This window comes from Rhinoraja longicauda, chromosome 44 (assembly GCF_053455715.1).
Source record: "Rhinoraja longicauda isolate Sanriku21f chromosome 44, sRhiLon1.1, whole genome shotgun sequence".
Lineage (NCBI taxonomy): Eukaryota > Metazoa > Chordata > Chondrichthyes > Rajiformes > Arhynchobatidae > Rhinoraja > Rhinoraja longicauda.
Window position 1 is genome coordinate 5,994,983 of NC_135996.1, and position 129,320 is coordinate 6,124,302.

Here is a 129,320-nt window from a genome sequence, read left to right on the forward strand (position 1 = left end):
CCAGTTGCTCCAGTCTTTCAAAATGTAACAGTCCCGCCATTCCGGGGATTAACCTGGTGAACCTCGGCTGCACTCCCTCAATAGGAAGAATATCTTTCCTCAAATTTGGAGACCAAAACTGCACACAGTACTCCAGGTGCGGTCTCACTAGGGCCCTGTACAACTGCAGAAGGACCTCTTTGCTCCTATATGCAACTCCTCTTGTCATAAAGGCCAACATGCCATTGGTATGTTTTGCAACACACGAGGAATTTGTTTTGCCATACAGTCAGACCAATAAAAAGCAACAGAACACACAACATATCACAAAATGCTGGAGTAACTCAGCGGATCAGGCAGCATCTCAGGAGAGAAGGAATGGGTGACGTTTCGGCTCGAGACCCTTCTTCTCCCATTCCTTCTCTCCAGAGATGCTGCCTGACCCGCTGAGTTACTCCAGCATTTTGTGAAGCCTTCGATTTGTACCAGCACCTGCAGTTATTTTCCAACAGAACACACACGATACATTTTAACATGAAAATCCACCACAGTGACTCCTCCGCTTTCCTCGCTGTGATGGAAGGCGGGAAAAAGTTCAATCTCATCTCTCCCTTCTTTGTCCTTTGTCGGGGGCCTCGAGCCTTCCGTTGACGGGACGATCTTGACTCCCGTAGCCGGCGCCGTTTGGGCCCTCCGCTTCGGGGCGATCAAGCTCTTGCATCGGGGGGATTCTCAGCTACCCCCGCGCCGAGCGATTGGATCCGGGTCGCGGCTGATGGAAAACCTTCCGCGATTTAACGGTTCAAGGGTGCTCTCTCCTCACACGTGGAGATAGAGATAGACACGAGACGCTGGAGTAACTCAGCGGGACGGGCAGCATCTCTGGAGAGAAGGAAAGGGGCGACTTTTTCAGGTCCGAGACCCTTCTTCAGACTCCTGTCCGAATACAAGGACGAGTCGCACCCCGGCCACTCAGGGAATTGAATGGACGCAGCCCAGACCATCTCACAAACCAACCTCCCTCCCGTCGACTCCATTTACACCTCGCGCTGCCTCGGCAAGGCCAGCAGCATCATCAAGGACCAGTCACACCCCCCGGCCACTCCCTCTTCTCCCCTCTCCCATTGGGCAAAGGCTGTAGGAGTGTGAAAACGCACACCTCCAGAATCAGGGACAGTTTCTTCCCGGCTGTTATCAGGCGACTGAACCGTCCTACCACAACCGGAGAGCAGTGATGAACTACTATCTACCTCATTGGTGATCCTCGGACTATCCTTGATCGGACTTTGCTGGCTTTACTTTGCACCAAACGTTACTCCCTTATCACGTATCTGTACACTGTAAACGGGTCGATTGTAATCGTGTATTGTCTCTCCGCTGACTGGTTAGCACGCAACAAAAGCTTTTCACTGTACCTCGGTACACGTGACAATAAACAGAACTCAACTCGGCCAAACTAAATTTACTCCGCACCCTCTCCAAAGCTCCCCGCGGCCTTCCTGCAACGAAATGCTGCCTCTTTACCTGTCACTGGAAGGAGAGTCCAGAGAGGAAGAAGCGCGAGGGACCACCACAAAGCCGACATCTTGGAGACAGAAGCTGCCAACGTTGTAAACAGGGTCACACTTTCTTTGCCCTTAAAGAAAGAATAAAATAGGGAACGACAGAAAGACAATTTTACCATCAGCTGTGTCTGATTCACACAAGCGACCTTAAGGGCAATAGACAATAGGTGCAGGAGGAGGCCATTCGGCCCTTCGAGCCAGCACCGCCATTCACTGTGATCATGGCTGATCATCCACAATCAGTACCCCGTTCCTGCCCTCTCCCCATATCCCTTGACTCTGCTATCATTAAGAATATCTGCCTGACCTGCTGAGTTATTCCAGCATTTTGTGAATAAATACCTTCGATTTGTACCAGCATCTGCAGTTATTTTCTTATATTAAGAATATCTAACTTTCTTTTGAAAGCATCCAGACAATTGGCCTCCACTGCCTTCTGGGGCAGAGAATTCCACAGATTTACAACTCTGACTGAAAAAGTTTTTCCTCATCCCCGTTCTAAATGGCCTACCCCTTATTCTTAAACAGTGGCCCCTGGTTCTGGACTCCCCCAACATCGGGAACATGTTTCCTGCCTCTAGCATGCCCAATACCTTAATGATCTTATGTTTCAATAAGATCCACTCTCGTCCTTCTAAATTCCAGTGTATACAAACCCAGTCCCTCCAGTCTTTCAACATATACGACAGTCCCGCCATTCCGGGAATTAACCTGATGAACCTACGCTGCACTCCCTCAATAGCAAGAAGGTCCTTCCTCAAATTTGGAGACCAGAACTGCGCACAGTACTCCGGGTGTGGTCTCACTGGAGCCCTGTACAACTGCAGAAGGACCTCTTTGCTTCTATACTCCACTCCTCTTGTCATGAAGGCCAACAATGGCGCAGCGGGTAGAGCTGCTGCCTCACAGCGCCGGAGACCTGGGTTTGATCCGGACCTCAGGTGCTGTCTTGTGTGTGGAGTTTGCACGTTCTCTGGGCGCTCTGGTTTCCTCCCACATCGCCAGAGATGTACAGTGGGGGGGGGTTGTTTGACGGTTAATGGTCGGTCTGTAAAAATGCCCCCCCTAGTGTGTAGGGGTAGACAGAAAATGCTGGTGTAACTCAGCGGGGTCACGGGGCATCTCTGAAGAACGTGGATAAGGTGGTGTTTCAGGTTGGGGTCCCTTCTTCAATCCGTTACCCAGCAATATCCTCCAAAGACACAGACAGAAAAAGCTGGTGGTATCACAAAATGCTGGAGTAACTCAGCAGGTCGGGCAGCATCTAGGAGGGCATGGATGTCTGAAGAAAGGTCTTGACCCGAAACGTCACCCATTCCCCTCTCCTAGATGCTGCCTGACCAGCTGAGTTACTCCAGCATTTTGTGATACCTTCGATTTGTACCAGCATCTGCAGTTATTTTCCGACAGAAAAAGCTGGAGCAACTCAGCGGGACAAGCAGCATCTCGGGAGAGATGGAATGGGTGACGTTTTGGGTCGAGACCCTTCTTCAGATCAACTTGCATATATACAACCTTAAGTGATTAGTCTACTACAGGCAACTAATTGAAGAATAGTAAGAAATCCAAATACAATATAGATTGCAATAGTATCAGGTATCATTTTCTCAAAAGGAATCGAGCATAATCTGCCCATTTAAAATCCACGCTACTCTTTATATTTTCAGCTCGACTTCCCTCCCCCCCCCACCATTTGATTTTTTGTTAAGAATTCCACCAATCTTCACTGACATCAAGCTCCCTCACCTATAATCAAAAATAGGATTCACAGTACCTATCCAATAGTCATCTAACGAGTTAAGTAGCTGTCATCTCGTCTTGTCTAGAAAGCTAGAGGGTTTGTAGCTACAAACATGTTCCCAATGTTGGGGGAGTCCAGAACCAGGGGGCACAGTTTAAGAATAAGGGGTAGGCCATTTAGAACTGAGACGAGGAAAAACTTTTCACTCAGAGTTGTAAATCTGTGGAATTCTCTGCCTCAGAAGGCAGTGGAGGCCAATTCTCTGAATACATTCAAGAGAGAGCTCTTAAGGATAGGGGAGTCAGGGGGTATTTGGAGAAGGCAGGAACGGGGTACTGATTGAGAATGATTAGCCATGATCACATTGAATGGCCGTGCTGGCTCGAAGGGCCGTATGTCCTCCTCCTGTACCTATTGTCTACAAGGTCTGAAGAAGGGTCTCGACCCGAAACATCACCCATTCCTTCTCTCCAGAGATGCTGCCTGTCCCACCGAATTACTCCGGCTTTCTGTGTCTACCTTCGGTATAAATCAGCATCTTCATTTCCTTCCTGCACACAATATCCGCCAGAGATGCTGCCTGAGCCGCTGAGTTACTCCAGCACTTTGTGTGTTTTTTTTCTCAACCAGCGCCTGCAGTTCCTTGTTTCCCATGTTTCAGGGAATTATGAAGCTTGAGCAGATAAACCAAGACCATCCATCTTTTAATGCAGGAGACACAAGGAACGGCCGATATTTGAATCTCTATAGACACAAAATGCTGTAGTAACTCAGTGGGTCGGGCAGCAGCTCTGGAGGGAAGGAATGGGTGACGTTTCAGGTCGAGACCCTTCTTCAGACTGAATCTCTGTATTCGCCTGTACTCGCTGGAGTTTAGAAGGATGGGGGGGGGGGGGGAAACCTCATTGAAACTTACTGAATAATGAAAGGCCTGGATAGAGTAGAGTGGATGTGGAGAGGATGTTTCCACCAGTGGGAGACTAGGACCAGAGGGCACAGGCCTCAGAATTAAAGGACGTTCCTTTAGGAAGGAGATGAGGTAGAGTTGGGCGCGGCGGTTATGATATCGAGTTGCTGCCTTACAGTGAATGCAGCGCTGGAGATCCGGGTTCGATCCCGACTCCGGGCGCTGTCCGTACGGAGTTTTGCACGTTCTCCCCGTGGGTTTTCTCCGAGATCTTCGGTTTCCTCCCACACTCCAAAAAGACGTGCGGGTTTGTCGGTTAATTGGCTTGGTGGTAATTGTAAAACAAATTGCCCCTCGTGGGTGTAGGGTACTTCCAGTACAGTGCCTGGTGGAACTACTTCGGAAGTGATGACCGCAAGACACAAAGAGGAATTTCTTTAGCCAGAGGGTGGTGAATCTGTGGGATTCAATGCCGCAGAAGACTGTGGAGGCCAAGTCAGTGGATTATATTTAAGGCAGATAGGTATATAGCCAGATAAATAGAGATATAGAGAGACAGATAGATAGATAGTTGATCAGTATGGGTTATGGGGAGAAGGCAGGAGAATCGGGTTAGGAGGCAGGGAGAAATAGATCAGCCATGTTGGAACAGAAGCTGCTCCCTCTCCTGTACCACGTGAGCAACCAGGCAGTTGGTGTCACGTGGTGCGTCAGGTGCTCCCGCCCACCCCAGCACCGTCGGCGAATGGGCGAGCACTGGCACCACGTGATATCGACTGACTGGCGAGCGGCTCGACCAACCGGAGCAGCGGCAGGCGTCCGTACCACCTCCCCCCCCCCCTCCCCTTGCACCACGGTGCGGGCACCTTCAGAAGGTCCCGTCCACTCGTTGACTGGCGGGCGGCTTGGCCCAACCGGAGCAGCGGCAGATGTCGGTCCCGCCTCCCCTCGTAACACGTGACGGGTACCCGGTCGGCCCCGCCCCTCCGGCAGGGTTCCAGAAGGTCCCGCCCACTCGTTGACTGACCAACCGGAGCAGCAGCAGCAGACGCACGTCCCGACGCCCCGCCCCTTGCACCCACGTGAAGGGGACCCGGTAGGCTCCGCCCCCTCATAAGGTCCCGTCCACTTGTTGACTGGCAGGCGGCTTAACCAACCGGAGCAGCAGAAGCCGTCCCTCTCAGCACCACGTGACCGTCGTTGACGGGCAGGCGGCGCCTCGGGAGGGGGGCGGGATCAAAAAGGCGACCGTTCACTTGCGTCAACGTCACGGCAGTCCCGCCCCCATCTGACGGCGGCTGGGACCACGTGGCCTGGCAGGCTCGCCCCACTCCCTCCCTCCTCAACCTCCCGCCGCCGCCGAGGTTGTTGACGCCGCGGTCTCGGCTCTCCTCCACCACCTCCCTCCCTCTTTCTTTTTCTCTCTCTCTCGGCTCCAAAATGGACTCTGCTGTGCAACTCCGGCAGAGGCAGTATGGCGCCGCTCTGCCCATGGCAGGTGAGAGGGACTTCTTAGTCCTCAAATTAAATCAATAACTAAGTGTGGGGTGTGTGAGGGGGCGGGCCGGGTGTGAGAAATGGCCGCCTGGCGAGAGGCCGCCTACTGCCGCGGAGGCCTGCACGTCCCGGCCCTGAGTGTTGCTGAGAGGCTGGGTGGTTGGTGCTCGCAGCGATGGCGCTCCGTTGCCCATCGCCCGCTCGTCGTCTCAGCGGCGGCGGTTAAACGGTTATCCCGCTGACGTCAACTCGGCGCCGCCATCTTGTCCCGGCGGCCATTTTGTCTGTGTGTGTCTGTATGTCCATGTGTGTGTCTGTACGTCCATGTGTGTGTCTGTACGTCCATGTGTGTGTCTGTACGTCCATGTGTGTGTCTGTACGTCCATGTGTGTGTCTGTACGTCCATGTGTGTGTCTGTACGTCCATGTGTGTGTCTGTACGTCCATGTGTGTGTCTGTACGTCCATGTGTGTGTCTGTATGTCCATGTGTGTGTCTATGTCCATGTGTGTGTCTGTATATCCATGTGTGTCTGTATATCCATGTGTGTCTGTATATCCATGTGTGTCTGTATATCCATGTGTTTGTCTGTATGTCCATGTGTGTGTCTATGTCCATGTGTGTGTCTATGTCCATGTGTGTGTCTGTATGTCCGTGTGTGTGTGTCTATGTCCGTGTGTGTGTCTATGTCCATGTGTGTGTCTGTATGTCCGTGTGTGTGTGTCTATGTCCGTGTGTGTCTATGTCCGTGTGTGTGTGTCTGTCCGTGTGTGTCTATGTCCTTGTGTGTCTATGTCCTTGTGTGTCTATGTCCTTGTGTGTCTATGTCCATGTGTGTCTGTATGTCCGTGTGTGTCTGTATGTCCATGTGTGTCTATGTCTGTGTGTGTCTAAGTCCGTGTGTGTCTGTACGTCCATGTGTGTGTCTGTACGTCCATGTGTGTGTCTACGTCCATGTGTGTGTGTACGTCCATGTGTGTGTCTGTACGTCCATGTGTGTGTCTGTACGTCCATGTGTGTGTCTGTACGTCCATGTGTGTGTCTGTGTCCATGTGTGTGTATATCCATGTGTGTGTGTCTGTACGTCCATGTGTGTGTGTGTCTGTACGTCCATGTGTGTGTGTCTGTACGTCCATGTGTGTGTGTGTACGTCCATGTGTGTGTGTCTGTACGTCCGTGTGTGTCTATGTCCATGTGTGTGTGTCTGTATGTCCATGTGTGTGTACATCCATGTATGTGTCTGTACCTCCATGTGTGTGTCTGTACGTCCATGTGTGTGTCTGTACGTCCATGTGTGTGTCTACTTACCCCCTCCCCGACCCGTGACCACATCACCCCCGTCCTCTACAAGCTCCACTGGCTCCCCATTCCCCCAGAGAATCCAGTACAAAATCCTCCTCATGACCTACAAAGCCCTCCATAACCTGGCCCCATCCTACCTGACTGACCTCCTCCACAGACACACTCCCACCGCACCCTCCGCTCTGCTGCTGCTAACCTCCTGTCCCCCCCCCCCATCCGGACCAAACTCAGATCCTGTGGGGACAGGGCTTTCTCCATCGCTGCTCCCACCCTCTGGAACTCACTACCCCAAACCGTCAGAGACTCCTCCTCACTCACCACATTTAAAACATCACTGAAGTCTCACTTGTTCAACACCGCCTTCAATCATTGACCGTTGCTCCACCTTATTCATCCTTTTCTGTTTGTTTATTTATTTATCTTCAACAGTTCAACAGAGCTTTATTTGTCATTCGGTACCAAGGTACCGAACGAAACTACATAGCAGTCACACACAAAAAAGAACACAAGACACATGACCCCAACACAAACGTCCATCACAGTGACTCCAAACACCCCCTCACTGTGATGGAGGCAACAAAACTTCCACTCTCTTCCTCACGCCCACGGACAGACAGCTCGTCCCCGACCGACCCGCACAGTCCCCGCAAGGGGATGGAAGTCCCTGCGGCCAAGTCGCACCGGGCGCTGAGACGTCTCGCGGCCGAACCGGGCGGTGGAAGGCCCCGCGACCGAGCCGTGCGCAGCTAAGTCCCGCGGCCGAGCCGCACCGGGCGATGTTAGGCCCCGCGGCCGAGCCGCACCGGGCGATGGAAGGCCCCACGGCCAAGCCGCACCGGGCGATGTTAAGTCCAGCGGCCGAGCCGCACCAGCGATGAAAAGTCCCGCGGTCGCGCCGGGCGATGTTAGGCCCCGCGGCCCGGGCACTGATAAGTCCAGCGGCCGAGCCGCACCAGCGATGTTAGGCCCCGCGGCCGAGCTGCACCGGGCACTGTTAAGTCCAGCGGCCGAGCCGCACCGGGCGATGTTAAGTCCAGCGGCCGAGCCGCACCGGGCGATGGAAGGCCCCGCGGCCGAGCCGCACCGTGAGGAAGAGACCTAAAAGGAAAAAAGACGAACAGACTGCTAGCGAGCCGCAGCCGTTAGGCGCCGCCACTTCCACATAGTCACTTCTTTATGTTAGATCTAATATGTAAAGCGTCTTTGGGTTTCTAGAAAAACGCTATATAAATGTAATGCATTATTATTATTATGTGTGTGTCTGTACGTCCATGTGTGTGTCTGTATGTCCATGTGTGTGTCTGTATGTCCATGTGTGTGTTTTTACGTCCATGTGTGTGTCTACGTCCATGTGTGTGCCTGTACGTCCATGTGTGTGCCTGTACGTCCATGTGTGTGCCTGTCTGTCCATGTATCTGTATATGTCTGTGTATGGCTGTATATGTGTGTACATCTGCACATGTCTACATGTCTGTGTGCCTCTGTTTGCATATGTCTGTCTGTATTTGCATTTATCTGTCTATATGTTTACATTTGTGTATTTGTTTACATTTGTGTCTATTTGTTTACATTTGTGTCTATATGTTTGCATTTGTCTGTATATGTTTGCATATGTCTGGGCTGTATATGTGTAAATGTCTGTGATTCAATATGTTTGTGTAAATGTCTGTCTGAATATATGTGTCTGTCTATATGTTTCTGTGTCTAAGAGCTGGATAGAGCTCTTAGGGATAGCGGAGTCAGGGGGTATGGGGAGAAGGCAGGAACGGGGTACTGATTGAGAATGATCAGCCATGATCACATTGAATGGCGGTGCTGGCTCGAAGGGCCGAATGGCCTCCTCCTGCACCTATTGTCTATGTATAGAGTGTAGGAAGGAACTGCAGTTGCTGGTTTAACCGATGATAGGCACAAAATTGCTGGAGTAACTCAGGAGGTCAGACAGCACCCGGAGAAAAGGAATTGGTGACGTTTCGGCTTGCGTGCAAATGTATGTGTATGTTGGTGTGTGTGTGGAGGTAACCTGAGGAGGTTGCACCTCTCTCTGGCCTCGCCCCTTCCCTGCCACTACACCCCTACACACAAACACATCGCAGGTTCGGCTCTGCCATGCCGGCTACCTGCTTCCCCCTCCTACCTGTTTGAGGAAGGTCAGGGCTTGGGATGGGCGGGGTTGGTGCATGGGCCACATGGATTGCTCAGTGTGTGGAACTGAAGAAGACACAAAACGTCACCTGTCCACATTCTCCAGCGATGCTGCCTGACCCGCTGAGTTGCTCCAGCACTTTGCGTCCTTTTGTGCGTTAACCAGCGTCTGCAGTTCCCTGTTTCTGTGTGTAGATCAACTTTTCTGTGTGTTCCAGTTTCTTGTGTCTCTATTTGTGTATTTATAGGTACCCATGAATAATACTGGGTAAACCTAATCACCTACATGTTACACACTCACCCACAAACCTTGCATCCCCATCACACAAAACAACCTCCTTTCTATTGGCTCCATTTTTTACCTCGCGCTCGAGAAGGCCAGCAGGCTGAGTCGCACCCTGGCCACCCCTTCTTCTCTCTCCCATCAGGCGAAAGGTATAGAAGTGCGAAAATGCACACCACCAGATTCAGGGACAGTTTCTTCCCAGCTGTTATCAAGCAACTGAATCATCCTCGGAAGGCAGTGGAGGCCAATTCTCTGAATGCATTCAAGAGAGAGCTAGATAGAGCTCTTAAGGATAGCGGAGTCAGGGGGTATGGGGAAAAGGCAGGAACGGGGTAATGATTGAGAATGATCAGCCATGATCACATTGAATGGTGGTGCTGGCTCGAAGGGCCGAATGGCTTCCTCCTGCACCTATTGTCTATCCTACCAGAACCAGAGAGCAGTGCTGAACTACAATCTCCCTCTTTAATGACCCTCAGACTATGCTGGCTTTACCTTGAACTAAAAATGATTCAATTATTGTGTATCTTCCACACTGTAAATGGATTGATTGTAATCGTGTATTATCTTCTGCTGTCTGGTTAGCACGCAACAAAAAGCTTTTCATTGTACCACGGTACAAGTGACAATGAACTGCACTGAACTGAAAAGTGATAAAAAACTACAGGCCAAACCGACGATCTAGTTTTCGTCCAGCTTTTAGGAAATGTTAAACGCTGTGAATAGTTGAGGGTTCATCACACATCCTTGCAGGGTGTCTAATCCTGTTAACTGGAATTTCTCAAACCAGATCAATAACTGGTTGTCAATTCAATAAAATTCAATTCAACTAAGAGCCCCCCCTTACAAGCAACTTCTAGCAAAGTAATCTTGTGTAAATCTCATAAGATCATATGTTATAGGGGTAGAATTGGGCCATTTGGCCCATCTACTCTGCCATTCAATAATGGCTGATCTATCTCTCCCTCCTAACCCCATTCTCTTGCCTCCTCCCCATAACGTCTGACACCCATACTAATCAAGAAACCATCTCTGCCTAAAATATATCCACTGACTTTGCCTTCACAGCGTTCTGTGGTAAAGAACTCCCACTGATTCACCAGCCTCTGACTAAAGAATTTGTTATTTATTCACAAAATGCTGGAGTAACTCAGCAGGTCAGGCAGCAGGTCAGGCAGCATCTCAGGAGAGAAGGAATGGGTGATGTTTCGGGTCGAGACCCTTCTTCAGTTTTAGTATATAGACTAGACTAAGTGGACCCGTTGGGCCCAAACCTCTCCTGCATTGGTGCAGCACCCTGTCCTCCCCTCTCTCCTCAACCCCCCCTCCCTTCTCCCCCACTACCCTGTCCCCCCTCCCCTCCTTTTAAACTTAGAAATGTGAATAACTTTAAAAATATAACACCGATTTCAATAAAACTACTTGCATTATCAATAAAGTGACAATGGTGAGTAAGGTGGGCCTAAAATTGTCGTGCTATCCTGTACCGTTTTGGCTGAAGTTCAGTCACAAACAAGATAACAAACGAGAGTTTTAGTATATAGATATTACAATAATCTTGGTACACACAATTATTTAGAGGTGTTCATTGATCATCTGTATATTGCTAAAACTCTCAACTTGTATATATGTGGATATATTTATATGTGGATAGATTTGTTCCCGAAATATAGCCAAAATGGTACAGATAGCGGAACAACTTTAGGCCCACCTTACTCACCATTGGCCTGTGGTTCAAATGGTTGTTATATTTTAATTTTTAAAAACTTTTTAAACGTAAAAAAAAAAGCACTTTTTTAACTTTAATAAATTTGATTGCCTCTACCCAAGTGTCTTCAGTTGGGGGAGTGTTGCTGGGCCCGCAGGAGAGGTTTGGACGGAGGGTTGCCGAGCCCGCAGGTGAGATTTGGGCCCAACTTTGTAGTATTAAAAATCGGATCATAATGTTAAAAAGATTGCAGTGTTCATTGTTTATCAAGAATGTGCTAATTCTCTGCTTTGTTTTTTTTTTCCCTTTCAGAACATCCAAGTCTCATAATGTCTGCCCCATCAACACCAAAGATTGTGCTGAAAAGCACAACCAAGATGTCACTGAATGAGCGGTGAGGCAGCCGACAACATTTCAAGCCAGTCGTGTAGCTGATTAGCAATTAAAAGAGATTTTAAAAAGTGCACAATGATATCCGGGGATTCAACATATGAGAATATTGCTCTTCCCTTATGTATTACTGCTGCGCCAGTTGATGGCACTTAAAATAAAGCAGTTATCAGGTGCAAACAAACAAAAGTTTTGTGAAGGATGGTGGCCTAGGCGGTACAAAAGTAGCAATGATGCAGGGCTGTTGAAAAACAAAACAAGCTGATCGTAAGAATGTGATTTAATGGAAATGACCCTAGTGGTAAAATTGCCGGCCCAGTCTTGCGCACAAATCCCCACCCCCCCTTCCCCACCCCGTCCTTCAATTACTTGAGGTTTTTTTTCCCGGATAAATTTGTACACAAACTCTGGGTTGCAACCGCCCCCCGTGCTGTCCGTGGCGGACACGCGTGCTGAGCCGCGTGGTCTGGCCAGTAAGAGGCAGCCGGTGGGCACTGTGATTGAAGTCCGAAGCCCTCCTGCGTACAGCTGGGGGGTCTTGTAAGTGGCACAAAATCTGCTGCTTTTGCTTTCCCTTTTCAACTTACTTCCCCGCCGCTTCAGTCGCAACGGCGACCTGGCCCCTCCAAAGATGCAGAGGCCTTTGCTTACGTGCAGCTCTTCGTACTTTTAATTCCACTCCACTGGCTTAACAGTGTCACTCCTAGTTGCTACAATCAACTGTCCTGAACTCTGTTTCACTCACTAGTAGCCCAAGTGAGCAGTCTTGGTTGCCCTGTCATCCGAAAGATGTTTATTCAGCTGGAAAGGTGGTGTTAGCGTTGAGAATATTTCCGAGGATGTTGCCAGGACTCGAGGGCTTGAGCTGTAGGGAGAGGCTGGACTGGCTAGGATTTTATTCCTTGGAGCTCAGGTGGCTGAGGGACAATCTTATAGAGGTGTATAAGATCATGAGGGGAATGGATAGGGTGTAAATGCACAATCTTTTATCTAAAGTAGGGGGAAAAGTTGAAGGTTTTCCACTGAAAGGCAAGAATAAAATAGAAAGTCGTCATATTGTGAAAGAACTTAAAAGATAAAGCTAAAATTAAAAAGGTGGGGAGATTAAAATGGGTGCTTGTTAGTCATAGGTGACATGTTTGAGTGGTACTAATAGGATGGACGAGGTTTTGAAAGCAGTGGTTTAAAATAATTGAAAGGTGGAAATGAACAGATAATAAACTAGCGAATGTGGAAAGATTGAAATTCTTCATCCAGACTGGCTATGCAGCTAGACACAAAATGCTGGAGTATCTCAGCGGGACAGGCAGCATCTCTGGAGGACATTGTGTAGGAAGGAACTGCAGATGCGGGTTTAAACTGAAAGTAGACACAAAGAGTTGGAGTAATTAAGCGGGGCGGGCGGCATCTCTGGAGAGAAGGAATGGGTGACGTTTCTGGGCTTGAGACCCAACACCAGTCTGAAGAACTAGTAGACATAGTTACTAGATGGAAAAACACAAAATGCTGGAGCAGCTCATCGGGTCAGGCAGCAGCTCTGGAGAAAAGGAATAGGTGACGTTTTGGGTTGAGACCCCCCTTCAGGCCCTGTAGATACGGGCTCTGTAGCTTTCTAGATGAGACGAGATGACGGCCACTGTCACCCATGTTAGATGATTATTGGATAGGTACCGTGAATCCTGTTTTTGAAAGGGAGATAGGTCCTAAAGGTGAGAGAGCTTGAAGTCAGTGAAGATTCACTCGGCCGCGTGATGTTTCAGCGCCCGGTGCGGCTTGGCCGCGGGGACTTGGGCGTGGGGAAGAGAGCGGAAGTTTTGTTGCCTCCATCACAGTGAGGGGTTGTTTGGAGTCACTGTGATGGATGTTTGTGTTGGGGTTATGTGTTGTGTTCTTTTTTTTTTGTGTGACTGCTGGTAACGTAATTTCGTTCGGTACCTTGGTACCGAATGACAAATAAAGCTCTATCTGTATTAGTGGAATACTGAATGAAAAATGAAATGGAGAGGAGGGGGGAGGGAAGTGGAGCTGAAAATATAAAGAGTAGTGTGGACTTTAAATGGGCAGATTATGCTTGATTCCTTTTGAGAAAATGACAGCTGCCACTATTGCATTCTATATTGTATTTGGAGTTCCTACTATTCTTCAATAAGTTGCCTGTAGTAGACTAAAAACGTCACCCATTCCTTCTCTCCTGAGATGCTGCCTGACCTGCTGAGTTACTCCAGCATTTTGTGAATAAATACCTTCGGCCTGCAGTAGACTGATCACTCCGGTTGTATACATGCAAGTTGGACAGATTGAGAGCAAAGCTAGCCGCTTAAAAAAAAAAAACAAAATCATCACGAGCAACAAATTGTGGACTATGGATTGTGTTGATGAGGACAAAATGGATATGTGTGGTGGGAAGTGGTGGCAGTTGAACCTTTGGAAAGAAATTATACTTCGGTTTAAACCAGCATCTGCAGTTCCTTCTTACACACACTGTCATGGTACCAGAATTGAGGTTTATGCTGTCAGAAAAGACTAAATGGAGTGGGATTTGTTTCTCTTGGGGAGGAATAGAGTTTGTTTTTTGGTTGGTATCATCTCCATTTAGGGAGAGACTAAAGTTGCAGCCGTCCATGTAAGGTTAGCACTGTTGACACCGTCTGGGAATTGAGGGGGAAACCTTTTCACCCAGAGAATAAGGCAAATGTGGAACTGTGGGTCCCACGGGAAGCACTTGGGGCGACAAATAGATGTGGATTTAAAGTTAAGCTAGATAAATGAGAGAGATTTATGGATATGTTGATGCATATTGAATAAGAAAGGTGAGAAAGGTTGTATGGAGGAAAAAAAAAACCCTAGCAGGGCAGCAGTAGAGTTGCTGCCTTACAATGAATGCAGCGCTGGAGACCTGGGTTCGATCCCGACCACGGGTGCTGTCTGTACTGAGTTTGTACGTTCTCCCCGTGATCTGCGTGGTTTTTCTCCGAAATAGACAATAGGTGCAGGAGGAAGACATTCGGCCCTTCGAGCCAGCACCGCCATTCAATGTGATCATGGCTGATCATTCTCCCGGCTGATCATGGCTGATCATTCTCAGTACCCCGTTCCTGCCTTCTCCCCATACGCCCTGACTCCGCTATCCTTAAGAGCTCTATCTAACAGATAGAGATCTTCGGTTTCCTCCCACACCCCAAAGACGTGCAGGTTTGTAGGTTAATTGGCTTGGTAAATGTAAAAATTGTCCCAAGTGTGTGTAGGATAGTGTTAATGTGCGGGGATCGCTGGTCGGCGCGGACTCGGTGGGCCGAAAGGGCCTGTTTCTGCGCTGTATCTCTAAACTGATCATCTGAGCCAAATGGCCTGTCTTGATATGGTAAATACGATACATATTGTATAACGGGGAAAACTGCTTTAGTGGTCTTTCTATATACATGTACAGCCTCGTTTTTAGTAAAGATGGTCTTCAGTCTAGGTAGATAGACACAAAATGGTTGGTGGTTAGGAACCTTCAGGGTAGGAAACCCATCTAATAATTCCAAACCCCTGGCTTATCTGTTCACTGATGTCATCACCAGTGATAGCTCTGTCACTGTAGACCATCACTGGACATCACCAGTTTAAAATAAGATGAGCACACACCTCCTTCACTATCTTCAGTGCTGCGAGAAAGACTGTCTGTGTTCTGACTATAGGAGCAAAGTATTAAACCTTTCAGCGTAGGAAAGAACTGCAGATGCCTGTTTACATCGAAGGTAGACACGAAATGCTGGAGTAACTCAGCAGGAATGAACCCTTCAGACTGAACATTTTTAGTTGGTTGGTTTCTTCAAACTGACCTTCTGCCAAATGGTTGACACAGATAAGCAGTGACTAAATTTCTCTTGAGGTTTGATACAGAGTGTTGCTGTTCGGTACTTGTGGAACTGATTTGTGACTCAGACTAGACGCGCCCTTTGGAGATGGTAAACTGGTAGTCAGTGTGTCGTCCATTCAGGACTTGCATCAGTGGAGTGCAGATGTGCGGCTCTCTAAATACCCTACTTCTGCAGAACTTGCTGCAATTTAGTACTTAGAAAGCTTGTGGCCGGTACGGGTGGTTCTGAAATCAGGTGCACCTTGTTTGACTTTCTTTTAATACTCTGTGCAATTGCTGTGCTTTTCATTTCTTCGAATTACCTTGCTGCTCAAGTTTCCCCCCCGGAGCCAGTGTTTCCCCCTCCCCGCCCCCCCATCTCCTATCGTGCTGACTTTTCTCTCTCCGCTGCTGAATGCTTGCGTGCCTTTCCTTCTCTGATACCCCACCACTCCTGCAATGGTTGCAACGCCAGACTTATAAGGGAATGAATGCATTTTAAACGACCAAAAAAAAGCATTGTGCCACTTATCTCTTTAAAAAAAACAGGAAGGAGGTTGTCAAATGGGAATAGCTGAGGGGCTCTCGAGTTGCCTTTGCGAGTTGTGTGTATTTAAACCTGTTTAAACCACTTCTGTTCAACCTTGAAGCTTTACCAACATGCTGAAGAACAAACAGCCTCCAGCGGTGAGCATCCGCGCAACGATGCAGCAACAGCAGCTGGCCAGTGCCAGAAACCGCCGGTTAGCGCAGCAGATGGAGAACAGGCCCTCTGTCCAGGCTGCTCTGAAGCTGAAGCAGGTGAGCGGGCAACATCATCCCGGTGACCGTTTCCCTCCTAGCCCCCCCCACCCCCCCCCCCTCTCTCAGTTCCCACAGCATGCACCGTTACTCCTGATGATACTAGTCCTCGCCGACCACGTGCAAGTATTGTCGACTGCCGTTTGCCGGTTTCCTCCCTCTGCGGGGGGGAAGCGTGCGATGACTTCACCGAGATGAGATGATGGCAAGGGCAATTTTCCTCGGGGGCAAATGGATTCGGGAGCCTCCACTCACAACCGAGTCACTTGCACTGTCCGGACTCGCCATCATGCATCCATGCATTGTTCCCTGGGAGCCACTTTGTGTTTTAAATGCGGGATGTCAGTGCTCACACTGTCCTGCCATGGAAATAAACTTTCGGCTCACCGATCCGTCACACGAAATGGGATGCTTCCTCTGGCAAAAAAAAAACAAACAAAAAAAAATGAATAGAGATGTTGCATCGTTTCCGCAGTGTGTAAAGGGAGGAGAAAGTCGAGGATCGGAGATAATTGGCATTAAAGTAGCGTCTGAAAAAGCTGTTCAGTAGTGCACAAGTCTCAAGATTGACACACTCAACTTTTTTCTACATGTTAAACGAAAGCACCCAAATTGTCGAAGGCTTGGTGAGTTTCTGATTCATTCTGTGCAGAGGGTTGCTTGTTCTCCAGGGTGATATATTTATATATATATATATTTTTCTGCACTGAAAGTATTACTCGTTTGACAGCGGAACCCCGTTAAGCGGGTTCATTCTGAAATTTTAAAAGCTCTGCGTGCTGAATTTCATCTTGACCATTATCCCTTTGGTTGCTTGTTCGAGAAGGGTGGCGGAGCTGCTGCCTTGCAGCGCCAGAGACCCGGGTTCGATCCTTACTACGGACCCACTCCATCCCCCTTCACTCACCCACTCCTTTCCCCACTTCCCCCCAATCCCCGCCCCCACTCCCCCTCTCCCTCCCCCCTACCACCCCACCTATCCACGACTCCCATCCCCCTCCACTCCCCCCCTCCATTCCCCACCTCCCCCTCCATTCCCCACTGCCCCTACCCCTCCACTCCCCCTCCCCTCGAGCCCATCAATCCACCCGATCGTCCATATGTAGCTGAACGTGCTCCTTGATTTATGTGGATGGATCTCTGAGTTATCTCTGGCCAACATCTTTGTCTTTCTGCAGGAAGGAACTGAAGGTGCTGGTTTAAACCGAAGGTAGACACAAAATGCAGGAGTAACTCAGCGGGTCAGGCAGCATCTCTGGAGAGAAGGAATGGGTGACTTTTCGGGTCGAGACCCTTCTTCAGACCCGCTGAGTTACTCCAGCATTTTGTGTCTATCTTTGTATTTGTGCAGTTTAGAAAATACACTCATCTAACGTTTCGGGGCAGAGGGACAAACATAGAGAGATATGGGAAATGCATAATGTTGCATGACCTGCAATGATAGCCTGTAAAAGACACGTGGAAAGGTGCATGGATAGGGATGGCGAGCTAGGCTCTACAGACGGCTGTGGAGGCAAAGTCGATGGGTATTTTTAAGGCGAAGACTGACAGATTCTCAATTAGTCGGCAGGAGAATGGGGTTGAGAGGGAAAGGTAGATCAGCCACGATCTAATGGCGGAGTAGACTTGATGTGCCGATCGAAGGTATTTATTCACAAAATGCTGGAGTAACTCACCAGGTCAGGCAGCATCTCAGGAGAGAAGGAATGGGTGACATTTCGGGTTGAAACCCTTCTTCAGGCTGAGGGTCTCGACCCGAAACGTCACCCATTCCTTCTCTCCTGAGATGCTGCCTGACCTGCTGAGTTCCTCCAGCATTTTGTGAATAAATACCTTCGATTTGTACCAGCATCTGCAGTTATTTTCTTATACTACTGATGTGCCGAATGGCCTAATTCTGGGTATAGAAGTTATGAACTCATGAAAGGATTGGAGGAATATGGGTAGGGAGGAACTGCAGGTGCTGTTTTAAACCAAAGATAGACACAAAAAGCTGGAGTAGCTCAGCGGGACAGGCAGCATCTCTGCAGCGAAGGAATGGGTGACGTTTCGGGTTGAGACCCTTCCTCAGACGAATATGGGACTGGACAGGTGCATGGATAGGAAAGGTTTATGGGGATCTGGGGCTGGCTTAGATGGGGTACCTTGGTCAGCATTGACAAGGTGGGCTGAAGGGCCTGTTTCTGTGGTACGTAACTCTATGCCTCCGTGACGTGGGCTCTGGTGACCAGCAGGGACGGCGTGACGGGGTCCGTACCGCCTTGCATTTGGGTGGCTGCGCCAACCGAAGCCGCGTGTTGCCTGCTTCCTCTTGCCTGGGGCGCCTCCTCTCGGCAGGGGCCCCACCTCGTGAGGCGCGAGCGTGCATGCTAATGGTGCGATTGCTAGTGCAAGTGTTAATTGTGCGACTTTATGGCCCTGAAGAGTCTGAAACAGCGACTAGGTAAGAGCAACATTCAAGCAAGATTGGGACGGCCGGTGGGGGCTTTGGCTCGAGGACCGATTGTCGGCCGGGGATCGCCGAGAGGAGGTGTGCGCCTGGGCCGTGGCGGAAGAGGAGGTGTGAGAGGCGGCCTTCCGCTCAGAGGTAGGTGGTGCCGAGCTGGTAATGCAGCGCTCTTCTCTGAGTATAACTTGCTCCTGTGTGCTGGTATATTCAGATGGATTTCATCGTTGAGCGCAGAACCAAAATGATAGACACAAAATGCTGGAGTAACTCAGTGGATCAGGCAGCATCTCTGGAGAGAAGGAATGGGTGAAGTTTTGGGACAAACAATAACACTGACAAAAAAAACTGAGGTGAGAAGTAACTTTTGCACCCAGAGAGTTGTGAATTTGTGGAATTCTCTGCCACAGAGGGCAGTGGAGGCCAATTCACTGGATGAATTTAAAAGAGAGTTAGATCGAGCTCTAGGGAATCAAGGGATATGGGGAGAAGGCAGGCACAGGTTATTGATTGTGGATGATCAACCATGATCACAATGAATGGCAGTGCTGGCTCAAAAGGCCAAATGGCCTCCTACACCTATTATCTATGTTTCTATGAAAACCCACACAGGTCATGGAGAGAAACATGCAACCTATACAGACAGCACCCGTTGTCAGGATCAAACACGGGTCTCTGGCGCTGTAAGGCAGGAGCTCTACTGCTGCACCACAGTGCCGTCCCGACTCCATAGTTCAGCAATTCGTGTCTTTTTTTTGTTAACCACCACATGCAGCTCCTTGTGTATTTCATGACTGTTGATGTGCAGGAAAGAAGTGCAGATGCTGGTTTAAACCGATGATCGACACAAACTGCTGGGAGTAACTCAGCGGGTGAGACAGCGTCTCTGGAGAAAACGAACAGGTGAGATTTCTGGTCTGAAGAAAGGTCTCGACCCGAAACGTCACCTGTTCCGTTTCTGGAGATGCTGTCTGACCCGCTGAGTAACTCCGGCTTTTTGTGTTGATCTTGAGTGTGGATGTTTGTTTGTACCCATTTTCCTTGCATACCGGGTGATGCTTCTGCTCAGACTTGCATTCCATTTCTAGACTCGCGTAAGCTGGCCAATTTGTTCTTTCGCAACATTCTGCGACGTTTGCTTATTGAAGAAAGTATTTGATGCGAAGATAGATACAAAATGCTGGAGTAACTCATCGACACAGGCAGCATCTCTGGAGAGAAGGAATCGGGTGACGTATCGCGTCGAGACCCTTCTTCATTCCAGAGATATGAATGCAGCGCCGGAGACCCGGGTTCGATCCCGACTAAGGGGGCTGTCTGTGCGTAGTTTGTACGTTCTCCCCGTGACCTGCGTGGGTTTTCTCAGAGATTTTCAGTTTCCTCCCACACTCCAAAGACGTACAGGTTTGTAGGTTAATTGGCTTGGTTAATGTAAAAAAAAATTGTCCCTTGTGGGTATAGGATAGTGTTAATGAGCGGGGATCGCTGGTCGGCGTGGGCCAAAAGGGCCTGTTTCCGCGCCGTATCTCTAAAGATGCTCTAAAGACTCTAAAGTCTCGCTGCGTTACTCCAGTGTTCTGTGTCTATCTCCGGTTTAAACCAGCATCTGCAGTTCTTCCTACACACAAAGTGTTGTGTGTTGGCCCTCAAAGTATTTGGATTCGATAATTCAATGCTAGTGGCATGTTGGCCCTCAAAGTATTTGATGCCTTTGATTGTTGACCCCAGTTGTACTGACACCAGCACGGTGGCGCAGCTGGTAGAGCTGCTGCCTCCCGGCGCCAGAGACCTGGGTTCGATCCTGACCTCGGGATCCTGACCACAGCTCTCTGTGTGGAGTTTGCACGTTCTCCCTGTGTGGGCTTCCTCAGGGTGCACACAAAATGCTGGAGTAACTCAGCGGGTCGGGCAGCATCTCTGGAGAGAAGGAATGGGTGACGTCTGGGGTCGACACCCTTCTTCAGACTGACCAGAAACGTCACCCATCCCTTCTCTCCAGAGATGCTGCCTGACCCGCTGAGTTACTCCATTTTGTGTCTGCCTTCGATTTAAACCAGCATCTGCAGCTCCGGTTTCCGCCCGCACCACAAACAAGTACCCGTACGGGTTCGCAGGTAAATCTCCACAAAGGCGAGCGGCTGTGGATGGGAAAGACGGACGGTCGGCCTCGTGGATCTAACCTCTTTCGTTTCTCTCCCCTCAGGCCAGGGTCCGAACCGAGGGCGCGGCGGAATGCCGCGGTTAGGCCTCAAGCGGGGTGGGATGAGAGGCCGAGGAGGCTTGGGCCGGGGCGGCCCGCCTGGACGAGGAGGAATCGGCGGCAGAGGTTAGTGTTGGAGTCGACTGACCCGGTCGGTGCCTCACTGCGTCCGAGCTTTAAACAACTGGAAGCATTTGCCTTGAGTTGTGCTGGTGACCAAGCTGGTTCCCCTCAGTGGATTCAATAATTCAGTGCTAGTGGCATGTTGACCCTCATAACAAGAGGAGTTGAGTATAGGAGCAAAGAGGTCCTTCTGCAGTTGTACAGGGTCCTAGTGAGACCGCACCTGGAGTACTGTATGCAGTTTTGGTCTCCAAACTTGAGGAAGGACATTTTTACTATTGAGGGAGTGCAGCGCAGGTTCACCAGGTTAATTCCCGGAATGGCGGGACTGTCGTATGTTGAAAGACTGGAACGACTGGGCTTATATACTCTGGAATTTGGACGGATGAGAGGGGATCTCATTGAAACATGTAAGCTTATTAAGGGATTGGTCACGCCAGAGGCAGGAAACATGTTCCCGATGTTGGGGGAAGTCCCGAACCAGGGGCCACAGTTTAAGAATAAGGGGTAGGTCATTCAGAACGGAGATGAGGATAAAAAAATTCACTCAGTTGTGAAGCTGTGGAACTCTCTGCCTCAGAAGGCAGTGGAGGCCAATTCCCTGGATGCTTTCAAGAGAGAGCTAGATAGAGCTCTTAAGGATAGCGGAGTCAGGGGGTATGGGGAGAAGGCAGGAACGGGGTACTGATTGAGAATGATCAGCCATGATCACATTGAATGTCCGAATGGCCTACTCCTGCACCTATTGTCTTATTGATTAGCAGAGTCGAGGGATATGGGGAGAAGGCAGGGACAGGGTGCTGATTGTGGGCGATCAGCCACGATCACGGTGAATAGCGGCGCTGGCTCGAAGGGCCGAATGGCCTACTCCTGCACCTATTGCCCATTGTCTAATGCTTTATCGTCATGTGTACCTAGGTACAGGTGCTCCTCAACTTACGATGGGGTTCCGTTCCGAGAAACCCATCGGAAACCGAAAATATCGTAAGTCGAAATGCATTTAATACACCCGATCACGTGGCCGGAAGTGAGCCTCGGTACACGTGATGATAAAGCATCGAGCCATTGATTGAAACGGGTCGTTGCCGTTTGCACCATCGCAAAGTCGAGATATCGTAAGTCGGGGAGCATCTGTACAGTGATTTTTCTTCTTGCTTACAATACACAAAGTCCACAGAGCCGCCACGTTTCTGGCGCTGACAAAATCCCTCTTTGTTCTCGGTGCCGTTCTCCATGGCCCCACCCTCATAAGTTGATGTTCTAGGAGCCGAATTAGGCCACTCGGCCCGTCAAGTCTTCTCCCGCCTACAGAATAATGAAAGGCCCAGATAGAGTGGACGTGGAGAGGATGTTTCCACTGGTGGGAGAGTCTAGGACCAGAGGGCACAGCCTCAGAATTAAAGGACGCTCTTTTAAAAAGGGGGTGAGGAGGAACTTCTTTAGTCAGAGGGTAGTTAATCTGTGGAACTCATTGCCACAGAGGGCTGTAGAGGCCAAGTCAGTGGATATTTTTAAGGCAGGGATGGACAAGTTCTTGATTAGAACGGGTGTCAAGGGTTATAGGGACAAGGCAGTAAAGTGGGATTAGGAGGCAGAGATCAGCCATGGTTGAATGGCGGAGTAGACTCGACGGGCCGAATGGCCTAATTCTCCAATAACGTGAAATTGCCATTCAATTATGGCTGGTCTATGTTTTCCTCTCAACCCCATTCTCCTGCCTTCTCCCTATACTCTGGGTAGAATACTTGTGCACCTACCCTACCTCGTCCCTTCATGATCTCGTACACCTCTAAGAACACATCTCATCCTCCTACACTCCAAGAAATACAATCGTCGCCTGGTCAACCTCCCCCTTCTAGCTCAGGCTCTCGAGTCCTGGCAACATCCTCGTCAATCTTTTCTTCACCATTTCCAACATAACATCTTTCCAATACGACCATAAACGAGGGAACTGCCCAATTCACTTCCACCCCATTGCGGACATTGGCCTTCATACATGGAAGTAATGCACTGCAATGGTGAGAACTACACCGATGAGCCAAAACATTATGACCACTGACAGGTGAAGTGAATAACATTGATTGTCTTGTTACAATGGCACCTGTCAAGGGGTGGGATATATTAGGCAGCAAGTGAACAGTCAGTTCTTGAAGTTGACGCGTTGGATGCAGGAGAAATGGGCAGGAGTAAAGACCTGAGCGACTTTGACAGGGGTCAAATTGTTGTGGCCAGACGACTGGGTCAGAGCATCTCTGAATCGGCAAGGCTTGTGGGGTGCTCCCGGTCAGCAGTGGTGAGTACCGACCGACAGTGGTCCGAGGAGGGACGAACCACAAACCGGCGACAGGCAGGGTGTTGGACGCCTAAGGCTCATCGATGCGCGAGGGCAACGTAGGCTATCCCGTCTGGTCCGAACCAACTATGGCACAAGTCACAGAAAATGTTAATGGTGGTCACGGGAGGAATGTGTCACAATACACAGTGCATCGCACCCTGCTGCGTATGGGGCTGCACACGGAGGACCAACAGCATATTAGGCAGGTGGTCATAATGTTTTGGCTGATCGGTGTATATTCTGTTTCGTCCCCTCTGCTCAACCCATTGTACTTTTGTTTAACTTAGTTTGGTGTTCAGTTTAGCTAAGAGATACAGTGCGAAACGGGCCCTTCAGCGCACCGTGCTGACCCGCGATCCCTGCACACTGGCACTATCCTACACACTAAGGACTGTACAATTTTATTTTACCGATGCCAATTAAACTACAAACGTGTACGTCTTTGGAGTGTGGGAGGAAACCGGAGCACCTGGGGAAAACCCACGGGGTCACAGGGAGAACGTACAGACAGTGCCCGTAGTCAGGATCGAGCCCGGGTGTCTGCCGCTGTAAGGCAGCTGCTTCGTATAGACAGCACCCGAAGTCAGCATCGAACCCTAACCCTCAAGTGCCAAGGAATACCAGCTGGTTCAGTAGGTTTACAGGAAAATGGCCAAGTACACAAAGCCAACTCTCACCCTGAGGGGGGCCCAACACGTGCTCGGGTCACCACAACTTGTATTTGGTTTTTCTCTGGTACTGTATTTGGTTTTTCTCTGCCCTACTGCTGCACCCTAGCCCCTGTTCCAATATCGAAAGGGGCTGCTCCTTGCCTTCTGGCTGCATTTCTCACCCACCGTCCTCATCTTTGGACACCCTCTGCATAGGGGAGAGGGTAGGGGGCCACGAATGTCCTGGTTGGGTTGCTCCTGGGCCTGGCCAAGCTGGCCATCCGCGAGTCACGGCGCCAGGCGGAAGAGGGCTCTTTTCCAGGGTTACGTCCGTCCGTGCCCGGGTGTCAGAGAGGGACTAGGCGCTGCCCACAGGCACCCTGGGGGATTTCCTGGACCGCTGGGCACGGTGGGGGTGGTGGAATATATCCTGGACAAGGAGTGTAAGATAGTTGTATAATAGTTTATAGTTTGTCTTGTATTATGGTGGTGGGTTCTGTTTTGGTTTTATTGTTCTGTATATATTATTTTAATATTCGAATAAATATTTTTGATTAATAAAAATTTAAAAACCGTGCCGCCCTAAGATTGTTTTATTATTGATCTGTTTGGGGAGACGCAGCGGCAGAGTTGCCGCCTTACAGCGAATGCAGCGCCGGAGACCCGGGTTCCATCCCGACTACGGGTGCCGTCTGTACGGAGTTTGCACGTTCTCCCCGTGTCCCGCGTGGGTTTTCTCCGAGATCTTCGGTTCCCTCCCACACTCCAAGGACGTGCAGGTTTATAGGTTAATTGGCTTGGTAAATGGAAGAAAAAAAATTGTCCCTGGTGTGTGTAGGTAGGATAGTGTTAATGTGTGCAGGGATCGCTGGTCGTTGTGGGCCGAAGGGCCTGTTTCCGCGCTGTATCTCTAAACTATACTAAAGTGTCTCTAAACATACAAAACGAAGCTTTTCACTGTGCACGTCACGACACTAAACCCACAGTCTTCACCCAACCTGACGGCAGTTTTTCTCTATTGTGCCCTATAGGTCGCGGCGCGATGGTGGGCCGCGGACGAGGGGGGTTCCCAGGCCGGGGCAGAGGCCGGGGCCGAGGGAGAGGAGTGACCCGTCCCCCGCTGACCAGGGAACAGCTGGACAATCAACTGGACGCCTACATGTCGAAGACCAAGGGCCACCTCGACGCCGAGCTGGACGCTTACATGGCGCAAGCTGACGGCGAAGCCAACGAGTAGCTGTGCCGCGAGACGTGGGAAGGCGCTAGTTTTATCGATAGCATTCGAACTTGAATCTGAAAGCCTAGAGAAACGACACAAGAAACAAAAGCCGAGACTTTTCACTTTTCAGGAAAGAAATAAGCTGTATTTGAACTGCTGACACAGGGTCGGACGTCAAGGTTTCACTTTTTAATTTTCCTTAACCTTTTTACATTTTGTGAAGTTCACGGTTCTGTTTGATACTCTTCCTTTCCCATTTGTGTAACTATCATGACACTGTATAAAGTTTGCTCTTTACTTGGAAGCCCTTTGGTTTTTAGATTAGAGATTCCACGAACAGTCTGCCACTTTGTGGTGGAGGCTGTTTATCATAAAACTTTAGAATTCGAAATGCTTTGTTCCTGGCTTTTTTGTTCCGCTGGCGACAATGTGCTTTTGTTTTTCCGTGTGGCCATCTCTGCTCGTTGGTCAGTGGAACAAGACAGTTTGAAGGCTGACGAAAGGCGGCACGATGGCGCGGCGGTGGAGTTTCTGCCTTGCTGCGCCAGAGACCCGGGTTTGATAATGGCTTCGGGTGCTGTCTGTACGGTGCTCTTCTCCCCATGACCTGCGAGGGTTTTCCCCGGGTGCTCCGGTTTCCTCCCACACTCCAAATACGTACAGGTTTGTAGGTTAATTGGATTGCTAAAATTGTACGTGTGTAAGATAGTGTTAATGTGCGGGGGATCGCTGGTCGGCGTGGACTCAGTGCGCCGAAGGGCCTGTTTCTGTGCTGTATCTCTGAACGAAACTTTTATCTAAATGCCAGATAGACACAATGCTGGAGTAACTCAGCGGGACAGGCAGCATCTCTGGAGAGAAGGAATGGTTGGCGTTTCGGGTCGAGACCCTTCAGACCTTTTCTGACTTTAGTCTGAAGAAGTGTCTCAACAGCATTTTATGAAGGGAATGTGCAGGCAACGCTCAAGCTCTGAAGTGTCGCGACCCGATACATTGGGTTTTACACAAAATTTACAGTGAACGGCAGGGTTCTGGGGAGTTTTGTGGAGCAGAGGGATCTAGGAGCGCAGGTGCATAATTCCTTGAAAGTGGCGTCGCAAGTAGAAAGGCTTGTCACGAAGGCCCATTGGCCTTCATTAGTCAGAGTTTTGAGTAGAATGTGGTTGGGAACTGCAGGAGCAGGTTTATACTGAAGATTTATACAAAGCGTTGGAGTAACTCAGCGAAGGTATTTATTCACAAAATGCTGGGGTAACTCAGCAGGTCAGGCAGCATCTCAGGAGAGGAGGAAGAAGGGTCTCGACCCGAAACGTCACCCATTCCTCCTCTCCTGAGATGCTGCCTGACCTACCCCAGCTATCCTGCTGAGTTACCCCAGCATTTTGTGAATAAATACCTTCGATTTGTACCAGCATCTGCAGTTATTTTCCTACACTACCTAGAGTAACTCAGCGGGTCAGGCAGCATCATGGCAGAAAAATAATGGGTGACGTTTCGGATGGGTCTTCAGGCGGGTCCCTATCCCAAACATTGTTGCCCATCCTTTTTCTCCAAGGATGCTGACTGACCCACTCACTTACTCCAACGCCTTTGTAGCTTAGCTATTGAATATCGAAGTTGGGTGTTTATGTTACAGTTGTACAAGACATTAGTGAGGCCACACGTAGAGTTTTGTGTTCAGTTTTGGTCACCCTGTTAAAGGAAATATGTTGTTTAGCTGGAAAGGGTGCTGAAAAGATTTACAAAGATGTTGCCAAGACTTGAGGGCCTGAGCTACAGGATGAGCAGGCTAGAACTTTATTGCCTAGAACGCATGAGGATGAGGGGTGATCTTATTAATGGCGGTATATAAGATCATGAGGGAAATAGAAAAGGTGAATGCACAGTCTTTTTACCCAGAGTAGGGGAATCGTGAACCAGAGGACATTGGTTTAAGGTGGGGGGGGGGGGGATTTAATGGGAACCTGAGGGGTAACTTTTACACCAAGGTTGGTGGGTGTATGACACGAGCAGCCGGAGGCGGTAGTTTTGGCAGGTACTATCAAGTTTCAAAAACATTTAGATAGGTACATGGATAGGATAGGTTTAGAGGGATACTAGACCAAGTGGACCCATTGGGCCCATTCCTCGTAGAGGGGGAACAGGGAAGGGGAGAGGGGGTCGTCACTGAGTGAGCCCTGGACTCAAAGTCTCTCCTGTATTGGTGTAGCACCCTCAACCCCCCCCCCCCCACTCAATCCCCCCTTATCTCCCCCTCCTCCCCCCACTGACCCACTCCATCCCCCCTACCCCACCCCTACTCGTCCCTCCCTTGCCTCCACCCCCATTCCACACTCCCCGCCCCTATTCCCCCATCCCCTCTCCTGACCCCCACCCCCACTCTCTCCTTCCCCCCACTCCCACTGTTCCCCCCCACCCCCACTGCCCCCTCCTCCCCCCTATCCCCACCCCCATTCTCCCCCTCCCCCCACCCCCACTCTCCCCCCACCCCCACTCTCCCCCCACCCCCACTCTCCCCCCACCCCCACTCTCCCCTCCTCCCCCCTATCCCCTCCTCCCCGAACACCCCCCCCCACTCCTCCCCTGCCCCCCACTCTCCCCCCACTCTCCCACTCTCCACCTCCTCCCCCCCACCCCCACTCTCCCCCCGACCCCCACCCTTTCCTCCACCCACTCGGCCGCCACGCCCACTCCAGGCAGGTGTAGTGTAAATCGAAGATAGGTGATTAGTGCAGATGCGGCTTGTTGGTCGGCGTGGGCAAGTTGGGTCGAAGGGCTTGTTGCCACGCTGTATGACTATAATGCCTGATCGCCTGAATTCCACCAGCATATGTTTAGCTCAAAAAGATTTCAACGTCCGCAGGTCCGTCCGTCGCCCTTGGTTGTCGTGTGATGGAAGGAACTGCAGGTGCTGGTTTAAATCGAAGATAGACACAAAATGCTGGAGTAACTCAGCGGGACGGGCAGCATCTCTGGAGAGAAGGTGATGGGTGATCAGGAAACGTCCTTATCTCTCAGCGGGAGATGCTGCCTGTCCCGCTGAGTTACTCCAGCATTTTGTGTCTACCTTTAGAAAGGGGAAGGAGTTAGAGGGTGGCGAATCTGTGGAATTCATTGCCACCGACTGCTGTGGGGGCCGTCAGTGGGCGGAGATTGGCAGATTCTTGATTAGGAAGGGTGTCAAGGGGTTATGGGGAGAAGGCAGGTGAGGGGGTTGAGTAGGAAATATAGAACAGCTATGATTGAGTGACAGAGTCTACTTGATTGACCAAAGGGTTAGCACGCAACAAAAAAGCTTGTGTACATCGGTACATGTGATTCAGTTTTGTTTACTGCCTCGTGTACTGAGGTACAGTGAAAAGCCTTTGTGTGCTAACCAGTTAGCGGAAAGACAATACGTGATTACAATCGACTATAACCTATATAATTACAATAAACTAAACCACACCAAATTAAACTAGGGATATAGGTGGAGGGAGCTATATTGGAAGAAATGGTGTGCACTGGAATGGGAGAGGGGGGCTCGGGAAAGGATATTCTTGCTATTGAGGTTTACTAGGTTAATTCCCGGAACTGTCATATGTTGCAAGACTGGAGCGACTAGGCTTGTATACACTGGAATTTAGAAGGATGAGAGGGGATCTTATCGAAACGTATAAGATTATTAGGGAGTTGGACACGTTAGAGGCAGGAAACATGTTCCCAATGTTGGGGAGTCCAGAACAAGGGGCCACAGTTTAAGAATAAGGGGTAGGCCATTTAGAACGGAAATGAGGAGAAAGATTTTCAGTCAGAGAGTTGTAAATCTGTGGAATTCCCTGCCTCAGAAGGCAGTGGAGGCCAATTCTCTGAATGCATTCAAGAGAGAGCTAGATAGAGCTCTTAAGGATAGCGGAGTCAGGGGGTATGGGGAGAGGGCAGGAACGGGGTACTGATTGAGAATGATCAGCCATGATCACATTGAATGGCGGTGCTGGCTCGAAGGGCCGAATGGCCTCCTCCTGCACCTATTGAAAGAGAGAGGGTGACGGCGCGTTACTTAAAAGTGGAGAATTCAATGCACGTACCGTTGGGCTGTAAGCTACCCAAGTGAAATATGAGGTGGTATTCCAGTTTGCGTGCGGCCACACTCAGGCAGCAAGGTTTTGGGAGAGTTGCATTCTCAGACGGCTGCTCACTTCGGTGCGGTCATTATTTGGAAATTTGAGAGTCTCGTTTCAATCGGAAATTCCTTTGTTTCTGGCCATGGCTCTCTAAATCACTCGCAGTTCCAGTATAAAGTGAAGAAAGCATTCAGCCGGTTGGTCTCTCTTCCAAGTCATTTCTCTCTGAATTTTTTTTTATCACGTGAGTGTCAATGGATATTTTCACAGTGGTGGGTGTTCTTGGTTCTTGGTCCTCAAATATTCCAAATGGAATTTCAACTGGGGGTGGCGGAGTGTGGACTGAAGCATAAGTGTGTGTGTGGGGTGTGTTTGTGTCTGTCTGTGTGTCTGTCTGTGTGTGTGTGTCTGTCTGTGGGGTGTGTCTGTCTGTGGGGTGTGTCTGTCTGGGGTGTGTCTGTCTGTGGGGTGTGTCTGTCTGTGTGGTGTGTCTGTCTGTGGGGTGTGTGTCTGGGTGTGTCTGTGTGTCTGTGGGGTGTGTCTGTGTGTGGGGTGTGTGTGTGTCTGTCTGTCTGTGGGGTGTGTGTCTGTGGGGTGTGTGTCTCTGTGTGTATGTGTGTGTGTGTGTATGTCCTTGGTTCTTGGTCCTCCAAAATATTCCAAATGGAATTTAAACTGGATTTGGCGGAGTGTGGACTGAAGCATAAGTGTGTGTGTGTCTGTCTGTTTGTCGTGCGTGTGTGTCCTTGGTTCTTGGTCCTCCAAAATATTCCAAATGAAATTTAAACTGGAGGTGGCGGAGTGTGGACTGAAGCACAGGTGTGTGTGTGTGTGTCTGTCTCTCTGTGTGTGTGTGTGTGTGTGTGTTTACCTCAGTACCGCCTCTCCCACAGCGCGGCGCTCCCTCCTCCCCTGCCCAAGGACAGCACGGCGCTCCCTCACACTGTCTCTCCAAATGCGGTTGCGCAGTGATTGATTCTTGATTAGTACGGGGGTTATGGGGAGAAGGCAGGAGAATGGGGTTGAGAGGGAAAGAGATCAGCTACGATTGAATGACAGAGTAGACTTGATGTGCCGAATGGTCTAATTCTGCACCTATAACTTACGAACTTCCAAATGACTCAAAGTGGGTATTGGTGGCAGAGATAGGATTTATTTTTTGTTTCTCTTGACCCGCTGGATTGCTCCAGTGATTGTGTTTTGCTGTAGAAAAGAAAAACTGCAGATGCTGGTTAAAATCGAAGGTAGGCACACAATGCTGGAGTAACTCAGCAGGTCGTGCAGCATCTCGGGAGAGAAGGAATGGGTGACGTTTCGGGTCGTGACCCTTCTTCAGACTGAGGTATTTATTCACAAAATGCTGGAGTAACTCAGCAGGTCAGGCAGCATCTCAGGAGAGAAGGAATGGGTGACGTTTCGGGTCGAGACCCTTCTTCAGTCTGAAGAAGGGTCTCGACCCGAAACGTCACCCATTCCTTCTCTCCTGAGATGCTGCCTGACCTGCTGAGTTACTCCAGCATTTTGTGAATAAATACCTTCGATTTGTACCTGCATCTGCAGTTATTTTCTTATTTCTTCTTCAGGCTGATGTCGGGTGGGGGCGGGACAAAGGTAGGATGTAGTCGGAGACGGGAAGACTAGTGGGAGAACTGGGAGGGGGGAGGGGATAGAGAGGGAAAGCAGAGACTATCTGAAGTGTTTTGCTGGTTTGATTGAGTAATGCAGCATGGAAACAGGCCCTTGGGCCCACGCCGACCATCGATCGTTTGTTCACACTACCACCATAGCATGATTTGGGAACATCCGAGACCGCAAGGAATTGTAGAGAATTGTGGACGCAGCCCAGACCATCACACAAACCAACCTCCCGTCCATTGACTCAATGTACACCTTGCGCTGCCTCGGCAAGGCCAGCAGCATAATCAAGGACGAGTCGCACCCTGGTCACCCCCTCTTCTCCCCTCTCCCATCGGGCAAAAGGCAGAGAAGTATGAAAACGCACCCCTCCAGATTCAGGGACAGTTTCCCAGCTGTGATCAGGCATCTGAACCACCCTACCACAACCGGAGAGCCAGTCCTGAACTTCTATCTACCTCATTGGAGACCCTCGGACTATCTTTGATCGGACTTTATCTTGAACTAAACCTTATTCAAGTTATTCCCTTTTTCATGTATCTGTACACTGTGAAAGGCTCAATTGTGATCATGTATTGACTTTCTGCTGATTGGTTAGCATGCAACAAAAGCTTTTCCTGCACCTCGGTCTACATGACAATAAACTAAAGTAAAGACACAAAAGGCTGGAATAACTCACCGGGCCAGTGTGGCACAATGGCGCAGCGGTAGAGTTGCTGCCTTGCAGCGCCAGAGACCCGGGTTCGATCCTGACTACAGGTGCTGTCTGTACGAAGTTTGTACATTCTCCCTGAGTTTCTCCGGGTGCTCCGGTTTCCTCTCACACTCCGAAGACATACAGGTTTGTAGATCGACTGGCTTCAGTAAAATTGTAAATTGTTCCTCGTGTGTGGGACACTGCTAGTGTACAGGATGATCACTGGTCGGCGGAAACATGTTCCCAATGTTGGGGGAGTCTAGAACCAGGGGCCACACAGTTTAGGAATAAGGGGTAGGCCATTTAGAACGGAGATGAGGAAAAACTTTTTCAGTCAGAGTTGTGAATCTGTGGAATTCTCTGCCTCAGAAGGCAGTGGGGGCCAATTCCCTAAATGCATTCAAGAGAGAGCTAGATAGAGCTCTTATGGATAGCGGAGTCAGGGGGTATGGGGAGAAGGCAGGAACGGGGTACTGATTGAGAATGATCAACCATGATCACATTGAATGGTGGTGCCGGCTCGAAGGGCCGAATGGCCTACTCCTGCACCTATTGTCTATTGACTAGGTGGGCTGAATGTTTCCACGCTGTATGTCTAAATTAACAAAAAAGTAACTAAATGCAGCATCTACGAAGAACATGGAGACATAAAGTGCGAGAGTAACTCTCAGCAGGTTAGGCAGTGTGAGATGGCGGTTATGTATAAGAAGATAACTGCAGATGCTGGTACAAATCGAAGGTTTTCATTCACAAAATGCTGGAGTAACTCAGCAGGTCAGGCAGCATTTCGGGAGAGAAGGAATGGGTGACGTTTCGGGTCGAGACCCTTCTTCAGACGAGGGGCTGCCAGACCCATTGAGTTACTCCAGCAGTTTGAAACGTTAATCTTTTTTATTTTGATCCCTCTATTGGAATTTTATATGTTTCAATTAAATCTCTATTTGGGAACTAGATATTCCCCATATGGGCCCCATATCTGAAGAAGGATGTGCTGGCTCTGGAAAGGATCCAGAGGAGGTTTACAATAACTATTCCAGGAATGAGTGGGTTGGCATACGATGAGCGCCTGTCTGCGCGTGGCCTCTACACGCTGGAAGGTTGAGGGGGGGGGACCTCTTTGGAAACTTACAGAATAATGAAGGGCGTATATAGAGTGGATGTGGAAAGGATGTTTCCACTGGTGGGAGAGTCTAGGACCAGAGGTCCTAGCCTCAGAATTAACGGGCGCTCTTTGAGAAAGGATGTGAGGAGGAACTTCTTTAGTCAGAGGGTAGTTAATCTGTGGAACTCATTGCCACAGAGGGCTGTGGGGGCCAAGTCAGGGAATATTTTAAAGGCACAGATCGACAAATTCTTGATTAGAATGGGTGTCAAGGATACTGGGGAGAAGGCAGGAAAATGGCATTAGGATGCAGAGAACAGCCATGATTGAATGGCAGAGTAGACTCGATGGGTTGAATGGCCTAATTTTACTATAACGTGATATTCTGCTCAGTCTCTCTTTGTGTGACAGTCTTGCCACATCAGGGATGATTTCCTCCGTAGATGCTGGTATTCGTTTTGGGTTTAGGTTATTTTAAGTTGGTTTATTGTCACGTGTACCGAGGTACAGTGAAAAGCTTTATGTTGCATGCTATCCCATCAGCGAAAGGACGATACATGATTACAACAAACCCAAAACGTCACCTGTCCATGGCCTTCAGAGATGCTGCCTAACCCGCTGAGTTAATCCAGCACTCTGCTTTCAGACAAAGTGTGTAGGAAGGAACAACAGATGCTGGTTTAAACCGAAGATAGACACAAAAATGCTGGAGCAACTCAGCGGGACAGGTAGCATCTCTGGAGAGAAGGGTCAGGCAGCATCTCTGGAGAGATTGAAGAAGGGCCTCGACCCGAAATGTCACCCATTCCTTCTCTCCAGAGCTGCTGCATGGTCCCGCTGAGTTACTCCAGCGTTTTGTGTCTTATCGACAGTGTTTTCAGCGGGAGGTTCTCAGCCACTAGAGGTCAGCACCGTACCAGGTCACGGAGGGGAACATGTTTCCTGTGATCAGTCTGAAGAAACCGACCGTAAACATTGTCCATTCTCTCCCCAGATGCTGCCAGATTGGAGTTACTCCAGCACTTTGTGTTTTACTCAAGAATCCAGCATTTGTAGTTTTAGGGTTTCACGGCATGGAAACAGGCCCTTCGACCCAACTCATCCATTCCGGCTAAGATGCTGGGTGACGTTTTGAATTAGTGACTTTTCGGGTCGAGACCGTCCTTCAGACCCTTCAGTCTGAAGAAGGGTCTCGACCCGAAACGTTAACCATTCCTTCTCTCCAGAGATAATAGACAATAGGTGCAGGAGTAGGCCATTCGGCCCTTCGAGCCAGCACCGCCATTCAATGTGATCGTGGCTGATCATTCTCAATCAGTACCCCGTTCCTGCCTTCTCCCCATACCCCCTGACTCCGCTACCCTTAAGAGCTCTATCTAGCTCTCTCTTGAATGCATTCAGAGAATTGGCCTCCACTGCCTTCTGAGGCAGAGAATTCCACAGATTTACAACTCTCTGAGTGAAAAAGTTTTTCCTCATCTCTGTTCTAAATGGCCTACCCCTTATTCTTAAACTGTGGATGCTGCCTGCCCCACTGAGATACTCCAGCATTTTGTGTCCACAGTATCTTTGGTGTAAACCAGCATCTGCAGTTCCTTCCTCTACATTGGGACTATATTGAATACTTTTGTAACTTTGTCGGTGCCTTTTACTCTTGTATACTTGTGCACTGTGTGCGAGACAAAGAATTTCACTGTGCCAAGTACACGTGACGATAAAGAATCAATCAATCAAATTCAGTTAAGTTGGTAACATATCACAAAGCATTTTGCAGGATGAGGGTTAAACAATGGGTAAAATAGTCAGAATTTTTTCCCCCCAGTGTAATGGCAACTTTCTGACTTTTCCAGTGACCTCTTTTCCACTTGCCATTACTACACAGGTAAGTCGGAATGATCTTACGCAGACCTAATAGAACAGATTTTCCAGTCATTATTTCCAGTTTAATTGGTTCCGACTGTCATATGTTGAAAGACTGGAGCGACTAGGTTTGTATACACTGGAATTTAGAAGGATGAGAGGGGATCTTATCGAAACGTATAAGATTATTAAGGGGTTGGACATGTTAGAGGCAGGAAACATGTTCCCAATGTTGGGGGAGTCCAGAACCAGGGGCCACAGTTTAAGAATAAGGGGTAGGCCATTTAGAACAGATGAGGAAAAACTTTTTTAGTCAGAGTTGTGAATCTGTGGAATTCTCTGCCTCAGAGGGCAGTGGAGGCCAATTCTCTGCATACATTCAAGAGAGAGCTAGATAGAGCTCTTAAGGATAGCGGAGTCAGGGGGTATGGGGAGAAAGCAGGAACGGGGTACTGATTGACAATGATCAGCCATGATCACATTGATCACTGGCTCGAAGGGCCGAATGGCCTACTCCTGCACCTATTGTCTATTGTTTATTGAAGTAGTTGTACAAACAAGGAGATGAACATACCAGGCTTTACTTATTCCGCATGCAAGTTGTAACTGGCTGCTCTGTCCCTGGTCTGGTGAGAACTGTATGTTCTCACTGTGCCTGCCACTTCCTGTCCCCTATGCCCACATATATACACCACCCTGTGCATCTAATGACCATCCCCAAGTGTCCAAAATAATACTGCAAGACATATCTAGATAAAATAATGTAATATGCCAACAGTAGCTAGCCCAAAGATAAATGGCTCCTACATCCAGGTTGAAAAAAAGCAAATGCTAGATGCAATAGCTTTAAGGTGAGTCGAGCAAAGTATAAGATAGATGGAAACGGCAGGTTTCTGTACAGTGGGTGGTGGGTGCCTGGAACCATTGCTGTGGGTGGTGGTGGAAGCCGATGGTGAATGGCTCGAAGGGCCGAATGGCCAACTCCTGCACCTATTGACGATGTATCTATCTATGTACTAAAACTGTTTAGGGGGGAGGATAAGGGGGGGTTGAGGGGGATGGAGTGGGGGGGATAAGGGGATGGAGTGGGGGAGGGGAAGAAAGGGGGGGAGGATAAAGGGGGTTGAGGGGGAAGGGAGGGAGAGGAGGATAAGGGGGTTGAGGGGGAAGAAGGAGGGGAAGGGAGGGAGAGGGGAGGATAAGGGGGTTGAGAGGGAGGGAGGTTGAGGTGGATGGAGTGGGGGGGAGAGGGAAAGGCGGAAAGGCGGAGGAGAAAGGATAAGGGGGTTGAGTGGGGGGAAGAGGGAGGAGAAGGGGGGGGATGGAGTGGGGGAAGAGGAGAGGGAGGGAGGTTGAGAGGGGGAAGAGGAGAGGGAGGGAGGTTGAGAGGGGGAAGAGGAGAGGGAGGGAGGTTGAGGGGGGGGTGGAGTGGGGGAAGAGGAGAGGGAGGGAGGTTGAGAGGGGGGGTGGAGTGGGGGAAGAGGTGAGGGAGGGAGGATAAGGGGGGTAGAGTGGGGGAAAAGGGAAGGGGGGTTGAGGGAGGGAGGATAAGGGGGGGATGGAGTGGGGGAAGAGGAAAGGGAGGGAGGTTGAGGGGGGGGGTGGCGTAGGAAGAGGTGAGGGAGGATAAGGGGGGTGGAGTGGGGGAAAAGGGAAGGGGGGTTGAGGGAGGGAGGATAAGGGGGGATGGAGTGGGGGAAGAGGAGAGGGAGGGAGGTTGAGAGGGGGGTGGAGTAGGAAGAGGTGAGGGAGGGAGGGAGGATAAGGGGGGTGGAGTGGGGGAAAAGGGAAGGGGGGTTGAGGGGGGGAGGAGGGAGGATAAGGGGGTTGAGGGGGATGGAGTGTAGGAGGAGGTGGAGGAGGAGGAGAGGGTGCTGCACCAATGCAAGAGAGGCTTGGTCTAGTATATAACAATAAATCAACATTAAAAAGTTTAACAATGAACATTTATCAAATAAGATTGGAGATGAATATAAAGTTTCAGCCGGGCACGTTGGCCAGAGATGCTGGTGTGCCCGACCCGCTGAGTTACTCCAGCACTTTGTGTCTATCCTGGGTGCAAACCAGGGGGCACCTGCAGTTCCTTCCCAGACGGTCGCCTGCCTTCGACACCCCATTCATTACCTTGTCCCTGGCACCGCCCGCCCCCCCCCCCCAGCTGATTGGTTGCGTGCGGGGAGGAGGAGGGTGCCGATGACGTCGAGGACGACGACGATTGGATGGGAGAGCAGTCCGTCAGGTAGTCGGCGTGCCCGTGACGTCGCGTCGTCCCACGCGCGACGTAACGGCGTCGTCTCTCCTCCCTCCTCCTCCTCCTTCCTTTTGTGTTACGCCGCCTGCGATTGGCTGAGAGCGGCCGGGCTGGCCGAGGGCCCGATGAGAGGTGGGTGGTGATTGGCCGGGGCCTGGCGGGCGGGCGGGCGCCGCACGCGGGTGCGGACGCCACTTGTTGTTGTTGTTGTGAGGAGGCGGCGGCGGCGCCGACGACGGACCGACCGACCGAGAGCGGCTGCCTGAGGTAAAAAGAGAAGAAGAGAAAAGCCAGGCTCCTGTCGGCGTGAGTATGCCAAGCCGGGAGAGCAAGCAGGGGGCTTGGGTTTCCCTCCCTCCCCCCCCATGAGCTGAGGTAACCGGGAGCAGAGAGGCTCCGGAATGGACGCGGGCACTGTCTGAGCGTCTGACACCTGGGGGTGAGAAGGTGTGGGGAGAAGAGAGGAGAGGGAAGGTGTGGGGAGGGGGGAGGAGGAGGAGGATAGGTGTGGGGAGAAGAGAAGGTGGTGTGTAGGGAGGAGGGGGGGAAGGTGTGGGGAGATGAGGAGGGATAGGTGTGGGGAGAGGAGAGGAGGGGGGAAGGTGTGGGGAGAGGAGAAGGGAGGGGGGGGGGAAGGTGTGGGGAGAAGAGGGATAGGTGTGGGGAGAGAAGAGGAGGGGGGAAGGTTGGGGGAAGAGAGGAGGTGTGGGGAGAAGAGAGGAGGGGAGGATAGGTGTGGGGAGAAGATAAGGGGAGGGGAGAAGAGAGGGGAGAGGAGGTGTGGAGAGGAGGGGGGGAGGAGAGGGAGAAGGTGTGGGGAAGGTGTGGGGAGAAGAGAAGGGAGGGAAGAATGTGTGGGGGGAAGGGAAGGTGTGGGGAGATGAGGGATAGGTGTGGGGAGAGAAGAGGAAGGGGAGAAGGTGGGGGGAAAGAGAGGGGGAATGGTGTGGGGAGAAGAGAGGAGGTGTGGGGAGAAGAGAGGAGGTGTGGGGAGAAGACGAGGGGAGAAGGTGTGTGGAGCGGAGATGTGGGGAGAAGAGAGGAGGGGGGAGGTGGGAGGTGTGGGGAGAAGGGGAAAGGTGTGGGGTGAAGAGAAGGGGAGGAGAGAAGGTGTGGGGAGAAGAGAGGAGGGATAGATGTGGGGAGAGAAGAGGAGGGGGAAGGTGTGGGGAGGAGAGGGAGAAGGTGTGGGGAGAAGAGAAGGGAGGGAAGAAGGTGTGGGGAGAAGAGGGAATGGCGGTGCTGGCTGGAAGGACTGAATGGCCTACTCCTGCTCCTATTTTCTATGTTTCTAACCATACGCCTAGGGCTAATTCCCCTTCCCCTACCTCTCCACTGCACCCCTCACCCCTGCATCCCCTCCGCTAACACCCCTCACCCCTCCGCTATCTCTGCACCTCACCGCTATCTCTGAACCCCCTCTCCTGACGCTACACCATGACCCCATCTCCTATCTCCACCCCTTCTGCCCACTGAGTCCGTGCTGACCATCATTCTTCCCTCCACTAGATTAGACACAATTTACAGAAACCAATTGACCTACAAACCTGCATGTCTTTGGAATGTGGGATGAAAACAGAGCACCTGGAGAAAACCCACGCGTTCACAGGGAGAATGTACAGACACCGCCTGTCGTCACAATTGAACCCGGGTCTCTGGCGCTGTGATGCAGCAACTCTGCTACTGTGCCACCTTCGATCACCCATTCACACTAGTCTATGTCATCCTACTTTCACACTAGGGGCAATTTACAGAGGGGAAATTCAGATACAAATCCACACGTCTTTGGGATGTGGGAGGAAATTGGAGCACTTGGAGAGAACTCACGCGGACGAAGTGAGAATGTGCTAGCACAGGACAATAGACAGGAGTAGGCCATTCGGCCCTTCGAGCCAGCACCACCATTCAATGTGATCATGGTTGTTCATTCTCAATCAGTACCCCGTTCCTGCCTTCTCCCCATACCCCCTGACTCCACTATCCTTAAGAGCTCTATCTAGCTCTCTCTTGAATGCATTCAGAGAATTGGCCTCCACTGCCTTCTGAGGCAGAGAATTCCACAGATTTACAACTCTCTGACTGAAAATGTTTTTCCTCATCTCCGTTCTAAATGGCTTACCCCTTATTCTTAAACTGTGGCCCCTGGTTCTGGACTCCCCCAACATTGGGAACATGTTTCCTGCCTCTAAAATGTCCAACCCCTTAATCTTATATGTTTCAATAAGATCCCCTCTCATCCTTCTACATTCCAGTGTATACAAACCTAGTCGCTCCAGTCTTTCAACATACGACAGTCCCGCCATTCCGGGAATTAACCTAGTAAACCTACGCTGCACTCCCTCAATAGCAAGAATATCCTTCCTCAAATTTCCCCCAAGGTCAGGATCAAACCCGGGTGTCGGGCGTTGTGATGCCACTGCGCCCGTAAATATTGCAAGTGGTTCCATGTGGGAGAAATGCCCTTGGCTGAGGATTCTTTCCTGTTCCACACATTTTTACTGATCGCACATTGGTGCAGCAGTAGAGCTTCTGCCTTACTGTGCCAGACACCCGGGTTTGATCCTGTCTATTGGTGCTGTCTGTACTGAGTTTGTATATTCTCTCTGCGACCATGCGGCTTTTCTCCGAGTGCTCCGGTTTCGTCGCACATACCAAACGTGTGGGTTCCTAGTTTAATTGGATTCTGTAAAATCACCCCGAGTGTGTAGGGAGTGGATTAGAAAGTGGGATAACATAGAAGTGGTGTGAACGGGTGATCACTGGTCGGTGTGGACTTGTGGGGCATAGGGGCCTGTTTCCATGCTGTATCACTAAACTAAACATAATTCAACACAAGGGCTTTTCTCTTTGGTGCTCTACTAACTGTGTGCCACTGTGCTGCCCTATCTATTTTAAGTTACTTACTTGGTGTTTTACTCTACCAGAGATCTTGAGCTAATCTTAATTTTGCCCCTAGTGTGTGGGGAGTGGATGAGAAAATGGGATAACGTAGAACTAGTGTGAATTGGTGATTGATTGTCAGCGTGGACCTGGTGGGCTAAAAGGCCTGTTACAGTGATATAGTGTTGATTGATTTTTAGTGTAATCAATCAATTCCTGCTTTAAACCTTGTGTAAATTTGGGCAGTCTCTGCCAGACGCAGGAGATACTGTAATTTTATAATTCATGGCTGTGGTCCTTACAGTAGAGCGCACATTAACTGGTATCAAAGTGAATGCCCAGGAGTGAAGGAGATTCCAAAAAGTGTCCATCACGGGTACTGACTTCTTCACCGCCGAAGGGATCTATAGGAGATGCAGCCTCAAGAAGGCAGCCAGCATTATCACCACCCTGTCCACGCTCTCACGGGGTACTGATTGTGAATGATCAGCCATGATCACATTGAATGGCGGTGCTGGCTCGGAGGTCCGAATGGCCTACTCCTGCACCTATATTGTCTATTGTCTATTCATTCCTGTCAAAAGGGAAAAAAGTATTGGAGTCTGAAAACCATGACCTCCAGGTTCAAGAACAGCTTCTTCCCAACATCGTTCAGGCTCCTGAACACTGCACAACACAAACTAAACCATGATCTGTCTTGTTGCACCTCTGGACCAGGCCATATTTTGCAATAGTATTGGGGTTATTAAATTACTGAATTTTCTTTGTTATTTGCTATATTTGAGGCCGGTTTTACAGGCTCACAGGCCGGTTTTGCTGCTGCTAGTAAGAATTTCATTGTTCTGGAGTCGGTACATATGACAATTAAACACTATTGACTAGAATTTTCAAGGAAACATCGCTAAGTGGGTTTAAAAACAAATTAATACACTCTTCCTCCCCTGATGTCAGCTACAGGCTCTCTTGTTTGCTCACCGAATGCCAAACACCGAGTTGAAAGCAGATATTCTGCTTCTCATGTTTATAGTGTTTATTTTGCCTTTTACATCTTGACTGGCCATGTCAACGATCTGGAGGCCTGTGTGATCAACAGGTTGGACAGGAAGCATTGCCGGTGTTGTGCCAGCATCCTTGCTGGGAAAGCTTGTGCGTTGTTTGGACTGGTCACAAAGACTTCCTGCCAGCGCAAGTAAAGACATGCTGGTACCATAATGAAATCCAATAAATCTTGAAGTTTTGGTTCTTTGAGAGGTCTGTTTCCATACTAAAATGACGCACAGTGCTGGAGCAACTCAGCCGGTCAGACAGCATTTTTTGTTTCAAAGATACGGCATGGAAACAGGCCCTTCGGTCCACGCTGATCACCCATTCACATTAGATCTACGTTATCCCACTTTCGCATCCTACACACATTCAAGGCTATTTACAGAGGCCTATTAACCTACCAACCTGCACCTATGGAATGCAGGAGGAAACCGGAGCACCTGGAGAAAAGCCATTCGGTCACGGAGAAGGTACAAACTCCGTACAGGCAGCTCTTATTGTCGGGATCGAACCCGGGTCTCTGGCGCTGTAAGGCAGCAGCTCTACCGCAGTTCTGTCATCTCTGGAGAACTTGGATAGGTGACAATCTATGTTCTCCAGAGATGCTGCCTGGCCAGCTGAGTTATTCCAGCACTTTGTCTTTTTTTTTTGTAGCATTTGTAGAATTGGATGTCCCAATACTCTTGAATTGAGTAACGTCGACCATCAATCACCCATTCACACAAGTTCTATGTTATCCCATTTTCTCACCCACTTGCTACACACTAGAGGAGAGGCCAATTAACATACAAATCCTTGCATGTAAAGTTCACGGTGTGACCTGTTATTATTTGGGATGTCATGTGCAGAGGCTGTGTTAGTGGAACAGTACAGAAACGGGCCCTCGGTCCCACAATGTTTGTGCCGAACACGATGAACTGGTTCTCATCTGCCTGCACATAATCCATATCCCTCTATTCCCTGCACTTCCATGTACCTATCTAAAAGCCCATTAAAAGTCACGATCATATCTGCATCCCTGACAATGTGTTCCAGGCCCCCACCACTCTGTGCTTTTTTTTTTTTTTAATTGCCCCGCAAATCTCTAGACTTCTGGGAGATGCCAAGAATACTGGAAACTTGTTTCCTTCAAAACTCTTATTAACAGAAAGCTTACATCAATTTGCTGTGAGAACATAGAACAGTACAGCACCCCAGACCGCTGAACATTGACTTCTCCCACTTCAGATAGTCCTTGCTTTCCCTCTCTTTCCCCTCCCCCTTCCCAGTTCTCCCACAAGTCTTCCTGTCTCCGACTGCATTCTATCTTCGTCCCGCCCCCTCCCCTTGACATCAGTCTGAAGAAGGGTCTCGACCCGAAACGTCACCCATTCCTTCTCTCCCGAGATGCTGCCTGACCCGCTGAGTTACTCCAGCATTTTGTGTCTACCTTCGATTTAAACCTGCATCTGCAGTTTTTTCTCTTACAAGAATGTGCCCTTCAGCCCACAATGTTTGTGCTGAACGTGATGAAATTGATTTTGTCTGTCTGTACCTGATTCATATCCCTCTATTCCTTGCACTTCCATGTGCCTATCTAAACACCTCTTAAACGCCACTATTTATATCTGCCTCCACCATCACCCAGGGCAGTGCATTCCAGGCCTCCACCACACTCTGAGTAAATAAAAAAAACTCCTCCATTAAACTTTTGCCCTGTCACCTTATAGCTATGCCCTCTAGTGTTAGACGTTTCGACTCTGGGGGAAAAATCTTCTGATTATGTACCCCGTCTATGCCTCTCATAATTTTATATATGTCTATCAAGTCTCCCCTCTATACAGAGTTTGCATATTCTCCTGTGACCCTGTGGGTTTTCTCTGGGTGCTCTGGTTTCCTCCCACAGTCCAAAGACCTGCGGGTTTATAGGTTAATTGGCTTTTGTAAATTGTCCTTTGTGTGTAGGATAGAACTAGTGTGAATGGATAAACAGGTAATGGATAAACAAATGATCTCGTGTTGGCGTGGACGCGGTGGGCCGAAAGGCCTGCTTCCACGCTGTATCTCGAAGCTAGACTAATGCTCTTTCTAGTTGTCTCCAGATGAAAGCTACCTTTTACCAATTATTGTTGTTTCCTGAGAATCTGGTTGCAATTAATTGCAGAATGTCTGGTAGAAGAAGTGTTGCCTTAGTTATTATCCGCTTTGATGCAAACGGTTGTTGGGGTGACCTAAACTTCTCAGCTACTGCACCAGAAGGAAAATTACTCATTATCAAAGTCATAGGTTTAAAGTTGCTTGGCTCATTTGCTCTTATCTCTCACAATCTAGTTGGCACTCTAGGGTGGTGAGAACATGCCGTCAGAGAGAGTTGAGACAAACCTGAGACACCAGGCTTCTTCTCCAAACGAGAGTTTGGAGAGTCAAGATTGTTTAATTATCATATGTGCCAATACCAAAACAATACAATCCTTACTTGCAGAATCATAACAGACCTGTAACACAATGCACACAGTACATAATGGGGAAAAAACATGCAGTCCTTGGTGCAACCAAAGATGGTCCACAGAAAAAAGTGCTGAAGTAAAAGCAGTTTAATTTTTTTTTTTAAGTGCTGAAGTAACTCAGCGTTCCGTCTGAAGAAAGCTCCTGATCCGAAACGTCGCCTGTCATTTTCCACCAGAGATGCTGCCTGACCCACTGAGTAACTCCAGCACTTTGTGTTATCTAATGGGGCCAGGCAGCGTCTCTGGAGAACATGGACAAATTACATTGCGGGTCGGACTCAAAACGTGATGTATCTATATTCTCCAGGGATGCTGCCTGACTTGCTCAGTTACTCCAAACTTTGTGACTTTTATGAGGTGAATATAATTGTGTACGGAGGGTTGTTATAATCTGGAATCTGTTTTAGAGGGTAGTGAAATCAGATTCTTTCTAAAGACTTATTGGACAACATTGGCAGTGAAGTAGATGTAGGGATGTTGGGAATTGGAGTGAGAAAGCAGTGTAGGGTTAGTTGTGAGAAAAAAAAGACAGTGCTGGAGTAACTCGGCAGGTCAGGCAGCATCTCTGGAGAACATCTCTGGATAGTGCAACCCAGGTAGTTCTGGATAGGTGATGTCTTGGATTGGAAGCCGCCTTCAAACTGCACAGTGGAGCAGTGGTAGAGTTGCTGCCTCACAGCGCCAGAGTCTAGGTTTGTTCCTGACTATGGGTGCTGTCTGTGTGTGGAGTTTGCATCTTCTCCCTTTGACTGCGTGGGTTTCCTCCGGGTGCTCTGGTTTCCTCCCACGTTCCAAAGACGTGCAGGTTTGTAGGTTAACTGGTCTCTGTAAATTGCCCTTCGTGTGTAGGGAGTGGATAAAAAAAAGTGAGATAACATAGAACTAGTGCAAATGGATGGACGAGTGGACTCGGTGGACCGAAGTGCCTGTTTCTAGGCTTTATCTCTAAAAGAAATTGGTTAGTTGTCGTGCTCCTTTGCAAAGAATTTTTAACCGGGTCATTGATGGTTTAAAGTTCTGAGATATATAGAATTGCTGTAGAAACATAAATTGTTTTAAACACACTCCTGTGAATGCATTTTATTAACCTGCCCCTTGTGGCCTGGAGGTTATGTGCACAGCATGTTCCCATACTACTATCAGGTCAGTGTTTAGTCTGGTTCCCAAATGTGTGGAAGAGAAGAGCGTTGTTGCATATCTCCAGCAACGGACACGACTGTGGAGCTTGTGAAAATTGGATATCTGTTGGTCTGGCTTTCCTTAAAGTGAACAAAAAGTAGTCAGCTTTGACTTTTCCTGCCGTATGCTGATGGAAGGTAATGGTGTCTGTGCTGGAGGGGATCTGTCTGTCCATTTTATGGGTGTCAAATTAAACTTGTCTCTCCCTGAATCTGGAGTACTGGACGTTAAGATTCCTGATCACCGAAGCACTGGTTCAAGGCTAGCAGGGTCCACAGACAAGACACGGCTTTATCCTTATTGAAGAAATTAGCTGCAGAGTGAAATTGATTTAAATGAAGGAGAGAACCAGCATTGCACTTTTAAATAATATTTTCAATACAAGACTCAGTTTTTCAGCAGACACAAGCAGCTGCCTTATTGAGAAATTTTATCAGGGAGAAATTTACATTTTTGTCCTTATGTTTTGTCTGGTGTATATTCTAATGAACTATAATTAACTGCAGATCGTATTTCTTTGCGCGGTTTCAAAAAAGGCAACGGGGAGTGGCGCTGACAGAACCAGTAATTATACTCACTGTAAATTGAGGTAGTGACTGACTCTGATCTGCCTCCTGTATCCAGGTATTTTTCTGAAGCGGGCCATTGATGTCAGCTTCTTGGCAGGCTGGAAATGTTCATTGGCAGCTTTGATTTTAACTGTTATTTATGATGATAGTGATGATACGATTATTTAGAAACCAGGAACTGCAGATGCTGGTCTACAAAAAAAGAGAGACAATACTGGCATAACTCAGCAGGTCAGGCCTGGAGATCATGGATAGGTGACCTTTTGGGTGTGAAGTAGGGTCCTGGCCCTATCCATGTTCATATGAAGTAGGGTCCTATCCCTATCCATATCCTGGCCCTATCAGCATGCTGCCTGACCAGCTGAGTTACTCCAGTACTTTGTGTCATGATACGATTATGGTTCTCTTGTGTCACTTATCAGGGGAAAGCTCATAGAAGTATACAAAAACCATGTGAGGCGCAAATAATGTAGCCAATCAGAACCTTTTTTCCCTAGGGTAAAGCTTTAAGGTGAGAGGGGCAAAGGACATAGGTTCTAGGTGAGAGGGGGAAGATTTAATAGGAACCTGAGGGGCAACTTTTTTTTGCACAAAGGATGGTAGGTATATGGGGCATATATGAGAAAATACTGGTAGTTGAGGCAGGTACTATCATGATGCTTAAAAAAGATTTGGTCCTAGACTCTCTCACTGCTGGAATACATCCTCTCTGCATTCACTCTATCTGGGCCTTTCATTATTTAGGTGGTGCTTGATGGCTGTTTGATGTCTGGTGTAGACCTCATTGGTTGTTTACAGGACGTATCTCCGTCTCTTTGCTCCGAGGATTATGTCCGGATGTGTTTCTTGTCTCTGAATGTTCCAGACAGACACACTCACTCACTCTCCTCTCTCTCTCTCTGCCTCTCACACACACACACACACACACACGCAGACACACACACGCAGACGCACACATACACGCAGACACACACACACACAGACGCACACACAGGCAGACACGCACACACAGACACACACGCACACACACAGTTTGTTGACAAAATGCTAGAAATGTAGATTATTATTTTATTTTTCTTGCCTCCCTTCAATTAAGGACTTTACCAGTACTCCGCTGTGATTCATACTTCAGTTATTTAAAATATTTTAACTGATGTGATACACAAGGGCAGTAATTGTATCAAGTGTCACGTTGATTCCAAACTCTGAATGAAATCTCTGCTTACTCACACTTGGTAAAATACAATGAGCGGGGATTGCTTATGGCCCGGAGGCGACGGTTGCTAATGTAAATTCTTATTTTTACTTTTTTATTGCAAAATTGTTAAGCTTCAATGAGATAGGAAAGATTTAGAGGGAAAAAAAGACAAAATGCTGGAGTAACACAGCGGTTCAGGCAACATCGATGGAGAACATGAATAGGCAACGTTTTGGGTCAGGTTCCTCTGCAGACCCGAAACGTCACCTATCCTTGTTCTCCAAAGATGCTGCTTGACCCTCTGAGTTGCTCTAGCACTTTTGTTTGTAAGCCAGCATCTGCAGTTCCTTCTATCTCAAGGTTTAGAGACATATGGGCCAAAAGTGGGTGAATCGGACTAGCTTAGATGGGGCATCTTGGTACGCATGTATGAGTTGGATTGTAAGGCCTGTTTCTCTGCTGTATGACTTTATGACCTCAAATTTTTGGCATTTGTTTCCCTGATGTAGTCATGCACCTCAATTTTCATAAGAACAACCAATCTTAAATCTCAATAAAATAAGCATTGAAAAAATGCAGACAGATCTTATTTGGCTGTGCCTTTGAAGTTTCCAACGTCATATAAATGAGGTCTGCCGCCACACAGCTTTAATGACCAGGTTTCGAATCTGACCTCAGGAACTGTTGTGTGAAATCTGCATGTTCTCCCTGTGACCAACTCCTCAACTTAAAAAATTGAGGAGATTCAGTATTTATTCACAAAATGCTGGAGTAACTCAGCAGGTCAGGCAGCATCTCAGGAGAGAAGGAATGGGTGACGCTTCGGGTCGACCTGAAGCATTTTGTGAATAAATACCTTCGATTTGTACCAGCATCTGCAGTTATTTTCTTATATTACGAGGAGATTCAGTATGTTGACAAATACTCTCTTGAACTTGTACGGGTTTAGGGTAGGGAGCATATTGAGTAGTTGCATTGTGACCTGGTTCGGCAGGACCAGTGCCCATGAACGAAGGAGATTGTAAAGAGAAAATGGTGGACACTCATGGGTCCATCATGGGTACTGACCTCCCCACCAGCGAAGGGATCTACAGGACGCGCTGCCTCAACAAGGCAGCCAGCATCAGCAGGGCGGCACGATGGCGCAGTGGTAGAGTTACTGCCTTACAGCGAATGCAGCGTCGGAGACACGGGTTCCATCCCGACTACGGGTGCTGTCTGTTCGGAGTTTGTACGCTCTCCCCGTGACCTGCGTGGGTTTTCTCCGAGATCTTCTGTTTCCTCCCACACTCCAAAGACGTGCAGGTATATCGGTTAATTGGCGTGGTAAATGTAAAAATTGTCCCTAGTGCATATAGGTATAGTGTTAATGTGCGGGGATCGCTGGTTGGCGCGGACCCAGTGGGCCGAAAGGGCCTGTTTCCGCGCTGTATCTCTAAACTAAACTAAACTAAAATTGACAGGCCTGTGAACACAATGCGTACAGATAATCTATAAAAAATCAAATTCAATAAATGAATAATGCAAAAAGCTTGAAGCTTGGGATAATAAATAAGTGTATGAAGGACGGGGGAAATATGGCTACAGGCTTAAAGCAGCCGATTTACTGGGAAAATGTGCAAATCGAAAATAGGTTGATTATTTTATCATCTTTTCAGCAATGTTATCTGAAATCAAGAATATTAATCCTTAAGAAATGCAAAGAACTGCAGATGATGGTTTACAAACAAAAACACTATGCTGGAGTAACTCAGCAGGTCAGGCAGCATCACTGGAGAACATGGATAGGTGACATTTCAGGTCAGGATCCTTCCCGAAACATTACTTTTCCATGTTCTCCAGAGATGCTGCCTGATCTTCTGAGTTACTCTTGCACTTTGTCTCTCTGTTTTTAAGATTAATCTTTCCTTTTGTGTAAACAATACTCTGGGATTCTGTCCAATGACAGAAGCCCCGTTGCGGAGTTAAATTGATCCGTTGTTGATATGAAACATCTGTTGAGAACTAGACCAAGTGGACCCGTTGGGCCCAAACCTTTCCTGCATTGGTGCAGCACCCTCCCCTCCCCCCTACCCCCTCCTCCCATCCCCCCTCCTGGCCTCCCCACTCCCTCCCTCCCCCCTTTCCCCATCTCCACCACCCGCTCACCTCCCCCCCCACTCCATCCCCCTCAACCCCCCTTATCCTCCTCCCTCCCTCCCTCCCTCCCTCCCTAAGAGATAGATTTAAACTTTAAAATGTGAACAACTTAAAAAATATAACAACGATTTCAATGAAACTTCTTCCATTAGCACCAAAGGGACGACGGTGACTAAGGTGGGCCTAAAATTGTCGCGCTATCGTGTACCGTTTTGGCTATAGTTCAGGAACAAACAAACAAACAAGAGTTTTAGTATATAAATAGTTACCCAGTAAAATAGTAAGCACCAATAAACATATCAAGAAAAAGCATTTCAACATGGCCAAGAGAGGCTGGAGATTGTCTTTGCTCCCAGAAATTGATACAGGGACAAACAAAAGAGAGACATTGTGATTTGTGATTTTTTCCTCTCTGAGCCATTGTCTGGATGATTTCAGTCTGGGCCATGTCAAGTGCCAGGAGGCCAGACTTGGCCCAGTGTGCAAATTGAGTTTGGCACCTCTGCTGTAGACACTGCGTCTGCTGCATTCTTTTTATCTATTCAATCGGACACTGCTTCAAAAATTTATTACATTTATCAGGAATGACTTCAGCTGGCAGAGATCTCTGCTGGCTGACTTGCAGTTGTGACTGACGCGTACGGTCTTAAAGTGCGCCCTACTAAATGGATTATGTAGTGAAATGGATGGTAATGCAAAACATCAAGGGGTGTGCACAGAGATCCTGAGGAAAGCACTTCAGTAGATGCCAGTCATTTGCTTTCAACCGCTATTTTTATTTAAAAAGGAGAGAATGGATTCACTGTAGCCTTTAGAGAGGAGCGAGGCAGCGTCTAGACGGGGATAAATCCGTCGGTTTTATGCACACGCTTTGATGCCTTACACTTTTAATGAACTGTAGTCTACCTAGGGTGAGGAGAATTTGCGCATTTTAATCGAATCCTTGATGGAGAGGGATTTCTCTCAAGCTTTGGCTGATTTTTATTCTTGCTTCTTACTGTGGATTGGTGCAGGTGTGGTTTCTTTGGTGTGGTCTGGAGATTCGGTGCAGATATGTTTGCATTAGGTCTGATTGTGGTGGGTTGCTGCAGATGTGGTAGGATGAGGCAGACATGGCTGCATTTGGTCTAGACGGGGTGGGACGAGGCAGACATGGCTGCATTTGGTCTAGACGGGGCGGGAAGAGGCAGACATGGCTGCATTTGGTCTAGACGGGGTGGGACGAGGCGGACATGGCTGCATTTGGTCTAGACGGGGTGGGATGAGGCGGACATGGCTGCATTTGGTCTAGACGGGGTGGGATGAGGCAGACATGGCTGCATTTGGTCTAGACAGGATGGGATGAGGCAGACCTGACTGGATTTGATCGAGACATGTGTAGGAAGGAACTGCAGATGATGGTTTAAAGGGAAGATAGACACAAAAAGCTGGAGTAACTCAGCGGGACAGGTCTGGATTTGGTCTAGACAGGGTGGGATGCTCCCGAAAAGTCACCCATTCCTTCTCTCCAGAAGTGCTGCCTCTCCCATCCAGCGTTTTGTGTCTAGACATGATTAGATGAGGCAGAGGGGCTAATTTGTTCTAGACGTGGTAGGTTGCTACAGACATGGCTACATTTGATCTTGCCAGTGGAATCCGTACAGACCTCACTGGCTGTGGTGTGGCGGTTCTGATACAGCTGTATTTGGTCCAGTCATGGTGAGACAAGGCAGACTTGACTGCATTTGGACTGGCCATAGTGGGACGCGGCTGCACCTGACCATGTGTAGACCTGGTAGATTGTTACAGATACGGCTGCGTCTGGTCTGGACATGGTGGGGTGCTGCAGATGTGGCTACATTTGATCTTGCCAGTGGAATCAGTGCAGACATCAAGGGTTGTGGTGTGTGTCGGTACAGATGTGGATGCATTTGGTCTAGACATGGCAGGATGAGGCAGACGTGGCTGCGTTTGGTCTAGACATGGTGGGTTGTTACAGACATGGCTATATTTGTTCCTGCCAATGGAATCAGTACAGACATCACTGGTTGTGGGTTAGGGTTAGGTCGGTACAGATGAGGCAGCATTTGGTCCAGTCACGCTGAAACGATACAGACGTGGCTGCGTTTGGTCTAGATGCGATGGGACAACGTAGACGGCGGCATTTGGTCCAGATATGATGAGATGACACAGAGATGTGGTGGGTCGGTACACGTGATTACATTCGGTCCATTCGTGGGAATCGACGCGACTGGGCTGCGCTTTGCCTGGTTGGATGGTGTAAGCAGAAACAAGGCACTGCAGATGCTCGTTTATAAGAAAAGACTGAGTGCCGGAGTAACTCAGTGTGTCAGGCAGGATCCCTGGAGAACGTTTCGGGTCAGGACCCTTCTTCAGACTGAGGACTCGAGAATGGTCTTGCTCCAAAAAGTCACCTATCCATGTTCTCCAGAGATGCTGCTTGACCCGCTGAGTTACTCCAGCACTCTGTGTCTGGGTTTGTCTGTGCTCTGTACGGTTAGATTGGCTGCATTCTACGAATATAAATCTAGACAGAGGAGTATGCGGCACCTGAAGTCTGAAGAAGTCTGAAGAAGGGTCTCGACCCGAAAGAGTCTGAAGAAGGGTCTCGACCTGAAACGTCACCCATTCCTTCTCTCCAGAGATGCTGCATGACCCGCTGAGTTACTCCAGCTTTTTGTGTCTCCCATCGATTTTAACCAACATCTGCAGTATTTTTCCTAACCTCCAACTGGCTCCAGTATTCAATTCTGATCCTCTGACTCAACTTCCTTTTCCTGCTAATCTTTCTCATACTTTAGCTTTTTGGACATAAACAATCAATCTTATTCTGAAATGAGCTGAGTGACTAAGCATCCATAGCTTTCTGGAGCAGAGAAAGTCAAAGACTTTAAAATTTCCTGGTGTCTCCTAGCGCCTTAGGGTAATATATTGTTCAGATCAGGTAAAGTTGGTTCACATCCTTCCCCAAAGAACATCAGTGAAGACAAACCAGTGGCTTCATTATCTTTACTAATAGCTTTATTTTCACAAGTTAGTTAACAACTGCTCGTGAATTGCAATGAAGTTAGTTATGAAGCACCCGCTGAATTGTCTTGGGTGAGAGGAAAAAGATTTAATAGGGCTACTTTTCCACACAGAGGGTGTGTGTACATCGAATGAGCTGCCAGAGGAGGTAGTTGAGTCAGGTACTATCCCAACGGGATACTGACCCAAAGGGCGGTACGGTGGCGCAGCGGTAGAGTTGCTGCCTTACAGCGAATGCAGCGCCGGAGACTCGGGTTCGATCCTGACTACGGACGCCGTCTGTACGGAGTTTGTACGTTCTCCCCGTGACCTGCGTGGGTTTCTCCGAGATCTTCGGTTTCCTCCCACACTCCAAAGACGTACAGGTACGTAGGTTAATTGACTGGGTAATATGTAAAAATTGTCTCTAGTGTGTGTAGGATAGTGTTAATGTGCGGGGATCGCTGGGCGGCGCGGACTCGGTGGGCCAAAGGGCCTGTTTCTGCGCTGTATCTCTAAATCTAAAAAAAAAAATCTAAAAATCTAAAAACATCTAAGGGACATTTGGACAGGTACGTGGATAGTAACTCAGCAGGCCAGGCAGCATCCCTGGAGAACGTGACTGCCGACATTTTGGGTTGGGACCCTTCAGACCATTTTAGTTTAGTTAGAGATACGGAATAGAAACAGGCCCTCGACATCGATCACTCGACCATGTTAGTTCTATGTAATCCCACTTTCACGTCGACAACTTCCACACCAAGGGTAATTTCAGATGTCAGTTAACTTACAAACCTGCATGGCCTTTGGATGGGGGGGGATGGGGAGATGGGGATGACCCAGAGTAAACCCATGCAGTCACAGGGAGAATGTGCATACTCCACACAGACATTACCCAAGGACAGGATCGAACCATGGTGCCGTGAGGCAGCAGCTCTACCAGATCGCCACTCTGCTGCCCTTTTATTATTTGCTTATTTCACTTGCGGCTTTGCTTTTTGTGAGTCAGCATTCCCAGATCCCTCTGTGTACTCGAATGTAGCTGTTTGTTTTTCAGATATTTATTCTTCCTACCAAAGTGAATAGCTACACATTTCCCCACATCTTGCTTGCCTAATGTGTCTGCTTCCCATTTGCAGACTCTTTATGCTGCCTTCACAGCCAGCTTTTCTCCAGTGATCCGCTAAGTTACTCCAACATTTTGTGCCTATCCTTTATATATTATAGTAAAACTTGGATGAGAAAACAGTTAGTGTATCCAATTCATTCAGATGCATTGTGAATTGCTTTGCAGCTAGCATTAATCCTAGTCTTAGACTAGTAGTAATAGGCTTGTAAATCGAGATTCATGGAGTTATACAGAACCGAAACAGGCCTTTTGGCCCAACTTATCCGTGCCAACCAAGGTACTCAAATCCTATTTGCCTGTGTTAAAACTTGCTATTACACTATCCATGTACCTGTCCAAATGTCTTTTAAATATTGTAGTTATGCACACTTCTATACCTCCTCTGGCAGCTCGTTCCATGCACTCAACACCCTCTGTGGAAAAACGTATCCTTCGTATTTCCTTTAAATCTTTACCGTATCACCCTTAATGTATGCCCTCTAGTTTTATACTCCCCTACCCTGGGATAAAGACTGACTATCTACCCTACCTGTGCCCCTCATCTATCTATATACTAAAATTCTCTTTGTTTGTTTGTTCCTGAACTACAGCCAAAACGGTACACGATAGCGTGACAATTTTAGGCCCACCTTACTCACCGTCGTCCCTTTGGTGCTAATGGAAGAAGTTTCATTGAAATCGGTGTTATATTTTTTAAGTTATTCACATTCTAAAGTTTAAGTCTATCTCCTAGGGAGGGAGGGGGGGGGGGGAGGAGGGAGGATAAGGGGGGTTGATGGCGATGGAAGGAGGGGGGAGGGTAGGGGTGGGGGGTTTGAGAGGGTGCTGCACCAAAGCAGGAGAGGTTTGGGCCCAACAGGTCCACTTGGTCTAGTACCTTTATAAAACTCAGTAAGCTGCCTTTAATTAAGGGCAATCAGCCCCAACCATAAGACATAGGAGCAGAATTAGGCCGTTCGGCCCATCGTCCATCCCACCATTCAGTCATGGCTGATCTATTTTTACCTGTCAATAGTTCAATGATGCCCTCAACCTCATTCTCCGACCTTTCCCCCTGTAACCTTTGACAAGCTATCCAATCTCTCCTTATAATTCGAGTCATCCTGTGCTGCCAACATCCTTGTGAATCTTTTCTGCGTCCTCTCATCCTTCCGATGTATTGAGGCATCAGCTCGACAGCCTGTGTTATCCCCAGCTGCCCGTTGAACCACTCTACACTAATCCCACTTACCCACACTAGAGGTCACAATCTTTTAGGCCGTGGCGATTCTTGTCTAATATTTATCCAGATACTTCTTAAATGTCACAAGATTATCTGCCTCCACCACCTCTTTTAAGCAGTGCACATTAGGCCGTGACCATCCATGGTGTGAAATATTGTCCCTTCAGGTTCCCTTTAAACCTATTGCATCTACTATTTTTTTTCTCTTCATTATCTACCTCATTCAGTGTTGTTTGTTGCTTTGTATAGCCTGGTTAAGGTGAGTCAGTGGGTATTGTGGTTGCTTTGTCCGTCAGTCGTGGGATTTGCAGATCATATTCCCCCTTGTCCATCCTTCTGTGCCTTTTAAACTCGTGTAAGTTTGCTCCTAAATAATTCCGAAGGTGCAGAGTTACTGGTGTCTCGTAGCCGGAGATGTTTACCGTAGTATTTTCAATAAGCCGGATATTGAAGATATTCCATTGGCAAGAGTTATTCTCTTTCATCTGAGCTATTGTCATAACAGTTCAAGACAAGAGACACAAAATGCTGGAGTAATTCAGCAGGACAGGCAGCATTTCTGGAGAGAAGGAATGGGTGACGTTTTGGGTTGAGACCCCTCTTCAATGTTACATGTTGCACTAAATGTTCTTCCCTTTATCTGTGCACTGTAGACAGCTTGATTGTATTAATGTTTACTCTGATAGCGCACAAAGGGCGGCACGGTGGCGCAGCGGTAGAGTTGCTGTCTTAAAGCACTTGCAGCGCCGGAGACCCGAGTTCGATCCCGACTTGCTGCCTGTCCCACTGAGTTACCCCAGCATTTTGTGTCTACCTGCGTAGGAAAGTGTTAATGTGCTGACTTGGAGGGCCTGTTTTCACGCTGTATCTCTTAACTAAAACCAAAAAAACAGAAGCTTTTCACTGTCCCTCAGTGCACTCGACAATACTAAACTAAAATAGAACTAAGACACAAATTGCTAAAGTAACTCAGCAGGTCAGGCAGCATCTCTGGAGAACACGGATAGCTGACCTTTTCAGTTGGGGCCCTTCTGCGGATATCAGATATTCGGTCAAAGTGCTGGTCCAGTCAACCCCTGGCTTTTTCCAAAAAACATACAGCTCAATGGCCAGTGAAGTCACCATAGCCAGGGGCATTGTAGAGTGCAGCCTGCAATTTTTTTTTTTGTGTGGGTCTAGTGATGGTGTGAGTGCAATCTTGCAGGGAGATCAGTTTATCTGCATTTTCCTGTTGAGGGTGTTATAGATTGCTGTGGTTAAATACTAATAATCTTGTATAGGATGTACTCAAGCATGATAATTGACCTACATTCTCCTTGTGTGCACCTCATTCTGCCATCATGCGTGTAAAAACAAAGCCAAATCAATCAAGAGATTTTTATTTCATGAGCTGCCCTGCCAAAAGAGTAGCCATTTTGGTTCCATCCAAATTTTAACTGCTTTGCCCAGAGCACTTGGCTCCTTGTTTTCCCAACATTGAACTCCTTATCGAAGTTGGGCATTGTGTGCCTGAGCTTGTTCATCAAGATGCAAGGAGAGAGCATGAGAAAGGGAGGAGCCAGCGCTGCCGTCGCAGCTGCGGCTTGCCTGCAGTCCGTCTGTCTTTTGTGTTTTTTGTTGTTTTTGTCTCAATTGTAGTGTTAATATGATGTAGTGTTGTATGTTATGTTTTGGGGGGGGGGGGGGGTGGGAGGGAACGGGAACTGTAACTGTAACATTCTCTCTCCAGAACGGAGACGTGACCTTTGTTCTGTGCCGTGTCTCCGTTCCCGTTGCGGCCTACCACCGGCCATGCACCTGGGACCACCTGGGTCTCTGGTTCGCAGAGCCCGCGGTCCGGACTCACCACCTGCGGCGCTGGCTGCCTGCGAATGCTGCGGGAACGGCTGCGACTCGTCTCCGGAGGCTCCGGCGCGGGCCGCGTGGACGTCGGAAGCCCGCAGGCCCCTGGATGGGGGCCGACATCGGGAGCTCCGGCAGCGGCAGAGGCAACGTGTTCGCCCGCCCCGAATCGCGGGGCTTGGGTCGGCCCGCCACGGACCTTTCACCATCCGGCGCGGCCTGAAATAGGCCGCGGGATTTTTTTTCACCGCCCAGCGGGGGCTTCAATATCGGGAGCCCCGACCGCCCCGACGTGGCAACTCCAACAGCCTGACCGCGGGACAAGACGGCAGGGAAGAGAAAAAGACATTCTGGCCTTCCATCACAGTGAGGAGGGACTGGAGGAGACTCACTGTGATGGATGTTTCTTTTTGTTTGGTGTTAGTTGTGATTGTATGTGTTATTGCATTTTTATTGATTAATCTTATTGGTCTTATTGTTCAACTGCGGGTAATGTTTCATTTTACTACACATTTATGTGTATGTAACAAAAAAACGACTATTGACTATTGACTATTGACTATTGACTTTTGCTGCTTGACTTGAGATTCTTTAGTCAGAGGGTGGTGTAATGTCCTCTGTAAGACCCTGTTGTGGCTAGCACAATGAATATATGCCCGACATCTTGTAAGAAGATTTTATTACTGATCCTTCACCAGGAAACTTCTAGAAGGTCACCTGACCTCAGTCACAAGGCACAAGCCCATTGGCCCTAGAAGGTCATCTGACCTCAGTCACAAGGCACAAGCCCATTGGCCAGCTTCTGCTCTTGGCCTCAAGGGGGCACTGGCATTTACATCACATATACATCACATCTCCCCCTTTACTTTAATTACATCACATCTCCCCCTTTACTTTACTTACATCACATCTCCCCCTTCAACGTTGGGGTCAAAACTAATCACTTGAAGCTTTAATCAATTTAATGTGGATGAAACACCACAAATTACACAATGCTCTTCAAACTACAAAACTATCAACTTTACATAACAAGCCGTGTCGGGGGTTTGGACAATCGCCCACTTCTCGTGCAAGTCGTATTTCCAACCCGTTCTGTGTCGTATTTATGTTGTATGCGTGTGTGGCTTGGCAGGCTTTGAGCCGGTTCCTCCACCACAGGACCTTGTGATGTGGCCTGTGATAGTCCTCTTGAATCTGGGAGACTAGCTCCTTCTAGGAGAGGGGGTCCTCCTTGTGGGAGAGTGCTCGCGCTCGTCTGCTGCGTGTTGCCAGGGTATTGCTCAGCTGCTTCGTGCGCAGGTCGTATGTCCTTCCTGTTTCTGCGGAACTCAGTACCGCTCGGTGTAGAGATGGCGTAGCTCCGAGGGGACAGGTTTTCTCTTGCAATGTGGCCACGTTGCCACTCGGTTGGTTTGGCACGAAACCACACCTGTTGTTGTTGTTCCAGGCGCACTAATTCGTCCTTGACCATATCCCTGATCTTATTGGGGATAGTGCGGGGTGGGTTTTGCTTAGGTTGCACGTTCGCTTGGAGTGTTATGTTGTACTCATGTCTTTTTAGCCTCCCCAGCCCTTGGAAAAGCTCGCAGTTTTCCTCAATGATCTTCGCAGTGTATAGTGGGCTTGCACTCACGCTATCAACCGCCTCCTTTCGTGTAAGAAACCCTAACTTTTCACATGTTTGCTTCCCAAATATGGGTTTCACATTCCCCCTCGCTATTTGAAAGACAACCCTATATTCTTTCTTACCTACTTTGACGTTCCCCTTTGTCTGTCCCACAGGCTTCATTGTATGTCCAGAGTATGATCTCAGTGTTACGTTCGTGTTCAGTAAGGCAAGACCAGTCTTTCTGAACAAGTGCTCTGGCAGGATGTACACTTGAGCAGTGGAGGCCAAGTCTATGGATATTTTTTAGATAGATAGATCAGGGTGTCAGGGGTTATGGGGAAAAGGCAGGAGAATGGGGTTATCAGGGAGAGATAGATCAGCTGTGATTGAATGGTGGAGTAGACTCGATGGGCCGAATGGCCTAATTCTGCTCCTATCACTTATATGCAAACATGTAATGTAAGAAAATAACTGCAGATGCTGGTACAAATCGAAGGTATTCACAAAATGCTGGAGTAACTCAGCAGGTCAGGCAGCATCTCAGGAGAGAAGGAATGGGTGACGTTTCGGCAGTCTGAAGAAGGGTCTCGACCCGAAACATCACCCATTCCTTCTCTCCTGAGATGCTGCCTGGCCTGCTGAGTTACTCCAGCATTTTGTGAATAGATACTTATATGCAAACATATTACTAGTGAAGGGCAATAAACTTGATGGGGAAACTGATAGATTTTAAAATTAGGCCTTCTGGCTGTAATCATGACTGGTGATGTTTAAGAGGCGTTTTACAGATGGGCACATGGATGTGGACGGAATGGATCAGATGTAGGCAGATGAGATGAGTTTAGTTTGGAGATACAGTGCAAAAACAGGCCCTTCGGCCCACCCATTCACACTAGTTCTATCCTGCACACTAGGGACAATTTACAGAAGCCAATTAACCTACAGACCTGTACGTCTTCGGAATGTGGGAGGAAACCGGAGATGACCCATGTGGTCACAGGGAGAACGTACAAACTCTGTACAGACTGCACTCTGTAGTCAGGATTGAACCCGGGTCTCTAGTGCAGTAAGGCAGTAATTCTACCACTATGCCATTGTGCCACCTCATATTCTGTGCGGACATTGTAGAAACATAGAAACATAGAAAATAGGTGCAGGAGTAGGCCATTCGGCCCTTTGAGCAACCGCCATTCAATATGATCATGGCTGATCATCCAACTCAGTATCTCGTACCTGCCTTCTCTCCATACCCCCTGATCCCTTTAGCCACAAGGACCACATTTAACTCCCTCTTAAATATAGCCAATGAACTGGCCTCAACTACCTTCTGGGGCAGAGAATTCCACAGATTCACCACTCTCTGTGTGAAACAAAACGTTCTCATCTCGGTCCTAAAAGACTGCCCCCTTATCCTTAAACTGTGACCCCTTGTTCTGGACTTCCCCAACATCGGGAACAATCTTCCTGCATCTAGCCTGTCCAACCCCTTAAGAATTTTGTAAGTTTCTATAAGATCCCCCCTCAATCTTCTAAATTCCAGCGAGTACAAGCCGAGTCTATCCAGACTTTCTTCATATGAAAGTCCTGCCATCCCAGGGATCAATCTGGTGAACCTTCTCTGTACTCCCTCTATGGCAAGAATGTCTTTCCTCAGATTAGGAGACCAAAACTGTACGCAATACTCCAGGTGTGGTCTCACCAACAGGCTGAAGGGCCTGTTCCTGCGCTGTACTCTTTAGTGGCCTTGCCTTTTAGTTGCCTGGGAATCTAATCTCATAACATCTTTTCCCCTTTTTTCAATCCCCTTCCCGCCACTTCCTACTCCACAATGGTGGTGCAGCGGTAAAGTTGCTGCCTTACAGGCACCAGAGACCCGGGTTCAATCCTGACTACAGGTGCTGTCGATACTGAGTTTGAACGTTCGCCCCGTGACCTCATGGGTTTTCCACTGGTGCTCTGGTTTTCTCCTGCACTCCAAAGACATACAGATTTGTAGGTTAATTGGCTTAGGTAAAAATTGGAAATTGCCCCTTGTGTGTAGGACAGTACTAGTGTACGGGGTGTTCACTGATTGGCACGGACTCGGTGGGCCGAAGGATCTGTTTCCGTGTGGTATCTGTAAACTTAATTTGAGGAAGGATATTCTTGCTATTGAGGGAGTGCAGTAGCGTAGGTTCACCATGTTAATTCCCGGGGCTGGTGTGACTATCATAGGTTGAAAGAATCGAGCGACTGGGCTTGTCTCCACTGGAATTTAGAAGGATGAGAGGGGATCTTATTGAAACATATAAGATTATTAAGGGATTGGACACGCTAGAGGCAGGAAACATGTTCCCGATGTTGGGGGAGTCCAGAACCACGGGCCACAGTTTAAGAATAAGGGGTAGGCCGTTTAGAACGGAGATGAGGAAAAACCTTTTCACTCATCTGTGGAATTTTTCTGCCTCAGAAGACAGTGGAGGCCGATTCTCTGGATGCTTTCAAGAGAGTTAGATAGAGGTCTTAAAGATAGCGGGAAGAAGGCAGGAACGGGGTACTGATTGTGGGATGATCAGCCATGATCACAGTGAATGGGTAGTGCTGGCTCGAAGGGCCGAATGGCCTACTCCTGCACCTATTCACAAAATGCTGGAGTAACTCAGCGGGTCAGGCAGCATCTCAGGAGAGAAGGAATGGGTGACGTTTTGGGTTGAAACCCTTCTTCAGATTGATGTCAGGGGGGCAGGACAAAGGAAGGATATAGGTGGAGACAGGAAGATAGAGGGAGAACTGGGAAAGGGGAGGGGAAGAGAGGGATAGAAGAACGATCTAAAGTTGGAGAAGTTCATACCGCTGGGCTGCAAGCTTCCCAGGCGAAATATGAGGTGCTGTTCCTCCAATTTGCGGTGGGCCTCACTATGGCACTGGAGGAGGCCCATGACAGAAAGGTCAGACTGGGAGTGGGAGGGCGAGTTGAAGTGCTCGGCCACCGGGACCTATTGTCTATTAAACTAAACCAAACCCCCATTCGAACTTCGCAGCCGACACTGAGCACGTCACGCTGATCTTGATACACAGATGTGGCTATTCTTTGGGACGTTGTCTAAAGCAACATTCGCTTCTGCTTTGCCGCAGGGTCCCGCTGCAGTATGTCTTTGAATCCTCCCACCAGCAACGATGCTTGCCTGAGCATCGTGCACAGCCTGATGTGCCACCGGCAGGGCGGGGAGAACGAGAGCTTTGCCAAGCGAGCCATCGAGAGTTTGGTGAAAAAGCTCAAGGAGAAGAAAGACGAGTTGGACTCGTTGATAACCGCCATTACGACAAACGGATCGCATCCCAGCAAATGTGTCACGATCCAGCGAACCCTCGATGGCCGGTTACAGGTGAGAGCAAAACTGACCAGTGCCTTTTATAGGGGGAAAAAACACTGCAGATCTGATTAAAATGGAAGGTAGACACAAAATGCTGGAGTAACTCAGCGGGTCAGGCAGCATCTCGGGAGAGAAGGAATGGGTGACCTTTCGGGTCAGACTAATCAGTCTGAAGAAGGGTCTCGACCCGAAATGTCACCCATTCCTTCTCTCCCGAGATGCTGCCTGACCCGCTGAGTCACTCCAGTATTTTGTGTCTACCTTCGATTTAAACCAGCATCATCTGCAGTTTTTTGGCAGTATCCTTGGAGCGAAGGAATGGGTGACGTTTCGGGTCGAGACACTTCTTCAGCCATTCACAGTGTACAGATACATGATAAAGGATAACGTTTGGTGCAAGATAAAGCCAGTAAAGTCCAATCAAAGATAGTCCGCGGGTCTCCGATGAGATGGGTAAATACTGGCACGTTAAATACTCTATTGAACAGATGTACATTAGTGAGCATATTGACTGGTTGCATCACGGCCTAGATTGTGTCTGCCAGTGCCTTTTATATCTGTGGTGTTTAGTTCATCTTGTACTACTTTTGTCAGGGAGTGTGATAACTTTAAGCCAGGCATTTTAGGTCAACAAATTGAGTGGCGCAGCGCTAGAATTGCTGCCTTACAGCGCCAGAGACCCAGGTTCGATCCTGACTCGGGGTGCTGTCTATGCTGAGTTTACACGTTTTCTCTATTTACCCCCTCCCCCTGGTGCACCGGTTTCTTCCCTCATTACAAAGATGTGCGAGTTTGTAGATTAATAGGCTTCTGTAAATAGTCGCTCGGGTGTGGGATGGGAAAGTGGAATAACATAGAATTAGTGTACAGGTAATCGATGGTTGGGTTGGACTCGGTGGGCTGAATGACCTGTTTCAACACTCACTGTAAACTAAAAAACTAAATTCGTCTGTGGAGAACATTGAGTTGCAGATCCTGCAAAGAGATGGCTGGATTAAATGTGAGGGGAAAAAAAGATGATTAATAGGGGAAGGATAAATATGCAGGCAGAATTTTATCAGGCATGTGAATTTTTCGCGTTTCCGCGTTTTAAAAACCCATTGTCCGCGCCTTTTGCATGATTTCCGCGTTCTTCACTGCCAAATAAACGGGGAAATCGGATCGGAAAAAAGAAAGAAAAAGAAACGATGTATAGACTTGTAATGAACACTGGGGCTCCGCTAGAGGTCGCTAGGGGTTCCGCGAGAAATCCCGCCAAAACGTGGCACCCAGGCTGGGCAAGGCAGCCAATCTTGACCTCATCGGGACTTCTGCGGCCGATCGGTGGGTTGAATTTGCAACCTGCGGCCATGGCTCTGGAACTCCAGCCCAGCTGGAGCCGGCACATCTATCCCCATCGCCGAGCGATTTCCTTGGCCGGCTGGATAAACCAGCAAAGCTCTGGAACCAAGAGTGCCAGAAAATCAGTGATGCAACTCTAATGAGTAAATATTAAATTTAAGTGAAGATTATCTAACTAAATTAATTAAGGCAGGGTTAAAATATAAAACACAGCAGAAAAGCCAATTACCACCTTTTAGGGCTGATTATCAATTAATGTGCGAATTTACTTAAATGTTATTAGTATACAGTGACATATTCACATTATTTTGTAATGTATGTATTTACTTTGAAATGCACTAAAAGAGACTTGAAACTGCTAATTTTGTGTGTAATTTAAAAAAAAATGACACCCCGTTGACCCCCCGTTGTACGCCTCGCGCAAGTGCTCGGATCTTTTCCTCTTTTCTTACCTCAATCACATGCCTGTTTTATTTATAAAGTGTGCGATTAATGCATACTGGAGATCTATCTGAGATTTAAGAGCCTCTTCTATCCATATCTTCTTATCTCAAACTTTTTGTCTTTCCATCTCTGGTATTTGTCTGACTTTTTTGCCATTCAACCCCCCCCCCCCCAACCACCTGTATCCACCTATCGCTTGCCAGGTATGGTCCTGCCCCCACATCTCTTCCAGCTTTCACCCCGCTACTGAAATCAGTCAGAAGAAGGGTCCCGATCAGTGTTGCAGTGCTAATTTTTTAGGTGCCGGGTTTTAGATTTTCGATTTTTTAGATTTAGAGATACAGCGCGGAAACAGGCCCTACGGACCACCGAGTCCGCGCCGCCCAGCGATCCCCGCACAGTAACACTATCCTACACCCACTAGGGACAATTTTTTACATTTACCCTGTCAATTAACCTACATACCTGTACGTCTTTGGAGTGTGGGAGGAAACCGAAGATCTCGGAGAAAACCCACGCAGGTCACGGGGAGAACGTACAGACGGCGCCCGTAGTCAGGATCGAACCTGAGTCTCCGGCGCTGCATTCTCTGTAAGGCACCGTGCCGCCACCGGAGCGGCGGCTGTTAAATTCCCTGCTAGTTAAAATTGTCTGTTGTTTATTTTTGGCGTTTTTTTACAGAGGTGCCGGAGCGGTGCTCCGGTGAACTCCCAACAGCACTGCACCCCTTGTCCCGATCCAAAACCTCACCTAACCATGTTCTCCAGAATTGCTGCCCGGCCTGCTGAGTTACTCAGCAGATTGTCTTTTTTTGTAAAACAAGTGTCTGCAGTTCCTTGTGAGTCTGGAGCAAAGACACTAGAGGATAAAGATACTAGAGGAACAAGATGGACCACTCCGTTGAAATCGCCTATACTGAAGTGTTTATTCACAAAATGCTGGAGTAACTCAGCAGGTCAGGCAGCATCTCAGGAGAGAAGGAATGGGTGACGTTTCGGGTCGAGACCCTTCTTCAGACCCGAAGCGTCACCCATTCCTTCTCTCCCGAGATGCTGCCTGACCCGCTGAGTTACTCCAGCATTTTGTGAATAAATACCTTCGATTTGTACCAGCATCTGCAGTTATTTTCTTACACTATACTGAAGTGTAGTACGCAAAGGAGCGTAACGTCCGCCATTTTAATAAGCAAAACCTGCCGTTCGCTATGCCTCTCGCAGTGCAATCAGTGTTTTGGGGGAACGTATGTGTGATGATACCATCAAAATGCAGAATATATCTCGTCTATCAATTCACAAATTTTTGTTATTTTTCTTTAAAAATGTTTCTGCAAGTTTCTGCCTACTAAAATGGTGCCGTAACGTGCTACGTTTTTTAGGGTCGAGTGGTCTATCTTGCTCCTCTAGTATCTTTGGTCTGGAGATCTCTAGGGAAAACCAGCAAGTTATCAGGAAAGCAAACTATGTTGGCACTTGCTGCAAGAGGGATGGAGCTCCAGAGTGGGAAAGACTGGCGCTACAATTGCACAGGGTTTTGAGGTCAGACTTGATTACTGTATACACTTTTGGACCTTGTCATTTGAGAGGATGTAGTTACATTGGCGGAGGGGCAGAGAAGGCTGGCGAAATTGATTCTGGGAATGAAAAGGTTGTCGTGGAGTAGACTGAACCTGATACTTGTTCAGGTTTAGGAGAGAGAAAGAGAGAGGGAGAGAAGTGTTGTTATTGAATTGCAAAGAATTGTGAAGGGGCTGTGCAGTGAAAATGGCTGCCGGGGTGAAAATCCAGAACTCGGGCAGCATGGTCAAGTCATAGAGCCATAGAGTCCTACAGCACAGAAAGAGGCCCTTCGGCCCATCGTGTCCGCGCCGCCCGTTACCAAACACAGTCTAATTTTAATCCCATTTTCCCGCATTTGGACCGTAGCCCTGAATGTTGTAGCATTTCAAGTGCCCATCCAAATGCCTCTTAAACGTTGTGAGTGTTCCCGCCTCCACCACCACCCCAGGCAGTGAGTTCCAGACTCCAACCACCCTCTCGGTGAAAAAGTTATTTCTCACACCCCCCCGAAACCTCCCTCCCCTTACCCTGTATCTATGTCCCCTCGTTGTTGAACCTTCCACCAGTGGAAGAAGTTCCCCGCCATCTACCTTATCTATGCCCCTCATGATCTTGTACACCTCGATCATGTCCCCTCTCAGCCTTCTCTGCTCCAGGGAAAACAACCCCAGTATGCTCAGTCTCTCCTCATAGCCGAGGCCCTTCATCCCTGACAGCATCCTGGTGAATCTCCTCTGCACCTCTCAAGTCAATTTTATTTATATAGCACATTTAAAAACAACCCACGTTGACCAAAGTGCTGTACATCAGTTCAGGTACTAAGAAACGAACATACAATGGCACACAAACAAAGCAGCACATACATAAACAGTTCACAGCGCCCCCTCAGAGGGCCTCAAACGCTAGGGAGTAGAAATAGGTTTTGAGCCTGGACTTAGAGGAGTCGATGGAGTCGATGGTGGCGCAGGGGTAGAGTCAGCGATCACTGAAAAAACCTAACCTAGACCCCACCTTGCCTAGCAACTACAGACCCATTTCCAAACTGCCATTCCTGTCAAAAGTCCTTGAAAAGGCAATTCTAAACCAATTAGTGCCCTACCTGCACCAAAACACCATCCTGGAAAGTTTCCAGTCAGGTTTCAGAGCCCACCACAGCACAGTCTGCCTTGTTGAAGGTACATAACGACCTGCTTCTCGCCATCGACACCGGCGACTGTGCAATCCTGCTCCTTCTCGACCTCAGTGCAGCATTCGATACAGTGGACCACACCATCCTTATTGACCGTCTCCGGTACGCGGTTGGCATTGATGGCACTGCCCTGAGCTGGTTCGCTTTGTACCTCAAAGATAGGAGTTTCGCCATCAACATAGGCAGTTATTCCTCTGCTCCAGCTAGCCTCTCCTGCGGAGTTCCACAAGGCTCCATCCTAGGCCCCATTCTCTTCTCTCTATACATGCTCCCCCTTGGCCAAATCATTCAAAGGCATGGCATTTCTTTCCACTGCTATGCCGATGACACTCAGCTTTACCTCCCCCTGAAACCCAACAACCAGTCAAATTTAAACAGCCTCTTACTCTGCCTTGAGGACATAAAATGTTGGATGGCACAGAACTTCCTCTAATTAAATGAGAGCAAGTCTGAGGTCATCCTATTCGGCCCCCCCGACTCCATCAAATCGATAACAGGCAGTCTTGGAAGTCTATCCTGCCTAGTCAAACCGCATGTCAAAAACCATGATATTTGACTCTGCATTAAAATTTGATAAGCAAGTCAACGCTGTGGTAAAAGCCAGCTTCTTCCAACTTCGAACCATAGCTAAAATCAAACCTTTCCTCCAATTCGACGACACAGAAAAAATCATTCACGCTTTCATTTCCTCCCGCCTAGACTACTGCAACTCCCTATACACTGGGATCAGCCAATCTTCCCTGTCCCGCCTGCAACTGGTCCAAAACGCCGCAGCGAGACTCCTGACGTGTACCCGTAAAAGGGACCACATCACCCCGATTCTGGCCTCTCTCCACTGGCTCCCTGTACGGTACAGAATCAACTTCAAGCTCCTCCTATTCACGTATAAAGCCCTAAATGGACATTCCCCCCCCTACATCAAAAATCTTCTAACCCCCCTCTCTAACTCCAGGTCCCTCAGGTCGGCCGACTTGGGGCTACTCACTATCCCGCGGTCTAGGCTTAAGCTCAGGGGTGACCGCGCTTTTGCGGTTGCAGCTCCTAGACTGTGCAACAGCATCCCTCTCCCCATCAGAACTGCCCCATCCATCGACTCCTTTAAGTCCAGGCTCAAAACCTATTTCTGCTCCCTAGCGTTTGAGGCTCATTGAAGAGGCGCTGTGAACTGTTTGCGTGCTAATGTATGTTTCATTTTTTTTCCTTAGTACCTAATCAGATGTACAGCACTTTGGTCAACGTGGGTTGTTTTTAAATGTGCTATACAAATAAAATTGACTTGACTTGACTTGACAGCGCCAGAGAGCCGGGTTCAATCCCGACTGCAGGTGCTGTCTGTACGGAGTTTGTACGTTCTCCCCATGACCGCGTTGGTTTTCTCCCACACTCCAAAGACTGACAAAATTACAAGAACCCATTTCAAATACCCCCGCCCTGGAAGTCTCCCCGAAAATGTGGCACCTAGGCTGGGCAAGGCAGCCAATCTCGACTTCATCAGGACTTCCACGGCCGAGCGGTGGGTTGAATTTGCAACCTGCAGCCGGGGCTCTGGAACTCCAGCCCAGCTGGAGCTGGCACATCTATCCCCATCGCCGAGCGACTTCCTTGGCCGGCTGGATAAACCAGCAAAGCTCTGGAACCAAGAGTGCCAGAAAATCAGTGGTGAAACTGTAATGAGTAAATATTACATTTAAGTTCAAGATTATATAACTAAATTAATAAAAATACTAAAAAAATTATTAGTATACAGTGACATATTCACATTATTTTGTAATGTCCGTTTTTACTTTGAAATGCACTTAAAGAAGCTTGAAATTTTATGTGTAAATTTTGGGGAAAAATCGATTTTTTCACCCCCATTGTGCACACTCACATGCCTGTCATCAAGAACCTATCAAATCTCAAATTTAAAATTTCCTGATGTCTCGGAGATTCACCACCCTCTGGCTAATGAAATTCCTCCTCCTCTTCATTCTAAGCTGAGGTGTTTTCTGTTCTCCCACAAATAAACACTCCTCTGGCTCTGTTTCAAAGGAATGCAGGGGAATTATCTTGGTGTCCTGGTCTGTTGTTTGAGCATTAAATATTTATTAAAACTATTAAAGACTTGATTAATCAGGTCATTTCTATATGTGGGAGCCAACTGTGCATGTTAGCTGGCACACTGTCTACATTTCAAACAATGAACATGCTCTGAAAGAACTTAAGAGCCTGTGGGGGAAGAAAACTGCAGATGATGCTGGTTTAAATCGAAGGTAGACACAAAATGCTGGAGTAACTCAGCGGGTCAGGCATTATCTCAGGAGAGAAGGAATGGGTGACGTTTTGGTGACAGACTGAAGAAGGGTCTCGACCTGAAACGTCACCCGTTCCTTCTCTCCAGAGATGCTGCCTGACCTGCTGAGTTACTCCAGCATTTTGTGTCTAACTTAAGAGCCTGTGGGGTGTTTTGATTGAAAGATACAGCATGGAAACAAGCCCTTCGGCCCACCAAGTCCACGTTGACATTTGATCACCCATTCACCCTTGGTGCATTGTTATCCATTTGCTCATCCACTCCCGACACACTCGGGGCAATTTTACAGAGGGGCCGATTAACCTACAAACCCGCCCGACTTTGGGATGTGGGAGGAAACCGGAGCGCCCGGAGGAAACCCACACAGTCGCAGTCAACATGCAAACTCCACACGGACGGACAGCACCTGAGGTCAGGATCAAAGCCGGGCCTGTGGCACTGGAAGGCAGCGGCTCTACCATCTGCACTACTGTACCGCAGATTCAGGGACAGCAGCGAGGATAATAGAGCGGAGCAAGATAGACCACTCCATCGAAATCACTTGTACTGAAGTGTAGACAATAGACAATAGGTGCAGGAGGAGGCCAGTCGGCCCTTCGAGCCAGCACTGCCATTCAATGTGATCATGGCTGATCATTCTCAATCAGTACCCCATTCCTGCCTTCTCCCCATACCCCCTGACTCCGCTATCCTTAAGAGCTCTATCTAGCTCTCTCTTGAATGCATTCAGAGAATTGGCCTCCACTGCCTTCTGAGGCAGAGAATTCCACAGATTCACAACTCTCTGACTGAAAAAGTTTTTCCTCATCTCAGTTCTAAATGGCCTACCCCTTATTCTTAAACTGTGGCCCCTGGTTCTGGACTCCCCCAACATTGGGAACATGTGTCCTGCCTCTAACGTGTCCAACCCCTTAATAATCTTATACGTTTCGATAAGATCTCCTCTCATCCTTCTAAATTCCAGTGTATACAAGCCTAGTCGCTCCAGTCTTTCAACATATGACAGTCCCGCCATTCCGGGAATTAACCTAGTAGTACGCAAAGGAGCCATTTTAGTAAGCAAAACACGCCGTCTGTTATGCCTCTCGCAGTGTAATCAGTGTTTTGGGGGAACAGTATGTGTGATGATACCATAAAAATGCAGAATATATCTCATCTATCAATTCACAGATTTTTGTTATTTTTCTTTTTAAATGTTTCTACAAGTTTCTGCCCACTAAAATGGCGCCGTGACATACTACGGTTTTTAGGGTCGAGTGGTCTATCTTGCTCTGCTCTATTATCTTTGGTTAGCAGGCATCTGAACCATTCTCTCACCAACTAGCGTACAGTCCTGACCTCTCATCTACCTCCCATCAGTTGGAAGAAGGGTCTCCAAATTTGAGGACGGATATTCTTGCTATTGAGGGCGTGCAGCGTAGGTTTACTAGGTTAATTCCCGGAATGGCGGGACTGTCATATGTTGAAAGACTGGAGCCACTAGGCTTGTATACACTGGAATTTAGAAGGATGAGAGGAGATCTTATCGAAACGTATAAGATTATTAAGGGGTTGGACACGTTAGAGGCAGGAAACATGTTCCCAATGTTGGGGGAGTCCAGAACAAGGGGCCACAGTTTAGGAATAAGGGGTAGGCCATTTAGAACTGAGATGAGGAAAAACATTTTCAGTCAGAGAGTTGTGAATCTGTGGAATTCCTTGCCTCAGAAGGCGGTGGAGGCCAATTCTCTGAATGCATTCAAGAGAGAGCCAGATAGAGCTCTTAAGGATAGCGGAGTCAGGGGGTATGGGGAGAAGGCAGGAACGGGGTACTGATTGAGAATGATCAGCCATGATCACATTGAATGGCGGTGCTGGCTCGAAGGGCCGAATGGCCTCCTCCTGCACCTATTGTCTATCGACCCAAAATGTCACCCATTCTTTCTCTCCCGAGATGCTGCCTGACACGCTGAGTTACTCCAGCATTTTGTGTCTACCTTCCATCTACCTGGTTACACTATCTTTAATCTGACTTTAACTTGCACTGAATGTTGTATCCTTTATTTATACTCTGCAGACAGCTTGATTATAATCATACATAGTCTTTTGCTCAACAAAAGCTTTTCACTCTACATTGGTATGTGTGACAATGATAAACGAAACTAAAAATGTCCTCAAACCTCGTGCTGTAGAAAGGATTTACCCATCTTGTTGCATTTGTAACATCCTTGGCCCACAGCTTAGTGTTCATGATTGTAGCTGGATAGAGTGCCTTTACAGTTAGAGTTCCCTGTCACACACCATGTGTTAAATTACAAGCCACATTGAACAGACTCGGTTAATAATAACCCGCCTCTCTGCTTACTCTTAGGAAAAGCGTAGAAGAAAATTATGAAACGATCTATTAAATTCAAATTCTTCAAAACGATTTTTGGCATCAGTTGTAAAGCTGCTTAACATCAGAGGTGTGTCTGTCTGCACTGCACCAAAACAAGGCTCCAGTTTCAGGATAGTTCACTCTGCTCGTATAGCCTGTGAGCTTGTTTTTGCCATTTAGTGCAAGGACTCCTGGGATACCCTGCGCATAACTCCCCAAAAGGTTTGTTTCTCATTTGGCAGGGAAAGAACTGTTCTTTTCCAACCAGCCTCGGTAGTTTTCTACTTGTCTCGACACACCGTCTATCAAGAATCAAGACGAGAATGTATTATTGTCATGTGTCCTGAAACGGAACAATTAAACTCTGACTTTCGGTAGCAGCATAACACATATCCAGGATGTGCTGGCTCTGGAGAGGGTCCAGAGGAGGTTTACAAGAACGATCCCACGAATGAGTAGGTTAACCTATGATGAGCGTTTGTCGGCACTGGGCCTGTACTCGCTGGAGTTCAGAAGAATGATGGGGGGGACGGACCTCATTGAAACATACAGAATAGTGAATGGCTTGGATAGAGTGGATGTGGAGAGGATGTTTCCACTAGTGGGAGAGTCTAGGACCAGAGGTCACAGCCTCAGAATTAACGGACGTTCTTTTAGGAAGGGGGTGAGGAGTAAAGTACAGCACAGGAAAGGCCCTTCAGCCCACAATGTCCGTGCCGAACATAATGCCAATTTAAACTAATCTCTACCTGTACGTCATAGTCATAGAGTCAGACAGCGTGGAAACAGGCCCTTCAGCCCAACTTACCCACGTCAACCAACATGCCCCATCCTTTCTAAAGGATCTGTGTCGAGGAGAGTCTGAGACTAGAGGTCACAGCCTCAGAATTAGAGGAAGGAGATGAGGAGGAATTTCTTTAGTCAGAGGGTGGTGAATCTGTGGAATTCTTTGCCACAGAAGGCTTTGGAGGCCACAAGTCAGTGGATATTTTTAAGGCAGAGATAGAAGATTTGTGATTAGTACAGGTGTCAGGTTATGAGGAGAATGGGGTTAGGAGGGAGAGATAGACAAGCCATGATTGAATGGCGGAGTCGACTTGATGGGCCGAATGGCCTACTTCTTACTCCTATCCCTTATGACCTTACTCAACAGAAAATACAATAAACAACGACAAAAATCCAATAAATTAAAAAAGCGCAATATAGTGCAAAAACAAAACAAAACCCAAAGTTCCTAGTGTAACCCCGGCTCTTCGTAGTTTGGCATTTAATTGGAGTTCGTAGTGTTCAATAGCTTGATGGTTGTCAGGAAGAAGCTGGATGTTAGTTTTCAGACTCCGGTATCATCTTTCTGATCGCAAGGTCATAGAAACATAGAAACATAGAAAATAGGTGCAGGAGTAGGCCATTTGGCCCTTCGAGCCTGCACCGCCATTCAATATGATCATGGCTGATCATCCAACTCAGTATCCCGTACCTGCTTTCTCTCCATACCACCTGATCCCTTTAGCCACAAGGGCCACATCTAACTCCCTCTTAAATATAGCCAATGAACTGGCCTCAACTACCTTCTGTGGCAGAGAATTCCACAGATTCACCACTCTCTGTGTGAAAAAAAACATTCTCATCTCGGTCCTAAAAGACTTCCTCCTTATCCTTAAACTGTGACCCCTTGTTCTGGACTTCCCCAACATCATAAGTGATAGGGGCCATTTGGTCCATCTGATGGCACGAGTGAAATGAGATGTTGCCAGGATGGTGTGGGTCTGTGATGTTGGCTTCCTTTTTGAGACACTCCCTCTTGTAGATTCTCTCTCGGTTGGTGGGTAGGTCAGTACCTGGAGGTCAGTACCTAAATTCACTGGAGTTTAGAAGGATGACAGGGGATCTTATAGAAACAAACGTTTTCACCCAGAGAGTTGTGAATTTGTGGAATTCTCTGCCACAGAGGGCAGTGGAAGCCAAATCACTGGATGGATTTAAGAGAGAGTTAGATAGAGCTCTAGGGGCTAGTGGAATCAAGGGATATAGGGGAGAAGGCAGGCACGGGGTATTGATTGGGGACGATCAGCCATGATCACAATGAATGGCGGTGCTGGCTCAAAGGGCCGAATGGCCTCCTCCTGCACCTATTTTCTATGTTTCTATGTTTACCCATGATGGACCGGGCAGTGTTCATCACTTTTTGTAATCTCTTTTGTTCCTGGGTATACACGTTATCAATCTCGGCCGTGATGCAACCAGTCAATATGCTCGCTAATGTACATCTGTTCAATAGAGTATTTAACGTGCCAGTATTTACCCATCTCATCGGAGACCCTCGGACTATCTTTGATTGGACTTTACTGGCTTTATTTTGCACCAAACGTTATCCATGTCATTCCCTTTATCATGTATCTGTACACTGTGAATGGCTGAAGAAGGGTCTCGTCCCGAAACGTCACCCATTCCTTCACTCCAAGGATACTGCCAAAAAACTGCAGACGCTGGTTTAAATCGAAGGGAGACACAAAATGCTGGAGTAACTCAGCGAGTCAGGCAGCATCTTGGGAGAGGAGGAATGGGTGACGTTTCGGGTCGAGACCCTTCTTCAGACTGATGTCAGGGGAGGGGGGCGGGACAAAGATATGATGTAGTTGGAGACAGGAAGACAGAGGGAGAAGTGCCGGAGTAACTCAGCGGGCCAGGCAGCATCTCGGGAGAGAAGGAATGGGTGACACAAGGTGTGTAGGAAAATAACTGCAGATGTTGGTTCAAATCGAAGGTAGACACAAAATGCTGGAGTAACTCAGTGAGTCAGGCTGCATCTCGGGAGAGAAGGAATGGGTGGCGTTTCGGGTCGAGACTCTTCTTCAGACTGATGTCAGGGGAGGGGGCGGGACGAAGATAGAATGTAGTCGGAGACAGGAAGACTAGTGCGAGAACTGGGAAGGGGGAGGGGAAAGAGAGGGAAAGCAGGGACTTATCACATTGCCTGTCCCACTGAGTTACTCCAGCATTTTGTGTCTCTGACTTACAAAGAATAGCAGGTGTTAGTTTACAGAAAAAGATACAAAGTGCTGGAGTAGCTCAGCAGTTGGGAGAATATGGACAAGTGACAGTTCGGGTTGGGACCCTTCCCCAGACTTGCGTTTCGAGTCAAGACCCTTCAACAGGAAGAACATTTTTGGTGTTGATTTATTTACTTTCCACCTTAATTCTGTGAGTTTTATTTTGTACTAGACCGAGTGGACCCGTTGGGCCAAAACCTCTCCTGCATTGGTGCAGTTCCCTCCCTTCCCCTCCCCCCCGCTGCATTGTTGCAGCACCCTCTCCTTCCTCCCCCTCTCTCCTCCCCCTCCCCTCCTCCGCCCCCCTCTCCCCCTTCCCCCCCCACTCGATCCCCCTCAACCCTCTCCCCCCTACCTCTCCCCCCCCCCCCCATATCCTCCCCCCTCTGACTTTTTCAGTCAGAGTTGTGAATCTGTGGAATTCTCTGCCTCAGAGGGCAGTGGAGGCCAATTCTCTGAATGCATTCAAAAGAGAGCTAGATAGAGCTCTTAAGGATAGCGGAGTCAGGGGGGCATGGGGAGAAGGCAGGAACGGGGTACTGATTGAGAATGATCAGCCATGATCACATTGAGTGGCGGTGCTGGCTCGAAGGGCCGAATGGCCTCTTCCTGCACCTATTGTCTATTGTCTCCCTCCACCCCCTCCCTCCCTCCCTAGGAGATAGACTTAAACTTTAAAATGTGAATAACTTAAAAAATATAACACCGATTTCAATGAAACTTCCATTAGCACCAAAGGGACGACGGTGAGTAAGGTGGGCCTAAAATTGTTGCGCTGTCGTGTACCGTTTTGGCTGTAGTTCAGAAACAAACAAACAAGAGTTTTAGTATATAGATCTCAAATTTGTGGGGCAGTAAATTCTATACGGGTGATGTTTCCATAACGCAGGGCTTGTCTGTACCTTTATCTAATGAAGTTCTGCAGCAGCTGGAGAGTTGTGTTCAATTCTCTGCGCCAAGCATTTTAGGAATGCAACAGTTTGCATTTATTTGGGGTCTTTAATTGCGCAGAAAGCCCACGGTGCTCACACGGCTGTTATCAATCAAAATGTGAAACTCAGCACCCCTGGAGAGATACTGGGAAAGGGGAGAATAATAAGGATCAACAAAATTATCTTTTGTGTGCATTTTAAGATTAGGCAGGCAAAGGGAATTAAATTCCAGAGCTTCAGGAACATTAAATGCAAGAACTACTCAGTCAGTCAGCGACGTTAGGGCGGCGCAGTGGCTCAGCGGTAGAGTTGCTGCCTCACAGCACCAGAGACCCGGGTTCGATCTTGACTACGGCTTCTGTCTGTACGGAGTTTGCACGTTCTCCCCGTGACCGCGTGGGTTTACTCCGGGTGCTCCGGTTTCCTCCCACTCTCCAAAGTTGTGCAGGTTTGTGGGTTAATTGGCTTCAGTAAAAAAAATGTATAACTTGTCCCTAGTGTGTGGAATAGTGCTCATGTGCAAGGTGGAAGAAAATAACTGCAGATGCTGGTACAAATCGAAGGTATTTATTCACAAAACGCTGGAGTAACTCAGCAGGTCAGGCAGCATCTCAGGGGAGAAGGAATGGGTGAAGTTTCGGGTCAGACTCGAGTCTGAAGAAGGGTCTCGACCCGAAACGTCACCCATTCCTTCTCTCCTGAGATGCTGCCTGACCTGCTGAGTTACTCCAGCATTTTGTGAATAAATACCTCGTGTGCAAGGTGATCGCTGCTCGACACGGGGCAACAGTTCCAGAACAAGGGGCCACAGTTTAAGAATAAGGGGTAGGCCATTTAGAACGGAGATGAGGAAGAACTTTTTCAGTCAGAGAGTGGTGAAGGTGTGGAATTCTCTGCCTCAGAAGGCAGTGGAGGCCAGTTCGTTGGATGCTTTCAAGAGAGAGCTGGATAGAGCTCTTAAGGATAGCGGAGTGAGGGGGTACGGGGAGAAGGCAGGAACGGGGTACTGATTGAGAGTGATCAGCCATGATCGCATTGAATGGCAGTGCTGGCTCGAAGGACTGAATGGCCTACTCCTGCACCTATTGTCTATTGTCTATTGACACGGACTCGGTGGACCGAAGGGCCAGTTTCCATGCTGTATCTCTGCAGACTATTCTTTGGGAAGTTGTGGAGGGAACAAAATGGGATGAATGTAGGATTGCTGTAAGTGGGTGCCTGATGGCCAGCACAGACTTGGTGGGCCAGAGGGCCTGTTTCCGCACTGTGTGCCTGGAAGGGATCTTGAGCAGGCATGATGGACACAATACTGTCTCTCTGTGTGTGCCGTCTCGTTCTCCGGTTTTAAGATCACTTCAATACCTTTCAATATTTTAAATGTGAACTCCCTGGAGTGGAAGGCTCGTGTTTCCTGGAGTTTGTTTGTGAATTTTTACTACACGCTCATCTCTTAATGGATTTTGAGGTGGAGCAGTCGTATCAACAACAGCTTGTGTTTAATATCTCCGTGTGTGTGCGCGCCTCTGCCAATTTTCTTCCTCTATTCTAAGTTGCTCTTGTTTCGCGCCCACAAGATGTTTGTGCAGCGTTAAAGCTGCTGCATAAATGGAAATTGTCTCTGCAGTTATGCCTGTGTTTACATTGTGATTTGGCCGCCGAATTTCTCGGCTCTCATTAGCGAGGTTGTCTGGGGGTGGATATGGGATCGAGCTTGGAGTTGGGAATGCTGTTCTCGTTTAGCTGAGCCGAGGTCTAACCCAACGAAAGAAGACAGTCTGGAGAAAAGCTTTACGAGGATGTTGCCGGGACCAGAGGGTGACATTCTTGCCATAGAGGGAGTACAGAGAAGGTTCATCGGATTGATTCCTGGGATGGCAGGACTTTCATATGAAGAAAGACTGGATAGACTCGGCTTGTACTCGCTGGAATTTAGAAGATTGAGGGGGGGATCTTATAGAAACTTACAAAATTCTTAAGGGGTTGGACAGGCTAGATGCAGGAAGATTGTTCCCGATGTTGGGGAAGTCCAGAACAAGGGGTCACAGTTTAAGGATAAGGGGGAAGTCTTTTAGGACCGAGATGAGAAAGTTTTTTTTCACACAGAGTGGTGAATCTATGGAATTCTCTGCCACAGAAGGTAGTTGAGGCCAGTTCATTGGCTATATTTAAGAGGGAGTTAGATGTGGCAAAAGGGATCAGGGGGTATGGAGAGAAGGCAGGTACGGGATACTGAGTTGGATGATCAGCCATGATCATATTGAATGGCGGTGCAGGCTCGAAGGGCCGAATGGCCTACTCCTGCACCTATTTTCTATGTTTCTATGTTTGACCACCCCATCTATCTGTGACGCTACTTTCAAGTTCTGCTCTACAAGGCTCCCCAACTGTACCATTCACTGTGTAGGTCCTGCCCTGGTTAGACTACCCAAAATGCAACACCTCATAGTGGGGAGAAAGCTAGAAAAAGAGAGGTTCGAGTCAGGCAAAGTCTGGCAAGTGATAGATGCAAGGAACTGCAGGTGCTGGTATACAACAAAAAAAAAAGACACAAAGTGCTGGAGTAACTCAGCCGGCCAGGCAGCATCTCTGGGGAAGATGTATAGGTGAAGTTTCCTGCACCTATTTTCTATGTTTGTATGTGTGAGCTACCGGGGGAGGTTGAGTAGGCTGGGTCTCTATTCCATGGACCGCAGGAGGATGGGGGGGGGGGGGATCTTATAGAGGTGGATAAAATCATGAGGGGAATAGATCAGGTAGATGCACAGGTAGTGTAAGAAAATAGCTGCAGATGCTGGTCTCAACTGGAAAGACTGTTTGGGTCCTTGGATCCTTGGATCTTCCCATCTCCTCCCCTTTCTGCGTTCCGCAGAGACCGTTCCTTCCGTAATTCCCTGGTCCACTCGTCCCTTCCTACCCAAACTACCCCATCCCCGGGCACTTTCCCCAGCAACCGCAGGAGATGCAACAGCTGTCCCTTTACCTCCCTCCTCAACTCCATCCAAGGACCCAAACAGTCTTTCCAGGTGAGACAGAGGTTCACCTGCACCTCCTCCAATCTCATCTATTGTATCTGCTGCTCTAGATGTCAACTTCTTTACATCGGCGAAACCAAACACAGGCTCGGCGATCGTTTCGCTCAATACCTTCGCTCAATCCGTCTTAACCAACCTGATCTCCCGGTGGCTGAGCACTTCAACTCCCACTCCCAGTCTGACCTTTCTGACATGGGCCTCCTCCAGTGCCATAGTGAGGCCCACTGCAAATTGGAGGAACAGCACCTCATATTTCGCTTGGGCAGCTTGCAGCCCAGTGGTATGAACATTGACTTCTCCAACTTTAGATAGTTCCTCTCTCCCTCTCTTCCCCTCCCCTTCCCAGTTCTCCCTCTATCTTCCTGTCTCCACCTATATCCTTCCTTTGTCCCGCCCCCCTGACATCAGTCTGAAGAAGGGTCTCGACCCGAAACGTCACCCATTCCTTCTCTCCTGAGATGCTGCCTGACCTGCTGAGATACTCCAGCATTTTGTGGGTAGATGCACAGAGTCTGGTGCTCAGGGACCAGAAGGCATAGGTTTAAGGTGAAGGGGAAAAGATTTAATAGGAATCCGATGGGCAAATTTTTCACACATTCTGTTTAAAGTTTGAATTTTAAAGTTTGAATTTTTTTGAAATTTATTGAAATTTATTACAATGTCTTTGTATGGGGAGAGAGCAGGAACGGGGTACTGATTGCGGATGATCAGCCATGATCACATTGAATGGCGGTGCTGCCCTGAAGGGCCGAATGGCCTACTCCTGCACCTATTGTCTATTGTCTATGCACTGTTGTATGTTCTTATCAACCCTTTTTTTAAAATTTGTTTGTTTCAATATCAATAAAGGAAATTCTTGACATTTTGACGGAAAGTTATTGTATTTCAGAGTAGTTTCTCATGGCACCACTTTCAAATAGCCGGTGTGGCTGCATTCTGTAGCTGTGGCTCACCGGCAGTCTCTCTGTCTTTTTTTTGTCTTTGTTATCGTTTAAATGTTTATTTTGATTTATTTTTAACTCTGTATATGTGGGGGGGGGTGGGGTAAACCTTTATTTCTAATCTCCTCCTCAACGGAGATGCGACCTTTACCGTGTTGTGTCTCCGTTCGTGCTATGGCCTAACACCGTGGAGTTGACGGCCTCCAGCTGGGATCGACCTTGAAGACTCCGGTCGCAGGGCCTGGACTTACCATCTCGGAGGCTTCGGCGGAGCTCGCAGGTCCCTGGCTGGCGACCGGCTTTCGGGAGCTCCAGCCGTAGCAACTTCGACCGCCCCGGAGTGCGAGGTTTCATCGACCCGCTCACAGGCCCTTCATCGCCCTGCGTGGCTCGGCCGTGGCACTTTCCATTGCCTGGTGGGGGCTCAGGACCTTCATCGGCCTGCTCGGCTCGGCCCTGGGACTTTCCATCGCCCGGTGGGGGCTTCAAAAGTCGGGAGCCTCGATCGCCTCGTGGCACCACGGGAGAAGAATGAGGAGGAAATAAGATTTTTCTTTGCCTTCCATCACAGTGAGGGTGTGCCTGGAGCAATCACTGTGATGGCTGTTTGTGTTAAAAATTGTAATTGTGTGTCTTGTGTTCTTTATTGTCTACTGCTGGACCCTGACGTGAGAGGACGCTGGCGCTATTTGTTCGCCGCTTCTCCGTCAGGATAGTTTGTCTCTTTCTTTTTATGTCTTGACTGTTTTTGTAAAGCGTCTTTGAGCATCTAGAAAAGCGCTATAAAAAATAAATGTTTATTATTATTATATATTATATTATTATTATTATGATGCAGAATGATTGGAAACCCTACCACACACCCCCTTTTATAGGGAAACTGGGTGAAACGTGAATTGTCTTCAGGGTCGTAGCGTGTTATAGCTTGTCGCGGGTGGACGTAGGTTGTCACCTGTGTGGTCGTAGGTGTCGTTGTAGGTGGACGTCCTACTCGCGACGATTGGGTCGCTGGTTGTCGGTCGCTTGCCGTGGCTTGACGTCGACTAGGTGGTAGGTTGTTGTAGCTTGTCGTAGACATTGTCGTAGGGGGGGTCCAGTCGCCGGTTTTTCGGCGACCTGCTACGACTGGCAGTCGCCGGCAGTCGCACGTTGGGCAGATTGTTCAAGTCAGCGTGGTTTGGGAAGGTCAGGGTTAGGCTCGATGGTGCACCAATCTTTCAACACCCTCTCCCTTCTGTGTACGCCGGGAGGGGCGATGCGAGAGAGGACAGGGAGCCACTGCAAAGGTGTTGACTTAAGCGTCCCTGTGATGAGCCACATTGCAGAGTTAAGGACAGGGTCAACATACCAGTGGCAGTGTCTTCACTGCGGACCTTTCACCGTCCGGCGCTGCCTGGAACGTGGCAACTTCAACAGCCTGACCGCAGGAGAAGACTGGGATGGCAGGACTTTCGTATGAAGAAAGACTGGATAGACTCGGCTTGTACTCGCTGGAATTTAGAAGATTGAGGGGGGATCTTATGGAAACTTACAAAATTCTTAAGGGGTTGGACAGGCTAGATGCAGGAAGATTGTTCCCGATGTTGGGGAAGTCCAGAACAAGGGGTCACAGTTTAAGGATAAGGGGGAAGTCTTTTAGGACCGAGATGAGAACGTTTTTTTTCACACAGAGTGGTGAATCTGTGGAATTCTCTGCCACAGAAGGTAGTTGAGGCCAGTTCATTGGCTATATATATTTTTTCCATTGGAACCTAATCAGATGTACAGCACTTTGGTCAAAGTGGGTTGTTTTTAAATGTGCTACGACTCTGGCAGTCGCCGGCAGTCGTCTAAAAAATTGCCTAAGTGGGTCAGGCCCTTCAGCACAGCATCCCTGGAGAACATGAATAAGTGATAATAGACAATAGACAATAGACAATAGGTGCAGGAGTAGGCCATTCAGCCCTTCGAGCCAGCACCGCCATTCAATGCGATCATGGCTGATCACTCTCAATCAGTACCCCGTTCCTGCCTTCTCCCCATACCCCCTCACTCCGCTATCCTTAAGAGCTCTATCCAGCTCTCTCTTGAAAGCATCCAACAAACTGGCCTCCACTGCCTTCTGAGGCAGAGAATTCCACACCTTCACCACTCTCTGACTGAAAAAGTTCTTTCTCATCTCCGTTCTAAATGGCCTACCCCTTATTCTTAAACTGTGGCCCCTTGTTCTGGACTCCCCCAACATTGGGAACATGTTTCCTGCCTCTAATGTGGCAGGGTCGGGACACTTCTTCGAACCTTCCCTGCCAACTCTGAATTGTTCTGTGCCTTTTCATACTTCTAGTCTTCCTCTCCCCTGACTCTCAGTCTGAAGAAGGATCTCTACTCGAAACGTCACCTATTCATTTTCTCCCGAGATGCTGCCTGACCCGCTGAGTTACTCCGGCATTTTGTGTCTTATCTCCCAAAACGTATACTTGTCCAAATGTTTCTTAAATGTTGTATATTTTCCTAGGAATGTAGAGAATTTACAGGCATTTTCTATTCTACCTGACTGGGGGAGGAATTGCACTATCTTGATTATATATTTTGTTAAACTACTGTGTCTGTCTGTGTGTGTGCTTGTCTGTGTGTGTGCTTGTCTGTGTGTGCGCTTGTCTGTGTGCGCTTGTCTGTGTGTGCGCTTGTCTGTGTGTGCGCTTGTCTGTGTGTGTGCTTGTCTGTGTGTGCGCTTGTCTGTGTGTGCGCTTGTCTGTGTGTGCGCTTGTCTGTGTGTGCGCTTGTCTGTGTGTGCGCTTGTCTGTGTGTGTGCTTGTCTGTGTGCGCTTGTCTGTGTGCGCGCTTGTCTGTGTGCTTGTCTGTGTGCGCGCTTGTCTGTGCGCGCGTCTATGTGTCTGTCTGTGTGTGTGTGTCTATGTGTCTGTGTGTGTGTGTGTCTCTGTGACTGCGCACATGTGACTGTGCGCACATGTGACTGTGCGCACATGTGACTGCGCGCACATGTGACTGCGCGCACATGTGACTGCGCGCACATGTGACTGCGCGCACATGTGACTGCGCGCACATGTGACTGCGCGCACATGTGACTGCGCGCACATGTGACTGCGCGCACATGTGACTGCGTGCACATGTGCCTGTGTGCCTGTGTTCAGTTCCACTGGCCTTGACTTGGCATCCAGCCGAGAGGGAAAGATTATGTTTTGTCTGCAACAGTGTGTTGTCCACTTCTGCAGGCTGCAGATGAGGGAACGCAAATCCTTTTCAAAAGGCAATGTGGATCAAGTGGGATTAGAGAGAATGTCAGGTTCACTGACCCTGCTGGAAGTGAAAGAGCAGACCAAGCCGTAAAACTGTGTGGCCTTGGCAAAGCCACTCTCTCGTTTAGTTTAGTTTAGAGATACAGCGCGGAAACAGGCCCTTCGGCCCACCGAGTCCGCACCGACCAGCGATCCCCGCACACTAACACTTTCCAACACACACTGGGGACAATTTACATTTATACCAAGCCAATTAACCTACAGACCTGTACGTCTTTGGAGTGTGTGAGGAAACCGAAGATCTCGGAGAAAACCCATGTGGTCACGGGGAGAACGTACGAACTCCATGACAACAGCGCCCGTAGTCGGGGATGGAACCCGGGTCTCCGACGCTGCAAGCGCTGTAAGGCAGCAACTCTACCTCCGTGCCGCCCAAAGTCCCAACAGTTTCTGCAGTCTGCAGTCGCTATCTGGGCTGCCCACGGTATTTAGTCTGCGTACGTGAAAGTGTCGTCTATCCTGGTCCTGAGAATGAAATTGCTGAAGTCAGCAGATGAGTTAATACATCCTTCACTTCATTGTTAATTTCTTAGAAACATAGAAAATAGGTGCAGGAGTAGGCCATTCGGCCCTTCGAGCCTGCACCGCCATTTAATATGATCATGGCTGATCATCCAGCTCAGTAACCTGTACCTGTCTTCTCTCCATACCTCCTGATCCCTTTAGCCACAAGGGCCACATCTAACTCCCTCTTAAATATAGCCAATGAACTGGCCTCAACTACCTTCTGTGGCAAAGAATTCCACAGACTCACCACTCTCTGTGTGAAGAAATGTTTTCTCATCTCGGTCCTAAAAGACTTCCCCCTTATCCTTAAGCTGTGACCCCTTGTTCTGGACTTCCCCAACATCGGGAACAATCTTCCCGCATGTAGCCTCTCCAACCCCTTAAGAATTTTATATGTTTCTATAAGATCCCCCCTCAGTCTTCTAAATTCCAGCGAGTATAAGCCTAGACTATCCAGTCTTTCTTCATATGAAAGTCCTGCCATCCCAGGGATCAATCTGGTGAACCTTCTCTGTACTCCCTCTAAGGCTAGAATGTCTTTCCTCAGATTAGGAGACCAAAACTGTACGCAATACTCCAGGTGCGGTCTCACCAAGGCCAGTTTAGAGATACTGCACGTGCACGGAAACGGAAAAGACTAGGCTTGTATTCACTGGAATTTAGAAGGATGAGAGGGGATCTTATAGAAACGTATAAAATTATAAAAGGACTGGACAAGCTAGATGCAGGAAAAATGTTCCCAATGTTGGGCGAGTCCAGAACCAGGGGCCACAGTCTTAGAATAAAGGGGAGGCCATTTAAAACTGAGGTGAGAAGGAACTTTTTCACCCAGAGAGTTGTGAATTTGTGGAATTTTCTGCCACGGAGGCCAAATCACTGGATGGATTTAAGAGAGAGTTAGATAGAGCTCGAGGGGCTAGCGGAATCAAGGGATATGGGGAGAAGGCAGGCACGGGTTACTGATTGTGGACGATCAGCCATAATCACAATGAATGGCGGTGCTGGCTCGAAGGGCCAAATGGCCTCCTCCTGCACCTATTTTCTATGTTTCTATGAAAAGGGGCCCTTCGGCTCACCGAGTCCACCCCGACCATCGATCACCGATTCATACTAAAGGACACAAAGTGCTGGAGTAACTTAGCAAGTCAGGCAGCATCTTTGGAGAACATAACCAGGAGATGCTTCGGGTCGGGACCCTTCTGCAAACTTTAAAGACAGGTTGTGTGTCTTGAGGAAAAGATAGATTCTCCCTACATTCAACTCGGGAAGTGGACGATTGTTTGTATGTAGTAACAAGGAACAGCAGATGCTGGTTTATGGCAAAGATAGGCACACAATCTCTTGAGAAAACGGATAGGTGGTCTGAAGAAGGGTCCCGACACAAATTGTCACCTATCCATAGGGTTGCCAACTTCCTCACTCCCAAATAAGGGGCAAAGGGTGACGTCGTCGCCCCGCGCCCCATGTGACCTCATCCAGCCAGCGGCCGCGTGCTCCCCCTCCACCAATGGCAGCCGCCCGGGCCGGGAGGCGGGTTACTACGCAACCTCCGTTAGGCGGAGCCCGGGCCCCTGGGCCTACACTGTCTGGGCCTGCACTGCCGAGCCCACAGTGGCCCCCGGGCTACACTGTCCGGGCCTACAGTGGCCCCTGAGCTACAGTGGCCCTTGGGCTACAGTGGTCCGTGGGCTACAGTGGCCCCTGGGCTACAGTGGCCCCTGGGCTACTGTGGCCCCTGGGCTACGAAGTCCGGGCCTACACTGGCCCCTGGGCTACACTGTCCAGGCCTATAGTGTCCGGGCCTACACAGGCCCCCGGGCTACCGTGTCCAGGCCTATAGTGGCCCCTGGCCTGCACTGTCCGGGCCTACAGCGCCGTCCGAGCCTAATATGGGACAAGGGCTAATATGGGTACAGGACAAACCAATTTAGCCCAAAATACTGGATGTCCTGGTTAATACGGGACAGTTGGCAACCCTATTCTCCAAAGAATCTGCCTGACCCGCTGAGTTACTTCCAGCATTTTGCGTCGGTCTTTGTTTTTTGATGTGTTTACGGTGCGATATGTACTGTATAACATGCCCTGATAAGCTGAGTAGCAGGAGCAGTGTCTGCCTGGGGGGGGTTTTGTGCCCTTGATGCCGCGTGCCGATGGGTCGGAGCCGGTGTACATTGCACAGTGGCGCCAGTGAAGCCGGCGTGACTCGATAAGTTTTGACATCTCACCACAATGGAATAAACAAGAAACCCTGAGCCGGGTCGCAGGGGTCAGCGAGATGAAGAGAGGGTGTCACGTTTCAGAGCAGAGCCTGGCTGGAGGAATGCTTTGGGGGGCCTTTAGGTTTCATGTCATTAACATGCTCAAGCAATCAGCTGCGATCTACTCCGTTTACCTATCGATGGTTAACCCCTGCCGTGCTGATTCAGACGCTACACTCCAAAGACACAATGTTGACCCTGGCAGTCCGTGCTGACCAACAATCACCCCATACATTGGCACTGTCACCCTACGCACTAGGGATCATTTACCATTGTACAGAGGCCAATGAAACTATCAACCGGCACGTCTTTGGAGTGGGGGAGGAAACGGCAGAAAGCCCATGCGGTCACAGGAAGGACGTGTAAACTCCATACAGACAGCACCGGTAGTCAGCATCGAACTTGGATATCTGGCACTGTAAGGCATCAACTCTACCGCTGCGCCACCGTGCCACCTTCATTCATAAGGGGGTGTGTGCGCGCACGTGAGCAAGCGAGAGTGTGTGTGTGCGAGCGAGAGTGTGCGTGCAAGAGTGAATGAACGAGAGTGAGCATGCAAGACTGCCTGCGCGAGTATGTGTGCCCGAGCGAGAGTGCATGCGCGGGCGAGAATGAGTGTGCGAGAGTATACGTGCCCAAGTGAGAGGTCGTGCGCGAGCGGGAGTGTGCGTGCGAGACTGGCGGCACGGTGGCGCGGCGGTAGAGTTGCTGCCTTACAGCGAATGCAGCGCCGGAGACTCAGGTTCGATCCTGACTACGGGCGCCGTCTGTACGGAGTTTGTACGTTCTCCCCGTGACCTGCGTGGGTTTTCTCCGAGATCTTCGGTTTCCTCCCACACTCCAAAGACGTGCAGGTATGTAGGTTAATTGGCTGGGCAAAAGTTTTAAAAAATTGTCCCTAGTGTGTGTCGGATAGTGTTAGTGTGCGGGGATCGCTGGGCGGCACGGACCCGGTGGGCCGAAGGGCCTGTTTCTGTGCTGTATTTCTAAATCTAAAAAAAAATCTAAAATCTATACACGCCCGAGCGAGAGTGTGCGGGCGAGAGTGAGTTTGAGCGGGAGTGTGAGTGTGCGCGAGTGAGCGAGTAAGTGTGTGTATGCGAGTGTGTAAGTGAGACTGCGTGTGTGAGAGTTTGTGTTCAGTAGAGCCACCTTTGCCTTCGTTGCATTGTCTCGTACGGGACCGCCGTTGTCCCGCTGTAGGCCCGGGCGCCGCCTAGCCGAGGTTGCATAGCAACCCGCCTCCCGGCTCGGGCGGCCACCATTGGTGAAACGGGAATACGTGGCCGCTGGCTGGGTGAGGTCACGCGGGGCAGTGATGTCACCTTGTCCCTTATTTTGGAGCGAGAGAGTTGGCAACCCCTATCCCCAGCTGCTCTGCTGTTGTGTTCGGGTTTGGCAGACGTGACTGAGATCACGCCAATAATTGCCAATTACACTCTGCTGAATGATTGATGCCCGATCCTCTAAGGAACTGGTGTTTTACATCAGCGTAGTGGATGTTGCTCTTCGAGAGTTTGAGTGCAGGTACATTAACGCAGGCAGAATGGCGAGTCTGTAACTAATGCAAGTTGCATTTGACCTGGAAAGAGTCGCCAATCTAACTGAAGGGATATTTCATCGGACCCCAGAGTGCTTGTTGGCACAGCTTGCGATTCTTTTACACTGTGTCAGATTTGAGTGTGGATATTGATTACAAGTTGTAATGATTTTGGTTTTCCCCGTGCTGACGTTGCCCATTGACTCAGCTTGGAAATGGGTGGGATGTGGTCTGCTTTCCCCAGCTCTCTTCCCACTGATGTGATCGCTGATGAAGGCTGGTCACCTCCTTGCATTTTCACCATTGTCTCAACCTCAACAGAGTATGTTTGGCAGGCACCTGCTCGCTTTAGAAAGTGCATTCATCCCCCTTTTTCTTGATTTAAAAACATCTATATAAACACGCCGCATCTTTGCAAAGTAATTTCTAATTTCTGATGTTCGTTAGTGATAGGAGCCCTTAATAGAATTAAGCCCTTCGGCCCATCGAGTCTACTGCCTTCTCCCCATAACCCTCGATGCCCTTACTAATCAAGAATCTGTCAATCTCCGCTTTGCGTCTGAAGAAGGGACTCGACCCGAAACATCACGTATCACGATCGAAACGTTTAAGATTATTAAGGGGTTGGACACGTTAGAGGCAGGAAACATGTTCCCAATGTTGGGGGAGTCCAGAACCAGGGGCCACAGTTTAAGAATAAGGGGTAGGCCATTTAGAACTGAGATGAGGAAAAACTTTTTCAGTCAGAGAGTTGTGAATCTGGAATTCTCTGCCTCAGAAGGCAGTGGAGGCCAATTCTCTGAATGCATTCAAGAGAGAGCTAGATAGAGCTCTTAAGGATAGCGGAGTCAGGGGGTATGGGGAGAAGGCAGGAACGGGGGTACTGATTGAGAATGATCAGCCATGATCATATTGAACGGCGGTGCTGGCTCGAAGGGCTGAATGACCTACTCCTGTACCTATTTTCTATGTTTAACAATACCCAATGACTCGGCCTCCAACTCTGTGAATTCCACAGATTTGCCACCCTCTGGCTAAAGAAGTTCCTCCTCATTTCCTTTCTTTTAGTTTAGAGACACAGCGCAGAAACAGGCCCCTCGGCCCACCGGGTCCGCGCCGACCAGCGATCCCCGCACACTAACGCTATCCTACACACACTCTGGGGACAATTTTTACATTTACCAAGCCAAATTAACCTACAAACCTGTACGTCTTAGGAGTGTGGGAGGAAACCGAAGATCTCGGGGAAAACCCATGCAGATCACGGGGAGAACTTACAAACTTCCTACAGACAGCACCTGTAGTCGGGATCGAACCCAGGTTTCCAGCGCTGCATTTGCTAGAAGGCAGCAACTCTACCGCTGCGCCACCGTGCCGCCCATACCCGAAACGTAAACCGAACATGATGCCTAGTTAACTTATCTCTTCGGCCTGCACGTGACCTATGTCCCTCCATTCCCTGCATATCTATAATGCTAAAACTCTCGTTTTGTTTGTCTGTTTGTACACGATAGCACGACAATTTTAGGCCCACCTTACTCACCGTCGTCCCTTTGGTGCTAATGGAAGAAGTTTCATTGTTATATTTTAAAAGTTATTCACATTTTAAAGTTTAAATCTATCTCCTAGGGATGGATGGGGGGGGGGGGGGGAGAGGAGGGAGGATAAAGGGGGTTGATGGGGATGGAAGGAGGAGGGAGGGTAGAGGAGGGAGGGTAGGGGAGGGGAGGGTAGAGGGGGGGGGTTTGAGAGGGTGCTGCACCAAAGCAGGAGAGGTTTGGGCCCAACAGGTCCACTTGGTCTAGTACCTTTATAAAGCTCTGTAAGCTGCTTTTAATTAAGGGCAATCAGCCCCGACATAGGAGCAGAATTAGGCCGTTCGGCCCATCGTCTATCCCAGCATTCAATCATGGCTGATCTATTTTTACCTGTCAATAGTTCAAATCTATCTCCTAGGGAGGGAGGGAAGGAGGGGGTTGAGGGAGGAGGGAGTATAAGGGGGGTTGGGAGGGATGGAGTGGGGGGAGGGGAGGGGGTGGAAGGAGGGGGAGGGGATGGAGAGGTGGGGAGGTTATAAACTCACAGTGAGGGGGCCGATATTTGGCAGGGGTTGATTAGAAGTTTGCCCTAGAGATCTGAACAACTATTTTATCGTGTCTGAATGTTGCAGGAATGAAGCTATTTTATATAAATTTGCTGATGGCACCAAAATGCATGGTGCAATAAATAATGCAGTTGGCTGCAGAGGGAGATTGACAGATTAACTAAGTGAGCACAACTCTGGCAAATGGAATTTAATGTACTTCAACCCTGAGGTCATCCACTTTGGACCTTGGATTTCTGAGCATTTCCCAAATAGCAAGAAGCTGGGAAATCTGGGTGAGTGAAGATTTGCAAAGTAAGCACACAACCCCCCCCCACTTAAAGCCTAGGGATATAAAATACAAGCCCAGTCGACCCATTCTTTTGTTTTCCTATCATGGTCTGCCAGGAACATGTCAATGTTATCTAAGAAAATAACTGCAGATGCTGGTACAAATCGAAGGTGTTTATTTCACAAAATGCTGGAGTAACTCAGCAGGTCAGGCAGCATCCCAGAAGGAATGGGTGACGTTTCGGGTCGAGACCCTCCTTCAGACTGTAAGGTGTTTCTGCGCCGAGCTTTTGCCCGACCTAAGGTCCCTGTGCCTTGCTCTGGTCCCTCGACCAGGCCGCGCACACTGGTTCCCCGTGAGTGGTTCGACCCACTCACCCCCTACGGTTCTAGACACTGGACTTAGATGCAGGAGCGTTGGTAATGCAGAAAATTTCAACCAGACCAGATTTGAAGACCAGAGTTTAAACGGAAAAGGCTTTTATTGAGCGCTTGTTACTATGGTACATGAATGCTTTGACACAGTTCTTATAAGACACATACATAATTACACGAATACTTTGACATAGTTCTATTAGACCTATGCACAATTACATGAATACTTTATCTCTGAATCTTAAACGCAATGTTCTATAAGACATATACTTGACTGTAAGATGGGGAGCGTAAGACACATCGTAAAATTGGCCAACACATATACACTTACACCCACGTTAATTAAAACCACCCTCCCCTCTACACTAAACTATGTCCAGGATGTGCAGGATCGGGGTACATGCTCACCATGGGGCTATTACTGGGGTTACTGGCTGTTCGTGCTGCTTCTCCGCTGTTTTCCGTGAGTGCCGTGCTTGTTCCGTGAGTTTATTCCTTCCGTTCTTCCTTCTTTTCCGTGCTGTGCTTCCGTTCCCGTGTGTGTCTTGCGTGAGTTTAAAACCCAAAAACCGTGGCCAGTTATACTAATCCTGACCCGTCCTATCTCCCGTCAGATCTCGGGATCTCTTTGTTTCAAAGATAGATTTCGAGTTTTCTCTTTGTTCTGCGTTATGTCCGGGAGTACCGGTGATGGCTAGACGGTCTGTTAAACTGTTTTTCGTTAAGAGGTGATGGGATTAACTGGTTTCCCATCACCTGCCAGGTAGGTTTCTATGGGCTATTGTGCCTCCTTAACGAGATTAACTGTGTAGGTCGGCTTGGGGCATTGTGAAGCATGCTGATGTCAGCGCCCCAGTGTCTGGACTTCGACCTGGTTTCGCGGGTTTCTGCACGGCCAAAATCCATCTATTGTTCTGGCCGTGGCTTTGCAGAAACCTAGAGACTGGGCTGTGAGGTTTTTGCTTTTGTGGCTGGTCACGAGGTCCCGCGGCCATCTTGGGACCCACTGATTGTGACATCCCTTGTTAAAAACTGACCGCAGCCTTTCTCTGCTATCAGCCCCAGTCCCGTATAAAATGTCCAAACTGCAGCTCTTTGGTTTGGTGTTGCTTGCAGAATGAGGGAAAACTTCTCAAATCTTACAAGACTGAGAGTCGGGGGAAGAGGGAAACGAGAGAGATAGACGGTGATGTAGAGAGCTAGAGAACAAATGAATGAAAGATTTGCAAAAAAGTAACGATGATAAAGGAAACAGGCCATTGTCAGCTGTGGGCTAGGTGAAGTAGGAAAATAACTGCAGATGCTGGTACAAATCGAAGGTATCACAAAATGCTGGAGTAACTCAGCAGGTCAGGCAGCATCTCAGGAGAGAAGGAATGGGTGACGTTTCGGGTCGAGACCCTTCAGTCTGAAGAAAGGTCTCGGCCCGAAACGTCACCCATTCCTTCTCTCCTGAGATGCTGCCTGACCTGCTGAGTTACTCCAGCATTTTGTGAAATAAAGCCTAGGGATAATTTAATTAAAAGGCTAATGGGATAATGGTCTTTTGTACTTCCAGAGATTATGTTAGAGCCAGACATATTGCCATCTGGCGTTGTAAATAGGACACAAAGTGCTGGAGTAACGCACTGGAAGACGTGTTTAGTTTAATGTCGAGATACAGCCCGGAAACAGGGCCTTTCGGCCCACCAGGTCCGCTCCGACCAGCGATCCCTGCACACTAACACTATCCTACACCCACCAGGGACAATCTTTACATTTATATCAAACCAATTAACCTACACACCTGCACGTCTTTGGAGTGTGGGAGGAAACTGAAGATCTCGGAGAAAACCCACGGGGAGAACGTACAAACTCAGTACAGACAGCGCCCGTAGTCGGGATGGAACCCGGGTCTCCGGCGCTGCATTCGCTGTAAGGCGGCAACTCTACCGCTGCGCCACCGTGGGGCTGTATTTAGAGATATAGCGCGGAAACAGGCCCGGGCCACCAAGAAGGTGACAGCGTGAGAGAACTAAATTAACATTAATAGTAAGACACAAAAGGCTGGAGTAACTCAGCGGGCCAGGCTGCATCTCTGGCTATAAGGAATAGATGATGCGGGAGACACCTGCTGTGTGAAAGGTTGCCCCTCAAGTTCCTATTACCGTATACCCATTTCACCCCTTCCCCATCCCATTCCACCTGTATTCCTTCCTCTGTCTTCACAATTTGCACATCTTCTATTCCTTATCTCACATCTATTTCCTCATCTCTGGCCTTTGTCCAACCATCAGCCGATGGAAATCCCCTACATCTGTATTCACCTATCACTCGCCAGGCTTTGTCCTGCCCCTCCTCTTTTCCAGCTTTCTCCTCCTTCTCTTCCCCCTCCCTCCCTCCCCCCAAAACATCATTCTGAAGAAGGGTCCTGACTACGGTTGGCAACTGTCCCGTATTAGCCGGGCATCCCGTATTTTGGGCTAAATTGGTTTGTCCCGTACGGGACCGCCCTTGTCCCGTACTAGGCCCAGGGAGCGCTCTAGGCCCGGACACTGTAGGCCCGGACAATGTAGGCCCCAACGCTGTAGGCCCGGACAGTGTAGTCCCCAAGACTGTAGGCCCGGACTCTGTAGGCCCGGACACCGCTGTAGGCCCGGACAGTGTAGGTTAACGGAGTGTGTTCGGAGAGCGGGGCCGAGTGTGTTCGCCTAACGGAGGTTGCGTGGCAATAGACAATAGGTGCAGGAGGAGGCCATTCGGCCCTTCGAGCCAGCACCGCCATTCAATGTGATCATGGCTGATCATTCTCAATCAGTACGCCCTTCCTGCCTTCTCCCCATACCCCCTGACTCCGCTATCCTTAAGAGCTCTATCTAGCTCTCTCTTGAATGCATTCAGAGAATTGGCCTCCACTGCCAACTGAGGCAGAGAATTCCACAGATTCACAACTCTCTGACTGAAAAAGTTTTTCCTCATCTCAGTTCTAAATGGCCTACTCCTTATTCTTAAACTGTGGCCCCTTGTTCTGGACTCCCCCAATATTGGGAACATGTTTCCTGCCTCTAACGTGTCCAACCTCTTAATAATCTTATACGTTTCGATAAGATCTCCTCTCATCCTTCTAAATTCCAGTGTATACAAGCCTAGTCGCTCCAGTCTTTCAACATATGATAGTCCCGCCATTCCGGGAATTAACCTAGTAAACCTAGTAAACCCGCATCCCGGCCCAGACGGCCGCCATTAGTGGAGTGGGAGCACGTGGCCGCTGGCTGGGTGAGGTCACGTGGGGCGCGGGGCGGTGACGTCACCTTGTCCCTTATTTGGGAGTGAGGAAGTTGGCAACCCCTAGTCCTGACCCAAAGCTGCGCACAGACAGCACTCAAGGTCAAACCTGGGTCTGTCGTGCTGTGAGGCAGAAGCTCTACCAGCTGCCCCACAGTGAAGTTCTATTATCTTCAGTATGTTGACATAGGCGTAGATAGAGTGGATGTGGAGAGGATGTTTCCACCAGTGGCAGAGTCCAGGACCAGTGGTCACAGCCTCAGAATTAAAGGACACTCTTTTAACAAAGAGGTGAGGAGGAACTTCTTTCGTCAGAGGGTAGTTAATCTGTGGAGCTATTTGCCACAGAAGGCTGTGGAGGCCAAGTTAGTGGATATTTTTAAGGCAGAGATTGACAAATTCGTGATCGGAACGGGTGTCAGGGTTATAGGGAGAAGGCAGGAGAATGGGGTTAGGAGGCAGAGAGGCCAAAATTCTCACCTGTTGTTTTTCTCCAGAGATGCTGCCCGACCCGCTGAGTTACTCCAGTGCCTTGTGATTTACTTTAGAGTTTAGAGATACAGCCTGGAAACAGGCCCTTCGGCCCACCGAGACAGCGCTGAACAGCAATCCCTGCACATTACGGTGGCGCAGCGGTAGAGTTGCTGCCTTACAGCGCTTTCAGCGCAGGAGTCCCGGGTTCGATCCCGAACACGGGTGCTGTCTGCACGGAGTTTGCACGCTCTCCCCGTGATCTGCGTGGGTTTTCTCTGAGATCTTCAGTTTCCTCCCACACTCCAAAGACGTGCAGGTTTGTAGGTTAATTCGCTTGGTGTAATTGTAAAAAATTGTCCCTCGTGTGTGTGTGTGTGGGGTAGCATTACTGTGCGGGGTTCACTGGTGGCTGGTGCGGACTCGGTGGGCCGAAGGGCCTGTTTCCGTGCTGTATTTCTAAACAATACAATACAATACAATATATCTTTATTGTCATTGTACAGGGGTACAACGAGATTGGGAATGCGCCTCCCATACGATGCTATAATTTAATTAGCTAGTATTAATTTAAACAACCCAATGAAACAAATTGTAACAGTTTTAAAACAGAATAAAGTGCAAGTAGATCTGTGCCGGTTCACTGTGTGATGTGACCATCCGGCTCAGCAGGAACGGTTCATAGCAGCTATGGCCCTGGGGATGAAGCTGTTCCTGAGTCTGGAGGTGTGGGCGTAGAAGGCCTTGTATCGTCTGCCTAAAGTAAACTAAACTAAAGTAAAGACTAAAGATCAGCATGATTGAATGGTGGAGTAGATTCAATGGGTCGAAAGACCTAATTCTACTCCTTAGAGTCGTAGAGTGATACAGTGTGAAAACAGGCCCTTTGGCCCAACTCGCCCACACCGGCCAACAATGTCCTAGCTATTTATTCACAAAATGCTGGAGTAACTCAGCAGGTCAGGCAGCATCTCGGGAGAGAAGGAATGGGTGACGTTTCGGGTCGAGACCCTTCTTCAGACTGCCCTAATGTCCTAGCTACACTAGTCACACCTGCCTGCGCTTGTTCCATATCCCTCCAAACCTGTCCTATCCATGTACCTATCCAACTGTTTCTTAAACGATGTGATGGTCCCAGCCTCAACTATCTCCTCCGGCAGCTCGTTCCATACACCCACCACCCTCTGTGTGAAAAAGTTACCCCTCGGATTCCTATTAAATCTTTTCCCCTTCACCTTGAACCTGCATGTCCTCTGGTCCTCGATTCCCCTACTCTAGGTAAAAGACCCTCCCCGATCTATGCCTCTCATGATTTTGTGTATAACCTGGGGAGCTTTTATTTGCTTGTTTGTTCTGCAGGAAAGGCTGTGACTTATTGCTCTCCCACATCGCCCCTTGAGAGGCCGGCGGTGAGCTGCAGTCTTTAATAACTGACTGATTGTCGATCACTTTGGGACATTTGGGCTGCGGGATAAAAATAGACCTTGCTTCACATCGCGGCCCTGGAAGGTCAAGATTCAAGATTCAATTTAATTGTCACATGTACCAATCAAGGTACAATAGACAATAGGTGCAGGAGGAGGCCATTCGGCCCTTCGAGCCAGCACCGCCATTCAATGTGATCATGGCTGATCATTCTCAATCAGTACCCCGTTCCTGCCTTCTCCCCATACCCCCTGACTCCGCTATCCTTAAGAGCTCTATCTAGCTCTCTCTCGAATGCATTCAGAGAATTGGCCTCCACTGCCTTCTGAGGCAGAGAATTCCACAGTGAGATTTGAGTCACCATACAGCCATACTAGGTAAAAAGCAACAATACACACAGCCACGTCAAATAAAATTTAACATAAACGTCCACCACAGCGGATTCCACCTTCCTCACCGGGATGGAAGTTGATAATAAAGTTCAATTATCTTCCTCTTTGTCCACCCGCGGTCGGGGCTGTTGAACCATCTGCGGTCGCCGCTGCCGACGGTCCGATGTCCAAGCCCTTGCGTCGGGGCGATCGAAACTCCCACGTTGGGGTGGTTGAAACAGTCTACGCGGCATGGAGCTCCCGAGTCGGCCTCTTATTACCAGAGACGGCGGGCGTGACGGTGTTAAAGTCCACAGGCCCCGCAAGAAACTGCAGATGATGCCCTGGGCTTGGCAGAGAGCAACAATAATAATAATAATAAACCTAAACCTAAGTGGACATAGACAATAGACAATAGGTGCAGGAGGAGGCCATTCGGCCCTTCGAGCCAGCACCGCCATTCAATGTGATCATGGCTGATCATTCTCAATCAGTACCCCGTTCCTGCCTTCTCCCCATACCCCCTGACTCCGCTATCCTTAAGAGCTCTATCTAGCTCTCTCTCGAATGCATTCAGAGAATTGGCCTCCACTGCCTTCTGAGGCAGAGAATTCCACAGATTCACAACTCTGACTGAAAAGGTTTTTCCTCATCTCAGTTCTAAATGGCCTACCCCTTATTCCTAAACTGTGGCCCCTTGTTCTGGACTCCCCCAACATTGGGAACATGTTTCCTGCCTCTAACGTGTCCAACCCCTTAATAATCTTATAGGTTTCGATAAGATCTCCTCTCATCCTTCTAAATTCCAATGTATACAAGCCTAGTCGCTCCAGTCTTTCAACATATGATAGTCCCGCCATTCCGGGAATTAACCTAGTAAACCTACGCTGCCTATGTGACGGTATTAAAGTCCACATGCCCCGCAAGAAACTGCAGATGATGCCGTGGGCTTGGCAGAGAGCAACAATAATAATAATAAATCTAAACCTAAGTGGACATAGGTTTAAGGTGAAGGGGAAAAGATTTAACAGGAATCTGAGGGGTAGCTTTTTCCACACAGGGGCTGGTGGATGTATGGAACAAGCTGCCAGAGGAGGTAGTTGAGGCTGGGACTATCCCAATGTTTATAAAACAGTTAGACAGGTACATGGGTAGGAGAGATTTGGAGGGATATGGACCAAATGCTGGCTGGCAAGGAGCTGAGATCCTTCTTCCCTGTGGCTATCAAACTGTACAATTCCTCCCCCTTCTGTCGTGGGGTAGACTGACTCCCCCCCCCTACAATCTTTGCACATCCCCAATCCTTTCCACTCGTCACTTTAATTTCATGTATCTTGTGTTTTATGACTGTTGGCAGATCAATTCCCCACCCGGGATAAATAAAGTTCTATCGTATCGTACATGTTGGCCAGTGTGGGCAAGTTGGGCCGAAGGGCCTGTTTCCACACTGTATAACTCTATTGAATTGAATACATTTTATTAGCCTTATATGGAGACACACAAGGAATTTGCCTTGGTGCTTTGCTCGCAAGTAACAACATGACATACAGTAAACAATTAAGAATAAAACATAAAACATTAAGACATTAAGAATCTATATACTAAAACTCTTGTTTGTTTGTTTGTTCCTGAACTACAGCCAAAACGGTACACGATAGCGCGACAATTTTAGGCCCACCTTACTCACCGTCGTCCCTTTGGTGCTAATGGAAGAAGTTTCATTGAAATCGGCGTTATATTTTTTAAGTTATTCACATTTTAAAGTTTAAATCTATCTCCTAGGGAGGGAGGTGAGAGAGGGGGAGGGGGTGGAGAGGTTTGGGCCCAACGGATCCACTTGGTCTAGTAAAACATTATAGTTTAGACATGCTAGAATGAAATAAAATACCTGAGCAAAAGGAGGCCACAGACTTTTGGTTGTTGAGTAGAGTAGAGCTACAGCTCGTGGGAAAAAAAGCTGTTTTTATGTCTGGCTGAGGCGGCTTTGACAGTCCGGAGTCGCCTTCCAGAGGGAAGTGCTTCAAAGAGTTTGTGGCCAGGGTTAGAGGGGTCAGAGATGATCTTGCCCGCTCGCTTCCTGGCCCTTGCAGTGTACAGTTCATCAATGGGGGGAAGGTTGCAGCCAACGACCTTGTCGGCTGATGGAACGATGCGCTGCAGCCTCCGGATGTCGTGCTTGGTGGCTTATCTATATACTAAAACTATCGTTTGTTTGGTTGTTTGTTCCTGAACTATAGCCAAAACGGTACACGATAGCGCGACAATTTTAGGCCCACCTTACTCACCGTCGTCCCTTTGGTGCTAATGGAAGAAGTTTCATTGAAATCTGTGTTATATTTTAAAAGTTATTCCCATTTTAATGTTTAAGTCCATCTCCTAGGGAGGGAGGGTGGGGGAGGGGGGAAGAGGGGGAGGAGGGAGAAGAGGGGTAGGGAGGGGAGTCGGGAGGGAGGGGAGGGGGGAAGAGGAGGGAGAAGAGGGGGAGGGAGGGGAGTCAGGAGGGAGGGGAGGGGGAAGAGGGAGAAGAGGGGGAGGGAGGGGAGTCGGGAGGAAGGGGAAGAGGGGAGGGGGTAAGAGGGGGAGGGAAGAGGGGGAGGGGGAGGAGGGGAGGGGAGAGAGGAGAGGGGGAGGAGGGGAGGGGAGGGGGGGGGAGAGGGTGCTGCACCAATGCAGGAGAGGTTTGGGCCCAATGGGTCCACTTGTCTAGTTATGACCCCAAACCTGATTTTCCTTCTGGCAGAACCGATGATTTTCCTCGAACTGAAAACGCACGATGCGTTGGGTTTTGGAGTGACTCTAAACCCTGCCTGTTTGGTTTGTTTTTTGTGTTCCAGGTGGCCGGGAGGAAAGGCTTTCCCCACGTGATCTACGCTCGTCTGTGGCGATGGCCGGACCTGCACAAGAACGAGCTGAAGCACGCCAAGTTCTGCCAGTTTGCCTTTGACCTGAAGTACGACAGCGTGTGTGTCAACCCCTACCACTACGAGAGAGTCGTCTCACCCGGGATCGGTGAGTGGAAAATAGGTATCAATAACTTTTAGCGGGACCCTTTGTGAGCTTTCTAAAACTGTTGGCTTCGTTCATTTGCGCCCACTTAAACCATCCTCCCCCGCCCCCACCCCCACCGCCGGAAATCCAGGTTCACAAAAGTCGAGCGTGTTTTACTGGCGTATGTCCCAAAACTGAACAATGAAATACTTATTCACAAAATGCTGGAGTAACTCAGCGGGTCAGGCAGCATCTCAGGAGAGAAGGAATGGGCGACGTTAAGGGGTCGAGACCCTTCTTCAGACTGATGTCAGGGGGCGGGTCAAAGGAAGGATATAGATGGAGACAGGAAGATAGAGGGAGATCTGGGAAGGAGGAGGGGAAGAGAGGGACAGAGGAACTATCTAAAGTTGGAGAAGTCGATGTTCGTACCGCTGGGCTGCAAGCTGCCCAGGCGAAATATGAGGTGCTGTTCCTCCAATTTCCGGTGGGCCTCACTATAGCACTGGAGGAGGCCCATGACAGAAAGGTCAGAGTGGGAGGGGGAGTTGAAGTGCTCAGCCACTGGGAGATCAGATTGGTTAACACGGACCGAGCGCAGGTGTTGAGCGAAGTGATCGCCTATTTTGCAGATTCATTAGCAAATTTGCAGATGATACTAAGCTGGGGGGTAGTGTGAATTGTGAGGAAGATGCAATAAGGCTGCAGGGTGACTTGGACAGGTTGTGTGAATGGGCGGATACATGGCAGATGCAGTTTAATGTTGATAAGTGTGAGGTTATTCACTTTGGAAGTAAGAATAGAAAGGCAGATTATTATCCGAATGGTGTCAAGTTAGGAAGAGGGGATGTTCAACGAGATCTGGGTGTCCTAGTGCATCAGTCACTGAAAGGAAGCATGCAGGTACAGCAGGCAGTGAAGAAAGCCAATGGAATGTTGGCCTTCATAACAAGAGGAGTTGAGTATAGGAGCAAAGAGGTCCTTCTACAGTTGTACCGGGCCCTGGTGAGACCGCACCTGGAGTACTGTGTGCAGTTTTGGTCTCCAAATTTGAGAAAGGATATTCTTGCTATTGAGGGCGTGCAGCGTAGGTTCACCAGGTTAATTCCCGGAATGGCGGGACTGTCGTATGTTGAAAGGCTGGAGCAATTAGGCTTGTATACACTGGAATTTAGAAGGATGAGGGGGGATCTTATTGAAACATATAAGATAATTAGGGGATTGGACACATTAGAGGCAGGAAACATGTTCCCAATGTTGGGGGAGTCCAGAACAAGGGGCCACAGTTTAAGAATAAGGGGTAGGCCATTTAGAACGGAGATGAGGAAGAACTTTTTCAGTCAGAGAGTGGTGAAGGTGTGGAATTCTCTGCCTCAGAAGACAGTGGAGGCCAGTTCGTTGGATGCTTTCAAGAGAGAGCTGGATAGAGCTCTTAAGGATAGCGGAGTGAGGGGGTATGGGGAGAAGGCAGGAACGGGGTACTGATTGAGAGTGATCAGCCATGATCGCATTGAATGGTGGTGCTGGCTCGAAGGGCTGAATGGCCTACTCCTGCACCTATTGTCTATTGTCTATTGTCTATGAAATTCTTACTTGCAGCAGCACAACAGATACTGACAACTTTAGTCAGAGGGTGGTGAATCTGCGGAATTCATTGCCACAGACGGCTGTGGAGGCCAAATCTATGAATATTTTTACGGGTGAGATAGATAGATAGAAACATAGAAAATAGGTGCAGGAGGAGGCCATTTGGCCCTTCGAGCCAGCATCGCCATTCATTGTGATCATGGCTGATCATCCACAATCAGTAACCCGTGCCTGCCTTCTCCCCACATCCCTCGATTCCACTAGTCCCTAGAGCTCTATCTAACTCTCTTTTGAATTCATCCAGTGAATCGGCCTCCACTGCCCTCTGTGGCAGAGAATTCCACATATTCACAACTCTCTGGGTGAAAAAGTTCCTTCTCACCTCAGTTTTAAACGGCCTCCCCTTTATTCTAAGACTGTGTGTGTGGCCCCTGGTTCTGGAACCGCCCCAACATTGGGAACATTTTTCCTGCATCTCGCTTGTCCAGTCCTTTCATAATTTTATACCTCTGGATAAGATCCCCCTCTCATCCTTCTAGACTCCAGTGAATACAAGCCCAGTCTTTCCAATCTTTCCTCGTACGACAGTCCCACCATCCCGGGGATTAACCTGGTGAACCTACGCTGCACTGCCTCAATAGCAAGGACGTCCTTCCTCAAATTAGGACCTGTCCTGCCGTTCGGTTTACCCAGATTCTATGGGATGCCTCACCCCTACATCAGTGACCTTTCCCTTTATTCATCTATTCAGAGACGTTAAGACATCTCTTTTTTTCTTTCCTCATGCAGGTTTGAGCCTCCAGAATACAGGTCAGTATTTTTACATTGCTTGTTTTCACTTGTACCTGTTCAGGGTTTGCAGAAACGAAGCTATCGGGTGAGATTGGGCAGTGTAGAACATTATTCCTTGGAGCGCAGGAAGACGAGCAGTGGCCTTGTAGAGGAGTTTAAAATCTTTGAAGGGATCAGAGAGGGTGGATACTATGGGAACTACACTCGCCCCCCTGCAGGACCTATACATCAGGAGGTGCAGATCCAGAGCCAGCAACATTATGGGGGACCCCTACCACCCCAGCAACGGACTGTTCCAGCTGCTACGGTCAGGCAAACGCCTCCGCTGTCACGCTGTGAAAACAGAGAGGTTTAGACGGAGTTTCTTCCCACAGGCCATCAGGACTGTTAACTATTATAACTCCAGGGACTAAATTCTGCCTTCTCTGTATTAACTTTAAATTATATGTTGCAACTGTAATTCTTTTTTTTTTTGCTCAATCCGCAGGCATTGCCACTTTCATTTCACTGCACATCGTCTATGCGTATGTGACAAATAAACTTGACTTGACTTGATACACAGTCTTTTTCCCTGCGTGGGGGATTCAAGAACTAGAAGGGAAAAGAAGGACAAAGTGCTGGAGTAACTCCCAACTCTTGAGCGTTCCCCCCTTCAAAATAATGGCCGGCACGGTGGCGCAGCGGTAGAGTAGAATAGGGTGGAGTTACAACGCCAGAGACCCGGGTTCGATCCTGACTACGGGTGCTGTTTGTACGTTCTCCCCATGACCCTCGTGGGTTTTCACCGAGATCTTCGGTTTCCCCCCACACTCCAAAGACATACAGGCTTGTAGGTTAATTGGCTTGGTGCAAACGTAAAAACTGTCCCTAGCGTGTGTAGGGTAGTGTTAGTGTGTGCGGGGATCGCTGGTTGGTCTCGGTGGCCTGAAGGGCCTGTTTCTGCGCTGTATCTCTAAACAAAAGGATGAGGGGGGATCTTATTGAAACATATAAGATAATTAGGGGATTGGGCGCATTAGAGGCAGGAAACATGTTCCCAATGTTGCGGGAGTCCAGAACAAGGGGCCACAGTTTAAGAATAAGGGGTAGGCCATTTAGAACGGAGATGAGGAAGAACTTTTTCAGTCAGAGAGTGGTGAAGGTGTGGAATTCTCTGCCTCAGAAGGCAGTGGAGGCCAGTTCGTTGGATGCTTTCAAGAGAGAGCTGGATAGAGCTCTTAAGGATAGCGGAGTGAGGGGGTATGGGGAGAAGGCAGGAACGGGGTACTGATTGAGAGTGATCAGCCATGATCGCATTGAATGGCGGTGCTGGCTCGAAGGGCTGAATGGCCTACTCCTGCACCTATTGTCTATTGTCTAAAACTAAAGTAAAGGATGTACCTTTAGGAAGGAGATGAGGAGGAATTTCTATAGCCAGAGGGTGGAGAATCTGTAGTATTCATTGCCACAGACGGCTGTGGAGGCCGACAATAGACAATAGGTGCAGGAGTACGCCATTCGACCCTTCGAGCTAGCACCGCCATTCAATGTGATCATGGCTGATCATTCTCAATCAGTACCTCGTTCGTACCTTCTCCCCATACCCCCTGACTCCGCTATCCTTAAGAGCTCTATCTAGCTCTCTCTTGAATGCATTCAGAGAATTGGCCTCCACTGCCTTCTGAGGCAGTGAATTCCACAGATTCACAACTCTCTGACTGAAAAGGTTTTTCCTCATCTCCGTTCTAAATGGCCTACCCCCTTATTCTTAAACTGTGGCCCCTGGTTCTGGACTCCCCCAACATTGGGAACATGTTTCCTGCCTGTAACGCGTCCAACCCCTTAATAATCTTATATTAAGATCATTGGGTATTTTTATCGCGGAGATCGACAGATATTCGATTAGTGAGGTTACAGAGAGAAGACAGGAAGCACTCACAGAATAATGAAAGGCATAGCTCGAGTGGATGTGGAGAGGATGTTTCCACTGGTTGGAGAGTCTAGGACCGGAGGTCACAGCCTCAGAATTAAAGTCCGCTCTTTTAGAAAGGAGGTGAGGAGGAACTTCTTTAGTCAGAGGGTAGTTAATCTGTGGAACTCATTGCCATAGACGGCTGTGGAGGCCAAGTCAGTGGATATTTTTAAGGCGGAGATAGACAAATTCTTGATTAGAACGGGTGTCAAGGGTTATGGGGAGAAGGCAGGAAAATGGGATTAGGAGGGAGAGATAGATCAGCCATGATTGAATGGCAGAATGGACTCAATAGACAATATTGAGGAGGCCTTTCGAGCCAGCACCGCCATTCACAGTGATCATGGCTGACCATCCACAATCAGTACCCCGTTCCTGCCTTCTCCCCATACCCCCTGACTCCGCTTTCATCAAGAGCATTAAGACTCGGAAGGGGCCGAATGGCCTGGTTCTGCTGCTGCGACTTATGATCTCACTGTTTGTGTTTGTTTGTGTGTGTGTTTGTGTGTCAGCTTCACCCAGCCGGCTGGTGAAGGATGAGTTTATCCACGAGTGCGTGCAGCTGGACGGCGCCCAGGTCATGCCCCTCGCTGAGGAGCAGGGGCTGCAGCCGGTAGAGCACCCACCCAGCATGCTACCGCCCGCCGAACCGTACGACCAGCCGCTGCCGCTGCCTGTCCCAGAGACGTCCAGGCCGACCGTGCACAGTTACCCCAGCATTCCCTTGTCTCCACCCCGTGAGTACCCTCTTTCACTCCCACCATAGATCGGGTAGAAGTCTCTTGCCCAGAGTAGGGGGATCGGGGACCAGAGGACATGGGTTCAAGGTGAGGGGGAATAGATTTAATAGGAATCTGAGGGGTAACGTTTTCACACAAAGGGTGGTGAGGATATGGAACAAGCTGCCAGAGGAGTTAGTTGAGGCAGGTTGAGACTACCCCAACATTTAGTTAGTTAGTTGAGACTATCCCAACATTTAAGAAAATAACTGCAGATGCTGGTACAAATCGATTTATTCACAAAATGCTGGAGTAACTCTGCAGGTCAGGCAGCATCTCGGGAGAGAAGGAATGGGTGACGTTTCGGGTCGAGACCCTTCTTCCGTCTGAAGAAGGGTCTCGACCCGAAACGTCACCCATTCCTTCTCTCCCGAGATGCTGCCTGACCTGCTGAGTTACTCCAGCATTTTGTGAATAAATCTCTGGAAGTTAGACAGGTACATTGATAGGGTAGGTTTGGAGGGATATGGACCAAACGCGGGCAGGTGGGACTAGTGTAGCTGGGACATGTTGGCCGGCATGGGCAAGTTGGGCCGAAGGGCCTGTTTCCACGCTGTATTACTCTATGAATTAAAATCCGCCTTCGTACCGCGGGGGTCAAAGTCCTGCCTTAAGCCTTGCTTGAAAAAACGTTGTCAAGCTCAGTTTAAAAGCTGGACTCTTGCCTTGATTTGTGCAGAGAACTGTAGACAATAGGTGCAGGAGGAGGCCATTCGGCCCTTTCGAACCAGCACCGCTGTTCACCGTGATCATGGTTGAACCTTCCTGACAAGCTGAGTAGGAAAGAACTGCAGGAAGACACAAAATGCTGGGGTAACTCAGCGGGTCAGGCAGCATCTCGGGAGAGAAGGAATGGGTAACATTTTGGGGTCGAGACCCTTCTTCAGACTGATGGCCCGCTGAGTTACTCCAGCATTTTGTGTCTACCTTCCATTTAAACCAGCATCTGCAGTTTTTTTCCCCTACACAAGGAACTGCAGATGCTGGTTTACACCTTATTCACAAAATGCTGGAGCGACTCAGTGGGTCAGGCAGCACCTCTGGAGAGAAGAAATGGGTGACGTTTCGGGTCGAGACCCTTCCTCAGATTACTTTGTCTGACGAAGGGTCTCGACCTGAAACGTCACCCATTCCTTCTCTCCAGAGATGCTGCCTGTCCCGCTGAGTTACTCCAGCATTTTGTGTCTATCTTCGGATTAAAGCAGCATCTGCAGTTCCTTCCTGCACATTTTGTTTAAAAGCTGGGTGCGTTGCAGGACTGCGAATGGCTCGATTGTAATCATGCATTTTCTTTCTGTCGACTGGATACCGCACAACAATAGCTTTTCACTGAGGTAGACACCAAAAGCTGGAGTAACTCAGCGGGTCAGGCAGCATCTCGGGAGAGAAGGAATAGGTGACGTTTCGGGTCGTGAAGAAGGGCTTTTGCTATGCATGTCTCTGCACCCCCCCCCCCCCCCCCTTCTGCACTCCTTCATTGCCCCTCCCTCTGGTTTTCCCCACTCTGGTTCCTCTCCTTCCCCTCCCCCCCCCCAAAAAAAAACCTCTGTTCCCCCCTCCCCAAACTCTGGTCCCTCCTTCCCCCCAACTCTGGTTCCCCCTTCCCCCAACTCTGGTTCCCTCTTCCCCCCAACTCTAGTTCCCTCTTCCCCCCAACTCTGGTTCCCCCTTCCCCCAACTCTGGTTCCCTCTTCCCCCCAACTCTGGTTCCCCCTTCCCCCAACTCTAGTTCCCTCTTCCCCCCAACTCTGGTTCCCTCTTCTCCCCCCCCCCAATTCTGGTTCCCCCCCACCCTCCAACCGCTCTGGTTGCCCCCCCACCCCAATTCTGCCCCCCCCACTCTAGTCCCCCCTCCCCCACTCTGGTTCCCTCCTTCCCCCCAAAACTCTGGTCCCCCCCCCCAACTCTCCCCCCCCCCCCCCATTCTGGTGTGTGTGTCCCCCCCCAACCACTCTGGTTGTCCCCAGTCTCGTTCCCCCTTCCCCCCTCTCTGGTTCCCCCTCTTGTGGTCCCCCCCTCCCCCCTATGCTCATTCCCTCCTGTGGTTTCCATCCCCCCCCCCCTCTCTGCCTCGTCTCATATGTGACGACATCTCTCTCTCCCGTTCCCGTTCGCTCTTGCCCGACGGTGGAACGGCTGAAATGTGAGCAGGTTCGAATCGTTTTGGGAATTTTAATTGCGCGGATTGCCACAGCGTTCAAAAATAAACCCCCCCCCCCTCGGCGGACGGTGAATTGTTCATTCAACCCGCTTTCTCTCTCAGCAGCCACCGGTTTCCTCAACTCCATGAATCACAGCGAGGGGCTGTTGCAGATCGCCCCACCGCTGCAGCAGATGGCACCACCCCCAACGCCCCCTCCCACTGCCCCCCCTCACCCATCGCAGCAGAACGGATACCCCCCACTGAAGACGCCCTACCACAGTAAGTGGGCACTCTTATTCCTCCTTTGTGACTGTCGCTGAAAGGAAGCATGCAGGTACAGCAGGCAGTGAAGAAAGCCAATGGCATGTTGGCCTTCATAACAAGAGGAGTTGAGTATAGGAGCAAAGAGGTCCTTCTGCAGTTGTACAGGGCCCTAGTGAGACCGCACCTGGAGTACTGTGTGCAGTTTTGGTCTCCAAATTTGAGGAAGGATATTCTTGCTATTGAGGGCGTGCAGCGTAGGTTAATTCCAGGAATGGCGGGACTGTCGTATGTTGAAAGACTGGAGCGGCTAGGCTTGTATACACTGGAATTTAGAAGGATGAGTGGGGATCTTATCGAAACATATAAGATTATTAAGGGGTTGGACACGTTAGAGGCAGGAAACATGTTCCCAATGTTGGGGGAGTCCAGAACCAGGGGCCACAGTTTAAGAATAAGGCGTAGGCCATTTAGAACGGAGATGAGGAAAAACTTTTTCAGTCAGAGAGTTGTAAATCTGTGGAATTCTCTGCCTCAGAAGGCAGTGGAGGCCAGTTCTCTGAATGCATTCAAGAGAGAGCTAGATAGAGCTCTTAAGGATAGCGGAGTGAGGGGGTATGGGGAGAAGGCAGGAATGGGGTACTGATTGAGAATGATCAGCCATGAATGATCACATTGACTGGTGGTGGTGGCTCGAAGGGCCGAATGGCCTACTCCTGCACCTATTGTCTATTGTGACTTTGTTTTTTCCTTAACAAGGAGCTGTTATTCAGTTAAGCACAAATACAGGGTAATAACAAAAATCAAGGCTGCCATTGGCAGTTTACAAACAACATGCCTAGGAAAGAACTGTAGATTCTGGTTTAAATCGAAGGTAGACACAAGGTGTGTAGGAAAATAACTGCAGATGCTGGTTCAAATCGAAGGTCGACACAAAGTGCTGGAGTAACTCAGTGGGTCAGACAGCATCTCTGGAGAGAATGAATGGGCGACGTTTCGGGCGATCTTGTTCTATCTAGTATCTTTGGGTGGGACTAGTGTAGCTGGGACATGTTGGCCACTGTGGGCAAGTTGGGCCGAAGGGCCTGTTTCCGCGCTGGGTGTCGCTGTGACTGCATCCGATGTTATTGAAATTAGCGGGACGTTGCCGTTTTACCTCGGGGCCATGAATTGAAAGCAAGTCATTGTGAAGGTGGACATTTTTAATGGCAGTAGTGTTGAGGGTAATTTTTTTTCCTTCTCTTCCTCCTCCCGCAGATACGACAGCAACATGGACGGGCAGCAACACAGCCGCCTACAGTCTGAGCATCGGGCCCCAGCAGAACGGCCATGGGCAGCATCAACAGTCGCTCCACCACCCCAGCCATTACTGTAAGCCCATCTCTCCGGTTGCTCACCATCTTCACACCCCTCCCCATTTCCCACACTGACCTTTCCGTCCCGCCCGCGCCCCCTCCATTGCCAGAGTGTGGGCGCACGCAAGACTGGAGGGTCAGCACCTCGTATTCCGCTTGCAACCTTTAAACGTGGTGCAGCGGTAGAGTTCCAGCCTTACCTCGAATGCAGCGCCGGAGACCCGGGTTCCATCCCGACTACGGGTGCTGTCTGTACGGGGTTTGCATGTTCTCCCCGTGACCTGCGTGGGTTTACTCCGAGATCTTCGATTTCCTCCCACGCTCCAAAGATGTACAGGCTTGTAGGTTAATTGGCTTGGTAAATGTGAAAATTGTCCCTAGTGGGTGTAGGATAGTGTTAGTGTGCGGGGATCGCTGGTCGGCGCGGACCCAATGGGCCTAAGAGCCTGTTTCAGTGCTGTATCTCTAAACTAAACTAAACTAAAATACAGCGCGGAAACAGGCCCTTCGGCCCACTGAATCCACGCCGACCAACAATCACCCCATGCACTATCACTATCTAGGGACACACTAGGGACCATACACACTAGGGACAATTTTTACAACTTGCCGAAGCCATTTGACCTACAGTCCTGCATTTTTAATAAACCAGCAACTACAGTTCCGTGTTTCTTCTCTTTTACAAATGTGCAACTTTATCTGAATATTCAAATCATAAACTTGTACCTCTCGTTTCCTCAACATGAAATTCTTCTACACTGTTATTATCAAAAGCTACAATCTTGTTGCATTATAATTATTATGTCGTGGTGCAGCAGTAGAGTTGCTGCCTCACAGCGCCAGAGATCCGGGTTCAATCCCAACTACGGGTTCTGTCTGTACGGAGTCTGTACGTTCTCCGCGTGAGCCACATGGGGTTTCTGTCCCCGAGATCTTCTGTTTCCTCCCACACTCCAAAGACGTACAGGTTTGTAGGTTAATTGGCTTGGTATAAATGTAAGTTGTCCCTGGTGTGTGTAGGAGAAAAACTGCAGATGCTGGATTAAATCGAAGGTAGATACAAAAAGCTGGAGTAACTCAGCGGGTCAGGCAGCATCTCGGGAGAGAAGGAATGCGTGACATTTCGGGTCGAGACCCCGAAACGTCACGCATTCCTTCTCTCCCGAGATGCTGCCTGACCCGCTGAGTTACTCCAGTTTTTTGTGCCTACCAAGCGTGTGTAGGATAGTGTTAATATGCGGGGATCTCTGGTCGGCGCGGACTCGGTGGGCCGAAGGGCCTGTTTCCGCGCCGTGTCTCCAAACTAAAAAAACGAAACTAATTGCTATTCTATAATGTGAAAATGTCACTTGAGTCGACTGGATATCTTTCTTGCAAAGTTAACGATAAGCTTCCTGTGCTTATCGTTCTTTGATTAGTGATCTGTGTGTACAGGCATGTCCGATCATTAGACTGATGAAAATAATGAAGCTGACCACCGATTTTGTGGTCGGCCCTGCTTCGATACACTGGGAGCAGTCAGACTAGCTCGCATATTGCAGGGGGAGGAACTGCAGATGCTGGTTTAAACCAAAAGGCTGGAGTAACTCAGCGGGACAGGCAGCATCTGCGGACAACATGGATCGGTGACGACTCGGGTCGAGACCCTCCTTCAGATCGAGAGTCGGGGGAAAAGGGGAACAAATAGTGAAATGTGCAGAATCTTGAAAGGCCTGGATAGAGTGGATGTGGAGAGGATGTTTCCACCAGTGGGAGAGTCTAGGACCAGAGGGCACAGCGTCAGAATTAAAGGACGTTCTTTTGGGAAGGAGATGAGGAGGAATTTCTTTAGTCAGAGGGTGGTGAATCTGTGGAATTCATTGCCACAGACGGCCGTGGAGTCCACAAGTCAGTGGGTATTTTTAAGGCAGAGATAGATAGATTGTTGATCAGTACGGGTGTCAGGGGTTAAAGACAATAGACAATAGGTGCAGGAGGAGGCCGTTCGGCCCTTCGAGACAGCACCGCCATTCAATGTGATCATGGCTGATCATTCTCAATCAGTACCCCGTTCCTGCCTTCTCCCCATACCCCCTGACTCCGCTATCCTTAAGAGCTCTATCTAGCTCTCTTGAATGCATTCAGAGAATTGGCCTCCACTGCCTTCTGCGGCAGAGAATTCCACAGATTCACAACTCTCTGAGTGAAAACGTTTTTCCTCATCTGAGTTCTAAATGGCCGACCCCTTATTCTTAAACTGTGGCCCCTTGTTCTGGACTCCCCCCAACATTGGGAACATGTTTCCTGCCTCTATCGTGTCCAACCCCTTAATAATCGTATACGTTTCGATAAGATCTCCTCTCATCCTTCTAAATTCCAGTGTATACAAGCCTAGTCGCTCCAGTCTTTCAACATATGACAGTCCCGCCATTCCGGGAATGAACCTACGCTGCACGCCCTCAATAGGGTTATGGGGAGAAGGCAGGAGAATGGGGTTAGATGGTTCAGCCGTGTTTGAATGGCGGAGTAAACTCGATGAGCGGCACGGTAGCGCAGCGGTAGAGTTGCTGCTTTACAGCGAATGCAGCGCCGGAGACTCAGGTTCGATCCTGACTACGGGTGCTGCACTGTAAGGAGTTTGTACGTTCTCCCCGTGACCTGCGTGGGTTTTCTCCGAGATCTTCGGTTTCCTCCCACACTCCAAAGACGTACAGGTATGTAGGTTAATTGGCTGGGTAAATGTAAAAATTGTCCCTAGTGGGTGTAGGATAGTGTTAATGTACGGGGATCGCTGGGCGGCACGGACTTGGAGGGCCGAAAAGGCCTGTTTCCGGCTGTATATATATGATATGATGGGCCGAATGGCCTAATTCTACTACTATCACTAATGATCATAGACAATAGGTGCAGGCCATTCGGCCCTTCGAGCCAGCGTCATATGACCTTATTTTAGTGTTTCTTGGTTTGTTTTATGTGGGGGGTAGTTGGGGGAAACTTTTTTTCAATCTCTTTTGTTCAAGATGGCCGCGCCGTTGTGTTTGGCTGCCCGCCACTGTATGTTTCTTTTTTTTTCTCCTAATCAGATGTGCAGCACTTTGGTCAACGTGGGTTGTTTTTAAATGTGCTATACAAATAAAATTGACTTGACTTGACTTGACTTATTACCGGCTTTTACGGGCCGGCAGCGTGTGATTCGTGTGGTCTTGTGATCCGCAGGTCAGACGTCACAGTCGGCCGTGATGCCTTTCCTCCTGCGACACGCCTCCTCGTCGTCACAGCCGCACACGGCGCACAACGGTGAGTGCCCCTGTACGCGCAGCGTGTGAGCTCGCAAGCCCCTCTACCAACATCTAAAGGGGCCGCTCCTTTGCCCTCCGGCTGCACCTCACACCCACCGTCCTCATCGTTGGACACACCTGTGCGTGTGGGGAGAGCGGGTAGGGCTGAAGATTTTTTTAGATTTTAGAGATACAGCGTGGAAACAGGCCCTTCGGCCCACCGGGTCTGCGCCGACCAGCGACCCCCGCACACTAACACTATCCTACACACACTAGGGACAATTTTTACATATTACCCAGTCAATTAACATACATACCCGCACGTCTTTGGAGTGTGGGAGGAAACCGAAGATCTCGGAGAAAACCCACGCAGGTCACGGGGAGAACGTGCAAACTCCGTACAGACGGCGCCCGTAGTCAGGATCGAACCTGAGTCTCCGGCGCTGCATTCGCTGCAAGGCAGCAACTCTACCGCTGCGCCACCGTGCCACCTATATGTTTTTGCTCATCTCAGTTTTAAATGGCCTCCCCTTTATTCTTAAGACTGGCGGAAGTGGCGGCGCCTAACGGCTGCGGCTCGCTAGCAGTCTGTTCGTCTTTTTTCCTTTTTTTTTGTTGTGTGTCGGTGTTGGGATGGTTTTTGTTTTTTTTTGGTTGTGTGTGTGTGGGGGGTGGTGGTGTGGGTGGGGGGGGGGGGTGGTGTGGGTGGGGGGACGGGGGAAACCTTTCTCTTTTAGGTCTCTTCCTCACGGCGCGGAGTGCGGCTCGGCCGCGGGGCCTTGCATCGCTGGTGCGGCTCGGCCGCGGGACCTAACATCGCCCGGTGCGGCTCGGCCGCTGGACTTAACATCGCCCGGCGCGGCTCGGCCGCTGGACTTAACATCGCCCGGCGCGGCTCGGCTGAGGGCCTAACATCGCTGGTGCGGTTCGGCCGCGGGATCTAACATCGCCCGGTGCGGCTCGGCCGCGGGACTTAGCTGCGCACGGCTCGGCCGCGGGGCCTTCCATCGCCTGGCTCGGCCGCGAGACGTTTCAGCGCCCGGTGCGACTTGGCCGCGGGGACTTCCATCCCCTTGCAGGGACTGTGCGGGTCGGTCGGGGACGAGCTGTCTGTCCGTGGGCATGGGGAAGAGAGTGGAAGTTTTGTTGCCTCCATCACAGTGAGGGGGTGTTTGGAGTCACTGTGATGGACGTTTGTGTTGGGGTCATGTGTCTTGTGTTCTTTTTTGTGTGTGACTGCTATGTAGTTTCGTTCGGTACCTTGGTACCGAATGACAAATAAAGCTCTGTTGAACTGTGTGTGGCCCCTGCTTCTGGATTTCCCCCAACATCGGGAACATTTTTCATGAGAGGAATCGATCGCGTAGAGTCTCATGCCCAGAGTAGGTGAATCGAGGAGCAGAGGGCATAGGTGTCTTTGACATTTCCACTCCAGGGAAAAAGGGTCTGACTGTTTACCTTATCCGAGTTTGATTTTAGTTCATTGTCATGTGTATCGAGGTACAATGAAAAGCTTCCAAACTGGGAGGTCATGTTGCAGTTGTCTAAGACGTTGGTGAGGCCGCATTTAGAGTTCTGGGCACCATGTTACAGGAAAGATGGTGACAAGCTTAAACATTGGGATAGTCCCAGCCTCAACTACCTCCTCTGGCAGCTTGTTCCATACACCCAGTCAATTATCTTATACACACTTAAATCAAGTCAAGTTTATTTGTCACATACATATACAAGATGTGCAGTGAAATGAATCGGGAGAATTTTTACATTTACCAAGCCAATTAACCTACAAACTTGTACGTCTTTGGAGTGTGGGAGGAAACCAAAGATCTCGGAGGAAACCCACACAGGTCACGGGGAGAACGTACAGACGGCGCCCGTAGTCAGGATCTCCAATGCGAGTCTCCAGCGCTGCATTCGCTGTAAGGCAGCAACTCTACCGCTGCGCCAATGGTCATTGAAACATAGAAAATAGGTGCAGGAGTAGGCCACTCGGCCCTTCGAGCCAGCACCTGCAATTCAATATGATCCGTCCAAAATCCAAGGGCGGTCACGGTGGCGCGGCGGTAGAGTTGCTACCTTTACAGCGAATGCAGCGCCGGAGACCCAGGTTCCATCCCGACTATGGGCGCCGTCTGTACGGAGTTTGTACGTTCTCCCCGTGACCTGCGCGGGTTTCCTCCGTGATCTTCTGTTTCCTCCCACACTCCGAAGACGTGCAGGTTTGTAGGTTAATTGGCTTGGTAAATGTAAACATTTTCCCGATTCATTTCACTGCACATCTTGTATATGTATGTGACAAATATACTTAACTTGATTTGAGTGTGTATAGGATAGTGTTAGTGTGCGGGGATCGCTGGTCGGCGCGGACCCGGTGGGCCGAAAGGGTCTGTTTCTGCACTGAATCTCTAAACTAACCATTAGAAATAAATTAATAATCAGTAATGCACTTTGTTTTATTTCAGGTTCGTCCCATCACAACGGGGCATCCTATCAGCAGCCGATTTCCAGCCATCCAGGTAGGAACGTTTTCAGATGATCAACTCCCCTTCCCATTCCCACACCGACCTCCCTTTCTATCCTCTGCCTCGTCCGCTGACAGACTAAGACGAAACCCATACTAGAATATCTGCACTTCATGTTCTGTCCGAGCTGTCGTACAGCACAGAAACGGGCCCTTCGGCCCATGCCGACCAAGATGCCCCATCTGCACTAGCCTCCCCTGCCCGTGCTTGGCCCATATTCCATGAACATTGGGCGGTCACGGTGTCGCGGCGGTAGAGTTGCCGCCTTACAGCGAATGCAGCGCCGCAGACCCGGGTTCCATCCCGACTACGGGTGCTGCCGTCTGCACGGAGTTTGTACGTTCTCCCCGTGTCCTGCGTGGGTTTTCTCCGAGATCTTCCGTTTCCTCCCGCACTCCAAAGACGTGCAGGTTTGTAGGTTAAGTGGCCTGGTAAATGTAAAAATTGTCCCTAGTGTGTGTGGGATAGTGTTAGTGTGCAGGGATCGCTGGGCGGCAGGGACCTGGTGGGCCGAAAGGGCATGTTTCTGCGCTGTATCTCCAAACTAAATTGTGTGTCACGACCTTTCTTCAGACTGATTTGGACCCCAATCCGAAACTTCACCTATACATCTTCCCCAGAGATGCTGCCTGGCCGGCTGAGTTACTCCAGCACTTTGTGTGTTTTTTTTTTGGTATACCAGCACCTGCAGTTCCTTGCATCTATCACTTGCCAGCCTTTGCCTGACTCGAACCTCTCTTTTCTAGCCTTCTCCCCTACTATGAGATGTAGCATTTTGGGTAGTCTAATCAGGGCAGGACCTACACAGTGAATGGTACAGTTGGGGAGCCTTGTAGAGCAGAACTTGAAAGTAGCGTCACAGATAGATGGGGTGGTCAAACATAGAAACATAGAAAATAGGTGCAGGAGTAGGCCATTCGGCCCTTCGAGCCTGCACCGCCATTCAATATGATCATGGCTGATCATCCAACTCAGTATCCCGCACCTGCCTTCTCTCCATACCCCCTGATCCCTTTTGCCACAAGGGCCACATCTAACTCCCTCTTAAATATAGCCAATGAACTGGCCTCAACTACCTTCTGTGGCAGAGAATTCCACAGATTCACCACTCTGTGTGAAAAAAAACTTTCTCATCTCGGTCCTAAAAGACTTCCCCCTTAAACTGTGACCCCTTGTTCTGGACTTCCCCAACATCGGGAACAATCTTCCTGCATCTAGCCTGTCCAACCCCTTAAGAATTTGTAAGTTTCTATAAGATCCCCCCTCAATCTTCTAAATTCCAGCTAATTCAAGAAGGCTTTTGGCACATTGGCCGTCATCGGTCAGAATGTTGAGTTTGGGTGGTTACATTACAGTTGTACGAGACATTGGTGAGGCCACATTTAAAGTATTGCGTTCAGTTTAGGTCATCCTGTTTTAGGAAAGCTGTTTAGTTTAGAGATACAGCGTGGAAACAGGCCCTTTCGGTCCACCGGGTCCGCGCCGACCAGCGATCCCCGCACACTAACACTATCCTACACCCACTAGGAACATTTTTTACATTTATACCAAGCCAATTAGCTTACAAACCTGCACGTCTTTGGAGTGTGGGAGGGAACCGAAGATCCCGGAGAAATCCCACACAGGTCACGGAGAGAACGTACAAACTCCGTACAGGCTCGAAGGAGGAGGTAGTTGAGGCTGGGACTATCCCAACGTTTAAGCTTGTCACCATCGTTTCTATAACATGGTGCCCAGAACTCTAAATGTGGCCTCACCAACGTCTTAGACAACTGCAACATGACCTCCCAGTTTGGAAGCTTTTCATTGTACCTCAATACACATGACAATGAACTAGTCGGGATGGAACCCGGGTCTCCGGCGCTGCATTCGCTGTAAGGCAGCAACTCTACCGCTGCGCCACCGTGACTGTTGTTAAGCTGGAAAGAGAGCAGAGAAGATTTGCGAGGATGTTGCCAGGACTCGAGGGTCTGAGCTACAGGGAGGGGTTGAGCAGGCTGGGACTTTATTCCTTGGAGCGCAGGAGGATGAGAGGCGATCTTTACGAGGTATAAAAAATCGCAAGAGGAATAGGGTAAACGCACAGTCTTTTACCCAGAGTAGGGAAATCAAGACCCAGAGGACAAAGGTTTCAGGTGAGAGGGGAAAGATTTAATAGGAATCTGAGGGGTAGCTTTTTCACACAGAGGGTGGTGGGTGTGTGGAACGAGCTGCCAGAGGAGGTAGTTGAGGCTGGGACTATCCCATCGTTTAAGCTTGTCACCATCTTTCCTATAACATGGTGGCCAGAACTCAAAATGCGGCCTCACCAACGTCTTAGACAACTGCAACATGACCTCCCAGTTTGGAAGCTTTTCATTGTACCTCGATACACATGACAATGAACTAAAATCAAACTCGGATAAGGTAAACAGTCAGACCCTTTTTCCCTGGAGTGGAAATGTCAAAGACACCTATGCCCTCTGCTCCTCGATTCACCTACTCTGGGCACGAGACTCTACGCGATCGATTCCTCTCATTGAAAATGTTCCCGATGTTGGGGGAGTCCAGAACCAGGGGCCACACACACACATAGCGGCACGGTGGCGCAGCGGTAGAGTTGCTGCCTTACAGCGAATGCAGCGCCGCAGACCCCGGTTCGATCCCGACTACTGGTGCTGCTGTCTGTACGGGGTTTGTACGTTCTCCCTGTGTCCTGCGTGGGTTTTCTCCAAGATCTTCGGTTTCCTCACACACTCCAAAGACGTGCAGGTTTGTAGGTTAATTGGCCTGGTAAATGTAAAAATTGTCCCCAGTGGGTGTAGGATAGTGTTAGTGTGCGGGGATCGCTGGTCGGCGCGGACCCGGTGGGCAGAAAGGGCCTGTTTCCACGCTGTATCTCTAAACTAAACAGCTTTCCTAAAACAGGATGACCTAAACTGAACACAATACTTTAAATGTGGCCTCACCATAGTCTTGTATAACTGTAATGTAACCACCCAACCTCAACATTCTGACCGATGACGGCCAATGTGCCAAAAGCCTTCTTGACCACCCCATCTCGGAATCAAGGGGTATGGAGAGAAGGCAGGCACGGGTTACTGATTGTGATCACAGTGAATGGCGGTGCTGGCTCAATGGTTCCTGAACCTATTTTCTATGTTTCTATGATTGTGCCCTCACCCCTCATCCCTCCGGCTGGATCTTCCATCAGGCCCCGAGTTCTGGTGTTCCATCACCTACTTTGAGATGGACGTGCAGGTGGGCGAGATGTTCAAGGTCCCCTCCAGCTGCCCGGTCGTGACCGTCGACGGCTACGTGGATCCGTCGGGGGGCGATCGCTTCTGCCTCGGCCAGCTGTCCAACGTGCACAGGACCGACGCCAGCGAGAAGGCCAGGTTAGTGCTCACGCCTGGAGCAGGGCTGAGGTTTAGTTTTCCTTGTATTACTGTCGTACAGTGAAAAGCAAAGATACTAGAGGAACAAGATGAAGCACTCGACCCTAAAAACCGTAGTGCGTCACGACGCCATTTTAGCAGGCTGAAACTTGCAGAAACATTTTAAAAGAAAAATAACAAAAATCTGTGAATTGATAGATGAGATATATTCTGTATTTTAATGGTATCATCACACTTACTGTTCCCCCAAAACACTGATTACACTGCGAGAGGCATAGTGAACGGCGGGTTTTGCCTACTAAAATGGCGGGTTTTGCCTACTAAAATGGTGGAGTTTGCCTACTAAAATGGTGGGGTTTGCCTGCTAAAATGGCGGGGTCTGCCTACTAAAGTGGCGGGGTTTGCATATTAAAATGGCGGGGTTTGCCTACTAAAATGGCGGGGTTTGCCTACTAAAATGGCTGGGTGTGCCTACTAAAATAGCTGGGTTTGCCGACTAAAATGGCGGGGTTTGCCTACTAAAATGGCGGGGTTTTGCCTACTAAAATGGCGGACGTTACGCTCCTTTGCGTACTACACTTCAGTATAGGCGATTTCAACAGAGTGGTCCATCTTTTACCTCTAGTATCTTTGCTGCGTGCTATCCAGTCAGCGGAAAGACCACGTGATTACAAACGAGTTAGATAGAGCTCCAGGGCAGCGGTTCCCAACCTTTTTCATCCCGTTTACCCCTGGCAACTTTTCGAAAGTAAATTTACTCCCACCCGGTTTTGTTCAGTAATTTGAGTTTACACTTCTGCCATAATAAAGCAATCGACAAAGGGGAAATTTTAAAAAGCTGTTTTTATCATTATTATTTTAAGTTCAAATAACAATAACGGTAGGCAAAATTTACCCCATGTTAGGAACCCTTGCTCTAGGGGCTAGTGGAATCAAGGGATATTGGGAGAAGGCAGGCACGGGTTACTGATTGTGGATGATCAGCCATGATCACAATGAATGGCAGTGCTGGCTCGAAGGGCAAAATGGCCTCCTCCTGCACCTATTTTCTATGTTTCTATGTCTGCAGTTGTACAGGATAAAGGGAATTCTTTGCCACGGGAGGCTGTGGAGGCCAAGTAAATGAATATTTTTAAGGCAGAGATAGATGGATTCTTGATTAGTACAGGTACCAGGGGTTATGGGGAGAAGGCAGGAGAATGGGGTTAGGAGGGAGAGTGGCAGAGTAGACTTGATGGGCCGAATGGCCTAATGCTGCTCCTATCACTTAGGACCTAATGAATAACATTTAACGCAAGATAAAGTCCGATTAAAGATAGTCCGAGGGTCTCCAATGAGGTAGATGGGTCAGGAGCGCACTCTAGTTGGTGATGGGATGGTTCAGTTGCCTGATAATAGCTTTAGACTTTAGAGAGAGAGGCCAGTGAGACCGCGCCGACCAGCGATCACCCCCGTAAACGAACACTATCCTGCACACAGTAGACAGTTTACAATTGTACCACAGCCAATTAACGTACAAACCAGCGTGTCTTTGGGAGCGTGGGAGGAAACCGGAGCACCCGGAGAAAACTCACGCAGGTCATGGGGAGAACGTACAAACTCTGTACAGCCCGTAGTCGGGATCGAACATGGGGTCTCCGGCGCTGAGAGGCAGCAACCTTACCACTGGAAAGTACACGGACGCGCACACACAGACACGTGCACACACACACAGAGGCGCACACAGACAGGCACACACACAGACATGCCCACACACAGACAGGCGCGCATACATGCCCACACACAGACAGGCACACACACAGACAGAGGCACACACAGTCAGGCGCGCGCACACAGAGACAGGCGCGCGCACACACAGCCAGGCACACACACAGACAGAGGCACACACAGTCAGGCGCGCACACACACAGACAGGCGCGCGCACACACAGCCAGGCACACACACAGACAGAGGCGCATACGCGCACACACACAGAAACACACACAGACGGACACGTGCACACACAGACAGGCACACACACAGACAGGCACGCACACACACAGACAGGCACACACACAGACAGGCACACACACAGACAGGCACACACACACACAGACAGGCACACACACAGACAGGCACACACACACACAGACAGGCACACACACAGACAGGCACACACACAGACAGGCACACACACAGACAGAGGCACACACAGACAGGCACACAGACAGACGCACACACACAGACGGACACGTGCACACACAGAGCCACAGACGCACACACACAGACAGGCACACACACAAACAGGCACGCGCACACACAGACAGGCACACACACAGACAGAGGCACACACACAAACAGGCACACACACACACAGACAGGCACACACAGACAGGCACACAGACAGGCACACAGACAGACGCACACACACAGACGGACACGTGCACACACAGAGCCACAGACGCACACACACAGACAGAGGCACACACACAGACAGGCGCGCGCACACACAGACAGGCACACGCACAGACAGACGCACACACACAGACGGGCGCGCGCACACACAGAGCCACAGACGCACACACACAGACAGGCACACACACAGACAGAGGCACACACACAGACAGGCACGCGCACACACAGACAGGCACACACAGACAGACGCACACACACACAGACAGGCACACGCACGCACAGACAGGCACACGCACACACAGACGGGCGCGCGCACACACAGAGCCACAGACGCACACACACAGACAGGCACACACACAGACAGAGGCACACACACAGACAGGCGCGCGCACACACAGACAGGCACACGCACGCACAGATGCACACACAGACAGGCGCGCGCACACACAGACAGGCGCGCGCACACACACAGACAGGCACACGCACGCACAGATGCACACACAGACAGGCGCGCGCACACACAGACCGGCGCGCACACACACAGACAGACGCACACACACAGTCAGAGACGCGCACACACACAGAAGCACACGAAGACAGACACGTGCACACAGAGACGCACACACGCACCTGCCTGTTGTGCTGCTCCTGCACTGTGTTGATGGAGTTGTGGGTCGGCGGGTTTGAATGCACATTAACGGCCTGCGCTGCGCCGTGTGTGGTGCCCGCTGCAGGTTGCACATCGGGAAGGGCATCCAGCTGGAGTGTCGGGGCGAGGGCGACGTCTGGATGCGGTGTCTGAGCGACCACGCCGTCTTCGTGCAGAGCTACTACCTGGACCGGGAGGCGGGCCGGGCCCCTGGAGACGCTGTACACAAAATCTATCCCGGGGCCTACATCAAGGTGAGCACATTGTCCAGAGCCTTTCACTCTTCGTGTGTCCCGGATAGAACAACGGAACTCTTACTTGCAGCAGCACGACAGAATATGCAAATAATAGTACACTGTAAAAACAATATAACAAACGAATGTATGTATGTATGTATGTATGTATGTATGTATGTATATCCGTTTCCTATAAGAAGGTATTTATTCACAAAATGCTGGAGTAACTCAGCAGGTCAGGCAGCATCTCAGGAGAGAAGGAATGGGCGACGTTTCGGGTTGAGACCCTTCCTCAGACTGATATCTGTTTCCTTTTCCCCGACATACAGTCTGACAAAGGGTCTCGACCCGAAACGTCACCCATTCCTTCTCTCCAGAGATGCTGCCTGACCCGCTGAGTTACTCCAGCTTTTTTACGTGTATATATTCTTCTTCTTTACGTATATATATTATTCCATCTTCTTTACGTATATATATATTATTATTATTATTGCACTATTATTGTTTCATTTATATATAAATTATTTACATATATGTGTATATATATATATATAAATGCTGCCTGACCTGCTGAGTTGCTCCAGCATTTTGTGAATAAATACCTTCGATTTGTACCAGCACCTGCAGTTATTTTCTTACACTATATATATATATATATATATATTTATATTTATATATATATAAGTTAAACAATAATAGTCCAATAATAACAATAATAGTCTGTGTAGTTCAGAGCTTATTGGAGATTAAACATAGAAACGTAGAAACAAGATACACTGATGAGCCAAAACATTATGACCTGATGAGCCAAAACATTATGCCCACCTGCCTAACATGCTGTTGGTCCTCCGTGTGCAGCCCCATACGCAGTAGGGTGCGATGCACTGTGTATTGTGACACATTCCTCCCGTCACCACCATTAACATTTTCCGTGACTTGTGCCACAGTCGACCTTCTGTCGGTTCGGACCAGACGGGATAGCCTTCGTTGCCCTCGCGCATCGATTGGGCGCCCAACACCCTGCCTGTCGCCGGTTTGTGGGTTTGTCCCTCCTCGGACCACTGTCGGTCGGTCGGTACTCACCACTGCTGACCGGGAGCACCCCACAAGCCTTGCCGTTTCAGAGATGCTCTGACCCAGTCGTCTGGCCAGAACAATTTGGCCCTTGTCAAAGTCGCTCAGGTCTTTACTCCTGCCCATTTCTCCTGCATCCAACACGTCAACTTCAAGACCTGACTGTTGACTTGCTGCCGAATATATCCCACCCCTTGACAGGTGCCATTGTAACAAGATAATCAATGTTATCCACTTCGCCTGTCAGTGGTCATAATGTTTTGGCTGATCGGTGTATATATATTGATATAAATTAAACAATAGTAGTCTGTGGAGTTCAGAGGTTATTTGAGGTTGTAGTGTTTAAAGGCCTGATGGCTGTGGGGAAGAAGCTGTTCCTGAACCTGGACGTTACAGTTTTCAGGCTCCTGCACCTTCCTCGATTCCCCTACTCTGTGTAAAATACTCTTGTGCCTTCACCAATGGGTTAACCGATCAGGGCTAGCATGGATGTGGAGGGGCCGATGGGCCTGCTTCTGCGCTGTACAGTGGCCAGTCTCGACGGCTGCACAAGATGCAGAGCCAGTGTGTGTTTGTGCATTTGTTCATTCCCATCCGCTCTCACCATCAACCTTTCTCACCCCCCCCACTTCTCTCCCCGCCCTACCTTCCTCTCCCCTTGCCTCTCCCGAACTGTGTCCTGCCCTTCTCTCCCTGCTCCTCTGTCCCTCTCCCCCATTCCTTCTCCCCCTCCCGAACTGTGTCCTGCCCTTCCTCTGCCCCTCCTTCCCCCTCTCCCCCTCCTTCCCGCTCTCCCCTCTCTTCCTCTCTCCCCGTCCTCCCTCCTCTCCCCCACCTCCTCACTCCCGTCCTTCCCTTCCCTTCCCTCCTCTCTCTACGCCATTCTCTCCTCTTCCCCTTCTCTCCTACTACCACCCTCCCTCCTCTCACCACCCTCCCTCCTCTCCCCCTGCCCTACCCCCCTTTCACCCCGCCATTCCCTCTCTCGGTCCCTCCCCTCTTTCTGCGCCCGTCTCCCTCCCTCCCTCCTCTCCCCCCTCCTCTCCCCTCCGCCCCTCCTCTCCCCCTGACCTTTACTGTGCCCCTCCCTCCCCATCCCACCCTCTCCCCCCTTCTTCCCCCCCCTCCCCCCTCCATCCCTTCCCCCCTCCCTCCCTCCCTCCCCCAGGTGTTTGACCTTCGCCAGTGCCACCGGCAGATGCAGCAACAGGCCGCCACAGCGCAGGCAGCAGCGGCAACCCAGGCCGCGGCCGTGGCGGGGAACATTCCGGGCCCCGGCTCCGTGGGAGGCATCGCGCCCGCCGTCAGTGAGTACCGCCTGGCGCACCGACCGTCCCTGCCGCGCGCCTGCTCCCGAACGCCACGGTGGCGCGGCGGTAGAGCTGCTGCCTCACAGCGCTTGCAGCGCTGGAGACCCGGGTTCCATCCCGACCACGGGCGTTGTCTGTACGGAGATTGTACGCTCCCACCGGAGGGGAGGGACGGGGAGAGGGAGGGAGGGGGATACCCTGTGACCTGCGTGGGTTTTCTCCGAGATCTTAAAGTCATAAGGAATTGGAGTAGAATTAGGCCATTCGGCCCATCAAGTCTACTCCGTCATTCAATCACGGCTGATCTATCTCTCCCTCCTAGCCCCATTCTCCTGCCTTCTCCCCATAACCCCTGACACCCGCACTGATCAAGAATCTATCTATCTCTGCCTTAAATACACCCACTGACTTGTGGCCTCCACAGCCGTCTGGCAAAGAATTCCACAGATTCACCGCCCTCTGGCTAAACATAGAAAATATGTGCAGGAGCAGGCCATTCGGCCCTTTGACAGTGGCGAGGTGGTTGAGTTGCTGCCTCGCAGCGCCGGAGACCCGGGTTCGATCCCGACTACGGGCGCTGTCTGTACGGAGTTTGTACGTTCTCCCCGTGACCTGTGTGGGTTTTCTCCGAGATCTTCTGGTTCCTCCCGCACTCCAAAGACGTGCGGGTTTGTAGGTTAATTGGCTTGGTAAAGGTAAAAATTGTCCCCAGTGTGTGTAGGATGGTGTTAGTGTGCGGGGATCGCTGGTCGGCGCGGACCCGGTGGGCCGAAAGGGCCTGTTTCCGCGCTGTATCTCTAAACTAAACTAAACTAAACATGTCCTTGTCGCCGTTCTGCTGACTGGTTAGCACACAACGAAAGCTTTTCACTGTACCTCGATCAGATTCAGAATTACCTTTATTGTCATCCAAAAGAAACAAGTCTTTTGGACGAGATGTGGTCACCCACATTCCAACAATAAGAGCAATTAAAAAAAGCAATTACACACACAACCACAAACCAACACTAAACAAAAAAAGAAACATCCATCACAGTGAGTCACGTGACAATAAACTCCCGTGCAGTCACACACCCGTGGTCGGGATGGAGCCCGTGGTCTCTGGTGCTGTGAGGCGGCAGTTCTACCGCTGCGCCATTCTCTCTCCCCTTCGCTGTCGCCGTACGGTTAAAACTCCGCTCTCTTCCCCCCCCCCCCCCCCCGCAGGTCTGTCGGCGGCGGCTGGTATCGGCGTGGACGACCTGAGGCGTCTGTGCATCCTGCGGCTGAGCTTCGTCAAGGGATGGGGCCCTGATTACCCCAGACAGAGCATCAAGCACACGCCCTGCTGGATCGAGGTACACCTCCACCGTGCCCTGCAGCTGCTGGACGAGGTGCTGCACACCATGCCCATCAATGACCCGGGCTCCGTGAACTGATGCCAACCTGCCCGCAACCCCCTCTCCCCACAACCCCCCTCCCCCTCTCTCCACAACCCCCACCCCCTCTCCCCCCACCCCCTCTCCCCCCACCCCCTCCCCATCCCCTCACTCTCTCCCCCCCACCCCTCCCCCTCTCCCCACCGCCTCTCCCTCCCTCTCTCCCCCCCACCTCCTCTCCCCCCACCCCCTCTCCCCCCCCCACTTCCTCTCCCTCTCTCCGCCCGCACCCCTCTCCCTCTCCCCCCCACCCCTCTCCCCATCCCCTCACTCTCTCCCCCCCACCCCTCCCCCTCTCCCCACCGCCTCTCCCTCCCTCTCTCCCCCCCACCTCCTCTCCCTCCCTCCCTCCCACATCCCCATCGCCTCTCCCTCCCTCCCTCCCACCACCTCTCCCTCTCTCCCCCCACCGCCTCTCCCTCTCTCCCCCCTCTCCCTCTCCCTCACTCCCTCCCTCCCTCTCCCCCGCCCCTCTCCACCGGACTTTGTAAACTGATCGACTGAAGCTGCAAGGAGCATCTTCGGCCCGATGCAATATAACTTTATTTTTATATGTTTTATCTTATTTCTTATTTACTGTGTCACGCAAAGAAACCAACACTACAATCATGAACTGAGAGGGGAGGAATCCCTCTCTCCCCTTTTGAGATGTATTTATTTGGGCTTTTCTGACTTGAACTCGGGGGAAAAATATCGAATCCATGAACGTTTTGGAGTCCACGTACACTGGATCGGTGGAAGAGCTTTCCTCTTGTACATTCTGGATCTGCTGCTGCGCAGGGAGGGCGTTCGTTGGTCACGGCCAGGATACAGGACCGCCGCCGATTTTCCCCGGCACCCTTGGCAGTATCCGTGTTGTCGGACTGACAGAGAACGGAGAAAGACGACCGTCCACGGAAGTCCGCGAGAGGTCAAGTTCGGCCGCCTCTTCACCCACACTGGACGTCAAACACACAGGGGGGATTTTGTCCGAATTAAAGAAGCTTCCGGACCAACCAGTTGCCTGAAAATCGGTGGTGGAACTGTACACGATTTCCACTGGGGCATTTGGTGCTCTGTAATTTTTTTTTAAATATATATAAATATTTTCCCTTAGGGAAAAGGGGATTTTTTTTAAAGCGCTCTGTGTTCTCTTACTTAGATGTCACTCTACCTGAACTCGAGGTGAAACCTCCCACATCTGTTTTTAAAACTATCCAATGAAATAATAACCTAGTCCATTATCCTGGGGCTTGTGGTGTTTTTTTATGTATATATATATATATATATATATATATATATATGTAAAGTTTATATACAGTTGCACGAGAGTTACAAAGCCTAAGGTGAGTGTATAAAGGAATGGGAGATGGCAAGGGTGGCACGGTGGGGTAGAGATCACCAGAGACTCGGGCGAGCGCAGTGGTGTGGCAGTAGAACTGCTGCCTCACAGACCCGGGTTCCATCCCGACTGCGGGCGCCGTCTGTACGGAGTTTGTACGTTCTCCCCGTGACCTGCGTGGGTTTTCTCTGAGATTTAGTTGAGTTTAGTTTAGAGATACGGCGCGGAAACAGGCCCTTCCGACCAGGTCACGGGGAGAACGTACAAACTCCGTACGGACAGCGCCCGTAGTCGGGATGGAACCCGGGTCTCCAGCGCTGCATTCGCTGTAAGGCGGCAACTCTACCGCCACGCCACCGTGATCGCCCTAATCTTCGTTTCCGACCCAAAACGTCACCCATTCCTTCTCTCCCGGGATGCTGCCCGACCCGCTGAGTTACCCCAGCATTTTGTGTCTACCTTTGAGCTAAACTAGACTGAACTGAGAACAAAAAATGTTCGCAAGAGCTGCTGAGGACAGGTCCGTTGCAGGGTGTGAGGTGGCATTGGGGACAGACACAGTGTGTTGACTGTGGTTCAACTCTGAACGCCTGTCCCCAGGGTCAGAGAGCTTCAGTCTGGGTCCTCCTGCACACGCCTGCCCTCTGATGCCCGCAGCCAGTACTGCAGGCATGTGATTAAAATCTCAGCAGCTTGGGCTAGTCAGAATCACAATAACCTTTATTGTCATCCAAAAAAACAAGTCTTTTGGACGAAATTCCGTCACCCACAGTCCAACAATAAGAGCAATAAAAATAAGCAATAACACACACACAATCACAAACCAACAGAAAACCAAAAAAAAAGAAACATCCATCACAGTGAGTCTCCTCCAGTCATCTCCTCACTGTGATGGAAGGCCAGAATGTATTTTCTCTTCCCCTGCCATCTTACATAGAAAATAGGTGCAGGAGTAGGCCATTCGGCCCTTCGAGCCTGTACGCACCGTCATTCAATATGATCATGGCTGATCATCCAGCTCAGTATCCCGTACCTGCCTTCTCTCCATACTCCCTGATCCCTTTAGCCACAAGGGCCACATCTAACTCCCTCTTAAATATAGCCAATGAACTGGCCTCAACTACCTTCTGTGGCAGAGAATTCCACAGATTCACCACTCGCTGTGTGAAAAAAAACGTTCTCATCTCGGTCCTAAAAGACTTCCCCCTTATCCTTAAACTGTGACCCCTTGTTCTGGACTTCCCCAACATCGGGAACAATCTTCCTGCATCTAACCTGTCCAACCCCTTAAGAATTGTGTAAGTTTCTATAAGATCCCCCCTCAGTCTTCTAAATTCCAGCGAGTACAAGCCGAGTCTATCCAGTCTTTCTTCATATGAAAGTCCTGCCATCCCAGTCTTCTCCCGCGGTCAGGCTGTTGAAGTTGCCACGTTCCAGGCAGCGCCGGACGGTGAAAGGTCCACAGCGAAGACACTGCCACTGGTATGTTGACCCTGTCCTTAACTCTGCAATGCGGCTCATCACAGGGACGCTTAAGTCAACACCTTTGCAGTGGCTCCCTGTCCTCTCTCGCATCGCCCCTCCCGGCGTACACAGAAGGGAGAGGGTGTTGAAAGATTGGTGCACCATCGAGCCTAACCCTGACCTTCCCAAACCACGCTGACTTGAACAATCTGCCCAACGTGCGCCTGAAGTCACGCAAACCCAAGTTCTGGCCTTCGGCCAAATCCCCGGAAGACTTTGACCCCCAAGACTGAAACATATAAGATAATTAGGGGATTGGACACATTAGAGGCAGGAAACATGTTCCCAATGTTGGGGGAGTCCAGAACAAGGGGCCATAGTTTCAGAATAAGGGGTAGGCCATTTAGAACGGAGATGAGGAAGAACTTTTTCAGTCAGAGAGTGGTGAAGGTGTGGAATTCTCTGCTTCAGAAGGCAGTGGAGGCCAGTTCGTTGGATGCTTTCAAGAGAGAGCTGGATAGAGCTCTTAAGGATAGCGGAGTGAGGGGGTATGGGGAGAGGGCAGGAACGGGGTACTGATTGAGAATGATCAGCCATGATCACATTGAATGGCGGTGCTGGCTCGAAGGGCTGAATGGCCTCCTCCTGCACCTATTGTCTATTGTCTATTATCACTTATTCATGTTCTCCAGGGATCCAGGGCGCGGAGACTAGAACGATGCCAACACCAACAACGGGAGAGGTCATCACAGACCCCCCCCCCCCACAGTGAAACCACCGGGACTTGACCTCCGTCGCGAGCAATGGCTAACCCTGAACAGGATCCGCACCCTCCAAACAAGAACAGCCCATCACCTGCACAAGTGGGGGAATGACAGACAGCCCTAAACACGACTGGATATCCAGACCATCCCACACATCGTGAATGGCTGCTCACTGAGGCTTTTCCCTGGTGGTATCAAGGCCATCCACACAGCGACTGATGCTGCCCTGGCCTGGATGTCTACCCTTGACCTACAACGTTAGGCCGTGCAAGCCATACGCAAGAAGAAGAAGAAGAAGTTTAACACAAAATGCTGGCGTAACTCAGCGGGTCAGACAGCATCCCTGGAGAAAAGGAATTTATGACGTTTCGGGTTGAGACCTTCAGACCCGAACCGTCACCTCTCTGAATACATTCAAGAGAGAGCTAGATAGAGCTCTTAAGGATAGTGGAGTCAGGGGGTATGGGGAGAAGGCAGGAACGGGGTACTGATTGAGAATGATCAGCCATGATCACATTGAATGGTGGTGCGTACAGGCTCGAAGGGCCGAATGGCCTCCTCCTGCACCTATTGTCTATTCCTTCTCTCCAGAGATGCTGTCTGACCCGCTGAGTTACTCCAGTATTTTGTGTCTATCTTTGCTTTAAACCAGCATCTTCAGTAATTTAGAGGGCCTGTCAGCATCTCTGGAGAAAAGGAATAGGTGACGTTTCGGTTCTGGCGAAGGGCTCCGATCCAAAATTCTCACCTGTTATTTTTCTCCAGAGATGCTGCCCGACCCGCTGAGTTACTCCAGTGCCTTGTGATTTATTTTAGAGTTTAATAATAATAATAATGCATTACATTTATATAGCGCTTTTCAAACACTCAAAGACGCTTTACAGGGATTTCTAGAACATAGAGAAGTGAATAAATAGATAAATAAGTAAACGAACAGAGAAAGGAGACAGAAGGTGAGGTGACCTCCAGTGGTTGAAGGCAGTGCTGAAGAGGTGAGACTTCAGTGATGTTTTGAATGTGGTGAGTGAGGAGGAGTCTCTGACGGTTTGGGGTAGTGAGTTCCAGAGGGTGGGAGCAGCGATGGAGAAAGCCCTGTCCCCCACAGGATCTGAGTTTGGTCCGGATGTGGGGGGATAGGAGATTGGCAGCAGCAGAGCGGAGGGTGCAGGTGGGAGTGTGCCTGTGGAGGAGGTCGGTCAGGTAGGATGGGGCCAGGTTATGAGGAGGATTTTGTACTGGATTCTCTGGGGGATGGGGAGCCAGTGGATGGGGAGATGGGGGATGGGGAGCCAGTTTAGAGATGCAGCCTGGAAACAGGCCCTTCGGCCCACCAAGACAGCGCTGACCAGCGATCCCAGCACATTACGGTGGCGCAGCGGTAGAGTTGCTGCCTTACAGCGAATACAGCGCCGGAGACCCGGGTTCCATCCTGACCACGGGTGCCGTCTGTACGGAGTTTGTACATTCTCCCCGTGACCTGCGTGGGTTTTCTCCGAGACCTTCGGTTTCCTCCCACACTCCAAAGACGTGCAGATTTGTAGGTTAAATGGCTTGGGTGTAAATGTAATATTGTCCTTGATGTGTGTAGGATAGTGTTAGTGTGCGGGGATCGCTGGTCGGCAAGAAAGAATGATGTTGCATTTATTTGGAGTGCTGTGATGTTGGGATGTGATGTTGCTCCAAAGCTCAACACAAACATGACCGGACTAACGACGAAAGGACTGGACAAGCTAGATGCAGGAAAGATTGTTCCCAATGTTGGGGGAAGTCCAGAACCAGGGGCCACACACACACAGTCTTAGAATAAAGGGGAGGCCATTTAAAACTGAGGTGAGAAAAAACTTTTTCACCCAGAGAGTTGTGAATCTGTGGAATTCTCTGCCACAGAGGGCAGTGGAGGCCGATTCACTGGATGAATTTAAGAGAGAGTTAGATAGAGCTCTAGGGGCTGGTGGAATCAAAGGATATGGGGAGAAGGCAGGCACGGGTTACTGATTGTGGATGATCAGCCATGATCACAATGATGGCGGTGCTGGCTGGAAGGGCCGAATGGCCTCCTCCTGCACCTATTGTCTATGTTTCTATGACTCGTTGGCCGAGGGGCCTGTTTCCGTGCCGTATCTCCAAACTAAACTGAATTTTGCTGAAGATTTCCAGCATCTGCAGTCCGTTGTGGTTTTTTTGTGCCTCATTCCAGGCCCTCTACTACTGTTTCCCCTTTATTGTCGAGGATTAGTGGCTGACCTCACATTCCCAGACACAGTTTGGGTTTTTTTTTTAAAAGGCTCTTTTAAAAACTGGCGCCGTCTGATCTTCTGGTCTTCAACAGTAACCAGTCACCCCTTATCTGAAGTCTGAAGAAGGGTCTCGACCCGAACGTCACCCATTCCTTCTCTCCAGGGATGCTGCCCGACCCGCTGAGTTACTCCAGCACGGTTTAAAGCAGCATCTGCAGTTCCTCCATACACCCCTTGTCCAATAATCTTTCCATCCCCTCTCCCCCCCCCCCCATACACACACACACAATCAGACTGAAGAACGGTCCCAAACAAACCAGAAGGGCCTCAACCCCAAGCCTCACCTATTCCTTTTCTCCAAAGATGCTGCCAGACCCGCTGAGTTACTCCAACACTGTGTCTTATGTTTTGTCAACCACCATCCGCAGTTACATCGTTACTCCGGTCATGTTTGTGTTGAGCTTTGGAGCAACATCACATCCCAACATCACAGCACTTCAAATAAATGCAACATCATTCTTTCTGGAGCTGTGCATCCGTCTATGTGTGTGCGTGCGTGCGCACACTTTGCACGTTCTCCCGGTGACCGTGTGGGTTCCTCCCGGGTGCTCCGTTTCCCCCCACATCCCAAAGACTTGTGCGGAGGGGGGGGGGGCAAAGGATTTATCGGCTGCTGTGAATTACCCCCCCCCCCCCAAATCGTGTAGGTGAGGGGGTAGAATCTGGTGGGTAGATCATGAATGAGAACAAATGAGGCCATTTGACCCATCGAGTCTACACCGCCATTCAATCACGGCTGATCCATCTCCCTCCTAACCCCATTCTCCTGCCTTCTCCCCGACACCCGCACTAATCATGAATCTATCTCTGCCAGCCTTAAAAATATCCACTGACTTGGCCTCCACAGCCGTCTGTGGCAAAGAATTGCACAGATTCACCGCCCTCTGACTAAAGAAATTCCTCCTCATCTCCTTCCTTGAGGGAGGGAACGTCCTTTAATTCTGAGGCTGTGCCCTCTGGTCCTAGACTCTCCCACCAGTGGAAACATCCTCTCCACATCCACTCTATCAAAGCCTTTCACTATTCTGTAGTGAAGTCTCAATGAAGTCTCCCCCTCATCCTTCTAAACTCCAGCGAGTACAGGCCCAGTGGTGACAAACGCTCATCATAGGTTAACCATAGGTTGCCATAGAGGGAGTACAGAGAAGGTTCACCAGATTGATCCCTGGGATGGCAGGACTTTCATGTGAAGAAAGACTGGATAGACTCGGTTTGTACTCGCTGGAATTTAGAAGATTGAGGGGGGATCTTATAGAAACTTACAAAATTCTTAAGGGGTTGGACAGGCTAGATGCAGGAAGATTGTTCCCGATGTTGGGGAAGTCCAGAACAAGGGGTCACAGTTTAAGGATAAGGGGGAAGTCTTTTAGGACCGAGATGAGAACGTTTTTTTTCACACAGAGAGTGGTGAATCTGTGGAATTCTCTGCCACAGAAGGTAGTTGAGGCAGTTCATTGGCTATATTTAAGAGGGAGTTAGATGTGGCCCTTGTGGCTAAAGGGATCAGGGGGTACGGAGGGAAGGCAGGTACGGGATACTGAGTTGGACGATCAGCCATGATCATATTGAATGGCGGTGCGTACAGGCTCGAATGGCCTATTCCTGCATCTATGTTTCTATGTTAACCTACTCATTCCTGGATCATTCTTGGAAACCTCCTCTGGGTTTCTTGAGAAAGAATAAGTCACAGAGAAGTGTGGTGGGGGGGGGGGGGGGGGGGGGGAAAGAATGACACCAGAGATTCCAGAGCAGGAATTGATTGCCACATTCTAAAATTAAAGGCTTGCGTGATGGTGCTGTTGTAAACTTTCCACAATTCTAACCTAAACCACGGAATCTTTAAACACATTTACAACTTCGTGGAAGTGGCCAGCTGCGTTCTTTGTGAAGGCTTCACGCAGTGGAGGACTGGGCTCCTGTGCAGAATGC

General features: G+C 49.4%; 3 protein-coding genes across 7 annotated transcripts in view; 2 read left to right on the top strand and 1 right to left on the bottom strand.

The window, feature by feature from the left end:
* Positions 1-4,866, bottom strand: part of gba1 (glucosylceramidase beta 1) — a 9,873-nt gene extending 5,007 nt beyond the window's left edge. Inside the window, exons 1-2 of the mRNA XM_078431957.1 lie at positions 4,202-4,866; positions 1,504-1,615 (exon numbers count right to left, since the gene is read on the bottom strand). Coding sequence (XP_078288083.1) covers positions 1,504-1,564 — 61 coding nt within the window. The 5' untranslated portion in view covers positions 1,565-1,615; positions 4,202-4,866. The remainder of the gene's footprint in view (positions 1-1,503; positions 1,616-4,201) is intronic.
* Positions 4,867-5,516: 650 nt separating this feature from the next.
* Positions 5,517-25,524, top strand: chtopa (chromatin target of PRMT1a). 2 transcript variants are annotated; one of them, XM_078431812.1, is made up of 7 exons: positions 5,517-5,690; positions 11,251-11,319; positions 11,441-11,522; positions 16,010-16,160; positions 18,585-18,747; positions 20,810-20,932; positions 24,946-25,524. In XM_078431812.1, exons 1-7 carry the CDS (start codon positions 5,633-5,635, stop codon positions 25,149-25,151), a joined length of 852 nt encoding a protein of 283 aa, XP_078287938.1. In that variant the 5' UTR covers positions 5,517-5,632; the 3' UTR covers positions 25,152-25,524. The 2 variants fall into 2 exon arrangements, with proteins under 2 accessions (XP_078287938.1, XP_078287939.1); XM_078431813.1 differs by lacking the exon at positions 11,251-11,319.
* Positions 25,525-36,958: 11,434 nt separating this feature from the next.
* Positions 36,959-121,648, top strand: smad10a (SMAD family member 10a). Of its 4 annotated transcripts, none has more exons than XM_078432040.1 (13): positions 36,959-37,087; positions 60,199-60,449; positions 96,287-96,476; positions 98,817-98,837; positions 101,283-101,507; positions 103,813-103,971; positions 105,211-105,324; positions 108,504-108,584; positions 111,028-111,081; positions 114,281-114,464; positions 117,593-117,761; positions 119,986-120,124; positions 121,334-121,648. In XM_078432040.1, exons 2-13 carry the CDS (start codon positions 60,213-60,215, stop codon positions 121,543-121,545), a joined length of 1,785 nt encoding a protein of 594 aa, XP_078288166.1. In that variant the 5' UTR covers positions 36,959-37,087; positions 60,199-60,212; the 3' UTR covers positions 121,546-121,648. The 4 variants fall into 4 exon arrangements, with proteins under 4 accessions (XP_078288166.1, XP_078288168.1, XP_078288169.1 ...); XM_078432042.1 differs by having other exon boundaries at positions 96,287-96,461; XM_078432041.1 differs by lacking the exon at positions 36,959-37,087 and adding an exon at positions 57,074-57,130.
* The last annotated feature ends 7,672 nt before the right edge of the window (positions 121,649-129,320 follow it).

Bases quoted from the DNA above. Each gene is read 5' to 3' on its own strand.
- chtopa (XM_078431812.1), top strand. From the start codon at position 5,633: ATGGACTCTGCTGTGCAACTCCGGCAGAGGCAGTATGGCGCCGCTCTG. The intron at 11,523-16,009 runs GTGAGGCAGCCG...TCAACCTTGAAG, and splicing joins AAGATGTCACTGAATGAGCG to CTTTACCAACATGCTGAAGA. The intron at 16,161-18,584 runs GTGAGCGGGCAA...ATGGCCCTGAAG, and splicing joins CTGCTCTGAAGCTGAAGCAG to AGTCTGAAACAGCGACTAGG.
- smad10a (XM_078432040.1), top strand. From the start codon at position 60,213: ATGTCTTTGAATCCTCCCACCAGCAACGATGCTTGCCTGAGCATCGTG. The intron at 96,477-98,816 runs GTATCAATAACT...TTCCTCATGCAG, and splicing joins GATCGGTGAGTGGAAAATAG to GTTTGAGCCTCCAGAATACA. The intron at 101,508-103,812 runs GTGAGTACCCTC...TTTCTCTCTCAG, and splicing joins CATTCCCTTGTCTCCACCCC to CAGCCACCGGTTTCCTCAAC.